The 142878-nt window shown below is 37.9% G+C and overlaps 12 protein-coding genes across 14 annotated transcripts in view; 4 read left to right on the top strand and 8 right to left on the bottom strand.

Annotated features, from left to right (window-relative positions):
- spns2 (SPNS lysolipid transporter 2, sphingosine-1-phosphate) overlaps positions 1-56318 on the top strand; it is a 62564-nt gene extending 6246 nt beyond the window's left edge. Inside the window, exons 2-13 of the mRNA XM_056745820.1 lie at positions 10472-10537; positions 28266-28402; positions 33461-33612; positions 37401-37467; positions 40927-41069; positions 41231-41383; positions 41471-41660; positions 44073-44138; positions 44694-44792; positions 49199-49362; positions 51559-51595; positions 53536-56318. Of these exons, the coding sequence (XP_056601798.1) occupies positions 10472-10537; positions 28266-28402; positions 33461-33612; positions 37401-37467; positions 40927-41069; positions 41231-41383; positions 41471-41660; positions 44073-44138; positions 44694-44792; positions 49199-49362; positions 51559-51595; positions 53536-53547 (1286 nt within the window). The 3' untranslated portion in view covers positions 53548-56318. The remainder of the gene's footprint in view (positions 1-10471; positions 10538-28265; positions 28403-33460; positions 33613-37400; positions 37468-40926; positions 41070-41230; positions 41384-41470; positions 41661-44072; positions 44139-44693; positions 44793-49198; positions 49363-51558; positions 51596-53535) is intronic.
- Positions 56319-72060: 15742 nt separating this feature from the next.
- Positions 72061-81129, bottom strand: ruvbl2 (RuvB-like AAA ATPase 2). Its single transcript, XM_056746027.1, has 15 exons — positions 81032-81129; positions 80350-80404; positions 80219-80274; positions 79985-80126; positions 78136-78265; positions 77740-77806; positions 75689-75795; positions 75477-75570; positions 75256-75379; positions 73746-73840; positions 73496-73614; positions 73290-73409; positions 72922-73051; positions 72691-72805; positions 72061-72311 (listed from the first exon to the last, which is right to left on the bottom strand). Exons 1-15 carry the CDS (start codon positions 81041-81043, stop codon positions 72283-72285), a joined length of 1395 nt encoding a protein of 464 aa, XP_056602005.1. The 5' UTR covers positions 81044-81129; the 3' UTR covers positions 72061-72282.
- An 866-nt stretch (positions 81130-81995) lies between these two features.
- ftr83 (finTRIM family, member 83) lies at positions 81996-88433 on the bottom strand. 3 transcript variants are annotated; one of them, XM_056747258.1, is made up of 8 exons: positions 87105-88433; positions 86048-86143; positions 85170-85403; positions 84833-84992; positions 84527-84583; positions 84011-84118; positions 83490-83575; positions 82539-82676 (listed from the first exon to the last, which is right to left on the bottom strand). In XM_056747258.1, exons 1-7 carry the CDS (start codon positions 87699-87701, stop codon positions 83517-83519), a joined length of 1311 nt encoding a protein of 436 aa, XP_056603236.1. In that variant the 5' UTR covers positions 87702-88433; the 3' UTR covers positions 82539-82676; positions 83490-83516. The 3 variants fall into 3 exon arrangements, with proteins under 3 accessions (XP_056603235.1, XP_056603236.1, XP_056603237.1); XM_056747259.1 differs by having other exon boundaries at positions 82541-82676; positions 83486-83575; XM_056747257.1 differs by lacking the exon at positions 83490-83575 and having other exon boundaries at positions 81996-82676; positions 87105-88430.
- Positions 88434-93761: 5328 nt separating this feature from the next.
- On the top strand, positions 93762-98737 carry ftr82 (finTRIM family, member 82). Its single transcript, XM_056747149.1, has 7 exons — positions 93762-94614; positions 96084-96179; positions 96565-96798; positions 96920-97079; positions 97511-97567; positions 97683-97751; positions 97884-98737. The coding sequence occupies exons 1-7, from the start codon at positions 94024-94026 to the stop codon at positions 98402-98404; spliced, it is 1728 nt and encodes a 575-aa protein (XP_056603127.1). The 5' UTR covers positions 93762-94023; the 3' UTR covers positions 98405-98737.
- Positions 98738-99697: 960 nt separating this feature from the next.
- Positions 99698-101029, top strand: ift22 (intraflagellar transport 22 homolog (Chlamydomonas)). Its single transcript, XM_056747033.1, has 5 exons — positions 99698-99987; positions 100075-100157; positions 100254-100343; positions 100459-100661; positions 100821-101029. Exons 1-5 carry the CDS (start codon positions 99952-99954, stop codon positions 100967-100969), a joined length of 561 nt encoding a protein of 186 aa, XP_056603011.1. The 5' UTR covers positions 99698-99951; the 3' UTR covers positions 100970-101029.
- Positions 101030-101097: 68 nt separating this feature from the next.
- On the bottom strand, positions 101098-105329 carry atp5l (ATP synthase, H+ transporting, mitochondrial F0 complex, subunit g). Its single transcript, XM_056747034.1, has 3 exons — positions 105173-105329; positions 104554-104714; positions 101098-101517 (listed from the first exon to the last, which is right to left on the bottom strand). Exons 1-3 carry the CDS (start codon positions 105222-105224, stop codon positions 101419-101421), a joined length of 312 nt encoding a protein of 103 aa, XP_056603012.1. The 5' UTR covers positions 105225-105329; the 3' UTR covers positions 101098-101418.
- Positions 105330-106131: 802 nt separating this feature from the next.
- nherf4b (NHERF family PDZ scaffold protein 4b) lies at positions 106132-109115 on the bottom strand. The gene is given in 7 exon segments (XM_056744822.1): positions 106132-106176; positions 106301-106514; positions 106898-107121; positions 107228-107323; positions 107429-107538; positions 107540-107722; positions 109108-109115. Coding segments are annotated over 6 exon segments (834 nt in total). The 3' UTR covers positions 106132-106176; position 106301.
- Positions 108875-124983, bottom strand: abcg4a (ATP-binding cassette, sub-family G (WHITE), member 4a). The gene is made up of 15 exons (XM_056746901.1): positions 124068-124983; positions 121457-121694; positions 116450-116567; positions 116242-116374; positions 116116-116166; positions 115825-115970; positions 115548-115671; positions 115318-115432; positions 114326-114471; positions 114141-114239; positions 113866-114034; positions 113557-113657; positions 113306-113464; positions 112785-112903; positions 108875-112666 (listed from the first exon to the last, which is right to left on the bottom strand). The coding sequence occupies exons 2-15, from the start codon at positions 121683-121685 to the stop codon at positions 112441-112443; spliced, it is 1935 nt and encodes a 644-aa protein (XP_056602879.1). The 5' UTR covers positions 121686-121694; positions 124068-124983; the 3' UTR covers positions 108875-112440.
- A 1121-nt stretch (positions 124984-126104) lies between these two features.
- On the top strand, positions 126105-128072 carry LOC130419896 (transcobalamin-1-like). The gene is made up of 4 exons (XM_056746903.1): positions 126105-126228; positions 127108-127249; positions 127547-127680; positions 127927-128072. The coding sequence occupies exons 1-4, from the start codon at positions 126150-126152 to the stop codon at positions 127992-127994; spliced, it is 423 nt and encodes a 140-aa protein (XP_056602881.1). The 5' UTR covers positions 126105-126149; the 3' UTR covers positions 127995-128072.
- Positions 128073-128199: 127 nt separating this feature from the next.
- Positions 128200-129814, bottom strand: si:ch211-117m20.4 (sushi, von Willebrand factor type A, EGF and pentraxin domain-containing protein 1). The gene is made up of 5 exons (XM_056744821.1): positions 129697-129814; positions 129431-129592; positions 129097-129264; positions 128544-128747; positions 128200-128448 (listed from the first exon to the last, which is right to left on the bottom strand). Exons 1-5 carry the CDS (start codon positions 129812-129814, stop codon positions 128435-128437), a joined length of 666 nt encoding a protein of 221 aa, XP_056600799.1. The 3' UTR covers positions 128200-128434.
- A 1142-nt stretch (positions 129815-130956) lies between these two features.
- Positions 130957-135285, bottom strand: hinfp (histone H4 transcription factor). Its single transcript, XM_056746026.1, has 10 exons — positions 135206-135285; positions 134638-134843; positions 134322-134551; positions 134095-134194; positions 133763-133915; positions 133474-133551; positions 133141-133261; positions 132874-133012; positions 132485-132609; positions 130957-132212 (listed from the first exon to the last, which is right to left on the bottom strand). Exons 2-10 carry the CDS (start codon positions 134798-134800, stop codon positions 131861-131863), a joined length of 1461 nt encoding a protein of 486 aa, XP_056602004.1. The 5' UTR covers positions 134801-134843; positions 135206-135285; the 3' UTR covers positions 130957-131860.
- A 1088-nt stretch (positions 135286-136373) lies between these two features.
- On the bottom strand, positions 136374-139893 carry dpagt1 (dolichyl-phosphate (UDP-N-acetylglucosamine) N-acetylglucosaminephosphotransferase 1 (GlcNAc-1-P transferase)). Its single transcript, XM_056744859.1, has 9 exons — positions 139014-139893; positions 138806-138926; positions 138453-138666; positions 138230-138376; positions 137909-137993; positions 137640-137828; positions 137440-137527; positions 136992-137147; positions 136374-136854 (listed from the first exon to the last, which is right to left on the bottom strand). The coding sequence occupies exons 1-9, from the start codon at positions 139172-139174 to the stop codon at positions 136789-136791; spliced, it is 1227 nt and encodes a 408-aa protein (XP_056600837.1). The 5' UTR covers positions 139175-139893; the 3' UTR covers positions 136374-136788.
- Between the last annotated feature and the right edge of the window lie 2985 nt (positions 139894-142878).

Genomic DNA, 142878 nt, shown 5'->3' with positions numbered 1-142878 from the left:
GTCCAAACAGATACACCGAATGTGTGTGTATATGGGGGTGTTTGTCTGTTTAAAGGATTTGCGGTGATTGTAAGCTTCAACATGTGTCTTTTTGATAGAGTGTAGTTCATCAGGGATTAAGGGTAGAGAGTATGACAGGCTCCTGGAGAAGAAGGTATGGCGTGGGGAGGGGGTTGAGGGGGTGTGCCTGAGGGGCAGTGCACCTGTGTGATCTGAAGTCTCAGGTATGTTTTAGATCGAGTCTGTTTTCACAACACTTACGAATATCAGTGTGGGAGATCTTCTCAGGCTTGACCTCTGATCCCGTAATGCCTACAAGTGGCCGAATAGAGCTCAGGTCTGTACAGAACGTCAACAGTTGTACATTTTTGCACTACTGATGTATTATGTTGTGAGAGGATGGAGTTTACAACCGCAATGTTTCCTCAGATTCTTTTCCAAATAGACGCATAACATATCTGCTGTGGTAGGTTTTGTTAAGGTAAAAAATAATATTGAGAAATACAAATAATTTGAGAAGCTTTTATATTATATTTATTTAGCTAAATATGTAAAGGGGACAAAAGACTATCATCTAAATATATGCATAAGCCTTCTTGTTTCTATGTAAATATTCTCTTCAAACAAATCTACAAGAAAGGCAATGAACTAAACTACTCTAAGCTCACCTTTGTCTTTAAAGTAGCCCTTGGAAGCGCTCCACATTGCCAGGGCAAATATTTAAACTGGACTTCACTGGCCGTTTGTGTTAACTGACTCTTTATTAAGGAGGGAAATATTTTGTCATGTGTATTAATAAAGGGGTCAAAGGACCGATCTACTGAAATATCATGCCATCATGCCTGCAGTGAAACTGATCTGTATGTGTTATCATCACACCACTGCTTTCAATTAAACAGCGACGAAGTAGGTTGTGAATTTCTATGTCATTTCGTCATTGTGTGTCTTTATATACTTCGGAACGTATAGTTTTGTTTGCCAACCCATCCTATAACATGTCACTTCAGATCCATGGGAAATTTAGCTGTGTTATTTCAGTTATTTTGATATGATCAGATGTTATCTTAGAACCTCTCTTACACCTTGGGATAAACAAGCACATATCAACTTCCTGATTTTTTAAATTCCAGTAAATCTCCTCACCTGCTGAAAGCCAAGAACAAAACAGGATGTACTGTACTGTGTGTATAGCTAGAGTAAATAAAGACAGGAAAATCACACAAACATACTCAAATGCATTCAAATAAATTGAAGAGCGGAGAACATCAGAACTGGATTTAAATGCAGGTATCTATGTGAGTTTACATTGGATTATTAACTACATTCACATTAATGCCATTGGCAGTCGCTTTTGTCCAAAGCAAACTGCAGAAATCAACGCATTCAAACAAGACTTTTTCTTATCAGTATGGGTTCTCTTCAGAATCAAACCAACAACCTGCAAAGGCAACCAATAAATTACAGGAAAAGTCAAACAGTCTGCATTGCTGCTAACCACCTAAACAAAACATCGAAATTTTGTGAAAATAAATGTATACTGTATATAACAATACAGATTGCGACAGTTCAGGCCGACATAAGTCTAATGATGTTTCATGGGCCCGGTCCATCCCTGGCTGTGTGAAAAACACTTTGTTTCCTTTGAGGATTAATTGTGCATACTTTGCAAGTAACCCACAATAGTTCTAGTTCTAAGGCCACACCAAAACATTATAATCGTCTCGAACTAACGCCTGAAATACCTGCGTGCGTCTACACCTCACTGCTGTGGAATGTGGAGGTAGAACTGGAATTCCTGCCAGTGTTTTGTTTCCCACAGTTTACCTCACCGCCGATCTAAAGTTAGCAGTTATTCTCAGCCCACGCCACAAAAGCTTTAATCAATACAAAATCAATGCTGGAACCCCCAAAAGCATCTAAATACAAACGGGCCAAAATCCCCCCCCCCATGTGCTCTGTTGATTTATTTCCTGCAGAGGATTTCTGTGGCAGAGGTTGTTTTTCAAATGCTTGAAGAAAAAAATATGAATCCAAGACATCACTCCTGGACAGTTCTGCATTGCACTACAACACCAGCAAGAAATGATATTAATCTCTAATTCATGAAGGTGAAATCGAGATGAATTACCGCGGCGGAGGGTGTCAGATGTTCTCCATAGAAATTTTCAGCGTGAGGGGATGAAAGCAGTGCTTTGCATAGAAAGAAAATAGATGTTATGAGATTGGAAAAAGCGATCAGGACATATGTGCGTGCTCGTGAGGGCGTTCCTTTGTATTGATTGGACGGAACAGAGGTTTATTCCACTGCACAGACTATACGAGACTATACACAGACTATAGGAGCTCCTAAATACAAGCCACATGTGGTTCTCCTATAGATATTCATTTCAAGTTGTGGTATTGAAATCCATGCGTTCATCAGCACCGCCTCCGCTACTGATTGCTGAGAATCATGTGGGATATGATGGTAGTTTTTATTTCAGTTTGTAGTACCGCACAAATAAACAGTGAGAATTAGGGTTGCACTGCAGTAGGCGGAAAACAGTGTCTCACTACAGGAGTCCACTGAGAGATCAAACAGCAGAACTAACCCATCTTGAGTAGAGAGAGATGGATGACATTTCCATCCATAGAGCACTTTAGTGTCGTTATTACTGTTCTCTGTAAGGTCCTGTGAGGTTATGAAGGTCCTGTCTCTTCTGTAAGAGGACTCATCTGAAATAGAGCGTTTAACCTTATGGAGCTAAGCTGGATGAAGAATTTTTAGCATGTGGCACAGGGTCATATCTTCTTTAGTATAGCTATATAACAGGTTTGTATATCATTAATCAGAAGAAGACTGTCACCGTGTCTACAACGGATGTAACTGGCACGACGCGACATGACACACGACTTGTTCTAATGGGAACACCGCATCACGTGTCTACAAAATAAAAAATTATAATGGGTTCTAATGCGTTTCTAAAGTCTTCTGTCGTGTCTCTTCTGGTGCAGACACGGTGTGACTGACCTAAGTGAGGACCATATGTTAACACACATTTCTCAGACTATGATCCGCCATCTTTTCCTCAGCTGTGTTTACCTTTCTGTGAATGAGACTGAATGTCGTAGCTACAGTTTGAAAGACCAGCACTCACTTAGGCTTTCCCAGTCGTAAGGGGGTCGAGTTAAATTGGATAGAGCATTTTTCTCTCTCTTCCCCAGCTCTTGGTTGTTGATGCTTCTCAGCAATGTCTGACATTGGGCTCAGACAATTGTGCCAGATATGAGAATCTGCCCTCAAAAATCTGATTTTATCATAACCTCAAATATTTTTTTCAAAACAAAATAATTTTAGTTATTGTAGGGCATGCAACTCTTACTAAGAAATAACTTCACTGAGCTATGAAAGAGCAATAAAATCTTCTACAAGGAGAAATCCAAGAACTATTATTTTACAGTATATTTCTGTCTCTCATGCTGACAGAAAATCTCAGTTTTTTTTGCCAGATTAGTTGATGGACACAAACTCCTAAACAATTGCAGACAATGATTTACAAAAAAAGCCAAATTATAAAAAATTGTTATAGGGATATTGCCCCCAAAAATGTTGTTTTACTGTAGGTTGTCGAATAGTAAAGGCAGTATTTAAAAGAGTTAATCAAGCACTTTCATTCAACACTAATTATTCTGTGAATCAGGGGCTGTTGACCCCCCTGGGTGAGACCCACCCCACTCCCACACAGCTGTTAGAGAACAAAGACAAGACGAAGGAAAGAAGAAAGAAGAGGTATAGTGAATAAAAAATGCTCAAAATCTCATTAAATGCTAAAACAAAAAGGCCTCGGCACTGCAGTAATCTCTTTCTATGTTACGTAAAAAAAAATTAAGCATCGGGATAACAAATTCTCATCTGGTAGTGGTCTCTAGAATATAAAATGTAAACGCTACCAAACAGATGTTAAGAAGGATAGTGGATAAGCGAGGGAGGGATGGTTGTTAACAGTAGCACTGAACCAGCAGGATGGATGTCAAGGTTAGCATCAGAACAGTCTGACAGGGCAGCTGTAATTGCACTTCGCTGTCTGTCAGTGGACCGCTGTTATATCTTCTGCTCTATGTGGTCAGCAGCTCACTTAATTGAAGCCTCTGTGAACGTGTGGGTGTATTTGAAATTCCCACTATACAGTAAACTATATAACTGTATACTGCTATAAATATTTAGTCTTCTTGCAGATATGTGACCAACACGCATGTGTTTCAATGGCATAGCCTGGCGTGCCATAGGAAAGGTTTAAATTAGAGCTCTACTGTCTTTTTTTATCACTAGATCTATACGTATACTATACGACTATTAAAGCATGGAACTCACTCACCATATAAATTTCAGCAGCACTGACCAAAATATTCAGTATCAGGTGGTCTGAAGATCTTTGCTGTGCACCAGTGCATTCCCATCACTCCACAGCTACTGTATACGTCCACACTGGCTCACAATTCTCTTATAATTTATTGATGACGTATACTACAGTGTGCTGTTCCTGTGTAGTACCCCAGGAAGAGAAAAAAACCTCTCCTTTCATTTTATAACAGAATATTTGCAACCAGGTGATGTGGTTTAGCCTATCTGCCTTCTGGGGATAAAACCCTGCAGTGCACACAAACTCCTTATTTACACAAATCCTTAAAGGGATAGTTCTCCCAAAAATCTAAATTGACAAACTAAACAGTTCTGTAACACCAATGACTACCATAGTAGATTTTTTCTACTATAGCAGTCAATAGTGCCCCAGAACTGTTTGGTTACACATATTTTGTGCAAATATCTTTTTTGTGTGTTCAGCAGAACAACAAAACTGATACGTGCTTGGAACAACTTGAAAGGAAATCATGACAGAATTTTAATGGCCGAACTATAAGACAAGTATTTAGGCAAATGTGTGTGGGGTAATTGAATATTCCCCATCTGAACGCAGTATAAACACACTACACATATATGGGAGCATTCTGAAGGTGAACCAAAGTGATAGTTCACCCCCCAAAAATTATCTGGCCTTATTTATTCCCCCTTATGTGGGACAAAACCTTTATATGACTCTTTCTTCTGTAGAACAAAATAAGATATTTTGAGAAATGTCTCAGTGGTTTTGTGTCCATATAATGGAAGCCAATTGGGGCCAATGTTGATTGGTAACCATCATTCTTCAAATCATTTTCGTTTTGCAAATGAAAGAAAGTCATACAGGTTCAAAATGACATGAGGATGAGTAAATGATTAAATATTTTCATTTTTGTGTCAACTATCCCTTGTAATAGTATTATACTGGCATGCTCTTTACATACCCCTCAAAACCAGTCTCAGATCAGTAGAACAGTGAACCAAAAAGTACACCGACAAGCTGCGCTGACAGGACGAGGCCGACATGAGGAAAAAGCTTAAAGGGAATTCCTCAACACCCACAAACGCCAGCTCAGACACACCCCCAGTCCACTGACATCTGCATTGTATTTATACTGGCTGTGCGGTGGTTTTAAGCCCCAATAGAAAGGCGGCCCTTGCTTGTGGTCCAGGCCAGCGGGAGACCTACGGACCCGACGGTCGGGAGCCCACCGAAAACAGACATGCATGCTTGTGGTCAGCTCTTAGCCTGCCTCTGCACTCCTGAAGGCTTCGCTCATTGTAAAAGAACAAAAATTCAGATGTGGGGAGGGTTAACAGTGGAAAGTCGCACGCTTTAACCCACCTTCTGTGTGTGCACACATCATTTCTCTGGGCTGAGCTGTTGTTATATTGATCCTTGTTACACCTCATGAAGAATCACCCCTAGCTGTGAAAAACTGAAGAAAAAGAGAAGGGGATGGGAAAGGAGGAAAAGAAAACAGGAGGAAGGGCAGCAGTGGTTTAATGTAACTAGCGATTTGGTAGAATCCAAAGAATGAGGGAGAAAACTGCATGACACGGAGCAGAAAGGAAACGTCCTTTTACCGCAGAGAGTAGCATTACACTGGATATGGAAATGTACGTTTGTACTGCAGTCTGACCTACCGCACACGCACACACGGGACCGTATTTACAGATAACATTATGCAGTTGGCAGAAAGTAGGCAGTAAATGGAATTCCATTTACAAGAAATGTTTTGTGTACATGGTTTATGGATCATAGCTGCGATAAATTATCAAAAGAGCATTTTTCATTTTATTCCTCTATCCCTCTCAAAGAAATGGCCCACGTGAATTGCGTTCAGATCTGCATAATTTCGTGTGAATCTGGTGTAAACCGACAGCTTGCGCAAACAAATTCACAAAATCTCTCTTGTGAATCCCCCCTCAGTCACCATCATATTTTTCCTCCGTTCCCGTCGCCTTTCCTCTCACCTCTCTTCTCAGTTACAGTATTTAGGGTGGCCAGCCTCTGTTGCTATGCCTCTATCCTAACCTACTTCTCCGGCCCTGAAATAGCACCGGGAGGTTGCTCTGGTCTGTCAACCCTCTTTTGGGGATTGGAAAATGAGGTCTGTCCTACCTCTCGATGATTCTCATTTTCATTCAGTCTCCCCAGACGACTAGACGGTCCTCTGGGTTTATAGCAACATATCTGCGTTCAAAAATAATAAGAGGGCGTGTGTGTGAGCGTGCAACGTGTGCTAGCGTTAATGGATTATTCCCACCTTAACACCCTTGCGTCTGGAAGGTGACAAATATGTTGCCATTGTCTGACCGTCTGAGAAGTGAATATGTGATGTTTGCGTTTGAGAAACCATTTGACCTTAATGGAATCTTAGACTGACAACCCTTTCCTGTTTGAGAGAATGGATGGTTTACGCATAGTATAGGTGCCTTGTCAGTTGTCGCACATGTAGAAACAGGCAACAAATGCATTTTACCTCAACTAAAGCCAAACTCAAACCTATTTGGCACCTCTCTTGGCAAAAATATCGCATTACAACACAAACTCAGAGCACTCTCGAACCGAACAAGCACTTAAACTGACAACATCGCTTCCACTTGTGCTCGCTTATCAGATCAGATCATAACACGGGTCTAAACAATGTCAGTCTAAGATAGCAGCACGCCTTGTGTAAATCAAATGCAGGAGGGCTGCTGCATTTAAGCTTCCAGGATCCATTAAACAGCTTCACTGAAACCTCAGCAGAATCCCTCTGAGAGTTTAAATAGCAGTAGACACATTAACAGAACTGATTTGCTCATCTTGACCCTCCAAGCTTCCTTCAAACACGCTATAGACTCACTCTATCGGTCAATGTCCAATGGGACTCCTGGGAAAGGCATTATAGCTAAAGCATTATTGCATCCACATACCGAAAGGCATCATTCATATTCGCCGCGAGTCTCCATATTAGCATATCACCAGTTCAGAACACCAATCAGCTGATGAGATGGAGACCCGCATGAACGGGTCAATGTTACATTAGCATTTAGGATAATGAAAGTAGTGTTCTTGAAAACAATGGCCACTATCTCCTCAGTTTGTGTTGCTGTTTTACTATTGTGATTTTTGAGCATGTGTATTTCTATTGCCTTATATTAGTGCTAAGCCGTGACTTCATTAATGTTGTATGGAAATTGCTAAATGAACACTAAGGGCTTTTAACATAAATTATTTACTAAGCTCGGATTAAATAAAGCATAACTTCTCTATTATCATACACATTATCAGAGTAATATCAGAGTAAGTAAAAATGCCTAGGTTACATTTAAAGCAGAAAGAAAACATCTGCTCCCATTAGGGCATTTATATATTATCAGGTCAAACATCAGATAAGCAAAGCAGATTTCTTAATCAAGAACATTCCGAAGAACATTTCTCGGAAGTTCTGCTGTAAAACAGCATTTTAGACGGATTTAATAGAGGTTGGCTCCTTTCCAGTGATGCTTTGCATGCAAAGACTCTGTTACAGGCAGTCACAACAGGCAGGGCAACATTCCTCTACCTCTTGGTATCTGTTGCGGTTTCTACATTTCTGCAATAGCTTCACAGCAGAGCTCAATTGCAACAAAGTGAAATTGCATTAAAATCTGACCCAATATCTTTTCCCTGTAACTATAGAATCAGATAAAGTTTGAGATAAGTGCAGGTGCTTTGCCGCAGATTTTCTTTTTCCGCCCTCACCGATGTGATCTGGCCAATCGTCAGCAAACCTTTTTCTCCTCTGTGTGCCCGTGCATGTTACTATGGCAACATTTCAAGGTTGGCGGCAACAAGGCGGACACTGGAAGGTCGATGAATATACTGGTGCCATTTGCATCACCTTGTGTGGAATCGCCCACATACTGAAGCACTTACCGTATGATGCAACATGTAGTCAGAGCTGCTGCACCTCAAATGCTTCATGACAGCCTCTCTGAAAAGTTTCAAGTCAGGTGTTGCTATGCTGTCAGCCTGAGTATCTTTATCAGAGAAAGACCTAGAAAAAGAGCGAGAGAGAAAAGAGAGTAAATCACATGTGAACGGCACTGTCTGCCAAAGAGAACACATAATTCTTTAATATGACAGTTGCTGTATATACACTTACCGACTAGTACCATGCGGCCTCTTCATAAAGTGAAGTAATATATTCCTGAGCGTCGAAAATGTTTTATTTATACTTCACAGAATGTTAAATAAAACGTAGTGTGGGGGAAAATGACAATATAATGTTTTACCTCACAATATTCACACAATACGGAATCAATCTAGAATGTGTCATACTGATAATTTAGGTTCAAAGCAGATGAAAGAAAATGAATGTACACATTTCTTAATAACTATGCTACACATTACACATAACAAATAAAAAACAACATTGAGATAGTGTGGCACAATCATAATATTCTGTTGCCAGATCCCTGCAGATTCTCACCCCACACAGTTACACAGATACACAAACTCATACACACTGTTTTCATCGGCTGTGCCGGTGGGAGTTTTGGTGGGAAGAGCCCGGTGGTTAAGGTTGTGTGTTTGGCAGGCGTAAGGGTGGGCAGGTGCGGTCTCAGTTGGAGGGGGAGAAACACAACACCATCTGGCACAGGGATACCCGTCCCGGTGGGAGGAGAGGGAATGATGGAGGGATGGAGGGCAGTGGAGGAGTATGACCATGGTAATTACGCTGCCTGAGATTAGAATGGACGAAAGAGGGAGGGAACACCCTGTTAGTGAGCGCAGGGAAGGATGGAGATATCCAACAACAAGATATCTGGTTATCAGCAGGGATCGAGATAATGCTAAACCACAAAAGAAAAATATCAAGGTCCGAGCTGCTTCATTTATCAGAAGTCTTTTAAAATGCCAGATTTTTTCATTTAGAATTGGAAGATTGGAGATGTTAATAAATACCTAGATTTCTAAATAAGCAAATGTTCTCTCTCATGGACTTTACAGAGCAAAGAAAAAAACTAAGACACTTTCAATGTATCTGAGCAAGATAATACAGTAAGAAAACCACATTCGCTGTGCTGGAATGCAAGCAGGTGCAGTGACTCGTGTGACAAGAATGTTGCATTTGTCGCCTCACGCGAACGGGCCCGCACCTGCCCGGACTTTTTTCTCACCGCGTCTTTGCTTCACGACGTGCCAGTGACAAGTCAAAACGGGTGGCGATGGGAAACCGCACGCCGACCGAAACGAAACTCGAAGATGACTAAAGCCACTCCTGTCTTATGTGTGTGTCTCCTTATAAGACTTTCAAAGGCATGACATAATTAAACAGACAACATTGTGAATGCAATTACAAGTGGTTTCAATAGCATGAGGTGTTCAGGTGAACTGCACTGAAGCCGATCTTGATTCATAAAGGGCTGCTGAGTGATTTACAGATATTTAACATGATAGCGGTATCGCCGGGCACGCGTTTTCACACGTGTCTCGTCGGCCTTGTCTAATTTCATTGGCTGTCAGTCACAGACCCCGTTTACAGCCTTCTCCAGGCATTTAGACCATTCTTGAAGTGTCTGAATGCGCGTTTGATTTTGCGCAAATGGAAGATCAAAGCGTATATCTGAAGGGTTCGACTGTGAAAAGTCTCCAGAGTTCAGTTTCACACTTCTAAAGTCATCAGAAGGGAAGCATGTCAAGAAAAAGGCTGCTGATTTGAAGGCAGCTATGCAACGAAAGCTGCAATTACAGAAAAGAGTGAGTTGCGTGCTGATCAAAAGGTCTTCTAACTCGTACAACCACAGGAAAAATCAATAGGACAACATGATTTATTGAGATGATTCAGATCACAGTCATTCTTGCACATATCAAAATAATGATTGAGAATTAAACTTGAGTGTGTATGTGTTTAAAGGATCACACACCGTCATGCATTCATCGTCTTTGATTGTTGTGTTATCATAAAACCTTCCAGTATTTTTAACACTTCAAAAATGCACAAAAGACATCTCACTATGAAGTCATCAAATATGTGCTTATTAAAGTCCCTCCCATTATGCTTAAAGGCCTGTATCTGCGTCACACAGCACTAAATCCAATCTCTCTCTCTTTTTCAGGTGTACTGCTTGACATACAGAAACACTTCGATGTTAATGACAGCGGAGCTGGCCTGTTGCAAACAGGTAAGTCTGGCATAATCCCATAATTAAGTGGTTTTGCAATCACGGCACATACACATACACAAACACACACAAAACCACTGACTAATCACTGACACGCGGTGGAAGAAAGAACTAAAAGCCACCGTACTCCCTGTAGCCGGAGTGACACGGCTAACAAAGAGAGAAAAAAGTCTGGTTCAGGTACTCCCCTCCACCCCCCTCATCCCCACAAAGCCGGTGTAATTGACTGTGCCTGATACACTTGTTTGGCTTCAACAAACCAGAGGACTGTCACAGTTGTTTGGGCTACAGGGAGATCAACCCTGCGTGCTGATCCTACCATTTCAACACCACCTGGAAGTGACACACATTTTCCTATACTTCTGTTTGAAAAAAGTTTCAACGTGGTTAAAAATTGTCCAGTAAAAGTCCAGGTACAGGAAAGCCATTTTTTTTGTCTGGTAACAGGAAAGGGGAATGGTGCTGCATCACATGGGCGTCATAAAAAAGCTGACTTTTAATGGGAGGAAAAGACTACTTTATTCTGACGCACTGAGCTTTGTTAATTCAGTGACGCTTACATCTTTATTGGTTTTGATTTGCACATTTATAATGGTTAAAATAAAAAGCTAATAATGGCACGCTAGTTATATGCAACGGACGGTGATGTGTAACATGTGCCGAGGCATTATGACATCACTAAATGTTATTTGTGGTTGGTGATGAATCAGTGGATGTATACAGACAGAGGGGGATGAATGAGAGGGTTCAGTGTTAAAACGGTAGGCTGGCGCACGGTTTATAATGTCGGGTCAGTCGGGGTATTTGGAAGCTGTTGGGTTGGGCTTCCTGAACTGGGCTGGGTCCACGTTAAATAGTTTTTGTAAAGGGGAGTCACTGTGTGGAGGTCTTACAGGAGCGCTTAGTGACCCTCTGTGATTTAAACGCTGGCACACATAAACCATACCTGTCTGTGAGTTCACACACATATCAAAGCACATAGCATGCGTATGGGATTGCATGAACACACACACACAGTCTGTTATACACAGAAAATATACAACAAGCACACATGCTCAAACACACACACACACACACATACACACAACACAGAGCCTCATTGAGCTGTTGTATCTGGGATTGGGATTCAGTGCTGTGTTTATCTTTTGCCCCCATTCATTTGGTTTGAAAATATTAAAATAGCTGGCCTGTGGAGCGCTGTAAAAACATGTCCACGTAAATCACACTTTCAGCGCTTAAGAGGGGAATATATTAAAAGGGTCAAAAACACCTTCTCTATGCTTTTTTAGTCTAGAGGTGACATCAAGCTTTATTTAAATCCATGATATTATGTTATTAACGGTAGAGATGAGCAAGCGGTACATTGGAAAGAATAACAGAGGGAGAGAGACTTTCTTAGCTGTTTTTGCTGAGCCGAGCCATTTAAACTTCAGCATATATACTGCCACGCTGTGTTGAAAATTCTTCAGTAATTGGGAGCAAATAACCATTTAAAACCTATGAGAATAATAATAATAAAAAGTTGGGAACTTTCTATAGGATAATACTCAGATTCTGATGATTCTTTCAAAAAATGATTCTTTGTTTTTAAGACTGGTTGCCAGCTACCACAGGAGATGCATTATGTGTGCAGGTTAATCGTGTCTACATGGCAACCCTCAAGCCATCCTAACTCCCATCCTAACCTACGCCTTGGCAGCGGTGAATTTGCTTTGCTGAGAGTTTCTGCCGCATGAGGGTTAGCATCCAGCATTACCGGTGTAGTTAGTGGCCACATCCTAAACCACTAAGCGCCACCTAGAGAAATATGAGCTGGGTAAAGTCCCGTTGTTCAGCTCTGGATGTTTACAGAGGGCAGAAAGTGCCTGTGCTGGCTTTGTTTGGCCTACGGTCCCGGTCTGACCCCAGTCTTCACACAATACGACGACATTTCAGATGCTCTGACTGATGACTATAAACCTTGTGTGAAAATTCATGCAAGGATGGCATGGGATCTGTGTCCTATTGCGAAATACTGTACTTTGATTTGTGTGGGTGGGGTCACTCATTAATATTACAAATGAACACACGTCATGTTTTTTTTTTAAAGGGCCATGAAATGATGCATTTGTATTTTTGTACATAGTGTATTAGCTACGCCTCAACAGTCAGAAAACTGTCCAGCAGTTTCAAGTGGTCTTTAACATTTCCATCCTTGCTTCTCTTTCTTTTCATCCACTGTAAACCAAAGACTCTCCCTCTTTGTCCCCTTCTCTGACTGTTGGTGCTTGGCTACCACACACTACACATCTCTCTCTCACACACACCCAAATCCACACACATCTGTGGGTTTGTCTCTGGTGAGTTAGCCTTCCAAAATTCTACAGACTGTGGCAGGATGTCTGTCTTGAGAACATGCCATGAAGAAATGTTGAGATTAACGTTTTGAGGAATTTTTTGTGGAATAGCTGACTGAGGTAATCTACCATAAAACATGAAAACAGAGACAGGTTGAGGGAGAAAGCTTAATGTAATGTAATTCAACTATGTATGGCTTTTTGTGCGTCATGATGATGTGCTATTCTCATAACAAAAGGCTGTAAATATACAGTAAAATCACTGAATGATGGCCTGTGGTGAGTCTGGAGTATCAGGTACCAAAGAGATGATGTCATACTGCAAACAAAGAGACAGTCAGGCGTTACCTCAGCGGTGTGATTCAGGCCCCTTGTGTCATTGATTTACCAAAACATGCATATGTTAAAACAAAGGGGATGAGAGATCCTGTTCCTAACATATTCCTGGAATATGTAACGTGAATTGTGAAATATTTAATGTGAATTGGCCTAAAAATTTATTTGGACACTTGAATTGCACCCAAAAAAATATATGTCATTTTTATTTTTGCATTAATTTGCTTCTGCAAACACATTTTCTCCAAACGTATGTCACTTTCTGAGGCAATTTTGTGTTCAATCAAAGTTAATAACAAAATTACATATAATCATTAGAAAAAAATCTATGGTTTTATCCCTAAACATCCCTCCAATATCTTTTTATTAAATGTTTAGATTGAATATTGATATGTTTTATATATGGTCACCTTTATTTTATTAACAAAAAATATTCATATGTTGTTATATATTGCATAAACAGAACTGATACATTCAAATGCAATGTATGTAACTAATGCAACACAACATGTCTGTTCCATCATTTTTCTTTTCTTTTTTTGAGTGATGGCCAGTGTTATCGTCCAGACAAATGTATGTCTATACTTGAGAATGACACACAGACAGCTCTCATGTAATCTTATCTGGACAATATTGACTTTACAATGGCTTTAGCAATGTGCTTTTGTCTGTGGGTCTTACACCTGTCAATCAAAAAATCAGAATGTTAACCTGTCACAAGATGCCCTTTTCCCACGATGTATTTCTTTGCAATGGCTAAGTTTTATCCCAACCTCAAGTAGGAAAAAGCAATTAATGACAGGTTTGAAATTAAACATTTTCAAGCCACATAACCTTCTTGCTGTTCTGGATAGCTGTGAGATGTGAAAGAGGATAATAAAAATGAAACAAATAAGGATAGAAAGAGTACAGAGAAGTGTGTTAACTTGGCTGTTATTACTGTCCCGAGGGCTCCTTGTGTTCTTTTGTTTGGTAGCTGACATCATCATTTGGGGGTTGGGTGTGGGGAATCTGCTTGGCCTCTCTGCGTCTATTAGAGAAATATTTGCTGAAGATGGATGGGGATGAGTTTTAGGCAGGTGAATGTTAAAACGTCCTGTGGCCCGCAGGGAAGTTTAGTATCGAAGCAGGGGGTGGTCTGCAGGCTGGGGTTCAACACTACTGAAAAACATGGACTGGTGTTTTCATGTCAGGAAGTTCTGGAAATGGTTTGAAAAGCAGGAATAATATTGTCTGGAAAAATGTGAGGGGTTGCCAAGCCTTGTCATACAGTTTATATGGTGTTCCGTGTAGTCACTTCAACAAGCTGTTTATAACAAATAGATATAATAACATTAAAAGAAAAATACAGTTCATACATTTACATCTCAGACCACGCCTCATCTCTAATTAGACATTCTGTTACTTCAAAGATCAAGAGGTCAGTGCCCTCTAGTCAAAGATGGCAGCTCTTGTCTGCATGTAAGGTTTACGTCTGGAGCCACTGCCGGCCGTCCCATCTGTCGCTTCGGTAGCAAGTGCGGCTTGCTACCCCGACACAACTCCGCTGTGTCCATGTCTCCGTCTAGCCTCTTAGTCTGGAGCATGTGGCCTATATAGCAGCCGTCTGTGGCCAGTCAGGACTGTAGCCCAGGTGCATGACTATATCCACCCAGACAAAGAATGTGCTATATTCAGGAGTTTGAACAGGGAAGAAATTTCTAAGTGTGAGGATATTGGCTTTCATAGCCACGAGCCACCGAAAGCCGTTATTTAAACAGCGAGTTGTCTTACCACACGTTCGCACAGGCTTCCTATTCTACTGTCCTTCCACTGTATGTTTATACAGGCACAATTGTTCCCTTCTCAGATTTCGTTTTAATGGTGGATCGTACGGGTTCCGATGTCTTTGCCCTGGATGGAAGTGAGCTACTGTATCTGTGTATGATCAGCTGTTCACACTTAGAGCACAACTGTACCCCAAATACCCCCCCCCTCTCTCTCCATCTTTCCAGTATGATTAAGTGTCTGACAGAACACATTGCTTTGTGTCTGTTTCTGCTGCAAAGTCAAATTGATAGACATCTAGTAAAAAATAAAAGAATAAATAGATTCCACAGCAGGACAGACACAGCATGAGACGTGCCCGAGAGAGAGATACAGAGATTATGCAATAGAGATACATGGAACTGGGGAGGTGTAGATTGAAGAAGAGGAGGAAAGAATGGCACCTGCTTGTCAGTCAGAATGGCAGTGGCGTACACATGTCAATGCAAAAAGGCGAGAAAGAAAACAAAACCAATTTCTCTGAGGGTAGGGAACAATCACACCAAATCCACATCTCTGCATATGCTATGAAAAGATATGCTTCAGATAGACATGTTTGGTGAATATCGTGGAGAAATATGTGGGTCAGTTATCACCCCACGATCGTAAGACAAAATATTCGATTATAGTCCAAAAATCGTAATGGTCCTTTTTTGGACACAAATAAAACATGATAGAGAGATAGTGGGAGTTTTTAGGCCATGTCTCACAACCCCACCCTGATGCACAGCACTCTCTGAGCGTACTACCAGTACATTTCTATTAAAAAACCTGCAGCCAATCAAAACAAGCTTTTGTTTAAAGTCTTAGACATTGTCCATCTAAAAATGGAACACGGGAAAAGTCCTTTACCCATTAAAAACAGACCAGACGTTGCACGAAACCCAAAGTCCCCTCTTTAGTCTTTTCTTGCCTTAGAAAGACATCAACAAATCAATAGAAGCCGAGGATCTATTTTCTGTCTCCTGTGGACAGATCCACCCATCCACACACAATATAGCTCTGTTTTAAGGTCAGACAGTTTATAGCTCTCATAGAGGGGGAACATGGGCGTGTGACCCTTTAATATATCACATGTGATGTATACAAAAGGGTTGTGAGTAAATTTGTCACATCGGTAAATTTGTTCAAACAGATTTGGTAAAGACCTTAATGTAAACACACACACGCATTTACACGCTCTGTCATTTGAACGATGGCCTATCATTAGATGTACAGCTCTGGGCTGGAGAGGAAAACTCCACACCCACTTTAAAAAACTCCAGCTATCACGCAGAGCGCAACCGGCCGTGAGCAAGCAAATTACAGGATATTATCTTTTCTCGTCTCAATTCTGGTTTCTAACCAAGGCGAATAATGTAAAAATACAGTCCAAGTTACAGTTAAATATTTCCCATAAATGCCCGGTTTAAATATATATTTAGTCAGCGCTTAATGTTTGCTATGAAGGAAATTATGAAAACGCAAAACGTGCATTTTCATATGGATTTAATTTAAGGAATCTAATAAAGGTTGTGGTGGTGTTCGTCTATTTTTAGAAGCATTCAAAGTTACAGCTTTAGTTCAAAAGAAACCCTCTTGAGAAGACCACCATAGCTCTTTGAATGCCCATGTAATGAAGTTTTTGACTAGCGCAACAAACTAGTTGACAAACGTGACATGCTATCATTGCCGGTCAACCTGGCTCGGTATAAAAATCAACAGCATTTTGGTCCAAGGTTTTTTTTTACCACCAAAGTGTTGTGTTCTTCTTCCTTTTCATGAGGGCCGTTTTTCTCCTCCTCATATCTGAGTGCAGCTAAAAGCTAATAGTGAGAACTGAGATAAAGCGAAGAAAAGCAAAATGAACCAAGAGAATTAACGACCACTTCCAAAAGCAAACCATAAAATCACCCCAGAACCCTGGCAGCACCGACACCTGTCAATGCTACATTTTGGTTAGCTCCATACAGCGCGGCTAAATTCTGAGAATCGCTCATATATAACAAGACAAAAAACAGACACACAGTCCAATACTCGGTATTAATAAACCATTAACTATGACTTTTGCCTCAGTAAACTACAATTTTTTTGCTTATCAATAGTTAGTAAGGTAGTTGTTTAGGATAAGGGGAGTAGAATATGGTCATGTTGAATATGTGCTTTATAAGTACTAATAAACAGTCAACATGCTAGAAATAGGCATCAAATAAGCAACTTGTTAATAGTGAGAATTGGTTCCTATACTAAAGTGTTCCCAAAAAACATATGCGTTCCCACACACATATCATACTTACCCTCTTGGGCAAGCCAAGACGGCTGAAGCCTAAAATAGTTTGTTGTGAAACGGCTCTCAATGAAGTAATTGAAAGGAATGCCGGTGATGTTCACCGCACAGGCAATCCTGTGTGTTTGTGTTGCGGTGAGAACTTCAGTTGAGGGGGAATGTGTGAGATTGAAAGGTTAGGTGAGAAAAATGTTGAAGGTGGAGTCTTGCTCTGTGCGGATACAGAGATTCATTCGTCAAAAGTATGACAGCGGCCTCTGTTAAACATTTTATTAAGAATGTACCTCAGGACCGGTTTCTGTCAGAATCCAATCAGGAACTATATGGTTTTACTTCAAAATGTTAAGGTACATTTTCTCTGTAATGATTCCACACCTAGAAGAGAATGTATAACACCTCCCTCACACATTTACTGTAAAGAGGAGAATTCCTGAAGAATCGTATGTGAAAAGAAATATGATTCATTCATTCATTCATTGTCTGTTCATGGGCTTCACAATTAATCACAAGTCACAATTTATTAGCATGACGCATTTAACAATACGCATTGTTCTATTGTGACAAATAATATTGTCATACATACTTTTTATGCACATCATTCTAGGATACTGTTTACATGTATTCTGCTTTTATGTCTGCATTTTCTTATGTTACTATGGAGACGGGAAACATTTCCTGTGTATTCCTTTGAATCAACACTCCTTATATTCTATAGAGGACCAGTGTAGTGTGCAATGGCTGGAATACACACAAGACTTTTAAAATCAGATCTTTTTAAAACTAGACATCATACACTTGCAGACCTTTTGAAAGTTTCATATAGAAACACACTAACTGATCTAATCTGCAGACTGGCACAGACTTTCTGCAACAAGTCCAGACTGAAAATCTGGGAAAATCTGATCAAAAGTCTTGTAGTGTATTTTAGCCTTAAGTAGCACACTAAATAATATCTGTCATTGGTTTAGTGTTAGCTTGCTAGCATCCAATTTTAGCTCCCAAGTGGCGTTTTTGCTCATTTTTAATCTGCCATTCTTAATTTATTAAAACAACCTGGGATAAGACGGCCTCATTTACCAGCACAAAACCACATAACTGTTTCCCGTTCACCCTCCTACAACCCCCCCCAACAACCATACACACCACGAAAAAACAAGGGAGAAAAATAAGATTTGAAAAACACATTAAGCAACATAATCCACATGAAAGTGTCTATTCATATAAAGAAAACAACATGACCACAATTGTTCCTCTTGTTCCATATGTTTTATGAACATTAAGGTGAATTTGTGGCCTTTGAACATCTGATATATGATATGAATCTGATATATACAAAAATTGTTGCCACACTGGCCCCATAATGATATAACTGCCGCAGCTGTTTGAAATGAACCCATTCAGTCATGTTTAAAGGATGTCCATATCAAAGCCTGCTTTGGTCAAGCACATTTACAATAGGATAGGGGGGTATGGAAAAATCTTTATGGAGCTTTCTTTCAACAGGACGTGGGGGTGGGTTATTCGTGGACGTTTTGCCCCTGAGTGTACGGCAAAGGATTGTCATCGACTATTAAGTTTTCTGTTTTGAGCAGAACGGAGTAATAGTCACTTAAAAGCTTTCCGTCTTAGCAGCTGTGACACATCCATTTTCCTTTTTCCGTTTGCTGCTAGCGCTAAAACACTGATAGGAGTATTTGAGAAGTCATTGTGCATGTGTCTTTCCAGTGGCTAAATAGCTACGGACTTCAGCTGGAAGTAATGACAGAATGTATGATATGCCTGACAGAAATCCCCCCGTCTTTGAGCTTATTGCCTTGATGCTATGTTTCAAATACATTTTATGTTTTGTTAAAAATATTTTAAAAAAGAATATATGAATAAATGTCATTCTGTTGTTCCTGAAAGTAGCCAAGCTTTGAATCTCATTGTTCCCTAATTCCCCTATACTTTCATCTGTTTATTTTGGCTTTCCCCCTCTTTTTTGGTCAGGAAACTAAACATCCCCTTTCTATTGAGGCCATTATAGATTGTAAACACACATTGATGAGAAAGGCGCATGCATTCAAACATGCACACAGAAAAATACATAGAAGCGTCAGAGATTTTCCTGTTTAGTGTCATTTCCTCAGCATCTGTTGCTCTGCACCTGCGACGTCCATTGACTGTCATTTGTTAGAACACGCGGAGGCATGAATGGATCTGACGTGCACAATCTACTGTGTCTGTTCTGGGGTTTTATAGCAAACAGAGTTCTGTAAATAATACAGTCCTTATATTTCTCATTACAGTAAGCATAAATGTTTAAGACATAAAATGTATCAATCTTGTTTCCTGGTGTTGATGTGACAGGTTAATAAAATTAAATGGTGAATGTACCACACCTTTCTATCAAACCGCATTTTCCTGAATGCGTGTGACATATTGAAAACATCTGACTTAAGAGTGGCCAACCTTTTTCTTAAGAAATGCAGTGTATGCATATTTTTATTTCTATTGCTACGGAAATTACATTCAGATGTGTTACTCTTAACCCATGAGAACTCTACTTCAATTGGAGATCACAACCCACTCCTTGTCTTTATTTTTAAGAATTACGTCGTAAAGCTGCAGTCCGTAACTTTTTTGTGTTAAAAAACAGTTACCGAGCAAATACATGAAAATCTGTATTCCCAACGGTAAGTTTATAATAATGAGCCTATCTTTAAGTCAAGCTATCAGGTACGTCATTTGACTTCAACCCATGTAAAAATATGTACCATGCAAAGGTGTTTCAAACAGAGATGACAATATAGAGGCAAAAGTTACAGATTGCAGCATTACCATCTAAGGACTTGTTTTCATTTCAAACACATTACATTGATGTTCACACGATCATTCCGTGGTGTCGGTTAACACTTCAGCAATTCCATCAATTCAAAAGAACGAAACAGAAAACATGGCGGTGTTTCTTGCCAGGTACAACGACCTTTCAAGGAACAGCATAATTTCTGCACTTGTCATCATCCTGCAAATATTCCATTCATTTAGGTTGAAATCTGAATGGGAGGTAAAAATGCAGTGACATTCCAAGAGTATTAAACTCTTATTTACTGGAGCTTTGTCTGATCGGTTATTGGGCGCGTCTTTTCATTTGGTATGTGTATTTTAATCCCTTAATTCTGTCTGAAGACAAATGTTATGCACCTTTACATAAAATCTAGATGTACTGTGTATTATAAAAAACTCGACCAACAACATCATTGAATACCTGTGTAAAGGAGTGGTCACACTAGACTTAACGCTCCATTTACACCCATTAATATGCATGCCAATGTCTTAAATTTAGAATAGGGTTGCAAATTTGTAACACAATTTATGACAGCTAGATAATCTACACACTACAGTGTATAGACTGATCTCATTTTGTCTCCGTCGGACAAACCTTGTTTCACCAAAAATTGACTCTTTATAGGAAATGAAAAAACACAGCATTTTTTCAATAATTAAACACTGTGTTGGCAAAGTTATTTTAATTTGTGATTGTTGGATTATTAAAAACAGAAGCGTACTAGCATGAATTCATACTTAAAAATGTTGTATGCTTGATGCCTAGTAACCAGACTTACTGTAACATTCTTTAATCATCTTTAAGATTATTCTCACTCCTCTGTTTTAATTGCTTTAACTTTAGATTCCAAACAGATGACATGGTTTATCTATTTAACTATTCTGAAAGTTTATCTATTATATCACAATAACATATTTGCAGATCATAAATCCAATGATTAGCGGAGATAACTTGAAGGATTTAAGGGACCGTAACCTAGTTAAGACACCAAAACAAATGCTCATATACAGACATGCTAATTAAGCTGACGTGAAAAAGATTAAGTGCATTTTACATTGATACAAAAAGGCACAAAAGCTTTTACTGAAACCAAAGTACATACTTACACAAAAGTACAAGGTAACACTTGTAAAGGTCAAGAACATTACTGACATATTTGTCTTTATCTTTCCGTTTCTCTCTCTTACTACATACTGCATACTAACTCTCAGAGCAAAATATCTGAAGTTTAACACATATATAATCTTAATTATTGAATATTCTTTAGAAAGTTTCATATACAAAAACCTAGCTATATAGAATTATGTTATTATTATTATCCTTATAATAATCTCCTCAACAACACCGTGACAAACAGTAATAAATACTTTGGCTACACTTTCGGTTTTATTTTTAGAGATAGCTCACCCAAAACGAAGATTTTGTCATCATTTACTCACCCTCAGGTCGTTCCAAACCTGTATACATTTCTTTGTTCTGCTAAATACAAAGGAAGACATTTGTAAGAATCTCAGTAACCAAATAGACCACATCCCCCATTGACTCCCATAGTATTTAATTTCCCCACTATGGCAATCTGTTCGGTTACTCACATTCTTAAAAATATCGTCCTTTGTGTTTAGCAGAACAAAAAAATGTACACAGGTTTGGAACAATCTGAGGGTGACTAAAAGATGATACAATTTTCATCTTTGGGTGAACTTTCCCTTTCACAACACAAACAGCGATAAAACTACAGAGATAAATGAATAAGATAAGATGTTTGTAGACAGGCATGTCAAATTTGTCATACCTCTCCAACATTACATGGCAATCATAGCAAATTCATCTATTGGCTTTTAACCTAAAAGGTCTATTTAGCTGCATCTAGTGGTGAGGTTGCGAATTGCAACAAATGGCTGACTCCACCGCTCCCTTTCGAAGCACTACAGAGGCTGACACAGAACAAATATATCGTCACGTTTTTACCTCCTTAGGTTTTGTGGTAGAGCAACACAATGGCAAATGTTGTATTTATGTAAGTCACCAACGTTTAATCAACACTTGTTCCTGACACGTTCACACTAATCAGAACATCTCCACCAAACTCTGCTCTTATCCTTTGCTTTCTGTTTGAATAGCAGTGTAGGGGATTCAATGAGGAACAGTATATTTAAACACTATTCTTCACCAAATTTGTAAGAATTATCAGCTATGATCACAATTATATTCGATATATTCTCCACCACCCTTTGTAAGGGAAACAAATATCAGCCCGAATTGGGATAATTTCAATTGATTATGATCACTACAAATCTAATAATTCTTGTAGTTATACACACATTCATGAATAGTTTGGATTGATGTTTAAAACAGACATAACAACAAGAACATCAATTCATGGAAAGGTTATAAATGAATATATGGACATTTCCATATAAATGTATTAAGGATTGTATGTCTGTCCCGAAAGTGAGTAAAGAACTCTTATCTTGATGGTTTGGTGTGGGTTGCTATGGTCACCAGAGATCTGGACCTGTGCCTAGGTGTTAGTTGCAGATTGGGGATACCCCTGTTGGGTAGCTGGTTGGGTGAGGGGTGTTGTTGTTATATTTAAGAAATATAACTAGTTATTGCGTGTCTGATCGGTCCCAGGCACTAAAGCAGCAATTTGAATGCTAGAGGCTTCAGAAAGTTTGATAGAATATCAAACTTTTTAATGTTGATGGCCTTCAAAAATCTTTTATGCATAATTAATGACGTCAGAGTTGCTTTAACTGCCTTCCCATGTTAATGCCTTTTTGTCCTTGCCCTCTCTTCAACCTGCTTAGCTGCGCTAGTCACAATCTTTCTGTACCCACACAACCATTCACCTGCCACCTGAACTTTTTATTGGAGAATTGAAGTCACACTGAAGTGAATTATTCTAGCACAGGTGAAGGCTTCATGGCCGAGCGTGTTTCTCCTTGACAGCAGGACAAAGCCATGTTCATTTGTTAAGACTGAGTCACAAACTAGATAGATGCCCACAGGTATGGCCTCATGTTGTCATAGTAACGCGTTTCAAATAAAGCTTTGGTAGTTGATCAAAGAAGGGCATCTGCTTGGAGTCTGCCTACACAACCACGTGAAAACACAAAACGCCTCTCACACTATATCTTAGACAAGATTTAACCTCGCCTGCTACATGAAGACCCTAAAATAAAAGCTGCTCAATAGTGATGTCAAACAAAGTCAAGGTACAGGAGGCACTGTCCCTAACAATTCTATGTATCTAATTGGTTTGATCTCCTCTTTGCTCACAATTATGTAATTTCTCTACGGCTACTCCTACACTTATGAAATGGCTCACTCCTACTTATCTCAATGTGATTGAAGGCTGACTCACTTAAATTAAGGCGTTATATGAACCCTAAGTATAAAATATATCCAAGCTAATAAATACAGCATCATGTAAGTCTTCAGCTTAGTCATCCACAGCTTGCCCACAACCCACATCTGCCTATTAAATCGCACTTACCCTCACCGCCGCAAAGCACCGGTGAGGGTAAGTGCGATTTAATCTTCAGATTAAGGGAAAACTAGCCCTTTAATTCAGCTAATAGATGGCCTTCCTATTAGCTGAATTAAAGGGCTAGTTTTCCCTTAATCTGAAGATTCAGTTATTTATTCACCCTTGTGTTATTCAAAACCTATAATATGAGAAATGTTTTGTGTCCAAACTCTAGAAATCAATGGGGTTCATTGTTGTTTGGTTGCAAATGCTCTTCAAAACATCTTCTGTGTTCTTCATAAGAAAGTAAAGCCCTATTCGGCGGGATTAGTTTTACATGGGGAGATGGGGTTAAATAATTTTAGAACAGGACATCTCTAATATTAATGGCCAATTCGCACAGAATTAAAAATCAAAGGAAAACAACTAGTGGTGGGAGGGGTAACTCGATCTACGCACCGCCGCCATCCTATGTCGTCATGTGCGTATGACGTTGCTTTATATATCACATGTGCAAACACATCTCTTAAATATATATATATAAGTCAAGCAGCTGGTTGTGAGAATGAACCCCAATGCTGTACATTACCCCGTTTATTACACAGCTACTTACCTCATAAGCAAGTTATTAAATATTAATTTGAAACATTTTATTACCTCATTTGAAACAAATGCAAACCTTCCACGAGGAAAACCTGTAGTAAAAAAACAGAGGTAATATATATACTGTATATATGTCCGGCTAAATGATTCGGCAACCTACCTAAAGCTAAAAAAAGTTTTGTGAAACCGGAAGTTGCGATCGTTTTTTCTTCCGTATTCGGACACATTTCTGTGTGGAAAGGAAAAAAATTAGTGGCCGTGGCTTCGGATTTTTCCATGCGAATTGATTGAATGTGTATAAACAGCCATTGCATTTTTAAGTGAAACTGGCTGCAGACTGACAGTTGAAGAGGAGGATTTAACCGATGCGCCGGCCAAGCAGTCTAGTTTACGTCATTTGAGATGGATTGTAATTTTAGGGCGGAAATGCATTTTCAGATTTTAATTGAAGATTGTGAAGGCACATGAATTTAAAAAAGAGAACGACCCACACCGATAAGCTGCAATATTTCATGAAAAAATAAGTATTGTCATTTTTTATTTCACTGGGACTTTAAACACGAAAAGACTTAACACATTTACGTGCATATTTACAGCTTGTCTATTCGTACTGAATTAGTATTACCTTAAGTTTTTCTTTACAGACCTTTTTACAGAAGGTAAAAGTTGCTATAATATTTCCCGACATTGTCTGTTACAATTCCTGAGATGGCACATTCTGACAGGACTAAAATTACAGAGAAGCTCTGGTAATAATCACTTTACTGTTTATGTGAACTATCCCTGTAAATTTGACACGGTTGAAATTATTATAATCTGGTGTAAAATAGCTCATTGAGTCTAAATTTAAATTCTGTAATCATTTGCTCACTCTCTTGTCATTTCAAACCTGTACGATGTTCCTTTTTCTGCAAAACATAAAAGATGATATTTTTAAGAATGTTGGCAACCGAACAACAGCGGTGCCCATTGACTTGTTTTTGTGGCCTTGTTCTGGTACCAACATTCTTCAAAATATCTTCCTTTGTATTCTGCAGAAGAAGGATAGTCATATAGGTTTGAAATGACAAGAGGGTGGGTAAATGATGACAGATTTTTGTTTCAGAGTGAAATATCACTAACAAAAACCTGTAGATAAATAGTGCTACCTAAACTCGCTGATTTGGAAACGCTCAACAGTCGGTGGATAATCACAGTTAATAATGTATTGTTCATCAGACCATAATTTGCATTAACAGCATGTTGGGTTTCCTCAATTTATAATGATTTACAGGTAATGGAATGCAAACTGGCATCTCTGCTATCTCATTATGGGGTTTTGTTGTCAGGTGTCAGCTGTCAATTCAAAACAGAGAAGTTTCAGGCGTGCAGATGTAGTGGGATAATCCGGTCAATCCTCTTTTACAACTATTATAAGTCAATGAAGATTCAAAGAAAATGTTTGTTTGGGTCAGAGGTTTGGTATGTTGCAGGCAATTAGACTTTAAGTAAGGCGAATGCTAGAACACAAACTATGTGTAAAGTACTGTGAGAGTCACAGGTGCAGATATATGTCCATTTGACTTTTTGATTCTTCCCTTTATTTGCATGTCACGTCAGTGCTTGTCATTGCTGTCAGAGAGAAGAACATTCAACCATTAGAGAGAATCGTTGTACCACAGCCACTGAAAGCTGTTTCTTCCACTCATAAAAATACAGCACCACGATGTGAACTTTATGTAAAACCCAGAGAAATATTCCTTAAGCCAGCAAAGGGTCGCTGTTAAATTTGCAGAATTTAAAACTGAATAGATTCAGAAAAGTGTGAGGGTGCTGTGTCTGTCATTATCTGTCCAAGCAATGACGGGGGTAATCTATCTTTATATCATCTTTCATTCCAAAAGGAAGGAAAATGGAGGAGGCACGTGTGTTCATTCATCTATCCGGGTGCTCTTCTGACAGTTTCAAGACATGAATTTTAAATGGAAGGCAAGCGGAAGAGTGACAGAGGAACACTGCGTTCTAAATGAGGGGAGTCTGAAGTGACATTTACAGGCTTTGAATCGGCCATTCAAATTATTTTTTAGAAAAAGAACGTTGGTGCTCATTTACAGTTAAGTAGCGTGCTTATTTTAAATAATGAAAATTTCCACGGTAATTACGTGGAACGACAGGTGTGTATGTGGCACCTCAAAAATGCAGGCATGAATAAGTGAATGAGAAAGTATGTTCGTTCATACACAGCCTGTAAGCAAACACTTAAAGTCATCGCAACCTGCTGAAGATAGTGCTTGAATGAGTCGCATTCACTAAATTGTTTTCCTCATTAAAAAAAGATATACATATAGAGAAAATATATGATATATATATAATATGATGGTGAATGATCATTCTGTCTCATTTAGGCTTGGCAGGATGAAGTTTGAAGTTTGAGGCATGAATATTTCAGGAGCTTTTTACTGCACATGTGTGCAGACCATATGTTCTTTTCCCCTCTGGATACTGTGTATTTCTGTCTCACAGTCACATGCGGATACACAGGTTTAATTGCTGGACAGAGTGTTGTTATGTGATGGAGGTGGGCGACTCACAGAGGACACTAAATAGGGAAATGAGAGGGGAGGCCGTGGGTGCCGGGGGAGATTGAGTTGTTGATTGCCTCGGTTGACATGTGGTTCAAGAATCATGAGATTTCAGTCATGAGAAATGCACCTATTGTGATTCATTTCACACTATATCTATTCGTTTCAACCAAAAATTAAAATTCTTTCATAATATCATTATGTTGTTCCAGACCTGTGATTTTCTTTGCTAGGCATTAAGTAAAAAGTGGTTAATTGTGACAGAATTTATGATTCTTTAAAGTCTACCACTTGTAGAAACAGTAGAAATTACATTTTGGGATAAGACCCTTCTGAGAAATGACATTCAAAGAGTTCCATCACGGGGCTCTCTGTCTGTCAACAAGCAACAAGGAAAGTTTTGATTCTGCGTCTTCAGTTTTAAGACACGAAGTTGCTCAACAGTTAGGTTGCGCAACCCAGTAGCACTTTGGATCATTTCGCAGTTTCTTCCAACTCCCAGTTTCATTACCTGACAGAAATAGGAGGCATGTAGAAGTCTAGACTTTTTTATCTTTACCCGTCCCCATCTACTTCCTAAACATGTCCAGATCTGACTCATTTAAACCACAAAGGCACATTTTACTCACTTTTGCTTTTTATTTACTCTACATTTAGCGCACGGAAATATTTTAATCGTTGGAACCGACCTCAAAGGGCATCTAATTACGGTCAATAAATGAGAGAATTCAGGGACGAAATAGCAGATCATTTAGCAGAGTGCTACTGTAATACGTACAGATTTGAGTGTGTGGAGGAAGCGTTGATTTCCCAGCAGGCTCGCTGTGGGATCTCTGCCTGTTTCTAGAATGGATATACTCAATCGGGTCAGGCTTCGGCTTTAACAAGCAGCCAAGGACAACACATGGATTCGGCAAATTCAAGCTTCCGCAAAACGGGTTATTAAATATCCAAACATGACCATTAATTGAAGGTGGGGAAAATTCAACCCTGTCTGTATGGCTATGAACTCCTTTCTGAGGAACTAAGCACATAAGAGCATGTATTGTGCAAGTGTGTGTTTGTTTCTCTTATTGTACAGCCACAGGACTGCATTGCTTTTATTTCTGTGAACTTCATGTCGCATAATACTGATACACACAAACACTGCAATGTTTGTGCAGATGGCACAGTTCCTCAAAACCTGGAGCATTGTTATTTTCAGATGAGTGTTAGTACCCCGGGCCATCTTTCCAAATGTAACTTTCTGTCAGGAACCGCAAGATTAGTAGGTCTTACATAATGATTATGGTATCTGGGCACTTTTTCAAGAATTATTTCGACATGTAGTTTCATCCTGTGAAAATAAATCCTGTGAGCAAAATATAAAAGAATATATAAATATACTGTAAATAAGTAAAAAAACTCTGAATATCCTATAGTATTACTATATTAACTATAGTAATATTTTACAGAATAGAATCAATGTTATAAATAAAAGTTGACTAAATATGCCTGCTTCTCTTTCTTTTTTCTCTGTAGTCTTCATCTGCAGTTTCATGGTGGCCGCACCCATTTTCGGTTACCTGGGGGACCGTTTTAACAGAAAGGTCATTCTGAGCTGTGGCATCTTCTTCTGGTCTTTCGTGACGCTTCTCAGCTCATTCATCACCAAAGATGTAAGTCACACTTTCTTTAGCCTCCGCACAAGATATTTTAATTATCATATCACTGTAAAACACTGTAATTTTAAAATGACGAAATACTGTGTTGTCAAAGCTGACAAGCATTAATTATTTTTATTGGTTAGATATTTGCAAAACCCAGAGACAAACAAAGCGTAGCAAATTAATGATTTATGTGAAGAAAAAAAACCCACATAGAAAAACATGGTTTCAGAAAGACATTTTAACATCCATCCATCCATTTTCTACCGCTTATCCGTACTACCTCGGGTCACGGGGAGCCTGCGCCTATCTCAGGAGTCATCGGAGTGCGACAGGATGTCTCAGGAGTGCGACATATCAAAAATATCAATTAACATATCAATTGATTTTTTTGCACAAAAAGGGCTATGACAGTTCTTGCAGTGTTAGCTGGGTATTTATAGAAGCAAAAAAATCACCCCAGCCCGCCAGTAGCATCTCTACAGCGGTTTCTGGCTCATTTGAGAGAGCTTTGAAAGAACAGTCGAGTCATTAAGCATAGCACGACTCATTGTACATAGAGATGCTGCAGTCTCTTAAAGAATCTTTTCCCACTAACAAGTTAACTTTACTCAATGTGCTGCATTTATCATTTAGTAGTTCACTGTCTCACCCTTTATGAAATGAGTAAATAACATGCTCGCTTAGCGTAACACTACCCCTCTGTCTCTAAAGACCTCTTGTTGTATATTTTCTTTTACTTTACCGTAGTCCTCACTTGGTTTGTTGCTGAGGTCTGTATGTGTGTGTGAACAGTCTCCAGAAATCTCACAGCAGCACAGATACAAAGTAGCGGCTTATTAAAAGGCCCTGTTAATGAAAGACAGCAAAGTGGCAGTTGCGGAATGTTCCTTGTGGCTAATATAACAGATTTTACTGATATCTTCTGACATAGTGTGTTTGTGGGTGTGTGCGTATGTGCGTACGGTTTGGTAGCCTCTTGTTAGTTTTGTCGATGAGTATGTTAGGATAGTAGTGTTCATATCTGATGGAGTTCCTGTGCTCGGAATGTAATAGCTGAATGCAACGGGGGGTGGTTATAAATGCTTTAATCTCGATTTGCAATGCTGAGTCGACACTGACAGGAGAAACTACATCGCTGTCACATGTTCCTCTGATAACACACACACACACACATATGGTATATATGAGCAGAGAGACTGCAGATATCCCTTTATCTGTCAATCATTCTAAACATGACTGTATTCTGTTATGCAACGTTCTCCACCGACAGCAGGCTACATAAAAGCTCATTGGTCACCATCATAACCACCACCTTAACATGACTGCAATGCTGCTGCTTTACATTTTTAAAGCAATGCTTCACTCAAAAGGTTTCAATCTAATGATAAAAAAATTAAGAAATATATAAATTGATGATCCATTTGGCTTTACTATTGTTGTGTTGAAAATATATTATACTGCCCAACACACTCATACACTCTTGTACTCTGTAAACCCAAATGTTCAAAATAATCAAACAGATTAAGTATTGTAAACTTAATTTGATAAAAAAAGTTCCTGAAGCACTTTTTTACTTTTGAGGAGTGTATAGTGATTATTATTGATTAACTTGAAGTTTTTACTAAACCTCAAAATATGTATTTACTCTTTGTTCAATTTACTTACTTTTAAGAAGGATTTCCAATTCCCAGCATGCTTTGCGTCAGACTGCATTAGGAGAATAAATGTATAAATATGATTTATTTACATGTTTTTAGTCAAGTTAAAGACTTGTTAGTGTTTAATGTTCACTTCACTTAGAAATTTAGAAGAGTTTGACATATTTTTCAGTTTTGCGATTACCATTGTTTAGAAGAGTGGTGCATGTGCTAACGTTCTGCGAAGCTACATTTGACCTGCAACATTTGTTATGTTACCAGTGAGCAGGAACTGTGCTAATGCCAGTTCTGAGATCAGTTTCTTCTTGCTCATTTTGGGTTGCATATGTTGAAGTGTTTGATTTATGCATATTAAGACAAAGAATTATATAAAATAAAAAAATAAAAGAATTTAGTTTAGTTAACTTAAAAATGCAGTATGGTGTAGTTATTTAAGTTCCGTCTACTTCATTTCATAAGAAGGATAAATTAAATATTTAAATTGCACTCCCTACGATTTGGTAAGAACTTTAACTTAACAATAATACAAATTTGAAAGTTCTCTTATCCGGGTTTACAGTGTACTTTATCTAAAATTCCCTCAGAACTTGATGGTCTGCTTATTATAATGAGATTTATTATGGATTTGGAAATAAAGTTCACTACAACATACATGAGTCAAGGTTATTTTGTTTGTAATTAAAGGGACTGTGTAGTGGCATTAATTAATTTCCTTTTCTTATTGGTTATTTGTAATCACGTGTCTTTTGGGGAGTTCACTTCCGTTTCCTTTATATCCGGTGTTATCATTTGTTTGGGCGGGGGAAAGGGGGTGAGCAGGAGGATGGCCAAGTTTCTGTCGTCCGTAGAGCCACGTAAAACCAAACTGCTTGTTTTGTCTGTTTGCAAAAAATCTGCTGTGACGTGTAGAGAAGTTTCCCCATTTCTCAGTCTCTACGGCTAAATAGTATTGGAAGCCGATACATACTGTTCACCCAACATTTTAATTCTGTGCACTTGCCTTGTTTGAGTCATTCAAGTAACTGATAGCACATGAAAAAAAGATTCTTTCCTCTATACAACCCAAAAATAAATAATTTTCAGGCCAAATTTCCAAGCTTGATTGGTGCTGATAGCGTGACTAGGACCAGGAAGTGTCAAGGTCACTATTTGCAGCTTTTGTTAGATAACCCTGTAGGTTTAAAATAAGTAATATTTTGGAAACAATTAATTTAAAACGAAAGGAAGGAATATATGTGGTACATGAAAATATTTCCTTTGTATATACAAACTTAGCCAGCAAATGAGTGATCAAGCTCCTTGCTTTTGACAAATGACAAGAAAAGAAAATGTCAGGGGCCAACTGCAGTGGAGGTTTTTATATGTGCACATATTCATCATGAATTTTATGCAGAATGTATTTGAATGCTCATATTTATGTATATTTATATGAATTTGAGGGATGAGGAAAAACAAATGTGTACACTCAGTCCTGCAATGTTGGAACCTCATGAATTATTATTTTTCCAGACCAAAGCCAATGTGACAGATGTGTCAACATGGTCATTCGATTCTATGGGTTTGAATCACTCAGCCAACAAGCTCAAATAAAAATAAGTGTTTAAAAATAAGGCTACTATTTCTGCCAATAATTTGATTTACTAATAAAATATTGTGAGAAAGTTTTAGGTTATGGCTTCTTACACACTTAAGCATATTTATAAAATCATTAAATTCATACTTCTCAAATTAACATCTAGCCTATACAAAAAACTGGAATAGTGACCCAAAAAGAGTGTTTGTGTTATACTGCAGGGCTTTGACATCTTTCCATGTCATGTCTAAATATATTACACTCTACGTGTGTGACAAGAACAAGCCACACAAAAAAAAGAAATGTGTGTTTGTGTGTATGTCTGTCCAGCTAACCAGCCTCCAGAAGTGACAATAAGCATTAATATTTCATGTGTGTCTGTGTGTGCTGGGTCGAAGAATGGAGAGGTTGTGTAACAAACAAACAAGCATTCGTCTGCTCTCTCTCTCTGTACCATCCCCATTCTTTTATTCCCTCACAGCACTTCTGTTGACAAACAAACAGCATATAGCTTTTCTCGCTTTCGTGCAGAGTCATGGAAAGAAAAACAGAGAAAAAGAGAGGCAGAAGATAACCCAATCTGTAGTCCCATTGCTGATTCCTGTCACGTAGGCTAAAGAAATTACCCTGCTGAGAATTATGTAACACTCTACAACAAGTAAAGTTGTTTTTCTTTTGGCTGTAAGTCAAGAGGCTGCCGTAACACCACAGATTGTCAGGTGCAAGAGAATAAGTGATGAAATTGAGGAAAGCGAGTGAGATTAATGCAATAATAATTCTGATCTTTGGGCAACCACAGAACATTTGGTTTGCTGCCTGTTATAAGTGAAAAAACTGTTTTACCCCGTGTGTCTGAATGGTCATGTGACATGCATTTTCGGTAGTGTGGTGTAAACGCAGATTGAAACGGAAGTATAGACGAGGATTGTTTTCGTTTTAAAAAAACGCAGTTTTCGTAGGACAACGGGGTAATGTAAACGCCATAATGTAACAGGATGACGCGGTGTCTCTAGAGATTGTCTGTATTCACTGCTTAAATTGTCTCTCACTCCATCAGTGCTGGGTGTGGTTAGACTCCCCACTGCTGATTATGTGTGTGCACGCATATACAGTCCCCATCTAGATATTGAGAGATAATAACAGAGACAGTCACAAATTCAGTGGGATCCAAAAAACCCCTAGTCAAAATTCTTATAATTTAGATTTAATTGCAAAACAGATATTCATTTTCTAAGCCATATTTGACCCAGCAACAGAAGCGATACATTACGAGTGCGATGATGCAAAGAAGTGAGAAGTGACTTGAGAAAGAGGGCATGAAGTAAAGAGAAACTGACAGTGAGCACAAACCAGAGAGAAATCCATAACTAGTTCCCTCATTTGGGAGATTGACTCAAATTCTCCACAGCAGTATAGACATCCATTACACCCCCTCATCTTCTTCACATGAACGACTACATATACAATGGGTTAAAGCCATTGGGGAAGGGCGGTTTCTTAGTCTGGCTTCCTTCCCTTATAGCACGTAAAAGAGGTCAGAGGACGAAATTCACATTTGACTAGAAACCGAAATGTATCTGAAATGTAGGACACTTGCTGCTTTTTCTGCAGACTTTTCATCTGTATTGGTTTCATAGCAGTTCATAAGAGGTTCAACATGCAAAATAATGGAACTTGAACATCTTAATCTATTGTGTTTAAATGTCAAGGAAGTTAAGCTCTATTTGCACACTTTATTAAAACAATGGCTCAAATTGTCTAGTCACAGTTCAGACATCCCTATTATTTGCAGCACTGCTGTTTTATCCTTTAATGAAACAATCTTTTTCTTTGCAGTATTATTGGTTGCTGGTGCTGTCCAGATGTCTGGTGGGAATCGGAGAATCAAGCTACTCCTCCATCTCTCCAACCATCATTGGAGACCTGTTCACCAACAACAAAAGGACCGTGATGCTCTCTCTCTTCTATCTGGCCATACCACTAGGAAGGTGAGTTTCAACAGTCTCTATGATTGGTTTCTCAGAATCAGACATCAGGATCGTTCATGCTGACAGCCAAGTGACCAACATGTCTTTGATCTTTACAATAGTCAATTCCATGCTTTAGAAAGTACACCAGAACTCACACTAACCTAAATAAACAGGCAAACTGTATTAAGCAAGGCCAGAGTTTTAATTAAAGCTTTTAATTTGGTGAGGCAATCTAATTTAGGTTGTTCGCTAGATTTTACAATTACTAGTAACATTATTCTCCATGACTTTTTATAGTGTTTTATGCAGGCAAGATGAAAATTCTTTGATATAATCGAAACGCTTTGGGTAAATGAAGTGAGATTAGGTGAATTGAAGGGAATAGTTTCTGACAACCAGATAATCTCAGGTACCGTCACGACAGGTCAGTCTTGTTAGAACGGAAGGCAGAAAACTAAAAGATCAGCCTGGGTCAAATAGATGCTGATATTTTAAGACCGCTGCTGCCCTGAAAATACTTTCCTTTGGGAAATACTGTCACTTAAAGGGATTCTTCACCCAAAAATGAAAATTCTGTCATCATTTACTCACCTTCGAGTTGTTCCAAATTTTTATAAAATCTGTATAAATGTCTTTGTTCTAATGAACACAGAGGAAGATATTTGGAAGAATGTTTATAAGCAAACAGACCATTGACTCCCATAGAAGGAAAAATTACTTTATCTTTTTTTTGTTGAACACAAAAAGACATTTTGAAGAATGCAGGACAGCAAAGAGTTCTGGGCCACTTTTGACTACCATTATATGTTATGCGATCAGGGAAAACCCGTCAGATGTCACGCTGGGACATTTTCAGGAATATCAAAAACGTTTCATTAAATTATTATTCTATAACCTCTTGTCTATCATCTCCAAATATCATGAGAAAATATACTTGTTTTTTGGCTAGCAAGGACATGCGGTGGAGCTCCAAAAAAATCAATCATATCTTTCCCTCTCTTAACAAAGACAGTTCATCTATGAAAGAAAACCACATAACTAGAAGAATGAAGGAGTATCAATGCACATTTCCAATACACTACGGCATGCAAAGTTTTTTTTATACGACGTTATCGTGAAATGGCTCACCGTCTCGAGCACCGAGAGTTATCCCCGGTCCGCTGCTCATGCGAGCCGCTTCTGAAACACGATCGCAAAGCATACCAAGGATGATCAAAAGTTTAGACACTATGCCCATGATTAACAATGTAAAATTTATACAGATTTGGAACCACCCGAATGTGAACAATTGATGACAGAATTTTCCCTTTTGAACAAGCCTTGGCATTTCCTTTTGTTCACTGAAGTGGAAAAAGACCTGAGGAGAGAAAAAAGAGGAGAAAATAAACAGAGGGAAGGTGATAAAAAATTTATGCATGTTCGTGTGTAGCATTTTGAGCGGCGTTCGCATCATTCGCGTGGGGCAGACAAACAATAACACAAAATGATTGATATCATGAAGTGGTCTAAGCTTGGACGTAATAAATTACTTGCTAACTACAACAAGTTGCAGTCGGACAACACATTGAGTACAGTAAATGCAACAGTGGCTGTTCTCTGTTGAAGCGAGAAAGAGAAATATCCGAGCGCAGCAGCTGTTGCTATCGGGCATGTTCTGAGGGCTAGTAATAGTATCGACGAGAGATTGAGAGCAGTTTGAGGAAAGGACAAGATGGAAAAATAGTCGGCCCGGGAGAGTTGTGGTATGTGCGGGCTAATAGGGTTCGGCCCTAACAAAGCGATCGAAAGTAGAAACAATAAGAGGTGAAAGACTCGAGCCCTGCCGTGTGCCGCCTTTCTTCCTGTCTAGAGGTCTGTTTATCTGCAGTCAGGTTGTTACTGTTTCCAGGAAGTCATTTCAGTGAAAGGTTTGGCAGAAAAAGCGCTCTCATGGACATGGAAAAACTTTAGTTGCTAACAAACATGAAAACGTGATTAACTTTGTGGTACTAGAAAAACTTAAAAACCATATGGAAGTGACATCACACCGCACCATCACATCCAATCAGAAACATTGACACAGTCACCTTGCATAGAATTAAAAAACAACATATGTTCAGGTATTACAGTAAAAGTTTGTGAAAGAAAAACCTTTTTGTGGGCTTGTGTTGGAACCCTTGTGTTCCCTCCTATTGTTTGATGGGTTGGGTCAGACTGGTCATCAGTTAGACATGCCAGGGGCAGCTGATGGTAAACAATGCAGTTTACCTGCTGAGCGACAGCCTGGCGGGGGTATCTGGGAACACAGGAAGTGTGTGGGGAGGGACGGTCCAAATTTAAACAGGATGATTAAAACACAGCAGTTATGCCAGAAACACTGAATTACCAAAACCAGTGTACCAATTTAATAAAATCCTTAAATAGTTCCATTTCATTTCAAATTACGCAACAAACACCCTCAACACAACAACAATGCCTGGATCTTCATTTGTCTTCCCTGAAATAGAAAAAAATGTTCTCATTTAATCAGTGAATTGAAACTCATTGTAACATCTTCATTCTGGGTTTGTTCATCCAAAACTCTCCTTGTTCCGTTAGTATCCGCACGCCTTTGCTATTATAAAGTACCAGAAGTATGAAAAACACTTTCTCCCTTTACAAACCCAATTGGGAAAGTTCGTAACGGGTGTACTGGGAGGGTTCAGTGTCCAAGGACACAATGGGACCCAGCCTAGGATCATCAGCGAGAATGACAATAAATTATTAAATGGAACACTAAAACGGATGGTAGGAAACCACAGAAAGAAAAAACAGTGATACACCGATCAACATATCTAAACATGATAATAGAACCATATTTATATACCAGCTGGTGACAGACAGCTCAATCAAAAAACATCCAGCGACCGTTTCGAATTACATAAACAGCCAACAAACAGAACAGTTCTTGTGTGTTAAATCCTCACTGAGATCATAACAACATTATTATGAACTCTACCAGACTGCAAACAGGATGCAGAGCTGAGAGTTTGGTCTGCGTCTGAAGACGTAGAGAAGTGTATGTTCCACCCACATCTTCTAACTGCTTACAGGGATTGAGAAAGCATCTATGAAAATTAGGAATTAGGTCAACTGACCGTTTGATGTTGGTGTTTCACCACACTTGCCAAAACCGTCCAAACCAAGAGAATCAGTTCGGGAAGCTGGCGTCTATTCCTAATGATCCTTTCTCTTTTTCTCTTGCTCTCTCTCTCTAAGCCTATCTATCATTCTAAGCCCCGGAGTAGAGCTAAGTGGTTGACTCTATTACATAGCCAGAGGTGATGCTAAGTGTGATGCCATTATCAGTGGCATTAGTATGCATGCTGAGTTCAGCTAGCCTACCCGGGCACATGAAAGTTTTTAGGGTGCATGACATTGCTTTGGGTGGGGAAGACTGTCGGGAATAAAAATGTAGCCAGTTGAAACAAAAGAGACTGACTGACTGAATGAGCGAGCCAGCCACGCTAGACGTGTATGACTCAAATATGATGTTTGCTTGGTGGGAGGGGGATATAGCTAAAAACATACATTTATGATTTTTCTACTTGTATGTATTTGCTTCTAGTTTTTTTATCTAAGAACTAAAACACAATAGATGATCTTGTTTGTAAAAAAACACGTATTTTCACACAAATTGTCATATGGAAGAATTCATTCGTTAAATATTTATATATATATATATATATATAATTCATTTATTATTAACATGACAATAAATATATATTTTGTATTTAAAAAAATTCTATGCATTTCTGATTTAATCTGTTTTACTCTCTCCTCCACAGTGGTCTTGGATACATCCTGGGATCCATTGCTAAAGATGCTGGAGGACACTGGTACTGGGCACTGAGGGTAAGAAAACTGTGTACATTTTGCTCTCTCTCTCTCTCTCTCTCTCTCTTTCTGAATCAATATTTAAGAGGAAGCATGCGTAGCTTCACAAACCCACATCATTTCCTTTATGCCAGTTCGAAAATATCCCTAAAACCTATGGCAGACAGATGAATCCCGAAAATACTTTCTCTCATCTCTACATTCCTACCCCCTTGAAGCTGCTGTCCACTGACAACCTTGCTAGCTAAAGCGCATTCATTTAGCATTACCGCTAACTCCCTAGGGGTCCCTCTCGCACACGCTTTCTTTAAGTCTTTCCTCTAATGCAATCCAAGGGCTTCACAGTTCTCACTGCCGTCTTTGTAAACCAGCTCCTCTTCGACTTGGTTTCTGCGGCAAAAATACCCTTTTGTTGTAGAATATTCCGCAGCGGTCCTGAGGTATCACAGCCCTTAACCAAACAACCAAAGCAAGAACCTTTTAACTAAGCAAAAACAGTATCAACTAATGTATGAAATGAAGGGATGTGGTCTGCAACCTTATTATTGAATGAGGAAGGTGGAAAAGGAATGCCACTAGAAGTGCTTTAGATTCCTGTCATCTTTAGCTCAGTGCTGTTTTAAAGCCAGGCTCTTCACTTTCTCTGTTTAAAATTTAACAGGTGAATGCTTAAGTTAACAGGTGGACTTCATTAGTCTTTCTATGTGAGGTCATAAAGAATGTGAAGGGTCTTATCATGAACCTGAATTAGGCTCAGTGTGTGGCTGTCTCTTAAAACACCCGTGCCATTTGGTTGTCAAGCTCTTAGGGCTAAAAGGAGACTTTAAGGGGAGCGTTAAACCCTCTCAAGCTTACAAAAACACCTCTTTACATGACAGTTATATGGCCCTCTGGACGGCTTCATTCGGAGTTACTTTTTCGGAACGCTTTTGCAAACAGTAGCAGAGCCCCATTGTTTAACATGGACCGAGTAAAACATTCCTTGCGAGGACAAAGCTTGGGGTCGAGAGGAACAATTAATCATCACTGGCACTTAAATGAGCTTGAAAACAACTGACAGATGAAGAAGGACTCATATCCTGATAACCTGCTCAGAGAGTGAAAACACACCCCGTGCCACCTTCCGCTTGTCTTGCATGCTTCTAAAGCACTCAATGGCCTTCCTTTTTGGAGAGGTAGCAAGACTAAAAGCGGGGTTCGTTGTAAAGGTAATGGTTTTTCATGTTGGGGATTATGTCATAATTATGGCAACCCATATCAATCTTCTGCAGATCACAGAGGAAATTACACATTGATCTCTCTTTCTTTGATAACACGCGCCCCCGGTGTCCACCTTTCCAACTCTGGCCTTAACCAGCGCAAAAGAATCCACCACGTACGCTTCAGATTAGCAGGAAATTCTGAAGCTGAGCGCGAGACAGTCAGTGTTCAAGTTGACTTATCACGTAGGCTTTGATATGACACTAAATCCCACAGGGATCTGAGAGATCCCCACAGTACGACCCTAAAAAATAGTTTCTGAAAGCTGCTGGGTTTTCTAGTTATGAAGTGATAACAAAACCAAATCCAGGGTTTAGAGACTCTGCAGTTCTTTATCAAAGCACTGCAGTACACAAAGAGACACATTTAGTCTAACTATTGAATCAGCAGCATTTCAAGGTCATCCAGTTTCTATTATATTTTCACTTTTTCAGGTTTATCTTTAATGAACACACTGCAGATCAGATTTTTTACATACATACACACACACACATACAGTTGATCGCATACACATGCAAATAAGGTGCAGTAGTTAAAGGGAAGCGTTGCATTAATGTGCAATAAATGATCTCCAAGAGGATTGCACCTGACAGACAGAATTGCTTCGGCTTTCAGGAGAGACGCAGGGCCTTCTATGTGGGCGAGGAAACCGACTAACACACACTCACATTCACACACATACACATACACACAACCTCTGTAGCCATCAGGAAGGATGATAAAAGAGATAATAGCTTGTGGCCTGGTGGACCACAGCTGCTCCCACACAAGGGAGAAACTGAGAAAGAGATGATGAAGTAAAAGAAACATCACCTAATGGAGTCCACTTTACTCAAAAGTGTAGTAGGCTACACTGCCAACAATTTACACGCTGACTTATTATAAAAAAATCTGTAACCGCCGGATAACCGCCAGATAATCACAGAATAGCATCATATTATGGACCAAACAAACTGTTAGACTAAACAGGATGTGAGGCTACTTCTTACCATTACTCAACCACAGACAAAATTGTTGTTTGAAAGATGGCACTGACTAGAAGAAAATGTTTTGCATAGTTACAGTACGAAGGAAGTAAGAAAGTGTGCGAGGGAATTGAAATAGTCTTATAAAATATCTAAATCTTAAAAATATGTGGTGAACATTATTTCATCAAGCTTTTGCATAGGGTGGAAATCTTCAAATATTTGAGATTTTTGTTTTGGCCAAAGAGTCTATTTATTGTATTTATTTATAATATTACATAGCTACATAACATGTATTGTTTCGTTTAAGGCTGATAAAGCATGGTTGCTTTTGCTGCATCTTTGTTAATAAAATGACATCAAGAAGCCCTTCAGTCAGGTCATCAAGATAATATTCAAGCTTCCGTACAGTATTTTCGATCAATTCGAAAAAATTGGACCAGCTCTGTGTAAATATGCCGAATTTCTTAATACAGCTTTTGTTCCTACGGTTTTCAACAATATTCCTAAACAAACAAGTTTACTGTCTGCACACACTAGTGTCTCGAACATCGAGTGCGTGTTGTGTAATTTCATCGGGGTTTCCAGTAACTTACAGACACGGAGATATGTAATGTGTGTCATCAGTGGGCTCCAGATCAGATCCAGTATCCATCTGCAGAGCTCTAGCGCTAGGCAGTGACGGTTATTTCGGGCCGGTAGCACAAACTTGCGGACTTTAGATCAGCTGTTACATGTAAGCGGCACGCGACTTTATGCAAAGCTGAGCAGACCAATAGGTATAACACCAAAGTACCGCGAGAGCAATTCGAAAATTGGAGAACAACATCACTCCCGCATTTACGTGGATGTAACATGCCGACCGATCAGTGTTATTATGATTTTAAACATACGTAGATGCCGCATTATGCGCGCTTGCCCATGGATGCAATCTTTCAACAAGACCGTCATATTAGACAGTGCAAGACCAACTGTAAACACAAACAAACGGAGGAGCTGCGAGTTCTATGCATTGAAAGAACAGTAACATTTGAATTTTCGAGTCGATTTCAATTAATGTCTTATGTCGAGTAACGCACATAAACGTGCTGTCTGTGACTATAAAACCAATGATATTTTAACATTAAGGTATGCAATTTGGTCAATCTAATGTCTCCGAGCTGAACCAGGATCAGTTGTAATGTAATACCGTTGGTCTTCTCTACTGATATTTAAAGTGATTGTCTGTTCAACAAATATCTTCTGTTTAAAGGTTTCTCCGATGTTGGGGCTGACTGCTGGAACACTCATCCTTGTTTTCGTACCTGAACCAAAGAGAGGGTGTGCTGACCAGATCGGCGGACCTATAAAGACACGCTCTTCCTGGCTATGTGACATGAAAGCTCTTGCCAAAAAGTATGTTGCAATTTAATTACGTTCTTTCTGGTCTTTAATTGAATGGAAAATGTGTTTGAATTTGACCGGACTTATAAAGTGACAGCGGATCAAAGCGTGTTATAATAGTATGATGCATATTTATAACTTAAAAAAAAAAAAACACTTTTTGTGCTCCCCAGTCGTAGTTATGTCTTCTCATCTTTGGCGTCGGCTGCCGTGTCATTTGCCACCGGAGCGTTTGGCATCTGGATCCCTCAGTACCTGTTCAGAGCTCAGGTGGTGCAGAAGACCGCAGTGACCTGCACCTATCAGCCCTGTAGCAGCAAAGACAGGTCAGAACACACATACACACGCTCATCATTACCACACACGCACAACTTTAAAACCGACCCCCTTACATGTTTCTCTTTCATCTCCAGTTTGATATTCGGGGCCATCACCTGCGTGACAGGATTGCTGGGAGTGGTGATCGGCGCTGTGACCACACGACTCTTTAGGCAGAAGACGGAACGTGCCGACCCCCTGGTGTGTGCGGTCAGCATGCTGGGCTCTGCCATATTCATCTGCCTCATCTTTGTTGTGGCAAAGAAGAGCATAGCGGGCGCATATGTAAGTGGCTCTATTGTTGTTGAAAATCTTACTCGTGATCATAGAGCTGAGCAGAGAAATCCTGCAAGAAAACATGCATTGGCTGACCTGGAATGGTGTAATATCTGGATTCTCTCCTGATTGGCTTAAATATATATCTGGTACAGCTCCCATCTGACCGTCCTTTTATTACAATGAGTCCTCTCCAAGCAAGGATGAAATAAGGTCATTTCTATTCAAACCTCAGTGTAAGGGTTTAAGCGATTCAACGTCTGTTGCATTTAGTGGTTTTAACGCCCATAGTTGCTTGGCAGGGTTGTTAGGTCCAAACCCAACACTAAAAGAATAAGAAAGGCATTGCTTGTTTAATTGGCATGTAAACCAGGAAAAGGGCGCAGTTACTGCTGAGAAACAATGGACTGTGGCATTTTAGAGAAAAGTTATGCTTTATTAGAAAACAAATTTCAGTCAGGTCACACACGTACAAATGCTTAACATTTTCCAGGAAAAGGTATTATTAAAGGTTGTTTACTTTTTCTTGTGAACAAGAGAACCAAGTCCACTGTGATAATGCCACCTATATGGTGTCATGTTTAAGATATATTATCGACCTTTGCCAATGTTTACATTCTTATCTTTACTATGAACAGCTTGAGCTACAGGACCCTCCAGTGACCTAACTTTACTATTTCTTGTCCTTTTGTTAACATCTGTGATAGATTGTGGTCTCACTCATAGACTATATGTTTTATAATCTTTCATTGAATATGTACCATCACATAAAAATCAATACATGGTATTTGCTTTGGTTTGGGTTGCTATAAATTACAAAATTCAGTCTATATACTGTAAAACACAAGTTAACATTCAATTATAAAATAACTTTAGACAGTTTTTTTAGGGAACATTCTGCATTCTGTGTATTTGTCTCATGCAGTGCACTGTCAATCTTATAGAGAGAAACATGTGCAGATTTTACTGTATGCGATCACAGATTTTGGGGTATTTATAGAAATGAATGACAGTCACAGACATTACAGACATCTTTCAAACTTGGAGCACATATCTTTATGACACTCTTTCCATATCTATGCCATCAGTAATTGTTGAGCTACAGTCGGTTGCTAAAGTGGTGTACTGTAAATATATCTTGATTCTATCCTTATTGGCATTTTAATGTCACTGACACACAATTTGAACACAAGCCATATAAGCCAGTGATTTATGCCATATTTTCAGACAGGTGAAACACTATAGTGGCAATACTTGTTAAAAAAAAATGCACTTAACTACCAGCTAAACTACATAGCTAGAGATCTCCTCAATCACCTATCAAGAAGTCTCTGTAATTACATCCGAATGAAAAACAAGGAATCCAAAACTCTTTATTAGTGAAAATATTTGGAGTGAGAAAATGTGATAGTGACAGATGTGGTGTCTGAGAATGTGACAGCGTGCTGGAGAAGAGGCAGAGCGAGAGAGGGTCTGTTCCAGCAGGGACAGCTGCTGTCTGGTCAGTGTACTGACTGATCGAACTACAGCCCTGAACCAGAGTCATGCAGGGCTTTACAGTTTTAGCCTGTCTGTCTGTCTGTCTGTCCGTCACGCTGTCTGAGTCTTAAGTTAACTCACTTTGGGACAGGGTTTCTTACATGTCCGAACACACCCCCACAATCATACTTTAAGTATTATTTTACACTGACATATACTGTAATGTTGGAATGGCGTGGACACACACACAGCATAGCTTATTCTCCAAAACCCTCGCCTCTGCTTTACACCTCGAGGTCATGCCTCTGTCAGTTATGCTCAGCATACCTCTCAAAGCCCAACATAAAACAAGACCCTGTCAGATTCATACAGCCACTGGAGAGATCAGATTCCCCTGCAACCTAAGGTTTTCACACAATCCCGTCTGGATTGACCTTAGGTCTGCCCGGCAGCTGCCATCAGTCACTTTTGGGGCCGAACACTGTGCACATTGTCAAGCCACTCAGATTAGTTAAGATATCCAATAGTTGTCTCAATTCGCTAATAAGCACACTGGATATCCAGACTAGACACTGTGTGATGGCAGCTAATTTGTGTGGGAATTCCCAAGTCAGTTAGTCGGTTCTCATGGGACTGCCCGAGTGTGTTAAAATAACTTGTTAAACGCAAGTTTTCAGTTGCCAGACATTTGAGGTTCACTTTAGTTTAATGCTTTAAGTGCTTGTCTAGGTTTTTATGGTTTGGGGCAAGAAACAGTTCTGTTACCCTTAAATAAATAAGATATTCAGTGGAGCCACATTAATGACACGTTTCCGTTCGCCACAAAGTTTGAATTAACAAGTTTATTTTAGTCTTTCCATGTATGAAGGTATAGTTTTCGATCGAAATAATAAAATACGATTGACCTCTTTTTTTTCTCCTCCCTCTCTGTGTTTCTCTCAGATCTGCATTTTCATTGGAGAGACGCTGCTGTTTTTGAACTGGGCCATTACGGCGGACATTTTAATGGTACGTATTGGAAGGCTATATTTATCTGCTGGGCTGAGTGGAAACTTTAAAGCCTTTAACTTTAACAAAAGTGGTCATCTTCTCAAGCGAGTTTCTTATTTTGAATGGTAGGATGAATGACTACAAGGTTTGGTATATAGCCTGGGTGGGACCCAAGACAAAATTGCTGCCTTTGATTGTTCCTAATGGAAATGCCACTCATGGAAACTAAAACTCAATAACAATTTTACTTTGTATGTTTTTGTGTGTGTGAAGGAATTAAGTGAGTTAGAGTACAAAGGGAGAATGTGTGCGTGTTTAGGACAGAGTGAAAGATTTAGTAAGAAAAACTGTCATGAATTTTAGCGAGCCAACTCTAGTCAGCCTCAGAGCAGATAAAACAGTCTGACAGTGTTGGAACTTTAATGGCAATGCGGTGAACAGTGTCTGCTTAAGTAAACACACATGGAATTTTTGTTTTCCTGTTATGATTTTACATGTTCTTTTTCTTGTTTTGCCATTACCTCGGTTTAACCTGTTCTCTCTCTCCCTCGCTTTCTCTCACTCTCTCTATAGTATGTTGTCATACCAACTAGAAGAGCCACTGCTGTTGCCTTTCAGGGCTTTACCTCACATTTACTAGGGGATGCTGGGAGCCCATACCTCATTGGCCTGGTAAGAATGTCTAACACACAAGACAAATGTTTCAAAACAGCTAAAACAAAAACCACCATGACATGCGAAGACTTAATGTGACAGTCTGTCAGCATTTGGTGTGTGTACAGAGTGCTTTTGTCATGTATTTTAAATGGATAGTAAATAAAAATCATTTTTTCTAATGAACACAGAAAAAGATATTTGGAAGAATGCGTATAACCAAACAGTTCTTAAAACCCCATTGACTACCATAGTAGAAAAAATACTTTATATATTTTTTTTCTGTTGAACACAAAAGTCATATTTTGAAGAATGTAGGACAACAAACACTTTAAGGGCACTTTTGACTACCTTTGTCATTTTTCCTAATATAGTTGTCAATGGGGTCCAAGAACTTTTTGGTCACAAATATCTATCTCTGTGTTCAACCAAACAAAGAAATGTATACAGGTTTAGAACAACTAGAGAGTGAGTTATTCAAGACCGAATTTTCCTTTTGGGGTGAACTATCTCATTAAGCAATTGTCCGGTGAGGAATCATGCAGTTTGGATCACTATTTAATCTTTGCTTAGCACTTCAGATAGATAACCACAGTCGGTTTATTGACAAACAAGCAGGTTTAAGAGATAACTTGAATATGGAGAAAGTCAGCTAAAGGTAAAGCTCCATATGAAGGTTTAAGTAAAGACTTTCTGGGGGGAAAATGAGTTTTCCCAATCCTTCTGATTTGCATGTCCTTCCAGCAATACTTGTCCTCAAGGGACATAATTCTGTTGTTCATATGGCAGTAACCAGCTCATTCAAGGCTACATTCATCCACAAGTGTTCCCTTCTGACTCTTAAGCACTTTCTTACAACAATAAGCTGCCCAGCCTTGTGCCATGCGATATTGTATTCTCTGATTCCTAACAGTGGCCGTGGTACTGTTTCCGTTTTCCACTCTTGTGTTAACAAAACAAAGCTGAACCGATCACAGTGCAGCAAAAAATCACCATTCTTCAACTCCGGAAAAAGCACACAGTGGTTCCTAGACTTCCGACTCCTGCCAGACATTCCTGGAATTCCGAACAGGAGGCATTGGAGTCGATCCAAGCTAAACACTAACTTCTGTACGTGATTTTGACAGATTCAGAGCCCCCTGTAAAACAGGACTAAGAGGCCTATTATTAATTGAACCATTATCACTTCTAACCTTTTACAAGAGAATTAAATTTACAGCGTGTACTTAAGAGGAGACATTGTTTGCACTTTTATCTGTTACTCACACTTTAGTCAAGAGCACTTTAGTCAACAAAGCAAGCAGTATGACTAATCTGTCTGTAGGTTTTTTATACATCTTTTAATCTCTCCATCACAGACGTTGGTATTTGAACCACTTGTCTGACACAGTTAATATAGTTCCTGACCTGTTATGCTTGGATGTTAAGCTTTCCTGTAGCTCAGTGGTAAGAGCATTGTGTTAACATGGCAAGGTTGTGGGTTCGATCCCAGGGGATTGCAAATACCTAAGTAAAATGTATAGGATAAAGCAATGTAAATTGTAAAGCCAAATGCATAAATGTAATGTATTTGTTCGATTCTTACTTCATGAGTTATACACTCAGACTTTACACACAGATTGCAGGTAGATTGCAAACAATTTCCCAGACATACTAAATCTAGTCAAGTGTTTCAGAAAACATGCATATACAAGAAGGGTTAGAAACGTGAGGATTTCAGTCCAGACGTGCCTTAAGACATCTTAATTGACAGGAAGGTGCTGGTCTTCCCTTAAAGAGCAGAGCTCAAGTTCACTCAGATGCAGTGTTAGCAACCTACCACATTCCATCTATTTAAATTGCGCTACCATCGTTTTGTTACATATTTTCAACTTTTTTGTTTTGTGGCTATGTCAAGTTAAAGATGACTCTTTCTTTCTGGGAATACAACGGTATTTGAGAAAAGTGCTATTTCACTCTAGATAATGACCCGAGTTCAGCCTCAAAGGAAGTTTTGGGCGTTGCAGCCTGTCAAAATCAGGAACAGGACAAAATCATGCATCAACAGTTACTTGATAATTTCACTCCTGAAGTCTGACAGGCTGGTGAGAAGCTTGCTGTGACGTACTTCTGTCGCACAAAGTCCTCTAACGCTGAGTAAAAACACGTACAGTTTTTAGAGGAAAGCCACAGGAACTTTGACACTGGATCACACTGTGGTGTTTCCAGACTTTAAAGGTTCACAGTGTCTTGCTGTTTGAGTAGTGATGCAGCTTGCTGAAGCAAGCTGGTAAAGCAACTTCAAGTGCATTCAAGCTGTACATGTGTTCCCTGACAACAAGCACATGACCTTTGCGACGCCAACGCAATATTGTGCCAATCTAGCTACAGGAACCCATTACCGCTGTCAGCTGAGGGAACGTGTAGTAGGAAAATAACACTTCTCCTACAAGGTATATGCGTGGCCTGTAAATGAAATAGCGTTTCCTAAATAGCCGGTAATGCTTCATTTCCCTCTAACTGACAGACAAACATTCAGAGCACCTGTCTGTGCATATACAGCCTTAAGGCAAAGTGGGTGGTGAAATTATTTATAAAAATAGACTATTAGCCGCAATCTACTATCGTTTCTCCAAAATCTCATTAGACATGCACTAGAAACGCTCAACCTTAGCCCTATTTTATATGTAGAAATAGCTCTACATTAATGTTTGGCATAGTGAGGGTAGAGATGTATGCATATGTGCATGCCAGGATTGTGGGCCACACACACATATACACACAGAGCTTACTGTCTGCACCCACTCACACACCTTTGAGAGTCAGCATTCTTACTCCACCCATTAGACCCATGCGCTAGTGGTTATGCTAAAAGTCAAAGAGATGATTAGCTGTGTTAGGCTTTAATGCAGCTGTCAGTACTTTATTTTACAATCTAATTAAATACTTTTGGAGAGCTAGAAGAGTATCACAATAGTGATTGTGTTTGGTTTATTTTCATATGCTTTGGGAGGTCATTGACATCAATAATATTTTTTATTTTGTGAGCAATTTTTGGGGAACATATACAGGAAGCATTAAATTAGATTAGAGTATGTTAAAGGGACAGTTCACCAAAAACCAAAAATTCTGTCATTATTTACTCATTCTTGTGATGAACCCAGAGACATATATTGGAAAGAATGCTTGTAACCAAACAGTTCTTGGTTACCATTGACTTCCATATTACAATGTCAGTCAAAAGTGTCCCAGAACTGTTTAGTTTCCCACATTCTTCAAAATATCTTCTTTTGTGTTTAACAGGACAAAGAAATTTATAAAGCAAGTATATAAACGGTTCCTTTAGAGATGATGGGCACCAAAACATGGGAGTGTTGAATATGTTTGCTGTTTCTTTAATGGTTTGAGTTTAAGCTTTGTCGCGAAAATCTTGATTTTTATCCAACTTTAATTAGTAAAACATATAATTTCCTGATTTAATTTGTGTAATTTATCATTTCCTGTTTCTTCAGCAGGTGAACATACCCTAGACATTATTTTATATAAATAACAACCTGAATGCATTTATAGAACTATTTTTTTATAGTTAGTATTGCTAATATATATTATTATAAACGTAATGCACAGGCTTATTTAAGGTTGAGGTAATACACGCAGTTTCTGCCAATCTCTTATTAATCTCGAGTACCTAAACAGTAGTATCGCAATCTTTCTTATCTTCGAAGAGTGATTAGTTTGATCAAATTTATAAAGGACAGATATAGCTGTGCGATTATTTCGGGAAAAAGACAAGCTCCAGGAGGCATGCGAGGGGGGGGGGGGGGTCGGAGCTACAGCACGAGCACACAACACATCATTGCATTATACCTGAATAAAGCGTGGGTGTGCTCTTTCGCTTGCTGGATGACACGTGGGCTTCCATTTCCGGGAGAATTGTCCAAAAAGGAACTAAGAACCCTTGAATCGAGCACAGAAATACTTGGTCATATACCATTTTTTAAACAAATTGACCATATTATTGCTTGAGAAGCTAGCACATTTAACAGTGTAAAGAAGTCAGAACACTAGATATATAAAACTGTACTTTGTATTTTATAATAATACCATACATCCTATATATTTCATACAGCTTTTGTAGTCTTTAACTGCTTTCATACAATGCAATATTGTAAAATACAGAAGAAATACTTTTAAATGGAATTGAAGTGGCGGAGATTTTTAATGTGAAGCATATTCAAACAGGATTTGCACTTTATTGAATCAATAGTTTAAGTAATGTTGGTTGGTCTCTTATTGATTTATTGACACAATGGGGATTGGTGGTTTAAGATTAACGGTCCACTCACATACTTGGATCTTGAAAACAATATGAAGTAAATAATTATTATGTTAGCGGCACTTTCTTTTGTATGCTAATGAGTTTTCTTATGCTTTTTTTTCGACAGATATCAGATTCGCTGCAGAAGAGCTACGCCACGTCAGTGTTATGGGAGTTCTTGAGTTTGGGCTACGCTCTCATGCTCTGCCCATTTGTCATCGTGCTGGGAGGGATGTTCTTCCTCGCCACCGCCCTGTTCTATCTCGATGATTGTGAAAAAGCGGAGCAACAGTGAGTGCTGTGTCTTGCTTACCCTTAATCATAATAGCTTGCAGTATTTCAGTCAAATCAAGTCATCTTTATAAAATCTAAAGCCTCAGTTCATTTCAAGGGTTCGACACTTCACGTTCCTAAACCTGGCTTTCGTTTATCATTTCCTTCAGTGACAATGACAGGTCAGAGAATAGCTGTTGCCATGGTGATTTTGGCTATCTTGGCCATCCATGTGTGCCTGGTGAATAGCCTCAGGTGGATCTGGCTAATCTGCGAGGTTGAACGAGTTAGACTGCCAATAGGTGGACTGAGATCTATTCTCAGACAATGACACATGGCTTAAGTAATCCGCCGAGGGGAAAGTGAATATTTTTATAGGATAAAGATGTCAGAGTGAGCTCCTGGCCAGGTAGTGCTTGTATTGATCATGACAATGAAGGACACAAAATGACCCCTACACACGTCATACTGTAAGCATAACCATTATGATAAATTTTAAAATGGATCATTCCTGTAAAACAGCTTTAAACTGATTTTTTGCGAGTAGTATTTGTGATGATCATACTTTAAAACCGAATTGTGACAGTAAACTAAACATCAAATAAACCCCAAGGTTGTCACTATTTTTATTATGTCCAAACATGCCATTGTATTTTAACAGGGCTTACTTAAGCTATGGTTGTGCCTATAATTTTAAAACAAAGTCATATGCCAGTTTGCGTATAGAAGAGACCCATTCCCTTAAAAGGTAAAGACAAACATGATACCCGAATTGTACGACACTTTCTTTTTTGCGTCCGTCTTTTATCAAGTGGATTTCCTGTGTGTGTTGCCACTCAAAAATGACTTCCTTCCTGTCTGCTTTGGGACATTTTTAGGCAGGGTGGTATGTTGGATTACTGCGGACTCTATGAAGATCTTCCCGCGATAGGTCTTAGAGACACAACCTAGGAGGTTGAGGCTTCCTTTTGTCTAGCCACATATTATACATATATCAATCTTTATACACCACAAGGAGTTGCTTAATAATTGTATAGTGTTATTTATTGTTTTCTAAATGCGGTGTACTGCTGAATACTAGGTCTTAATGATAGAGAAACAACCTTTGGCGATGTTTAAATATAAGTGTATCAATAATAGTGTTCAAAGAAGCGGACTTCCACCATGCAGTATAAACCACAAAAACCTGTAATACTTCAGTTTTTCATTGAATAGCCTCCAATTTTCATAGTGAAAATAAGCCCTTAAGAAAGCATTGATATTTAGCACCGATGTTATACACAGACACAACCTTGTGGGAATGATACAGCTATCTCGCAGTAATGTTTCTTTAATGATGTTTAACATAATATGCGATGTGTTGAAATATAGTGCTTGCCAAAGCAGCAGCTTCAGAGATTAAATAGTTATGTTTGTAGATTCAGTAAAACTTAATTTATCTCACTATTAGTACATGAAACATTTCCAACCAATACTCTCTTACATCCACAATTGGGATTTTTCATAAGCACTGCATCACTGCTGGCATTTGAGCGGTCCAAAAATAGATTATTTATTATAAACTGTGCTTTTCATGCCCAGGAGGTTTTTTTACTCTCAATATCTTTTACAGTCTTCCCCCGTCCTTATGCATCCTCTTCTATTTATAAAATGTGACAAGCAAAATGAAAGCCGCTCACTGAGGCGAAGGAATATATATTGAGCTTGAAGAGTGCTTTATTATTTCTAGGTTGTTCGCTGTTTTGGCCAAAGAGGGAGCCATTTATAGCGCAAGGGGAAAACACTGTTCACCCAAGCAGTCACACAAAAGCACACAACATTTGTCACATATCCTTTGCGTTGCTGGTTGGTGGGGCATCCATGGAGACTTTATAGCATCCCTAAACTGCTTCTTGCGGGAAACACAAACACATTTTCATGAAGCTGGAACTGAGAAAGCCAACAGTCTGCATGTCTTATCATAGTGCAGAAATAGAGAACTGAAAGTGCAGTGGTGATGTTAAGAATAAAATGCCACAAATAGAAGGTCATAGTATTTTCCCAAATGGAGGTTTTCCTGCATTAAGAGCTTGGATCATCACCAGGTTTTAGCTTCCAGATCTTATATTTTAGATCTGCTGCTTTAAATTTGTATTTTAATGGATCTTGTCTGTATTCGGGTAATCGCTATCATTCAGAGCTGTGCTTTTTCTCATTACTCTTTTTTTTCTCTAGAGGGGACCCGCTTTCCGGACCGCCTTCCACTATAAAGGTAAGACTTGGTCAAATTCCTGTATCTGACTCCAACAAAGGCCCCCTGGTCATTTCCTTACATAATTGTGCCTTGCTGACCTTTTAAATAAAGAATACAATGGCTATTTAAAGATTATTTATGAGAACGCATTCAGGAGAGATGATAAAATACCGCCTTTATGAAATTCCAGAGCTGAACACTTAACCTTTGTTTACCCCTTAACAGGCTTGTGACTTCTTGCCTTAGAAATACCTTTAAATACATTTTTTATAAAATATATTATGTAAGCTTTAACTGTACAGTAACACATTTTGAGCAGTGCTAGATTGTTATTTGAGAAGTAAATAATTGCCCTGCCCCATTTCCCTGCTTCTTTGATCAACCTTTCGGACTCACTGTAATGAGTCGTATTGTATAATTACCATTGCTTTATTTGCCCTGGAGAATGAACATACTAGCATCCAAAGAAAGAAAAAAGAAAACATCTAACTATAAGGAAACAGACTTCTGGTTGCCAGATTTTTAGGTTGAGGACAAAATGTGTGGGAGCAGTTTACTAAAAAAATGCATCCCCAAACTATTCGGTTGTGAGGGCGGATTTTTCCTCTTTATGTTATTGTGATAAATGTGGATAAGAATTATGTTCTTCAGGGAGAGAGATCTATTATTATAGGCTATTATACTTAGGCTCTCCCATATCATGTGTCAAGCTTCTGTCCAGGCTTGGACTGTCTTTGTCTCCTGTGCACTTTCCAATTAGCAAAACCATTTTTACAGCTCTTACTAGCCTAAACCGAATCCCTAATGAAATTAGAAACTGCAAAAACGACCCCGTTTTAGGGCGTAAACCACACAGCCTTCAGCACCCTCCTGATTTTCCTCCCGGTTGGCGTTTAACATGAAATCAATACGTTATCTCTGAGTGCACGAAGCAGGGTTTCCTTCAGGGTGGGTCTGTCAAAAGCACGTAAATTAGCATACATGAGAGCCTGATGGCAAGAGACACTGCCTCTGACATAAATAAATGGGAAAGTTCTCTGATCAATGAAGTCTATAGGGCTCGAAGCACAAAGTACACATGAAAGTGCAGCATTACATATCGGACAGAAACCAACGTGTGCACTGTTACATAGAGAAATGTATATACTGTATGGGTGTATATTGTATATACATATGTATATGTATACGTACTGTATATGAGAGAGAGAGCAAATTTCTTTGTGTACTGTACAATTTAGTACCAAATAGAAAAACCACAGCCACCCACCGATAAATGAAACCCTCTGAGGTCTGAAGCTTCATTAACCCAAATCACATATTTGTCATGTGAAATTAATGTGCCTGTATTACATACATCTGCGGGGATTAAATGGCCACATCGAGTATTATTTCATTATTACAGATTGTCTGTGCCAAAGCATGAGTGTGTACTATCACAAAATGAAGAAAACAATAAACACAACAGCCTAATTAAAGCTCTAATCCTTGTTTATTGTTGCGGAGGACCTTCTGGGTCAGATTATTCATAGCATCAAATCCTTAACAAGACCCTGGATGCTCTGGAAAGCGTCACTGATGCTATTGTCTGAACTTAATACCTCAGCGTTTTGAAACAATTGTGGCATGATGGGAATATCATCTTGCAATGCAGTCGCTCTCTGCGGTTTCATATGAAAATGTTATTAAACAGAATATTTGTCATCTTGGGATAAACACATGGTGACGTCCGTGAGCCAGTTGGAGACAGCGTTTGCACTCAGGATCTGCCTTGTGTGCGCATGTGGGTGCGTGTTTGGTTTGGTTTACCAGAAGCACCACACAGATGGCTCAGCGGGTTACCGAGTTATAATAATTCAAATGAAACATCATGTTGTGAAACCAGAGACTAGGATGTTCTTGCTCTTATTCAACGACTACAAACAGTGCGATAATTACACCGCTCTCTCTCTCTCTTACAGGTCACCAAATGACGTGGGCAAGCGGAAGGATGAATTCTTGCAGCTAACTCACGATACGCACATGCAACATTTTCTATTCTCATTGCATCATCATCTCTGCTTTATTCGTTCCATTTGGTGAAGGCTGTTTGGAAGTCACACTTTGCTTGCCCTGTGAAACCTGGAATCGCACCAATCGGCTGCCGAGTGGCAAAGCGATGAACAAAGGTCAGCATATCAGCAGCTGGTGTGCAGCTATTAATGATATATTATATTAAAAAAAGAGTCACCTGGGCTCTAGATGGGTATTTAGATGAAGATAAGTTAGCACTCTCTGTGCCATACTACTGAACACAGCACAGACACACGCTCCCGTCCTGTCACGCTGCCTGTCGATCTGCACCAAGTGCCATACCATCACATTCCTAATGGAGACCAGTACCGATCATGCTAACAGTCAACAGGGGCTCACCAATAAACCGGATTCCACACATGTGTAAGATATGAAGCTTAAAGATTTGCTAAATCGCAAATACCAACACTATGCGGTGAGCCCTGCCTTAAGAACGGTGTAGGTCTGGTCCCCAGTCTTGTGTTTCTTTTCTTATTACATGTATTTTTCTTTCTTTTTCTTAGCACTTACCATTTTAATGCAGTGCAAGTTACTCCATGCAGCCACGCATGGCACAAGAAACATTTTCATTCTCTAACTGTGCGTTTATAAAATCTAAACTGGAGGAATTTATACGGACAGCATAAATAAGGACACTGGATTGTAAATAGTATCTTTTTTACAAAAAAACTTTGTAAATCCTTTCCTATTCTTTCATAATTCGATTAGGAGTTATTGAGCAGTCCGCCAGGTTAAACAGGACACGGGCACATCACACAGTTTGCCCAAGAGAAAATCAGAAAAACTGAAAGTATTCGGACAAGTGAACAAAGACAAGGATATCATTGCTTATCTTGTGACAGCGCAAAATTCTTTCCACGGTGCCGGGTTACACACCCGGCCAGGCAAACTTTCATTTAACTGGGCTTCAGATTCAAAGCTCGATCTCTATGAATGAAAGTCTTTGTGTGCTGGGTTACCTTGCTCATTTGGTTTTACTTATCCCTTTCCTGAAAAAGGTAGAGAAAGGCTGATAGTGTATCAGAGTCGATTCCATCCTTTTTCAAAGAGGGATGCAAAATACTGACGTGTTTTTTTACTTATTTTGATTATTATAGGAATTTGGGCAAATCTGGTCAAGTCACATGTGGTGCATATTGTTTCTAAAGGACTTTCAGTCTTTCTTTAATTCTGTGGATTGATTTTTAGCTGTTTCAGAGCTGATGCAGATATATGAAGATGTTGCATGAACTAAGAAAAGCCTTAGGAACGAAAGGATACTAAAGTTGCTGAATCTTTTGCTGTTATTGGCCAGTGTGGTTTAGCTTTGGAGTATAGTTTTGTAATATATGCAATTTTAAGAGTTAGCTTTGACAGTGGCAATAATTAGAATATGCTCATATTCATTTCGATTTCTCAGATCACACCACTGTCACTTTTTGGTGTTAGCAACCAAATGTTTGCCTGCGCCTGAAGCCGTTGAAGTAAATCTGTTCTCAAAGGGAGAATTTCCCGTCAAGAAAAAAAACACCTTGCCTGTATAGTGTAGTGTTCATCGGAAGAATGGGAAAAGCTTTAGCATAATCTTTTATTTTGAAGGTCTGATTTAACATGTCATGTGAAATTACCGTCCTTGTTCGCCGGTCTAAGCTTTGATGCCAGATGAAAAGCCTTTGAATGTGATTCTGTCCAATCCAATGTGTTTACACATGCAAATTGACCTTAATGAAGCTTTTGTACTATTGTGTCTTTTTTTCTTTCTTTTTACAAATATGATTTTTATATATAAACACTATAAAGATAAACTATATGCAGCAATTTTAATATATTGTAAACAAACTGCTTTGATGCCATGTATTTATTATATTTTTACTTTGTTTATTTGCTACCCATGCTGATAAGATGGTATAAAGGGAATATAATGTTATAGATAATGTACAGTTCGATTTTGGTTTATTTGTGTTTGAAAATGCCCACGAATCCTCATCACCAGTGAAGAATCTCCATTGTTCATCTCTGAGAACTGTGTTCACAGGTCAAAGAGACCCGAGCCAATTATTTACACATGCACACATACACACGCACACAGAGGCACAGCATGCCAAAAAAAAAAACATCATTATTTTTGTTAGACCACTGATCTGATAATTTACCTGATTGTTTTTTTGCACAAATGTGTGACTCGTGTGCTCATCAGGGGGTTTTGTTTTACTGTTGAATCCAATAGTGTTACACTGGCATTTTGTAAGTGCTAGCTTTGAGGGATTATTACCCATTCACTGCCTGGCTACTAGCTTTTTAGGTTATAATTTACATTATATTACATTCTGTTGATTATTATAAATATTGTTTATTTGTTTGAAAGGCAACACTCACAGTGATCTAAAGATGAATGACTGGCCTTATATCTGTAATGCCAAGTTTATGCTAACAACAAATCAGATGCGTAATTGTGTGAGATCATTGTAATTGCATAATGGTGAGAGTTGAGTATTTCAGAATGCATATTTTCTTGTCATACAAGAATTCTGTCAAATGTAACCTATTTCTGATGTCAAGCAGAAATTCAAAGGTGATTTTATTTTTTAGAGCTTATGTGATTATAAAGAAGAAAAGTATCTAGAAAGTTTACTGTGATGCTCCCACGGGGATATACACCCTATATGTAACTGATCGAAATAAACTTATTTAATCAAAACAGAGTAATCCCTTGTCTTTTTTTATTAAATTCAAGTATATTCTTAAACAATAAAAGGAAACCTTAGCTGTATATGCTGCCTTGCTGGTTTAAGATGGAAAAATAACTTTTTTTTTAGATGCACCTGTATAGGTTTGACTATCTAGGCTTCAGAAGTCAGACTGTGGACTTCTGAATCTCATTTGATATTTTTTGTTCGATTTTGAGACTTGAATAAAAGAAAAAAAACTGGTCCAGGACACCTTACCCTGAAGCTACAGTTCAAGGATCTATGAATGAACTTTAATGTCACAGAGACCCATTAGCACATACCTGAGCAGATAGAAAGGATACTTTTACTGCTCCAGGAAAAACCGGGGTTGGCCTCAGCAAAGGTTTCGTTTTCATCGGGTAATGTAAGAGTCTGTCCTGATTTGGGGGCTTGGATAAGGTCCAGCATTGTTTACAGAGGCACTCCGTACCTCTGTTGCCTGGCAACAGTTTCTGTGACTCCAGAGAAGAAGATTTTAGATGTAGAAGGTCAGCAGTCCATCGACAAGACATGCGAGCACGCATACAAAGTCTCACACACAGTACATGAAGCACATACCCAGTGATGAGAGTTTTGGTGAAAATATGAGAAAGTATGCCTAGCAACAGTCCTCACATTCATATTACAGATGAAAGAGCAATATTTGTCTATGAGAAAATTCACAAATATCTGCCACATGCCCAGAACTGAGAACAGAATTACCTCATATCTTTAAAATGTCAGCTTCTTTTGACTGTTTGCCTTTACACAAAAAAGCACATACAACATGTATTGGCCAAGTATTATCAAAGAATCATCCAATAATGATGAGGTGTTTAACTTTAGTTAAACGGAATTGATTGCTCAAAGTCAGAATCCATGGCTCCATTCCGTGATCACAGCAGCTTTTCTAATCCCAAGTAATCCTCCTCTAACAATTAACCCCTATACAGAACCCAATGTAAATAAATTCACAATCCAAACATCCAATTTCAAAATTAGGCCATGTGACCATGTGTCTTATTGAAAGTCATTTGCAAATACATTTTGGTAAGCTAAAATGTGAATTAAAACTACAGTATTTTATTCTTACATGAGTGGAGCATCTGTTGCAATTCATACTGTTAGAACCCTGACCAGAACATTTGAACACTCAATATTTGTATTTGAATTCATTTTAAGGTGTTTAAATATACTTTATTAATGGAGTGATGAGGATTTTCCTTCACTGGACTCTCCAATGCACTATCCAAACAAACTTCGAATTCTGACATGACACCACGGAGAGAAAACTGTGACAAAGTCAACACAGAAGAAGGGAAATCGGACAGGAAACTCAAGGGTGTGGACAGGATATAATGTTTCCTTATACCCGACAGGAAAGTCAATGCTGCCATTTATTTCCATGGAACTGTTAGGATACTATGTGGACCAAAAACACAGGAAATTTTTCTAGCTTTAACCAAATAGTTGATTAAGCGAATGAAGTCAGTTGTTATTTTGACAAGCTGCTTTATTTTATTTTAAATAAATAAGAGTCTAAATACATTCTAGTGATTTAATCTAATATACTTTTACACGTAAAATACATCTGTCAAAATCTGATCAAAAATGTTCTTTGGTTTACACAGCCATTGAGTGTTTTTAAGTAAAATATGTTCCAGACATTTCATGAAGACCCTAATAAATCATACCAACTTGTTGAAAGTGCTCCTCTGAGGAAACCTTTAAAAGGATAGATCACCCAAAAATGAATTCTGGTTGAATTTAGAGAGGAATATTTGGTTGAATGCTTGTAAACAAACAGTTCTTGGACCCCATTGACTACCCTATGAAAAATTGCAATGGTATTCAAAAGTGCCCCAGAACTGTTTCCGATCCTACATTCTTCAAAATATCTTCTTTTGTGTTCAACAAAACAAAGAAATATAAACAATTTATATGGTAGCCAGTAGGGTCCAAGCTGTTTGGTAACAACCTTTCTTCCAAATATTTTTCTTTGTGTTCATCAAAAGAAAGACATTTATACAGATTTGGAACAACTAGAATTCATGACAGAATTTTGGAACAACTCGAAGGTGAGTAAATGATGACAGATTTATTTATTTTTGGGTGAACTATCCCTTTAATCGTGCCTAAAGTCTGCACTTACACGAGGAAGACTCAATTCACATTGTAGGACAAGAAATAAAAAGGCGTGCAGCCTGATTATGAATTAAGTCATTCTGCGCACGTTTTAGTGCAGGCAGCGTATTTGCTATTCCTCCTCAAACGCAAGAGACCAATGCAAAGGTCAACGCTAAAAATAGCGCCACGCACCCAAAACACACAGCTTTAATAGTACATTTAGGGATTAAAATAACACATGCTTAGCCTAAAACCCTGCTTCATTAAATTTAGAGGGAAAGCCACTGTCTCCCTCTTCCATCAATAATAAAGAAGAAAGAAAAGGCAGAGTACAATCGCCCTGGGGACAAACTCAAACCCGTTCCCAAAAGCATTCTTTCAACATCCAAACGTATTTCTCTCATGAAAAGAAGAATAGCTATTTTGGTTTGTTTCTAAACTCAGAATATCAGAATGAACAGCTGGCTTCATATTAAAAGAATAGACACACATGGGCTCGCAGATGAAATTAAAGATATTAGAAGAAGAGTCTTTGGGAATACAGGTAAGAAGCAATAACTTCCAATTTTCCATCATTAAGATCTCATTAACGTGCAGTAATGCAATTAAGCATCTTATATGCTTTGTAATTCAGACTGACATGCTAAATTAATTGCCATTTTAAACATTACTTTTAATATTATGCCACCTTGAATGCATTAATCTGCTAAGGAATCTAAATGGGACATGCGTAGTTCAGGGCAATGTGTGGCACTTTGTAACACAGTGTGTGTTTGGGGGATAATTAAATCCTTAATGGCCTTTATGCTTATATGATGGATTGTAAGCGTATCTGTAAATCGGAATAAACCCAATCACAGTGGGAATATTGGTGAATTTCGCTTAGGCACGCGTGTCTTCCACACCAACCAATCTCACTAATCCGCTGCAGTGCGCCACTCTTGAGTCTTGAGTTCAAGTTCCCTGCGCTAATTCATTTACTCTGATCGTTTCCATTCATCACTGAGCACGTGCATCTTACTGCAATGAACGCAACGTGCGACACGTGAACCATTCACCGCGCTTCATGGGCCCCTGCAGGGGGATCGACCAACTCGAGCATGTATGTAGTTTACCCGACATACGAGCACAGCTGGAAGATTGCCCGGAAGATGAACGGTACAAAATGCGCATTCTGTTATTTATAGCGAACAGCCCCTTTCTTTTGCAGATAGGACTACAGTAGCTTTAAAAAGCTGACCTTAACGTTAACGAATGTGTTCTGGAGATGTTTCAGGTAATTATGTTTACATATAATTTATTAGGATAATAATGTGTTGAACATTTAACAAATGCTTTTACAAAACAGTATTACGTTTTATAAAACAGTATGACAGGATTTTTTTCTAGATTGTGCAGCAAACTTCAATTTGTATCTGAGCAACATTTCAGGAATCTCTGCTGAAAAAAGGACAGAAATTGTAATGGGTTCCATAAAAATACCATTATAAACCGTTGGCTTTTCCCATTAACCCTTTTGCTGTGTTCAAAACCTTATAACTCTTGTAGTGTCCAGCTTATAAATCACCTGTTATGCACTTTTATCACCAAATATTGGATTCAATCTTTTTGACAACTAGTTTTCTTTCATTTAGGACTGGTTTTGCGTTTCTTTTTCAAACAGATTAATAGTAAGCCTAGTTAATTTGTGTTTAGGTACCTAAATCACAAATCAAATCAAAATCAATTCACTTTTATTGTCACTCTACCATGCACAAGTGCAATAGTAGGTGAAAAGGTTGAGTGCAATTCCAGCCAATAATGCAGCTCCTACAGCTATACAATAAATACCATAAACATATCTGTACAAAAACACAGTTCTGACAATAAGACAAAGTTAACAATTCTCTATACATGTAACTATATAGTAGCAATATAATGTGTATTTACGTACGTGAGGTAACAGAATAACAGAGTATGGCTGGCAGTTGTGGTAGGTTCAATTGAAATATTATATGAGATGGGTTATCAATGTGTTGTGCGGTAAAGTGCTGTGCTTATGATAGATGTTATTCAAGATTTCAAGAATCTGACAGCTTGTAGAAAGAAGCTGTCAAATAGTCTGCTGGTTCGTGTTCTTAGGCTGCGGTACCGCTTCCCTGATGGAAGCAGTGAGAGTAGGCTGTGACTGGAGTGGCTTTTTTTTGTGAAGAACATTTGGCAATATTAAATAAAATTAAATAAAAGGCTGTTCACACAAGCCTAATTTAATGTTTAACTAGGAGGTTTGTTTTGAAATGCTTTTATTTCCTACATTAGAGAATGACACCGTAGTAGAGTAGGCGGGGCTAGACCGTGGTTCGAGTCCGGTGAGTAATTGTGAATGAGCGCCAGCTGTGCGCACACCGGGCTCGAATCACGTAGGAGATTGGGAGCATATAAAAGGAACGAGCGACCGGACCGTCGAAGAGATAGGACCGGGCCCGGACACATGTTAAGGTTATATTTATGTTCTTGTGGTTTGTATTTATGTTTTGTTCACCGGCGATCGTCCGTGAGGGACCGCCAGCTGTTATTATTTGTATTAAATGTTTAAAATGTCTTCCGGTTCCCGACTCCTTCCTTCCTTTTATTGAATCATGATTACACGCACCATATGGTGTTTTCCCGGGTCAAAATGAACCACCTACCAAAGATACCTTATAAATCACTCGATATGATATATAATAACCAAAAATAGGATTAAACATTTTTGTCAACTTGTTTTCTTGCATATAGGACTGGATTTGCATTCTTTTTCAAACGGATTATATGCCTAGAGCAGTGGTCGGGAACCAATGGCTACCAAGCCGCAAGTGCTCTTTTCAAAAATCATGTGGCTCGCCAGGTGTCTTACCCTTCACCAACATTTGATCGTTAAAAAACATCATAATATAAATGAATATTTCAGGTTGTCCTGGCCACTACACGCATGCAGTGCTAGGAGCAAGCGTAACGATACTAATCAATGGCAAACTTTGTTTCTATGGTAACCTCTCGCACCCGCAGCCTGCATGATGCTATCCAGAGCGCGTGGTATGCATCATGCTTTTATTGTAAGTTACGCCTCTTTGTGGCAAATGATACAGATTTAATCACATGTAAAAAGTTTTCAAAACAAACCGTGCAGCAAAGTATCCATTGAGCAGACGGATGCAAACTGTGATGTGTCAAGTATGGAGTGGGTTTATCTTCTCATATCCGTGTAAGACTTTCTCATAGAACCATATGAAGTCTGTTACGCTAGAGACGCTAAAGACGCTAGTTAAGTCTCTTTCATGAGGTGTTGCGCAGACCGGTCGGCATATGACATCAAAGTGCCGCGAGAAAAGAGCGCCGTGAGTTTTCGAAACGTTCTCGCGGTACTCTGATGTCAGATATTGGCCGATCAGTCTGCAGCATTTCAAGAAGTCGAACATACTTACGCAAAGTCAGAAGACACATATGCAGTATTTTGTGAGTATCAGTACTATAGGAATGTGCACTTTTTTTAACCATATGTTAGATATAATGAAGTTTAATTGAATGGAGGAATCTTTATACATTTTTGACTGAAAAAAGCTATGTTTTTTTTATTTTGTGTACAAAATTTCACAGAATCACACTTGACACTCAAAATGACCCACCAAAGAGTCACTCGATATGCTATATTATAACCAAATATTTGTCAACTTGTTTTCTTCAGTTAATATAGTCTTTTTGTTTCTTTTTCAAACTGATTAATCTTAGGCTTCTTGATTTGAGCTAAGGCACCTAAAATACGACCGGCCATTGAAAGTAAGTGTGGAAAATCACAAAACTCGGGACTTTTATTTTGAAATCATTTTATTTTCTGAATAAAGGTGTGAAGTAACAATTATGCTGTTTCTGTGACTTATGCCCTATTCCTTTTTGTGGTTTTTGGGCATTATTCCAGTAGGATTTAACATTCCACCAATAGAATCTATCACATACCAGTATAACCATTACACTTTCCATTAAAACCAATACAATTCCCTTTCAAATCATTACCATTCCTTTAATGGTTCTATTGTTTTTTTTAGCAGGGAGATTTCATTACCATTATAGTTTCCATTTAAACCAATACAATAAAAATTACAATTATTAAATCCATTACACTTTTATTGTTTATTGGGCAGGGTTCTATTATATTTCAGCAGGAATAGTTTACCCAATATTGAAATATTTTATTTCAATATGCCATCATTTACTCATTGGCTCAATTTGCCTTATTCACCCTCATTCACCCAAATTTGAAATCATTTATTTCAGTAAGCCAAAATTTACTTATTTTCTCATTCACCCCATAACTTTATTCCAGTAATGGCATTGAGACCCATTTTTGAAGCTTTTGACACATCCATCCATCATAAAAGTAATCCACACGACTCCAGGGGGTAAATACATGTCTTAGAAAGCTGGCCAATACATTTATGAGTACAACATTTAATATTCAATCTTATTTAGAAACATAGTACATCACTGGACACACAAAATGGCCACAAGTAGGATGCACAAATCTCACATTTGAAGCTCATTGGTTTTTATCTCCTTGTACTGAAGAAAGTAAAAAACACTCAGGGTGACATAAGGAAGTGTAGCGGGATAAATTACATTTTTGGGTGAACTATTACTTTAACATTCTCAAGGCATACCAATATTTCCAATCCTATCAGAAAATACAGATACATCATCTTGCTTTTATCCTGCCATAATTGTCTTGAGTTTAAAAGGCAACTCAACATTTTCTAGACTGTAGCACTGCTTGCATCCAATACAAACACTTATCTAAACCTGAAATATTACTATTATTTGGAAGTGCTAAGGTCACATAATCAGTGTTCATGTAGAATTTATATGCTTCAATATAGATGTGTGACTCTTATCAGCAGAGGTCATGATCATTATATACTATCATTCATGCATCACTGTACTGATCTAATCTTCTGCAGACTATGAGGATTTGGTTTGCCGAGAATCCATTTCTGAAGGATAGCCTAACTTTCTCAGTCACCCGGCTTTCCAAACTGACATCTCTTTGAACTCATATTCTATCTACTGTTTAATGCTACAATAACATTCACAAGAGAAATCTCTCAGTCTCTGGCTATGCCAAAACGTTCCTACATGACAAATGGCTTCCTTCTCTCATGAGGAGAGGAGAACACTGAGCCTGTGTGCTGAGGCACAGCTCCTGAATGCTAACACTGAATTCAACCTTAGATCACCTCAAAGTGCACCTCAAGGTTCTTTCTTTCTTTCTTTCTTTATTCATCCAACCATCTTTCTTTCTTTCTTTCTTTCACTGCTGGCCACAGAGGTGGAAGTGTGCAGGAATGGAGGTCTGCGTCAATGATTATATACTTAAGATAAAATATTTAGAATTTTTTTAATAGGTATTTGGTTCCCATTGCTCTGGTTGCAACATTAAGAGTAAATATAGCTAGCGCTGTTAACATTGGTTGATGCATATGAGTTTTCATGATATTTAGGTGTAGCAAAAAAATTGAGAGCTGCATGGCTTTACTCAGAAAACAATGGTTTGAGTTTCTTTTGGGCTGCAGATTGTTTTTCTATGTTAATACAGCTGCAGTAACGATTGACTTTCTTGTTTTCGACATAGGCAGTTGCATAAGGCTCAAACTGACTGGAGGGGTGACAGGCGAGAGCGCAAAAACACGACATTTATTTGAACATGTTGCATCATGACACGATTGATTATCTTAACAAGTTAATAATGCATGTGTAACGGAGACCAGGTAGTGCGATCTGTGCAGGTAAACTTCACTACCTGACTTCAAGAGATGCTCCCACAACTTTCATTAGATTGTGGCCTCGTTGTTAAAGCACCTGCTTCCCATGCTGGACTCATCACCGGTTCTAAGTTTGAATCCTGCTCAGAGCCACTTCTTTATTAAGAACCATTTTCTGGTAACACTGACACTGCGTCCATTTTTTTGACTGCTTTCAACTAAGTGAACCGCAAAAAGTTTTACTGGCAATCTAATGCCATTTATTTAGGAAAATCCAAAACAATACAATAAGCTTGTATTTGTGTCCCTACCGCATTTAGGCATAGCTCTAAAAATTCTACGAAATCTAAATAATAATAATAATAAAAATCGTTTTATGAGCTCTAACAGTATTATTGAGAAAACGATCAGTTTAATTTTCAAACGATGAGTAGGTAATAGGAAAAAAAAGATTACAAATATTTTTTTTGGTTATTCACTTCCTATTTATGTAAATCACAATTCGTGTTATGTTAAAATAAATATGAATTTTGCTTCTAAAAAAAGTTTTGTATAGGAGGGGCGCAATCTAAAATCTTACTAAGGCACAAATAGAGGCTGGGCCGGCCCTGATTATACTGAGACCAATGTGTCAACATAATCACTTACGAGAATAACCTCCTCTTATTACTGGAATGTAATTAATTCAGGATCACTTGGGTGACACACAACTACACACAACACAACTCTTGTGTCTAAATGGTCTGAATTACTTAATAAAACAACATAATGACAATTGTGAATCATCAGCCTGGGAGCCAAATAACCGTACAGACAGACATGAGACAAAGACAGAAACAAATGAAAAATAAACAGTTTACAATGTCTTGACACACCCCTGCAGCAAAATCTCCCTCTAATACTGCAGCACCAGGATAAGACACATCAGTGGGAGCAAATGGGGGGGCTATTCTGGAAGTGTGTGTGAATCCACTCTCAGCAGTCTCGTGTAGTCTGTACTTGACTAAGGAAAGTGAAAGGATTGCAGTAGAAGCCACAGACCGAATGGGAAGGAGAGAAACAATAAAAAGTTCACCCAAGGATTGAGTTAAACAGACAATATATGAAAATCTCTAAATAAAAGAAAAACACAGATAGTGTCACCCATTCAACTACTCAATCGTGAATCATTGATTCAGTAATATGAAATTAGAAATAGTCTATAATAGTCTAACAGAAATGGCTACTGAAACAATAGTGGTCCATTCAATGATTAAGGCCTTCAAAAGCCCATTTCTTATTTTATCGATTAGCTCAGGGGTGTCCAATGTCCGTCCTGGAGGGCCACAGCCCTGCAGAGTTTAGCTCCAACTTGGTTTAACAAACCTGTTTTGAAGTTTCTAGTATGTTTTGTGAGATGTTGATTGGCTGTTCAGGTGTGTTTGATTTGAGTTGAAGCGAAACTTTGCAGGAAACAGGCCCTTCAAGACTGACTTTGGACACCCCTGGATTAGCTGTTTGACCTCTGAATTTTAGGGTTTTTCAAGTCCAGGGATCTGCCTGTGTCAAAGCATTATGGTCTTTAGTTAAGCCGGATGCACAATGTACCATTTTGTCAACAAATTTTGAAAGTCCTAAAAGATCCAGTTAAATTCGGCCAGTGTCAAATGTTTTGAGATGCAGTCCTGCAGTGTGGCCTCTCCTACATTCTATGATGTAACTCTCAGGTCTTTTTGTTTGTGTCCGTTTTCTAAAAGTCTTAACTGTCAAACAGTCTGACATGAATGACAACTGAGATCCCAGTGTGTGATGGATCATTTTCGTTCTGCCCATTTTCGTTAGTTTCCACCCTAACCCTAAGAATCAGTAAAAAGTTTCTGCACTTTTACATTATTAATAAAAAAATCTAGTATGTTTATTTCACGTTTTAAATCACTAGGACATCGGCATGTCCTAATAATGTAGGGGGCATGGCCAAACACATGAATACACACCTTATTGTAAGGACTGTGCATCCTTATAATGTAGGTCAAACCAGTGCACACTCACATTAGACAAAAAATAAAATTATCTGAAATTAAACTGACTGCTTGGAAAATACACCAGTGAGTGAATGAGTGGAGTCAGGAACCAAAATCAAATGACTGAGGTATCAGAGGAATGAGGAAAAGGGCAGTTAGTGAAGTAATGACTGAAAATAAACTTACTTATTTGATTAGTTGTACTCTTTTTTAACATACTATCAACAAGTTTCATGAATATCTAATAGGCATGGTGCCATACTTCTCTTTCTAAAGTCATGTGTTGAAGGTACTGTATGGAATATTTAGGACGATCTATTGACAGAAACGCAATATAATATACATAACTTAGTCTTCAGATGTGTAGATAATGACCGTAGATAATAAGTGTTATGTTTTTGCTACCGCAGAATGAGCTATTTCTATCTACATATACCACGGGTCCCCATTACATGGAATTCGCCATGCTGCTTCTACAGTAGCCCTAAATGGACAAACTGCTTTACAGAATGCGTTTTGTAAATACATTAATATCTTTTGCAATAAAGCGAAAACTTAACAACATCTTTGTCCTGTTTCAGCCACCGTAGTGCTTTGAAAGGGACGCATGAGCGGTGGAGTGCTCTTTGTACTATACATATTAAATTCATTCTTTTAGGTTCATTTGCATTCTTTATCTGTCATTAAGAACTACATTCATTAATTCTGTTTCAGTGTGATTTTGTGAACTATGTTCAAATTTGTCTGTAAGCAACAGAAAATAAGGATCTCTCCACAAACACCATTCTCCAGCCGTTCATCCAGGCTCTAGTATATTCACGGCAGAAAGTCTCCAAATCCCCTCCTTTTCAGCTACCGTCAACGCCATATGTTGCATGCATGCAACATAACCAAATATGCTGCATGATTTTTAACCTCCATACATTGTTTCCTATTACAACTCTGCTTGTATGGCTGCCAGCTACCTTCAATCATTCAGCAAGCTGTAAATGGGCAGCCCAGCTGCTAAGATCAAGTGTCTCCACCCACATAGCCTTACCATTTTTCCTTATGTACTAGGCTAATAAGCGGTGATCCCGTGGGTGCTTAAGAGATCAAGCTTCCATGGACTGTAAAAAACCCGTCATTTTACAGAAGTTTTCCATATTTTTTCCAGATCTTTCATGTATTTTAGAAAAACTTAAAATTACTAAAAAAGACCACAAATTAACAGGAAAAACGGGGAAAACTTTATTTTTACAGGAAAAAACTATTATTTTACAGTGTATTTCTGACACCCTAGCTGTCGTAATTTTTTTTATGGATTTTTTTAATGTGTGGGTAATGTTTCGATATAAGGACAATTAGTAAAAAATTAGTCAAAAATATCTCTGAAATTAGTAAACTAGTCAATTTATATCAACGTATACATCAATAATGCAGAAATGCATACGTTTGTGAGGTTAGAAAACATTAAAACAAAAATGTAAATTGGCAATTCAAGGGTTATGGACGTGATATTTTGCGTTATGGATGTGACATATAAATGCTCAGAGAATGAATTTGTTACGATTATATTGAACCATCTGTTTATATTTTACTGATCCCTTGTTGATAGACTCTAAACATCAAAAAATGTCAGTCTATGAAAAAAATATATATTAAAAAAAAGGGAAATAAACATGTGACAAAAATGTGACTAAAAAAGGATACGTTTTTTTGGAGACAACAAACTTTGTAGGATTTCAGTAAAATAAAATGCACAATCCTAAAGCATTAATACCCCATGAATGTAGAAGGGATGCCTCTTTATAGAGCATAAAATAGTTCTTTTATGTGTCCATTTATGAGGAATATGTAGCGAAATGGATGTGACAATTTGAAATTATGAAAAATCATGCAATAAAAATAAAACAAATGCTTTACAAATTTGAAGAGAGATCTCACATTGGTTTTCGAGCCACCAAATGTTACCATAATAAATTACCCCTGGTAAAAAAAAAAATTTGTGGTAAGGTTGACATTTTCACGGAATTGCCCAAATGTTACATATTTCATAGCATGTGATGCATGTTATTGCATTGGGTGGGCATAAAGGCTCCGAAAGAGAGACAGTGCTGTGATGTGCTCCAAATAGATTAACACCTTTATCTGAACCAGAGCAGAAACACGATGTTTGCTTTTCCTGCTAAATATAACACACTGAGGTGTATGTGCGTGAATGGAGCTCAAACATTGTGGGTTATTCCACAGAGGTCTATCGCAGGCATCACCTGGATGTTTGCGCATCGGTCGGAACTCTGTGTCCACGTGCGTGTAAATTTAGCAAAAGTCGGCACACAGTAGCGTGTGTTTTGTTTTTTCAGCACACCACCTGTGTATGATGTTCCTGTTTGGGATGACAACATTTAAACTGCCAGCAACCAGCGTGTGGGCAGAGAAAAGAGACTGTGGAGTCGAAGCTAATTTAATTTAACGTGGCAGGCAGTCTCAAAAGACAGTTTATAAAAAGAAGAAAATGAGATGCTGACAGATGCTAAGAGAATGAGCTTTTTGTCACATAAGACACAGCTATAAAGAGTTAGGATATATTATAAAATCTACAAAAATATATATTTTTGGTGTTTTTCTGAAATATGACTTTAATAGGTGCTTGACTGTGCAAAACCAAACCCCCACTGCTATTTGGTAGTGCCAAATTATGTGCCATACAGGTGTGCATTTAGAGTCATTTTACAGCTGCTTCAAACACGGCTCATCCATTCAGAACTCAGAATGGTTTATTCTGAACTATTCTCACCCCTTATAGTAAAGAAAAGGTGAAGAAACTCCATAGGGAAGGGGGCAGAAGAGGAAGAACAGTGTGTTCCCAGAGAGGACTGATGCTGCACTAGTTCATGCGATATAAAGATGCCGGTTTCCAGGAAGAGTAAATGATGACAGCAACTTATCATTTCATACTGCACCACACCCGCTTCACTTAGTTTTTCTGCAGAATATCCACACACATTTTAATCAGCGATCCATCAGCTTGGATACTTATCGTACAGTAAACGAGTGTTTCTGGTTTATTAGTGATAATGTCAGGATGACCCGCACTCGAGCAATCTGACAAGACCTGAATGTTCAAGATCTGAGCGAGAGCGCTCGCTGGTACCACAAAAAACACACAGATGGACCATGATAAAGAACAGATTGCTTCATACCTCACTGTCCTCACATCCATCAACACACACGCAGCATTGCATAACCATGGTCACAACACTGGGGTTTAGAGTCGATGACTCTCTTCAGAATATACATGGTAATTCCCCACCAATGTAGATTAATCTGTAGACAGCATTCTATATTTCTCATATGAATATGCTTTATTGATTATCTTTTTTATAACCAGGTTTTACTACAAAACACCATGGTTTGAAGCAGCAAAACTATGTTCATTTGTGGTTACCCAAGTATTGTTTTTTGTATCGGAGTGAACTCTGAACATCATCTTATACTCTATATCAAATCTCCAGTGCAAACCAACATTTACATTATATTCATGTCTTCATAAATTTGCTTTAATTTATGTTTTCATCAAAAGTAAAAATTTTGTCTTTTACATTTTATCAACACATTTATTTAAAACCTGGCTTTATAAAAATCAGATGTGACCTTGCGAACTTCTTAAAGGGACAGCAACCAAAAATTAAAATTTTGTCATGAAATACTCCCCCTCAAGTTGTTCCAAACCTGTAAAACACAAAGAAAGATATTAGGAAAAATGTTAGCAACTGACATTTCATTGGCATCATTGACTACCATGGTAGGAAAAATATTGTATGATATTTTGAGGAAAAAACACCAGTTCAGGGGCACCTTTGACTACAATTTTACCATTGTGGTGGTCAATGATGTACCAGAATTGTCAGTTGCTAATAGTTTCCAAAATACATTAAATTTTTTATCAACCGAACAAGGTTTATACAGGTTTTGATCTAGAGAGTGAGTAAATGATGACAGAAATTTCATTTGTAGGTGGAGTATCCCTTTAAACAGTATTTTATACTGTAACTATGCCCGGCAGTGTTATACTTTATTTAATTCTGACAATGTTCAATGTAGATTCATCGTTTTTAGCCTTTTATATTCTATACTTGGTCTCTTGCGGGACATCTCACATAGTCCCTTCAAGCTCTTATTTTTGCTTCAAAGTTCTGGCTCTCGCAGACTATTCTGTGATGCAGAAGCAGAGCATGTTGGGATAGCTGCCCACTGATAAACTGTAGGAGACCGACAGAGATTTGTGGGATAGAGATGACAGATTAATCCTCTCGAGTGAAAGGGAGAGATGTGGACAGTTATGAAACATCACAAATATCTCGGGTAATACGGTGAAAAGGGAGCACAGAGTCCAGAAAGTGATTTGTATTCCAATAATGCTCGCTTAAAGGGATTTTTAGTGCACCAGGTGAACTCTACAACAAAATCCTCAAAGAAAAGTGGGATTAGACAGCAAAAACTGCTTTTCCCCTGGCCAGTCTATGACCTAAAATAATCTCACACTAAAATTTCCTCCAGTCCATTTGTCTAACAGTCAAGCGTCCCTGTATGGTAGCGGATGTCATCATTTTCAGGAATCACACACAGGAGTATCTGGGCCTCGATTCAGTATAGCTTTCCAGTCCCTTTCCTTCTCTCACTGCCATTTATACTGACATGTTAATGGCCGGTTTTGAATTACAGCCTTATCTCTGAGACGCTGGAGAGGAACGCAGAGCACACACACACAAGAACAGGCTTTTCCAATTTATGTACCTTGATGATTTCATCTAACTGAGCAGATTCATGGTTCTTTTGAGACCGGAGCGGTGGCGTCTCCTCAATGTGTCTGCAAGGATAATCTCTTAAATTCACCTCTCCCTTCTTGCCACCATGTGTAAACAGTCTGGGGGTTTTGTCAGTCATGGTTCTTTTTAAACTGGCTGTAAATGGAAGGCTATGTTCACTCATGCGGCGCATCAGAAACATTGCTTTGTAACCTCAGACGTGGCTACTGTGAATTCCTTCTGCTAAAATTACTCCAAAGAAATGGTTCACTGTGAATGTATTCATATATTTACCAAACTGTGAATGAAATTTAATTTGTTTAGAGAAACCAACGCATCAAAACCTTTGGGTTCCTAAATTTTTCTTGGTTTTGCAAGATACAGTCTATAAATCTTCCAACAGCCAAAATATTGACTAACATCAATGGTTTTAGTCATTTGAAGGTTTTAAGAGAATATTAAATATATTTCTAATAAAACATGAATAAAAAGAACATTCTGTAACACTGGTTAAAGGAAAAAATATAAAGCGTGTGGTTATTTCGTTTGCTGTATAATGACACTCAATAATGAATATATGCTGCCGCCTAGATGTGACATGTAGTATATTGCTGCTGTCTTTCTGAACCTTGTATCTCTATATTTTGAGATTATTATATTATTTTGTCATTATAATTAAATCACCATTGATGTTTGTTGCTGGGTTTTGCAAATATCTAATCAATAAAAATAATTGAAAACGCTTGATAACTTTGACAACACAGTATTTAATCATTTAAAATGTAAAAAAATCCATTTCCACTAAGGTTATGGCTGGACAGCAACGAAATTACAACATGTAGTCAACATGTTGGACAGCAACACATGGCCATCATGCAAGTGTCATGAATCCACAATATAACTAAACAGCATGTTAATCACCACACAACCAGGATTAGGAAACATTTCCACATGTGTGGTTGTCAACACTGACATCGCTAGGAGATGGGTTAAGTATGGTTACATAGATACCATAACTAATAAAGTTTCATTCTACAGTTTGTCTTATTAGCTTTTATTTCATCTTTTGGTCGCCATGTTTTACAGCTAAACAAGAAGATATTTTATTCAATGCACACAACGTATAAAATTTTGCAATACCAAGTAGCAAAATGAGAGGGGAAAATGTTTATAAGTACACTTAAATGACGGAATATTTTTAGGATGGTAAAAAAAAACTTCACATGAACAATAACTAAACATGTCTCTTCACAATTAAACTTATTTTGAGGTGTCCATCTGAGTGGTTTCTGATAGGAGAAAGAGAGAGAAGGTACATTTGTTACCAAAATAATTTCAATTAAGCATACAAATGTTTTATGAACAAGAAGTAAATATTTATTAATATTATTAATTTTTATTAATATGGCCATTATCAACAGTTTTTCAAACAACTCAATGACAATGTTAACTATTTGGTGTGCTGGTATTGAAATAAAAATAACATTTAATTCAGAAAATAAAAATAAAACCTATTCTTTACTGTAAGAACAAATGTGGATTTTCTTACCAATAAAAATATTAAAAATATATATTTTGATGTGTATTGAGATAGCTGACATGTCATGTCGGTCTTGCAATAAATTTTTTTAAATACCCAATAAATAAACACCTAAAAAGAAGACTTACGCGTTTCATTGAAGAGGAAGGAGTCCTGATACTCTTTCATATACTGCGAGGATCGGGACTCATCCAAGAAGAGCGAATAAACTCTCTTAATGTCCTCCACTTGGACTTCAGTGCCCTGTAAGAATGTAGAACTTTGATCAGACAACAACGTCTCTATTATTCTCCGAGTTGTATTATGCGACTTGGCAGCAACACTGGCCGTGGTGTTAGACACTGTCATCCTGTCATTACCCGGCGTTTGCGGCACACCAGGCCTGCAGTGCTGATGAGCTGGATGGCATAACGGAGAGAAGTCTCCTGTCCAATACGTGTTAAAACTGTGTGTGCCTCCTCGCTGAGCTCAACATCCTCTTCCTCACACCTGTTACAAATAATGAAAATAAAAAAACTCACAATGCCCACTTTTGATCTGACCTTATATAGCACAATAGATAAAATTACTGAATTTATATGGAAGACCTGCATGTGCCAAAATGGGCAAATGAACAAAGAAATTAGACCTAATCTTTATTCTTTTCCAATTTACTTATTTAAAATACATCAAAGTTACTTATATCTGCATGTAAAATTACCTACTACAATACAGAAAGTTCTCTCACCGGATCTTTAGAATCTGTCTGGTCTCTTTTTCAGTGTAGGGAGATGTGGCGATGATCAGCAGACGGTCAAGCATGTCTATAGGAATACCATGAGGACTCTGGTAGTTGGTGCCTCGAATGCTTTTAAAAATGAATAACAACAATGAGGATTCATTTATAATATAATTTATTAATGTAATTTGTTGATATTGTGTTTATGTGTGTACCGGGTGATGCCTCTGTTAGTGGCCATGATGAGTACAGGTGAAAGGTCGCTCTCTAGAGCACGATTGAGAAATGAAAAGCACTCTATATCCAACATGTGGACTTCATCTATAAAGAGAACCTACAACCACAGAAAAGAAGTTAAGGAACACTGCAAACTAAATGCATCTCTATTCACTCATTCTCCTAATGGTTAAAAGTCTTATTTTTTAAGTGCTTATTCATTTAAAGATTGTTGTCTGGCCTACTTACCCCAGGAATGATCTCCGCTTTGCCCTCCTCTCTCCACTCCGACACTTTAGCATTGATCTGCTCCCGGACCTCTGACTTAATTTCTCCTGTGTCACCTACAGTACAAACACCAGTCAAATATCATTTCTCAAGACTAATCAGGGATAGAGCTCAGGGGTTAAAGCATAGATGTTAAAGCAAAAAAAAGCATTTTTTTTCGGGGTTGCGAGAGTAGACACATACGTAGGGATATTTGTCAAACAAAACAGAACATTATTTGAAGATTATTTCCCTACTAATTAGCATCATGCCTTTTTTGAGCTTCTCAGACAGACTTTTCTTAAACTTTGATGCTATGCCATGTGTGTATGGATCACACAATGACTCGAAATAAATGGGGGCATAATTATAACCCACAAAACCAGTTTTATCCAATTATGGTATATAAAAACATAGCTTAACATATGAAATTCATCATAATAAAAATTCTGCTTTTAAAAAAGAAAACAATAAAGACTCCTTAGACTCCTTTTATCCTAATGAGGGTGGAAGTTTTAAAGCAAAATAGAGTGACCAGATCTATGATGAATTTTGTATTACTAAACAGTAATGAGATCACAGTTGGTCAAAGCAGGTTAGCATAAATTAACCCTAAAAAAAAGAAAAAGTGATCAACTTTTTAAGCTTGTTTTTCTATTATAAATTAGTGGAGGCAGATTTATTATCCATTTTTAAAATCCTACTGGCAAATTTTGGACTACAAACTGTGAAACAAAATTAATATAAATTCCCATTAAAGCAACAAAGGTTACGAAGTCAGCAGTGAGTGCTTCTCTTTTCATTTGTTTGATTCATATCAACCACATAGAATAGCAGTAATATTATGCTTCTTTCACTGATGTATTAACATCCGATTCCTTTTTTTCAACTTTTTGCGGTCACATCAGACAAAAACGACTATGTTTATGACATAAAATTGGTGCAATAAGCTGTGAAAAAGTTTTTAACTATTTAGACGCTTTAGATATTGATCCTTTATATTTAGATCGCAGTTAGCGCGCATGAGCGCGTGCGTGACGCTTCGAAGTTGAAGCAGAGGTCTGGTTACATGATTTGCCGAAACAACACAACGTTATCGATCTTTATGTCACAGTCTCCAATTTGTGAATGTCATATTTGTAATAGACTTAAAAGCTGCCCCCCGCTTTATAAACTTACTCTCCATTCAGCCGCCTGTTTGCTTGTTTTGCTACTCTACAACGTGACGTCTCCAGTCCGGCAACCAAGACCAGCCCCATTGTAATTCTGATTGGATAGTAATGTTTGTTTGGTTGAGAGTGATAGCTGTGTTCCGCTCATACCATTGATAGGCGAACGTATGAAGACAAACTGATATTAAGATGCTTTTTATGAAAAATCTTTGTTTCCGCAGTCAAATGCCGCAAGCAAGAGATCCGGCACAGTGCCGGAAAACTTTAAACCCTTTGAGGTGGTTTGTCAGTTTTGAAAAGCTGATAAGGGAATGACAAACCTGAAAATAAGGCCAGAAATCCCTGAGTGCGGCTGTTAATGACGTCAATTTCGTGAAGGGAGACGGTGTGAACCACCTCCTTCCGTTTCTGGAGTTCTCCCTCTGGACATTGCACAAACTGAGTCTGAAAATAATCGAAAACAACAGCGTAAGAAAACTGTCAGGGAAATGATTGATAGACCCACAAAATAATAGATCATAGGTTAAGAATGAAAGTGTACCTGCGACCCCATGGCATCGTAATCTCTTGCTCGAGTAAAAGACCGGCCCAGTTTGGTAATCTTCCCTGTGGCTTTATCTATAGTGATCACATCCCTGAAGAGTATAAGAAATGACATGAAGTAAATTAATATTACTTAATCCACATCCTTTATCATCCTTTCTTTTTGTTTGGAATGAAAAAATAAGTAATAAGTTATTCAAATCTACCCACCCAGCTTGTACTCTCTCTTTACTGAGGCTCTCGATCATCTTGTTACCCAGGTCATAGATGGTCTCCATCTCTGTTGTCTTCAGTGTAAGCTTACCCACTTTTGCGCCCTGAACACAGACATAAACAGGTGAAAAAATATTTCAGATCCAACTGGGTTCAAATAAAATGAATCAAGCGCAAGCAAAGACATACCAGCACTATTCTGGGACAAGAGCCACACACGTCTGATTTATCAAAAACTAAGTTCTCACTTTTATCCTAAAAAAAATTCCCACTGAAGAATAATAGTTTCCTTAAAGGGAAACTTCATCCAAAAATGATAAAATCTGTCATCATTTCTATTACATCTATTGGACCGTGTTTGGTTTCATTTATTAACCTTTCTCTAAAGTTGGAGCAGGTCCCCAGGTGTGTCAAACATGCAACATCGTTGTTCATCTCAAACATTTTGGAAAAGGTTGTGGCAGAGCAGTTGAAAGCTGTTCTAGAGGCCCACAACATCTATTATAAATATCAATCTGACTTTCGTAAAAACATTCCACTGATACTGCCCTACTTAGGGTCTCAAATTACATTTTGATGGCCTCTGGTGCAGGGGATTGTTCTGCGATTGATTTGTTAGATCTTAGTGCAGCATTTTACACGGTTGACCTCTGCATTTTGATTAATAGGCTGTACTGCCTGGTGGGCACTTCCGGGTGGGCTTTGGAATGGGTTTTTCAGTGAAAGTACAAATAGGTCACTTTCACTATCTGTATGATAGGAGTTTTTCAGTGTCTATAGGATCTTATATGTCAGATTCTGTGATATAAGAAACCTGGGCGTCATCTTTGATAGAGCTACCTGTTATCACAGTCATATAAAGTCTGTAGTTCGTTCATGTTTTTTCCATCTCTGATCTGTGGTTTCAAAAAAAAAAGAGATGAAGATGGTTGACCATGCCTTTACCTCATCTCGATTAGATTATTGCAATGTTCTGTACAGAATGCAGCTGCAAGACTTTCGACTTGTTCTAGCAAGATGTCCCACATTACCCCTGTTCTTAAGGACCTTCATTGGCTCCCTTGAGTGCGGTTTAAAATTTAAGTAATCACTTACAGAGCCTTGCATGGTCAGGCACTTACCTACATTCAGGATCTATAACATGTACATTCTCCTGATCGGTCTTTAAGGTCCTCTGACCGGGACCTTCTAACTATCCCTAGAACACGTCTTAAGACGAAAGGTGACCGTGCTTTCTGTGCTGTAGCTCCAAGGCTATGGAACTCTCTCCCTCTTATACTGAGATCAAAGGGCTCTGTAGACTCTTCTAAAAACACCTAAAGACGCACCTTTTTGGACAAGCTTTTAAAGAATAAATATAGTTGTGCAGTTAAATTTTTTTAGTTTACATTTGCCAACATGTATGTTTGATTTCTTTTTCTGATAGTGTTGTAAAGCACTTTGTGATTCCTTGTCTGTGAAAGGTGCTATATAAATACATTTTACTTTTTTTTTTACTTACATTTACTCCCCCATCAGGTTTGTTTCAAACCTGTATCAATTTCTTTGTTCCAATGAACACAGAGAAAGATATTTTAAGGAATGTTAGCAATTTTAACACATAATGAGATATTTTGAAGAATTTGGGAAAACAAAGAGTTCTCGGACACCTTTGACTACCATGTAATTCTTCCTGCTATGGTAGTCAATGATGTCCCAGGACTGAAAATTACTAACATTCTTCCAAATATCTTTCTCCCTGTTCATCGGAACCAAGTAATTTATACGGGTATGAAATTAACTAAGGGCGAGTAAATGATGACAGAATTTTTGGGTGAACTATCCCTTAATTATGTTTTCTGCCCAAATAACTAAGTTACTCTAGAGTAGTGTGCCAAAGCTTCTCAGCGCAGCTTCTCAAAGTACCATTAAGGTTTACTTTTGAAATACAGCTGGGATCAGGAAGGTCATGTTTTTTAGAGTTTTTAGAGAAATGTGTCAGGCAAACACTAACCAGAATAAAAATATCTATGACGCACACCCAGAGCATCTAGAAAAAAGAAACTCACTGTTCCTGTGGCAGGTCTATCGATCTGAATCTCCACCACCTCTCCTTCAATAATCTCAGTCTCCTCTCTGTCAAGCATCAAAGAAAGGTAGAACATTAGCTCACCTAACCAACTAGGGTAAACTATATTCAGGCTGTACACCTCCAAGTCTTCTGAGTTATGTGTAAGGACCAGATTATAGTATTTTTTTAATTCTACAGTACTTTTCCCAATTCACAGGACATCCACCCAAGATAAAATATTATACAAGTTAAGTAAACAATTTAATCCCCAACACATGATCATCAAATTAGATCATATTGTTAAAGTGATAGCAAGCGTACTGGTAAAAGATGTATTCTGAAAATATAATTCTAAAACTGTATGCTGTTTCACAATTACATAAACTTCACTCACTTAATCCTGACACCGATGGCTTTGCGGAAGGCTTGGCTCAGTGCTTCTGTCTTGCTCATCTCTAGAGAAAAGATCTCACTTCCAGCCATAGCAGTAAATGGCGTGTCAGGACCAAGAGATTGAGCAATACCTGTAAAATAAAAACAGATTACGATTATCAGTGGATCCCGTTTCATTTTCTAACCCTGTTCTTTGCCATCAAATTTACATCTCACTTTATCAATAATGTTTTAAAGAAAAACAATCTATGTATAGTTTAATCAGTAAGTGCAAATTAATGAACTTTGTAAATTAATGTGTAACAAAACAATTTTGTATTTACGTACAAAGTCAAGGTTTATTTATATAGCACCTTAAAACAACACAAGTGTTGACCAAAGTGCTTCACAAGCAGTAGGAAAAAAAAATACACAAAAACAAATCACACCAACTATTAGTATCTGATAGCTGATAGATATAAAAACAGAGATTCATAATAACAAGCTACAGCACAAACAACTATCCCTGACAAAAATATACATTCGAGAATAAAACCAAGTTATTGGTAAGCCTGAGAGAAAAGATATGTTTAAATTGACTATAAAAGTAGTAAATGAAGCCTTATTTTTAGAGGAATACTGTGTTCCAAAGTTTTGGAGCATAGAATGAGAAAGACCTGCCTCACATAGATTTCAGACGAGATTTCAGGACGTTTAGGAATAACTGGTCTGAAGACCTAAGAGATCTCCGAGGTAGATAAAAACTTTAAAGTTCTGATATATATATAGGGGCAAGTCAAGTTAAAGCTTTACACACGAAGGTTAACTACTTGAAATTAATTCTTTGTAGGTGAGATATGTTCCCTCTTTTTTGTCCCGGTCATAAAGCGAGCTGCAACATTTTGGACCATATGTAACCGTGAGAGTGATGACTGACTGATTCCAAAATACAAGGTGTTGCAGTAATCAAGCAGTGAGGAAATAAACGCATGGATAACGGTCTCCAACTCTCTATAAGAAAGGAAAGATTTTAACCTTTGTAGCTGGTGTAGCTGTAATAAAACTGGCCCTGACTACAGAGTTAATTTGTTTGTCAAACTTCAATTGACAATCGAAAATGACCCCCGGATTTTAACACAAGAGTGATTGTTTGACTGAAGATTCCCCAAAATTACATTGTATTTCTCAGCCAGCGATTTTGAGCCAGTCTTTTTTTATTCGTTCAACTGGAGAAAGTTTTCATCCATCCATTCCTTAATATCCTTTAGACATGCTAGCAGAGTCACTGCCAGAATCTAATGGTAAATAGAGCTGGGTATCGTTTTTCGTAGATGTGACAGGAAACCTTATGACGCTCAAGAATCAAGCGTATTGGAAGCACAGCTTTCCTGTGGCTCAGTGGTTACAGCATGAAGCTAGCAACGCCAAGGTCATGGGTTTGATCCCAGGGGATTGCACATACTCAGATACAATGTATAGTAAAATGCAATGTAAATTGCTTTGGATTAAAAGCATCTGCCAAAGGCGTTAACATGTAAAGGGAAAAAAATGGACCCAAAATTTAACCCTGTGGAACCCCAAAGGTCATCGGCACTGGGATGATGAATATTCTCAAATTTCAACAGATATACTCCTATTTGAGAGATAAGACTCAATCCAGTCTAGAGCAGCATCACGGATACCGACCTTATGGTTAAATCAATTTAACAACATGCGATGGTCCACAGTACTGTGCGATACCTTAAAAGAGGGGTCTGAAATGTTGTTAGAAATTAAATAGGGTGTCAGTTGGTTTGGAACTACCTTTTTCAGCAGAAAGGGCAGCTTGGAAATGGGTCTATAGTTATAAAGTTTGGAAGAATGCAACTTACCCATTGCAATAGCCGTCTTGCCTGTTCCAGGCTGACCAGCAATGAGCACAGCTCGACCAGCAATCTGACCATCTTTGATCATTTCCAGGATTAGCCCTGCTGCCCTACGAGGTGCCAGCTGACCCACCATCCCCTGGGACACCTGATGACAGTAACAGACAGAAGAGTGCTTGTCACTACATGTAGTGTGGTTAAGTCAAAGATGAGTATTCTATCAAACACGTTAAATATTACCTGTCGTGCTTCCAAGGCATCATCCAATCCAAGACCACGAATGTGAGAGTGTGCACCTGTGACAGAAGAAAAGATTTACTTGCAGAACTATTCTATGACATTTATTATTATTTTTAAATTTAGTTTCTAACCAATCCTCTCTATCCGAGTGATGTCTCGCACCTCCGGAACCTTCGTAGTTGCCACCTGTCATAACAAATGTAAATATTGCGTAAAGTGCGAGTATTAAACAAAGAGAAATTGTTTAATTTTGTTTTCTTCATGTTTTTGTCATTTGAAAGGTCAGCAATCGTTAAGCGCGTGTTCGTTGCCATAGTGACATACGAGTCACAACATTCCAGCTAACGTTAACTGCTTTCGAAAACTGTTAACGTAACTGTTAGTTTTAGAAAAGATAATCTAGGTTGCAAATACATTAACCTAAGCATGTAGAAGTTTTATATATTCACTGATTAATGTGATTACAAGGAATAAAAAACTATACAATTAAGCTATGACCACAAGCATGCTAGTTAAAGATAATTTCGCTGGATTGGGTTTCGATTCCTCTCCAGTTGGTCGTAATACATTTTCACGACAGTACATCATAAGTTCAAAATAAAATGATCTGTTGTTGCACCCTAAAGCACATGTGCTAAAAGCGGCAAGCGCACAAGCAAGTTTACTACATTGAGCTTGTTTGTCTAAAATATTTCAAGACGCTACAGACTATAGATAGAAGCGACTAACTGATGAATTACACCGTAAATAACCTGAAAGAATAAAGAATAAGTAACTTTTACTGCAATAAAATTTAATATGAATTTATTTTACCTGCGCTGCCATGTTCACTCCTCTAGGGTCTCTGATTGAGTGCGCCGTGGAAACCAGTCCGGGTGGAACACGTGATCTCACAATTGGGTCCTGCAGTGGAATCTACGCAGTGTATACTGTGTTTTTTATTTTTAGAAAACTAAAAGGTTTTTATCTACCAATCAAATGAAATGCTTGAAACTGCTCAAGTGCTCAGAAGGCAAATAGGACGTTTATTACAAAGGTAACTTTTATCGTAACGCCGCTTGCTTTAGCATATCACTTTATAAATTATTGAATTCGTATAATATTAAATTATCTAATTCAGGAAATAAAAAATAGCTTGATTAAATAACAGGTAAATACATTAAATAGTTTAATTTGCTTTCTGGTACTATATAGAGAATTAGACAATAAGAAAATGTCCATTGGGTAGCCTGATATGACCCGTAGCAACCAGCAGATGTCACTCTTGTTATTTATCTGGTTGTCATTGGGATTAAACGAAGAGTTCGGTTTCAAAACGGAGATAACTCTTTTTTTTATTTTTTCAAAAATCATGTTTTTATTTAATGTGTCATGTTTTATTGTGTTAGTTAGCTGTATTTTTTGCAGTTATTATGGCTCAAATTAAAATGAACCAACTGCAGTTTTAATTATATAAGGCCTACTTGGAATAAATAAAAAAACAAGATTTTAGATTTTTCTCATTTTGGAACCAAATTCTTTATTCATTTTGTGCACCCTGGAGTTAATGTATCAGCATCTTTATAATCTGTGCACCATCACAGAACACATTATCTATTAGATTTTTTCGAATATGCTTCACGTAAACAATTGAACAATACATTTTTTTAAAACAGACTTTTATTTTGTTGCCAGTAATGCACACATAATTAGTCAAAATCTCACAATATAGCCCTACAGCAAAGTAAACCTTCATAACCACTAAAATACAATCACGAATAATGAATACAAAATAAAATGAATTCACATTTGAATATTTATTTAAGTCATTTTATATGATATATTATCGATTAAAATACAAAAGCAATAGTGATCAGAACCATAAGAATATACTTAATAATATTTTATTAATAAAAAAAAACATCCCTTATGCACCCTGTGCAGTTTAATATCTACAGCTGACAAATAGTTACAGCAGACTCATACCACACCCAGAAGCCAGGATAGACCGGCTCACTAAAAGTAGCTTTAAACTGATGAATAAGAGACATGGACTCAGTCACATTGTAAAAGGACAGAGTGCCTCCAGCACAGTCTAGAAACACCCCGATACGGGACGAGTAGGGTGCTGTTATCTCAAGCTGATCTTTGTTGTGTCGGGCAGAATAGCTGGAGTCAGAGCAGAAGAGACTCCAGGACTTGCGGTTGTAGCCAATACGAGCTGAGTCCCCATAACCTGTCCTCTTAATGCCTTTATAAGTGACACCAATGGAAGCTCCTTCTCCGCTCCACTCCACCTCCCAGTAGTAGCAACCTCCCGAAAGAGCCTCTTGACACAGGACCTGGGGTAAGCAGTCAAATCTTTGGCTGCTGTCATTGTATGGCTGTGGTTCTCTCTTAAGCGCTGCTTTTCTGTTGCCGCGGGAAATGTAGAGTTGCTTGTATGCGGTGTTGGACTCCAGAGTCAGTTGGCAGGCATCTTCAAAACAAATTAGAAGAGGGATGGTCATGCATTGACAAAACATATACTTCTTTGTGGGTGTGTAGAGCAAAGGTTATTTGGTTGACCCGATACTTAATAAAAAGGATATGAAGACCTTGCTCACAATGAATCTTTGTGCACCCACGTGTACAACCACCTGCATGCGAGAATCTTGATCCATGTACACATGTACATATACAGACTATATTTCCTTAGTGCTCCAAGACGCAAGGTTACTTAAGTGTGGATTACAAATGTGAATGATCCAAGACAGAAACCACAAAGTTAAGATATTAAAGAATTAGACTAAAGGATTAAAGAATTGCAGAACTATCAATGCCAATTTTGCAGTTAGGCGAAGCAATTATTTATTAGAAACATAAATAAGAACTAGTCTTCCACTAGGAGTGCTGATCTGGGAACAGCCCTACTATTTACAAACACATTGTAGCAAATCTGATCCTAGATCAGCAGTCCTTATAGGCATAATTTATTTAAAAATGAAGATTCTTTCATCATTTACTCACTCTCATGTCATTCCAAACCTGACCTGACTTATTTTCTTCTGCACAATACAAAAGAAGATATTCTGAAGAACGTTGGCCAACAAACTACATTGGCCCTATTGACTTCCACTGTATGGAAACCATACCTCAAACATTTTCTCAAAATATCTTCTTGTGTTCCACAAGACAAAGTCAAATACAGATTTTTAATGACATGAGGGAAAATAAAAGACAGCTTGAAATACAATGTTACAGGGACAACATGCAGATGGATAAGTGTTGCCTTGATAAAAGAATCACCTGCCTAGTAGTTGAATCTGCACATTGCCTGTTAGAGCTGGTTGGACATTTGTTGGTGGTGTCTGCCGGTAGTTCTTGGACGCCTCTGATCTAGAGGGCCGAGAGGGTCGATAGACATTTAAGACTACGTCTACACACCCTACATATATGTCTTTCTAGTTTCTTTCCATAACTCTACATATTTACAAGCTTTCTTCTGACATATTTGTTTGATAAGTGTTTTAGTTCACTGAAAGAGCCCAGCTGAGTTTTCAGCGATGACAGTTACAATGAATCATCCATACACCCACTTACTGAGCGAACTAAACCTGTTTTTATGATATGCTTGAACACAGAGTCAGTGTCTAAGGAATGAGGTTAGACTTCTCCCACTAAAACAAGACAAAAGCCAGCATGTCTTGTAAGAAGTTGTGAGCTAATTAACATATACAAGTAATTAATTCGACTGACATTTAACTCAATATCCCGTGAGTTTCATCGACACCCCATAAAAATAATTTTTTATGTAAACGCAGATAAACTTACACTGGAGGAAATCATCTCTTGTTCGGGTCTCTCTTGTTTGGAGGAACTCGTCTCTTGATCGAGGCTCCCTTGCTAGGTTGGTGCTCTTTTGCATGTCAACAACATCAGCTAGAAAAAAAGAAAATGATGAAAATATGACCAAACGTCTAATTGTTTTATTAATCTCAACAGTTATCTCAGCAGATGACATGTAAACCTTTAATTATCTGTTTCATAAAAAAACAGATCATGTCAGTGAGTAAGAGGAACTTTAGGTACTTTCTGAGTAAGGTGAGGATACAATTACAGGAACCGAATGTCAAATGAAAAAGTTTGTGCCTCAATGTGTGTGGATTTCATTGGGAAGATCAGCTAATACATCTGCCTTTAATGGGATGTTGCTTTCAAGATCGTTCCTTAGCAACTGGCCCAAAAAATCATTGGTCTCTGACATTGGCTGTAGACAAATGACATTCCAAACTTCCAGCGTATTTTCACAAAGTAAACAGCAGGGAAGCTTCATTTTCAACAACTTACACTTCATACTCTTTTTCTTCTTGTAGTCCTCCAGCTGGCAGAATGGCATTTTGTTTACTAAAAAGGAATGAACAAGGTAGTCAGTTTTTTAGGATCTATATAAAAGTAAAATGCCATAATGAATGAAAATTTTAACAAGACAAAAACAGACATCATTCTGAATTATTTAAAAGCAATGACAGCAGCAAATAAAACAAACCTGAACATTTTATTGTAAATTATATATTATATATATATTATATATTAAATTATATAATTATACTGAAATAAATATTTATTTCATGTTGCAAACCTTAATAATCATACCTGTGGTTGCTACTTTGACCAGCTCCTCATTGCTGAACTCATTTAGATGTTGTTTCATCTCAGATACAGTCTTTGTGACAGCACCAAAGGAGAAGTAGGGGTTCACAGTAACAGAGGGAAGCTCCTCAGCCTCAGTCTGGGCGATCAGCATGTGGTAACTCTGCAGAACGGAAGCAAAAACCTTAAGTATTTGTAGTTTTTTATCTATTATTGTGGCATAATAGAAAACTTAAATAAAAACATTTTATACTGAACTAATGCAATTTTATGCAATGTGGAGTGAAACTAAAATCTTTCCATTTGATGCATTATTTTTTCTGCATTCGGATTCAGGTACCTGGATGAAGTGTATGTGGTCCTCGGTACGAGAGAGTTGCGTCAGCTCGTTGTCTCTCCTCTTAAGGTCAGCAATTTCATGCCCCAGACGCTCCATGTTACTCTCAGCTGTGTTAAGTGCTGCCTTCTTATTGCTGGAGATGAGTTTGCTCATTTCCTGTTGCATTCTTTCAATGGAACGAAGCATGTCACCAAATAGCTTTTCGCTCTCCTGTAAGGCCTGCTGTGCTGAACTCTAAAGAAACGATTTGAATTATTATTCTGTTGCTGTTTTGTTTAAGGAACAGTTCACCCAAAAATGTTCTTAATTTACTCACCCTCAAGTTGTTCCAAATCTGTATACATTTCTTTGTTCTGATGAAAGATATTTGGAAGAATGCTTGTAACCAAAAAGTTCTTGGCCACCATTGACTACCATAGTAGGACACAAATTGTTTTTTAGATATATATTATTTTGAAGAATGTAGTTCTGGAGGCACCGTTGACTACCATTGTACTTTTTCCTATGGTAGTCAATGGTGGCCAAAAGTTGTTTGGAACATTCTTCCACATATCTTTATCTGTGTTTATCAGAACAAAGACATTTATGCTGATTTGGAAAAACTTGAGGGTGTGTAAATCATGACAGGATTTTATTTTTGTGTGAACTGACACTTTAAGTTTCATTATTGTACATGTATAACTCTATTTATCATGGAACTACTAATATACTAAGAACATGTCACTTAGAAACTGTAAAAGTACTGTTCAACATACATTTGCAAATCAATAAAAAATTAAATTAAAGAGAATATTAAATTAAAGGATGAAATCTGGCAAGCTTCTTGTCTTAATACCCTATGACCCCACCCCACATCTCTGTTCATTCTTCAGACAAACCTTAAGTGCTTCCACAGCCTGTTTTAACTCATCCATTTGTTTCACTCGGTCGTGGATCCTTTCCTGGATTTCAGCCTGGGTGGCGCCCAACCGTTGCTATGGACAATTATAAACAAGAAATTCATGACAATGAGTTGCAGCCACAAAGGAATGTTTGAATTACAGCATCCTTCCACAACACAACTTCCACTTCCGGTTTTCATGAACTTTAACTCTTCGTGTACTTGATAGAAAACACTTCCATTATTTCAAAGCACATTCGCTTATTTTGACATCATCCAATATGGCGGGATTGTTTGCTGAAACTTTGCTTCATTCTTTTACACAGAAACCCAACAGGTTATTGTGCAATACTGCGTGTGTCTGTAGAACAATGCAGGGTTTTCTTTAGTGTTAATAATGAAACCTCTCTTTCACTAGAACTTCAGCACAGATCGAATCTTTATTTCCTTTCTGGGTGGAGATCACTCACTGGATGTGTTTGTTTTAGGAAGGCTGGCTACTTTTAAGACCCTTTTGAATAAAAACGGGAGATTTGTAAGTTTGTCCATATCTGTTAGTTTTAATGGTATCTAAACACCTTGTGTGCTCTTGAACAATTTTACCAGAAAAACACATTTATAGTTTACAATCTTTTATAGGAATAGGGAGCAAAAATATTGATGACTTTTCAAATCACTTTAGAATGAGAATGCACCTAGTCACTTCAGACTAGCAATGGCAAATCATTTTAATGGTTGTGATATAAAAACTAAACTCTACTGGCTATATTAAGAGGCCTTCTGCACCAACTTCCTGTTTCAACTTGAAAATATGCCAACACAGAAAATTCAGTATATATGCAAATAACTTTCATTTTCATAATATAATTTTCATAGCATAATATTTTCATAATTTAATACGTTTTTCATAATGGTGCTGGTGAAGATACACTTTTCACTTTTAATCTGTTGTCATAACAGAGAAACCAGCATCATTTTCCAATAGTAAAAATATGACTTCAGTGTTACTGTTGATAGACACACAATTCCTCCACAAACACATTCCCGAGCCCTACCTGCATTTCTGCTCTTTCCTGTTCGGCCGACACCATGTCATGACCCTTGTGTTCCTTCACTGTACACAGCACGCAGACACACATCTGATCCGTCCGACAATAGAGCTCCAGGCCTTTCTGGTGCTGAGGGCATATCTGACGGTCCAGGTGTCCGATCTCATCCACAAGCTTGTGACGTTTAAAGGTGGCTGATTCGAAATGAGGTTTCAGATGCTTCTCGCAGTAAGAAGCCAGACACATCAAACAAGACTTGACAGCTTTGAGCTTATTTCCGATACAGATATCACATCCTACATCCTGGGGTCCTGCGTATTTGTAGTCAGGTGTTGGAGGTGCTGGAGGGAAGTCCGTTTCTTGTTGGGAATTTCTTGAACTTCTCAGGGTCGAAGACGAATGCCGAGAGGACTGAAGCTTGCGTGGGCTTGGCCTCTTGGTGTAAGTCACCCTGCACTGTGGACACACGTATTGTCCAGTGTGGTCTGCATGATCCCAGTAGGTATTGATACAGACCGAGCAGAATATGTGACCACATTGGATGGAAACAGGTTCCCTGAGATCCTCCTTGCAGAGGTAACAGATGTCCTGGTCGAACGACATGGCTCAATCCCAAAAGAAATCCGGATGAGATCTCAGAATAGGAATCGCGTACGTATGCGAGACAAGAAAAGTGAGTTTAAAACGCCACCACTGCATGTTTTATAGAGTAAACAGGGAGGGAGGTTAAACTGGTTATGCAGAAACCTGTAAATGAATGGGGGAGTGGCTGAAGCCCAGGTGAAGAGAGAGATTGAGAGAAAGGGGCAACATGTATCATCAGGTGTCAATGAAAATAAATCAGTGTTGTAGAAAAGAATGAATGAAATGTATGATCTCATCTTAAAAATGTACATTGTCTCTGTAGATTTCAAAATGAGCCATGTTCCAAAAAATGTGTCAGTGTCAGCAGCAATTTTTTTATCTTTAATAAAACTTGCCTTGTGTTACTACTGCATTTTCTTGCAAACTATGATCTCATTGTTTGACCTTATTAAGAACAGCGGGCCCCATGGGCTCAGATGTGTAGGGCATATTGCTCGACTGAGGAGGAGCTGTTGTGATGGATGAGTACTTAGAGACCAAGCATGCGGTGATCTTTGGCACAGGCCATCAAAGCTGAAGTGTAAATTTTTTCAGGGAGGAAGACTATAAGTCCATTTCTTGACGGACTTGAGGAAGAAAATACACATTTTTATTTATTCTGTTAAAGCATAAGTGTGTTCTTTTTGGAACCCCAGATTTTGCAGCTGAATTGCAAAAAAAGTTATGGTTTTTGAACACCCCTTTTATCTGCTTTTTTTCCAAAAAGGTTAGTCCAAAAGTCAGTAAGTGTGTCGTTTTAATGTGTGACTAGTCACATTCACAAGTGACAGAACTTTAACTGATAGAAAATTGGTTATAAGTAAGTAAGTGTTACAAAAGTTACATCTTTTAGCTTAAAGGGATAGTTCACTCAAAAATGAAAATGTTGTCATCATTTGTTTCAAACCGGTATATAAGTCACAAAATAAGACATTTTAAAGAAAGTGGCAAACTAACTACCATAGTGCACTGTAAAACTTTGCTGTTATTTTGCAGTAGTATTGCCAGTAACTTACCGTAGATGTAAATGTGTTTTCAATTTGAGCTTATCTTTACTTTAACCAAAATTAAAGCACTTTGATTTTTCAGATTCAAAATGAGAAAGAAGAGACTGACATTAGCAGCAATACTGCAAAAAATGATATTCTTCCTCAGCATTTTTGTTTTGTTTTTTTCAGTAAAAATATTAGAAACTTGATAACTTACGTACATTTACATAACAAGAAAAGTGACCAAAGATATTTAGTTTTGTTTCATGAAAAAATATAAGAAAAAGTTACGTTTAAAAGTATGTTTAAAACAAAATTGTAAATTAAATCTTCACTAAGTTACAGGAAAACCTGCTTCAAAACTGCAGCAAAGTTTTACAGTGTAGTTTTCTTTCCTTCCATGGAAGTATATAGTGCCCCGGATCCATTTGGTTACAAATATTCTTCCAAATATCTTTCTTTGTGTTCAGCAAAACAATGAAATGAACATAGGTTTGAAACAACTTGAGAATGAGTAAATTATTTTTTAGTAAAAGAATTTTTTGGGGGGTGAACTATCCATTGAAAAAGTCCTTGAACTACCAAACTTAGTATTTATGCATTCAAATATTGCAAGGCAATGAAATCCCTATGATATTAATCTATTTTTATGGAACAACACACACAAAAAAAGATTATAAAGTTAATTTTCAAATAGTAACTTTCATTGAAGCTATTGTCTCATGCCCTTTCTTCTCTAACAAACGTTTATTCCTGTAGCTCAAAAATGGAAATAAGTGTTTGTTTTAGATTAGCCTCTCTCTTCGCTCTCGGGCATACATCCTCTGTACAGCACAGTCCACAAAGCTCCAGGAATCTGTTGGAAAACAGGAAGTGGAAGTGAGTTTGCATTGGCTTGCATTGAGCTGTTAAAAGCTAATTGGGGCCTTCCTGCTGATATTTTTCACTACATAATACATAACATTTATTTTACTCCAATAATCTCAGTTCTTGTTTTAAAACATATTGTTATGCAAATTTAACAAATTGTTAATTATAAATAATATTACACATAAAAGATAAATATTTATACTGAAAACCCAAAGTTGCAACTCGTAGATGAACGGCCATCTGTAACTTGTACTAATTTACGTCAAGATTCCGGCACAAGATGGTTGCCGGCTTGTGAGTTTCAGCACTGAGAGCAAAAAATGTTGGCAGGAATGCACTCAGGCCTAATAAGTGAGATAAGAGCAAGTCACGGGAGGCCAGCAAAGGTGAAAGTTTCCACTGTGCAGGAGAATATCCAGACTTCCACAGGACATGTGGTGTGTCCATGCATCTGCAGTCTGACTACGGATCAGTGAGTCAGTGTGTGTAAGTGGTCACTAAATTACTGGTTGCATTACCCTTCTCGAGTAGTTTCAAACCTGCGGGACTTCTGTAAAACAGAGAGGTTTAAGAAAGAACTGAGACTATTTGAAAGATTGTTGTAATTTCTCTTACTTTCAGAAAGGTGAATGATAATTATGCCCAACATTCTGCCTATTGTGTTTCAACATGAGGGTGAAGATGGCAAAATTATGATATATTTAATTTTGGATAAACTACTTCTTTAATTCACAGCTCAGAATAGTTGATTAATAAATGAAATAGTTATTCAAGTTAATCTGCAATTGCAAAATAAAACATGTTTAGGTATAATTACATTTACATTTTCATTAAGAATGTATTTAACCATATTTTCCAAATGTTCTGAGCTTTTTGTCAAATGCAATTTTTTCCTGTAGAATACAGTTTAAATTTCACAAAACAGCCCGTCAGATCACTTCACTCATAAGTTCATATGTTAGTGTTTGGTCTGCATTGCTGTCAGTGGATGAACAGTGTACTGATGGTGCAAGAGTGTTTATAGCCTGATCTAGTCTTTCCTGATTGTGTTGTAACAGAGACTGCTTGTCATTCCACGTCTGTACAGAAAGCGTGGACGTGAGTATGCTTCAAGAACAGAATGATTGACATTTTCCCTTATACTTATACTTATCTCTCACTGTGTCACTCATGTCTTCGAAACAAAATCCATAAGGGTATTCAAACTTTGAAAGGTATTTCATCATCATGTTGATAAAAATGAACCACTTTATAAAAGCAAAAAATATTTATGATATGTGTGCGTTAGAATCCCTAATGTAATTACGTCAAAACATTAACATGATTGTAAAATAATTGATAATGTATAAAATAACGTTAGACTGTAAAAAACCCAACCTAAAACTTAGACGTTTTAAAAGTTAAACAGCTTCATTAAATGTTTTAGTAAAATCAAATTAGCTTTATGAGTCAATTAAACTTGAATTATGTTGAACTGACTCGTATTTTACAACTCGATCTTTAAAGTCAGTTCAATGTATTTAAGTTCAATTGACTCATAAAGCTCATTTGATTTTACTTAAAAATTGAAGGCAGCTGAAACTTGCTATTTTTTTACTGCGAGAAGCAATCTTTGTCTTTGAAAACCAATTGCTAGATCTGTGTTTTTTTCTATGGAAAAAAGATTCATGAATTCCTCTGAGTGCTGTTCCTCCTTTGGGCTTTTTGTCAATTTCATCTGCACAGTCTGTTCAAGTTTATCTGGCCTTTCTCCAGATGACCAAGCAAACACACACCCACAACAGTGCGCTCTGTATTTTGGCCAAAACTCACAAAGGTGACTATTGTTCATGGGAAACACTTGTAAATACCTTGTTTCCACCCACTGACCATTGGAACGGCCAGAGGCGAGCCCACGGTTTTAACTTCTTACTCTTCACACTTTGTAACCCTCCAGCAGGCAGCAAACCCGCCTTCCCCTTAATCAGGTAGTTTAATGAAACTTGTCCTCTGACCCTTAATATACACAAGGAAACACGAGACATCTGGCATGCCCAACTCCTTGAATAGGAAAACAGTCTCTGCTGAACTGATGTGAACTCTGAGGGGTCAGAACGAGGGTGTGGAGAACAATAAAGGTTGTGTTAAAGGAACTGATTTCTTCTTACAACATTTCCTTTATCCAGACCATGAGAACAATATGAGCAACAACACCCCATGCACTAAATATGACTGATCTTTGACCCTCATTCATTCGGAAAATCAGTCCTCCGAGCTGCAAAAGATAGAACAAAAACAGAATATGTAGTAAAGGTGCTAAACTAACATGCTAGGTTTTTAAATCTTGGTTAATCAGTTATGCTGTGTATACCTTGTACTGTAACTCCTGGAATCTGATCAACTCTGGGAAAAGGTGAAAAGAAACTGGCTTATCAGAAACAAGACCAAATAAGGAAGGTGGTGAAACTATTTATGAAGTGATGCAAGATGTGTGTATTGGGCAGAGCTAATGGTACAACCGTTTGTAACCAATGAGCATGTGATTGGTGTCAGTTTCTATCAGTCGGACGTCACCTAGGCTCTGGCTGGGCCGATTCAAAATTCTTATTTTACAGTAACCCCATTTTGATTGTTAAATGCACTTTTGTATCATATAAATATATATATTCAGCTGATTCATGTACTTTAAATAAAGAGAAAAAGCATTATGTCATTCATTCAACATTAGCTTTTTATATTTATTTGTTGTCGGAATCTGCTAAATGCTTGAAAATAAGTGTTTCAATTGTATCGCTGTACATGTGTTGTTGGAATGCAGGGAGAACACAACAACAGGGAGGAGATTGTTATGATTAATGTGCATACTTATCACAGCTTAGATGATTTATTATGTAAACCATATTTACTCATGAACGACTCCTAGACTTTATCTCACTGCAAATTACACACTTGTATCTAAAACAGGTTTGTACTGCATTCAATAGAGGTGTGTATGTGTGTGTGATTTGTTTTGTCACAAGATTATATCAAAGGCACAAGACTGCTTACGTCATTCTGTATAACACATTCATGCTCATATCAGTCTATAGAAAGCAGATAATTCACATTTTTGGTACACCGAGCAACTTTGCTACTAGCAAAAACTAACTATCAAACGAAAATGTCACGTTTGAAATAGTTTCAAGAACTGAACGAATGTCGTTGTTTTGTTTATGCCACACCCACTTAAAACAAAATGATGACATATTTTTAAGTCTGCAACACCCAATCCAGTTTAACTGGCCTTAGTTCATACATTCAGAAACTTCCATATCAGAGCAACTACATTACACAATGAATTTCACTAGTGTTTGTCTAGTGCTGTGAGCAAATAGTTAAAGTCCTTGGTGTGTAAAAGACAGTTTCAAGGCTATAAATTTAACAGAAAGTCCTTTGTATTACGTACTGGTATGAAATACATCATGTTTTAAGCCAATGAAACTTCATAACTTTTTTAAAGGAACAAAAAATGAAAATCAATCATCATTCACTCATTCCTGTATGACTTGCTTTCCTCTGAAGAAAACAAAATAAATTTTGAAGAATGTTGGCAACACACAATATTGGCCACCATTGGTTTCCATTGTATGGACACAAAACCACTAAGACAAAAAATCTTCTTTCATATCCTAAAGTCATATACAGGTTGGAACAGCATGAGGGTGAATAAATGATAACATCATTTTTATTTATGGGTGAACTATCCCTTTAAATCCAAGGACTGCATTACATTTTGACTGAGTACAAGCTGCAGTAAGTATTGAATTAAATAATGTTTTTTCTGAAAGGACAAATTATTAAAGCGTGCATGTTACAATAAATACCTTCCCTTATCAGAGGCTAAACTCTGATAAGCACACACACACACGAGTGAAGAGCAAGAAATGGCCAATTATTAACAGACTGTGGTTGTAGGGTAACTGGTATATTGCCCTTCAGCTAATGACTAAACAAAACTCAGTCTGTGTACGTGTGAGAGCACTTTCATGTTTAAGTTTCAGCTTGGATGGTCCTGTTTGTACTACAATTCATTCATTCTCAACTCTACCTTTCTTCTTCGATGTCTTTCACTCCACCCTTTGCCCCTCCCCTCACCCACTGTATGTCTCTCGCTCAAGCCTCCTGCCGTCCTGGCTCAACCAGTTTATCAGAGCTGGGTTGTGCTCTAATCTTTCTCTGTCTGTTTCCCTCCCACCCCTCCCCTCTCTCTCGCTCTCTCTCTCACACACACTTGCTCTCGCACACACTCCCACAGTACAAAGGGGAGGGTTTTCCTTCCTTTAATTAATAACCTGTGGAATTCAGAATTTCAAGGCTGTCCGTAGTAAAACATCATCTGTACTGAGCTCTGCGTGTCTCTCTTTTCCTTCTCTCACATCTTGCAGACATTTCAGACGTTTTTTTTGTATAGGTGTGCTAAAATAATGGCTGAACAAATATCTTCAGACTACTTCAACTGCCCTCTATGTACGGAGCTACTGAGGGACCCGGTGGCGATTCCATGCGGCCACAGCTTCTGCATGGACTGTATTAGCGGATACTGGAATGAAGCTGACTACACAGGCATCTACATATGCCCTCAGTGTCGGATCACGTTCACCCAGAGACCCGTCCTGAGGCCAAACGCTACCCTCACCAAAGTTGCCGAGAAGATCAAGAAGACAGGCTTGAACCTCAACTTGATGCCCACCAGCAATGGAAGCTTCGCCGGACACGGTGATGTTCCTTGCGACTTCTGCACTGGTAAAAAACTTAAGGCTGTCAAGTCTTGCCTCAATTGTCTCGCCTCTTACTGCGAAAAACACCTGAAGCCTCACTACGAGTCTGCCACGTTCAAGCGGCACAAGCTGGTGGATGCACTGGGGAACCTGGATCGTAAAATTTGCCCTCAGCACCAGAAGAGCCTGGAATTGTTCTGTCGTACGGACCAGATGTGTGTTTGTGCCATCTGTACTGTCAGCGAGCACAAAGGCCATGACATCGTCTCAGCCGAAGCAGAAAGGAGTGAAAAACAGGTAAGGAAAGCTGTCTGCTGTAATATTTCATATGCTCTAAAAATAGTTACGGACAAAAGTAACCACTGTGATATCGAGAGGCTACATTATTAAACTTCAATTGTTTGTTCTTGACATTGTGAAGGGTAAAGGTGTTCTACTGTGGAGTGTTAAAAAAATGCTTAGAAACGTTGAGGATGCACAGTGTAACCGGTTCTGTTATCGCAAAACATCCTGGTCCAGATCATTACAAAGAAACATGGATCGGCAAATAAGGAGATTTACCTTAAACAGATTGAAAGACAGTCGAGCACTTAATGAAACAGATATAGATTCAGATACCTCAATAAATCTCTTGAGATAAGCTACAGGGTGTGTTCATTTACAACGTGTGTCTCAGAGGTTACGTGACTTAAAGTTCTGGCCTGCTTTCTGGAAAACTATGTTCGTGCTGTGAGAGAAATAAATGTGCTACGAGGGATGGGAAACAGGGCAGGTCTGGATTCTAGTTTGGGGTGAGGCAGGTCCCACGAAGGAATGCGAGATGGAGAAAATCGGGCGGGAGTTTACTGACCCCCACCCCGTACACACACTATCAAGGAAAACTAGAGCCTTGTCTTTTACTTAAGAAATTGCAAAATTGCAAAGCTGAAAGAACAACCGGCTCTTCAACTTCCAAAACAATTGGTACATTAAATGTTCATTAAATAGCTGAAAAAACTCAGTGTGAGTCATTGGACAAAAATGACACCGAGAAAGATTTCACCGAAACTATATTTAGATACAGGCAAGATGTTTACTGTTTCATCAGGACAGACCACTGAATACTAGGAAGACCTTCAAAGGATTGAAATTTCAAAGCTTTTCCTTCAATTCTTTAGGATTGAATAACCAACGTAAGTCTGCGCTCAAGGCAAAGAGGAAGCACAGCTGTTGATATGTTACTGTTTTGACTTAACTGTCGTGGGTATCATTTAGATAATTATATCTGTGATCTAATACTTATCGCAGGCATAATTGCTAATGGTTTGTTTGTTCTGTTAAACACAGAAACCCACATTTGAGATCTCTTCTCCTATAGCGCACACACACACTCTTTTTATTCACCCCCTCCTCGGATTCTCCACATTCCTTCAAGCTTATCTTGAAGAATGGTTCGGTGAGCTTGGCGAGGGGTTTCTTTAAAACCCCCTTTTCTTTCCCCTAGAGTCGAGCGTGTGCACCTGAAATGTGTCTCTGACAAGCAGACCAAGCTAGTTCTACATTCCTGGCATGATTAACATTCCCCTCTCTTCTGAAAGATAAAAGCATCCATTCTTTAAATTGCGGCTAAAAGTAAAACATACAGTTAATGTGCGTCTAGATTTGTGACATGGGAGGATAAACACTAATGAAGAAATGCATAATCATCTTAGAAAGATCATTAATAATGATAGAGCTGTTCGCATAAAAACATTCAAACATATGTTTTTCTTCTTTTGTATGGACAGAAACTTCTTGGAGTATCACAAGCAGAGATCAAACAAAAATGCCAGCAGAGGACCAAAGAACTGGAGGAACTAAAAACAGATGTGGATTCTCTGAAAGTATGTTTCAGAGCTTATGCAACAGCTCAATGCTTGCACTGCTCTTATCAATGCCACACAGAAACACATTAGACCAAAATCAGAACATAAACAGATACATCTGTTTATCTGGGCAAAGGTGATTTTTGGAACAATAACTTTTATCTGTTAAGTCACTCTGTTACTGTTTCAATCTGGAAAAGCAAACAGTCCTTGAAATGGGCCATAATTGTTCTCTAGTTGTTCACAAAGTAATCCAGATGTTAGGTCTTTAAATAATGTGCTGACACATTCTGTGGCTTATTTGACTGCAATAATTCTAATGACATGGGCCCAACCAAAATCTACTTTTGAATAAGCTTTTATATGAAAAAAGAGAGACACTCTTATTTTGATTCGTTTATAGAGTTCTGCACAAAGAGCGATGGCTGAAAGCAAGAAGATGTTTGATGAAATGATTACCTCCATTGAGAGGATGAGGTCAGAGGTCACCAAACTGATCAACATCAATGAGAAGGCAGCGTTCAGTCAAGCCGAAGGGCTGATGGAGCGACTGGAGCAGGAGATTGATGAACTGAAAAAGAAAGAGACTGGACTGAAACAACTTTATAGCACTGAGGATCATATCCACTTCTTACAGGTATGACTGATTGTTAAGGATTGTTAACTGATAAAAGCAATACCTGGATCTACCAGATGGATAAAATGTAGAAATCCAAACATTCTTCCGTACCAAGAATATTTGTTCTGTTTTTCAACAGAATTTCAATTATCTCTGCACCCCAACTGATGACGGCTTCATACCCAAAGTGTCTCTGAACCCCGACTTCTCCTTCAGTGCAGCCAGGAAAGCCGTGGCGCAAATCAAAGAGAGACTGGAAGAGATCGGCAGTGAGGAACTGCGAAAGATTTCAAAATCAGGTCAGAGGACACATAGCAATGCACATAAGGCACATACATACAGTAGTTGGATTGTGAAATCACGTTTGCTTACTTATTTTAGCACATATCAAGTCTAATCTAGCAAGCTATGAGAATTTAAATGAGGAAATAACTGGTAATTTTGGTACATAGTAGATTTTGAAGTTATCAACAAGGTCTGAATGTGATTATGTTTGGAATCTGAACATAGCTCTGCTCTGTTTCCAATTCACCGAGCAAGGTTTAAATAACAAACAAGACAGCGATGTTGTTTGGATCAAACAAGTAGCTAGTGCACAATTCTATTCTGAGACCGTAATAACAATAGGATGTTGTGATTTTCCAAGATCTGCTGGCATTTTAAACAAAGTAATATACTGTAAACAAAGATTTCCTGGTTTTCAACATATCTGTTCATTCTCTGTTTATAGTGAATGAAGTACCTGTGTACACTGTGGAGAACCGCTCCAAGGAAAAAAGTATTAGAGGTAAGACACAGCGATGGATAAAATGCTTATTTACTGTATATATACATTGCTACCGAATATAGATATTAAAGATTTAAAGAAATATAATGAAGTTTGTGTTTTTCTCTGTGTTCAGTTAAGGAGGTCCATACAGTGGACAGTGCACCTCCGGCAGAACCCAGAAGCAGATCTGAATTCCTAAAATGTAAGTATCTGGCCTCCATAAAAGCCTTTCCTTCTGTGTTTTCGTCACATTTTCCTGCTCTGACATTATTAATTACACGGTTCTGTTATTAGCAACCCATTAAAGCTACCTTTGTTTTTGTGCTATTTCCAGACTACTGTCAGCTCAGACTAGACCCCCACACAGCACATAAGGAGCTATACTTATCAGAAGGAAATAAGAAGGTGATAAGAACCCGGGACCTACAGCCATACTCAGACGCTCCAGAGCGCTTTGACAGCTTTGCCCAGGTGCTCTGTCGTGACGCCTTGTCAGGTGGCCGCTTCTACTGGGAAATTGAGTGGAGTGGGGAATTCTCCATTGGAGTGGCGTATAGGGGGATAAGCCGTAAGGGGAAAGGTTCCCTGTGCTTGCTTGGCTACAACGATAAATCTTGGAGCCTCCTTTGCTCTGACACAGGGTACTCTGCCTGGCATAACAGGGTTGACAAGGCAGTTAGCGGCCCACACTCATCAAGAATAGGGGTCTTTCTGGACCATTCTGCAGGGATTTTGGCCTTCTATAGTATTGGTGAAACAATGACACGTCTGTATCGTTTTGAGACCACATTTGCTGAGCCTGTCTATGCTGGGTTTGGGGTTGGAACGTCAGTCAAGATCTGCCAATTAAAGTGAACACGAAATGAGATTTTCATAAAGAGTCCAATATGACAGACAGATATTTTTGTTCTTTATTTTATTCTTTGATATTTTGTACTCTGTGTTTGATGCAAATTGTCAGCTGTCGTTTAATCAACTTTATTAAGGATCTGAAGGAGGTATTGTTTCAGTAGGGATCCCATGTTTATCTGGACGCTTAAAGGATAGAAAATATTCCTCAACAATGCCACAATCTGCTTTTTTAAATTACTTTAATCTTTGTGTGTATTCAAAAGCAAGAGATGTAAATGCACTATTATTCAACAATGACCTCTTCATATTTCAATAAAATTGTATTGTTGAATTAAACCCGATCTCTGTCGTTTTCAGTATTTATAAATCCACTATCCTTCTTGTTTCTTTAATTTAACACAGGCCTTTCTATGATCACACAGAATTTACAGTCATTTTTCATCTTGTTGCGACCAGTAGGCCTAATAACTGTTTGACATTACATCTATAAACTTATAAAGGAGCAAGAACCGTTCCAGAATATAAGAGACCACTTCAACATTTCTGCCTGTGTGGTCATGCCAGTCCAGTTTGTGTAAAGTTTCAACAGAAAAAAACATCACGAATTATCAAGTCACCCAACAGCAACGTGAAAGAATGAGACAATGCAAAGATGCAAGAAAGTTGAGAAATCAGGCTTATTCGATCATATTAATTTTCAACCAATTCTAAAACCCATCTTAAAACATAATGTTTAAACACGGACAGTACTTGCTTCTTTGCAGTATTAAGAATTTGCAGATAGCATCCTTTTGTTATTTTGATAATTGTCCCGTTATCTCCATATGAATGGTAACAAATCGGGTCACTAGCTCACAGAATTTAACGAAAATGATCCTTTTACTTAAACACGTACCTATAAATGGTCAATTCTGAAAGTGGTCTTTAACCTGCGGCTGAACATCGCGGGTACACTGCCCTCTATTGGATCATTGCTAAAATTGGGTTGTTCACTAGGAACGCAAAGTAATAAATACAAATATCCTGATAACATGTTCATCCACTAAAACAGTCCTAATGAATTAAGAATGCAATATAAGCCAGGTGCAGTGATCAAATCTGAACTATAACTGCATTTCGAATATCTACTATTAAAAATATACACAAATATTTCGTTCAAAATTAACATTTGATTTTATATCGTTTTAAAAAATCTGAATATTCAATAATACACAACTAGGGGTAGAAAATAGTCCGTTTGAAAATGTTGCGAATCTGCGTCTGCCATTTTATCTAATTTACTCTACATCTACAATCGCCTTGGAAACGAGATGTTTATATTAGCCATGAGCTTGCCTTTTCCTCAATGCGCTTCATCTAGCTACATACATGTATATGAGGAAACATCACAATGATCTATCAATTCTCACGCTTTAATCAACATTTAATTTTTTAAAGAAAAGAAATGTTCAGTTGTTTTAAGCGCCTTGGTTTTAGCTTCCTTGCTAGCTAGACTGGCCAACAGAACGACCAGGCAGTTTGGCTTTACCTTTTTCTCTCGATTCTTGAAGATGAAGTTGAAAATACTATTAATTGGACCAAGCGAGGTAAAATCGTTATGTTTACATTTTATTCTGATGCGATGTACCTTCTTTGTGATGAAAGTCGAAATCTACAATATCTTGTATTTACAGTGTGGAAAAACAGCTCTGGCTAATTTTCTCTCCGATACAACTGAAACAATCGGGGGGGATTATAGTCCAACACAGGGCGTAAGGTAAATTAAATGCGGAGATGATTTTTTGCAATACATATTTTTATTGCAGTGGTATAATTGTGTTGTCTTAATTAGGACATTTACTTTCTTCTTTAGGATACTTGAATTTGAATCACAAAATCTATCTAATGGCAACAAGCATTCAGTATGTGAGGTGGAACTGTGGGATTGTGCTGGAGATTTTAAGTAGGTTGTTAAAATATACATCACTTTTGTTAATTCATCTAGATTTGTTTTGTTCTTAAATGTCCAAACATTCATGTTTTTTAAGTTCCTTTTAACATTGTATGCATGAACACAGGTTTGAATCATGCTGGCCAGCTTTGATGAAAGAATCCAATGGGGTGGTTTTAGTATTCAACCCAGATGTGCCCAGCCATCTGAAGGAAATAGAGACTTGGCATGCTACAATCATCTCCTCTCAGGGGTTACTGGAGACCCAGTGCCTGTTGATAGCACACCATAAACCAGGAAGTGGGGCTGTCAGGGACCCCCCATCATTAGGTACTGAAACACTTTTGGCAGCATTTTATAGTAACTTTACCTGATTATGACCAGAAATTAATGTACTGTTGTAAAGTAAATTATTATTAGGAAAGTTACAATTCAGTTTTTAAACTACATTTTAAAGAAAATTAACTTATTTAACTTTCTCTTCCATAGCCTCAAAGCTGAGCAAATTGCCTCTTATTAACTCAAATCTTGAGGAAGATCCTGAAGACGTCCGTCAAGGGTTTCACAAATATTTGGGAAATGTTCTGCGGATGTTATCAGAAAGTCAGGAACGTGAAGAGATGTCAATTATTACATAATTAGAATTTCTGTACTACACTGAATGTAAATCACACAATATACATTGTGAACATCATATACATATGGTTTTATAAATGTTTGTGGGATCTTTCCTATTAGTCATATTCTTGAATATCAAATTCCATCAAACATTTTACTATGTTTATTAATGTAGAATTATGTTGACCTTTACTAAGTTGTTTAAATACAAGAATCAAGTGGTGGAAAATTCACTATGGACGACTGTAGCATTTATCTAATACAATAAAAATCGATCAACATACTCAAGTTAACCAATATCTGAACTAACTTACAATGTACGCAGACTTGCATATTACATATTTTAAGTTAAAGGCTGTTGTTTCTTTAATAATTTCCATTTATTTAGTTCCTGGATTCCAAGAATTCTGACAATGAAGGGAATAGACAAAGCTCAACAGAGAACAAGCAAAAAAAGGACAGTCCACGTTTATACATCATAGCCAATAAGGCCTCCCTTTCCAATGATCTCCCCGATGTAGAACCACATCAGAACTTCTGTTGCAACAAGTCCATTCCTTATAGCATCCTGTGGAGACATGAGAATAGTGAAATCAAACATTATATTCTTACTATTAGCTTATTCAAGAATTAAAAAAATACATTTATTAAATCTCCTCTGAGGTTAGTTAAATACAATAATACAGTATTGTTAGAATGTGGCTATTCCGCATGCCAGGACACAGTCCACTGGACCACCGCTGCCATCAATAATTGACTAACCCCAGAAAAATCCCTAAAGAAGTTTTTTCCTAAAAACAATTAAGAGGGTCAATGGAAGCATATCTTTTATATGTTGGCACATCTATACATTAAATAGTTAACGGTGTAAAGAAAAAATGCAGGTAAGGTGAAAAAGACAAGCAACTGAACAATTCTAATAAAATAAATGTTTTAAATAAACACGAGTCAACGTTTGAAGTGGATCAAAACCTTTCATCAAAGTTTTTCTAAAACCAAAATGTGTCTCTTTCACAATCCGTATATAACATGAAAGTCCGTTATTAGTCAATGTTGTCATTAAAGAAATGGCATCCTTAATGGCTTTTGATGGTCTGCAGAGATGATTGTTTGTCATTAGGACCAATTCACCCGTCACAGGTGTCCATAATTGGGAACTGGTTATCATTTAAAGCTCTAAAAGCTATATTTGAGGTCAGAAAGTATTAAGTAGTCAGCCTGGAGAAATGACCTTCAGGATGCAACAGGGGTGCGAGTATCCACTCAGACTGTGAGAAGATGACTTCATGAAGTTGGCTTGAGAGTCAGAAGACCAACTGTGAGGGTGCCTCTTTCCAGAACACACAAGCTGGCATGTCTGCAGTGGGCCAGAGAACAACACAGGTGGACACTGAATGAGTGGGATACAGTGCCCTTCACAGAGGAGTTCCAGTTCTGTGTGGACTTCCTAGACAGGCGTAGGAGGGTTTGGCGTCGCCCTGGGGAGAGATATTTGCACAAAATGTTGTACAGCATGACAGTTTTGGCAGATCATCGGTCATGGTTTGGGGAGGTATCTCGATGGGTGGAAGGACAGAGCTTGTCATTTTCGAAAATGGCAGTCTGACAGGGCAAAGGTATAGAGATGAAATTCTGAGACCAGGGGTCTCATGAACAAAGACTTGCGTTGAATTCATACTAAAACATTACATACGGACAAAGCTATAAATAACATTCTCACGTTAATTTCGATGCAAGTACATCCGACAGTGAGGGTGAAAGCTGCCGTACGCAACATTTTTGTGCGTAAGCAGCGTTGATACATGAGGCCGCAGATTGTATGCCTGTGCAAGGTGGCCAGATTTCGTGCTTAAGGATGACAACGTCGCCTGTGACGGAATTCTTGGAGGAGGAGGGAATCTCAAGGATGGAGCACATTTGGGAGCAGCTACAGTCAAGAGTGCAACCACATCAGGTCCCTCGAAGAACCTGTTTGGAGTTGCAAACAGCATCGCTGGAGGAATGGCAAGCCATCCTGCAACAGAATATCCATAACCTAATCTCAAGCATGCACGGGCAATATGAGGCTGTGATCAATGTCAGAGGTGGCAGCACTGCCTACTGACTGGTTTTCTCAATGCATAACATTTGTTGTTTTTTGTTCATGACTTATTTGTTGCATTTGTTAAACCATACAATTGATGCTTGCTTTACAGTTCAAATATTTTTGATCTGCTGTAACATGTTTAATAACATATTTTTTGTTGAACTGGAAAAATTCTTTCCTGTTTTGAGTCTTCACACTGACACTTCCCACAGAGTGAGTACAGTACAGTACAGTACACTATCCGGTGCATCAACATTATGACCATTTTGCTGGCTTCTTGAGACACTCCAAAGGCACGGCAATAATGTTTAAGAGGCATTTCTAGTCCATTGTGACTTCAGGTTTTTGGTGAACTCTTGTTTTCACAAATGTGTGACTCGCCAATTCACACCTTGTGAGAAACAATCATGTCTGGGCATCATCAAAAGTGATGAGGAATGAAATCCCATTGATGACAACATATATTAATAGCAGACCTACATGTTATACTTGAATTTTGAACAATACCTGTTCTTGTCTTAGGACAATTATGATTAACTTTCTGATCCACTTCAAATATTGACTAGTGTATTATATATGAAAAATCGGCCACTCAAAGCTACAATCCATTACTTTTTTTATTTGATAAATACAAGGACAGGTCAATGATCCAAACGATTGTCTTATCTTACCCTGATTCACAACATTAAGTTTATAACGATGATTTAGAAATTGCACTCTCAGGTCGCCCCATGCAGGAAATTTGAATTTGGGGGAGTATCGCTTTGCGTCATTACATCACATCCGTTAACAGAAATGGGAGGAGAGTTGTTTATTATTATTACAGTCATTTAGAATTTAAATCGTCTTCTAGATGGCTGCTTAATCTGGAATGTTTTAAAAAGCAACCATCTGGAAGCAAACTCTAGTATTGATTCTATATCAGTGATGTCTTAAAACATTTTGCGTTTTATCTGGTATAGACATGGTCACATGTTACTATCACGTTGATGCACAGACCTGCTCTGATGGGGTGTGAGCAGTCAGTCAGTGAGCACAGAGCTTGGATTCATCTGTAAAGTGCAATTGTGCCAAAGCACAACCCAGGTAAAGCATATAACTCCGCATATAACTGACATATTATGTTTCAAACTGAGATGGCGACAAAGAGGCCAAAGTTAAGGACTGCAGCTTTAAAGTTTAAGAATATACATTTTGCTCATTATGTGCCGAACTGAATTTTTCACATAATAATCTTAAAGAAAAGAAAATATTGGTACCCAGTGGAAACCCAGCTAGTAATTTTTTTGTGATTAACTGTGTTCTACAAAAATCATCATCATAATAATAGAAAGAACATTTTGTGAAAATATAACCTTGATATTTTTGACTGAGTAAGGCAAAGACTGAACTCCTAGTGAAGTTAACGGTTGAAATCAAACTTTGATACCCCAGTCTCGTTATTAGATTTTGACACTTTATCCTGTTTTTAGTTTTACAGACTGGTCACAATTGTTTGTGTACAGAATGTATACAGACCCTGACTGTGGTTTGACCGAGCCGTCCTGACTGGAAGCCCTTGAGGAGATCTTGGACACCGCTGATGGCCTTGGGAATCTCTGCAGGGGTTGGTGGCACCAGCTCCACACGGGCGTAATACCAGAATGTGGATAGCCGGGGTTTGGAGTAGTTCACAGCGGCTTTAAAATAAAAATACAGGTTATTAATAATTACAACAACATAAAAAACATACAACGTATTAAATTTTGACGTTTGTATAAACTAAATGATTAATCGAACCCAATGTAAAATTAAATTATATTTCAAGTGAGAGCATGCAACGACAATGTCAACTTCACCGTACTGTAGGGCGACCCAAGCATGAGAATGAATTGACAGCTATAGATTAGAGATGAACACTAAAACAAGCTGAAAATAAAACACTATCATGGTGTCTATATTAACTTACTGCGCCATGTGTATTCAAAATCTATGGATCATTACAGCTGTGTAACTCATCATTTTTAAAGATTGAATGAATGCATTTTTTCCTCATTCCTGCGGCCTATTCCACTAGAAGCCGCGATCAAAAGCATGTAACTCGAACACATAAAAATGTATAAAATCTAGTGCATTGTTAAAATATAAATATCCTTACCCCCGACCAATGTTGGTACTTTAGCCACTAATTTCTGTACTGCCTGTGCCATGTTTAACGTTCCTGTCAAGTTTTATTCGCCGCTACTCTCTTTACAAACCGAGGCCCTTCAAGCGAATGTCACCTCCAGCGGAAGACCTTGCAAACTAGGAGGCACAATATATGCCTGACGTAAATTTAGGTCATGCCTATAAAAACAACTCTGTAGATTATATATCACACTGTTGAATACAAAAATGTACTGTTTTATGAACATATAAATTACGTATAAAATGAAATATTCGCAAAGTGTTCGCCCGGATTGAATGAATTGTGTACAAAAAAGGACGGCATAAAACCGTCGACTATTGTGCATGTATGTGCTGCTTATGGCGCAGATCCATAACTTACTCTTTGGAAGATCTATAGCGCAGAATCAGATGCTCATCTTGTAATTAAATTAACAGTGTCAGTTGAATGAGACTGTCCATAAATACTCTCTGAAAGTAAATAAAGTCGCTCATCTAAATATATATATATATATATATATATATATATATATTGGCTACCAAATATCATATTTTAGCAAGTAGCATACATTTAAATAACATTACATATACATTATATATAAACATGTTTTCAGACAAAATTATTATTGTTTTTTTCCTTTTTTTTATGAAATAGATCTTTTATTTTTTTAAAACACTTCTTTTTAAAAACTTTTTGAGAAGAAACATATTTTGTATCAGAATGAATGCTGAAATGTCATTACTTCAATATATGGCTAAACTAAAAGTGAAAGTTGCCTCTGTTCTCAGCAAACAATTGATATTTCAAGTAAGGGATAATATACAGGCGGAGGCAGCCGGTTGTTATCGCAGCTCCATTAAACGATTTAAATATAATTCATAAGTTAATATCATCAACATTATCAGGGCCGTTTTATTAATGGGTAATTCTTCTGGGTGAATTCATCATCGGTCGTCTTTTGCTTGTTTTGCAGCATTGGATACATTTCTGTCTACCTGTAACAAAGGAATTACTATGATTATTGAAGTGCATGAAATGAACACTAGCTAGTCTCAAAAACACTCACAATGCACTGCATTATTTATTGTGTGTGATTGTATAGATACAGCATAATCATACCTTAGAGGTTGCTTGTTTTTTTAACTTTGATTGGCTTTACATTCATCTTCAGCCATTCATAACCTCTTCGATCTACTACTAATAAAGTAAAAGATCTTCCTCCACTCTTTACACATAAGATCACATACTCCACAGTCTTGTTCTCCACATTCTGTCTGTTCACCTCCACCACCGCATCACCCTGCAGGAGACCAGAACTTCCCCCTGCTGTTACCTAAACAGCATGAAATAATTCACCATGGTAAGAATATGGTTTATATATATGCAGTGTATATATACTATATATACAGATGGATAATCCATACCTATACTATTTTATTCAGATAGGCCTATAGCTTTTATGTAAATACAAGAATATATTTATATACAAAACAATCTTGCTATTAGGATTGTTTGAAGTCATTTCTTACTGTAACCAAGCAAGAAAGTTTTATCGAGGGGCTGATTTCCCAGGTGTATAATTCAGAGAAGAATACCCTCAGATAGTGCTGTTTAGTCCAGAACACAGCTTAATTATATTCTGGAAATCCGCCCAAATTATATCTGAGGTCAGTATTGTCTAAAGACAGACTTGTCAATGAAAGGACTTCATTGTACCTGGCTGATGAACATGCCAGGTTTCTGTTGGACACAACCCAAATTGAAGCCAAAGCCAACTGAACTTTTCTCTAGAACACAGAGTCTAATATTAGGATTGATCTGCAGATTCGTCAGGCTCTAAACAGGGGGCGCTATAAACTCAAGCCTCACTGGCATTTTTTTTTCTGCAGGTCTGGAGGATGAAACATCCGAACAGAACAGCAATGGAGAAAGGCCCAACTGAGAAAAAAATCAACATAATTAGTTCTTCATGGTCATAAAGTGTTACACTGCTCTTCATTATCCAGTTTTTAACTCTGTAAATGTAGTAGAGTTAGTGTAGTGTCTTAGTGTAGAATTCTTTGCCCTGGGGTGGCATGGTTGTGAGGGTGACCTGCTGGCCACTTTGTTTGATTTTGCTTATAATGAATTTGCCTTTCTTACCTACAGCACAGAAAAACAAACAAAGACAACTATAATTTATTTTTTATAAATTATAAACATTGCGGCTCTGTGTCACTATTAAAACATTGCTCTTATTCTTTGGGCCTTCCAACAAGTTGGACATAATAATGTTGTAGGTTGGGCCAGGACTATTATGCATTACATAAAAGTTTGATTTTGAAGATGTTAATTTAAAGTAAATATGAAATTTCCTTACCCTGTAAGGGCAGTATTTTGAGGCCCAAGCCAGATACATAATTTCTAGTGATGTGGCAGAGTCGAGGAGGCCCCCATCCTTCCCCACTGTTGATTTTAGCCAGCTCTTTAAGGTCACGACCCTCAGACACAGCCTGATCATAGACCTGCCCATCCAAAACCAGGAAGGAAAGGTGTGAACCACTCACATGAATCACAATTTGAAAAATTGATGCCTCATGCACAGAAAATTAAAATGTTATTTTGCCAGATTTCAGCAGCAAAATCTATAAGGAACAAAAGACTTCATGCAAACAAAATTCAATAAAATGTATGGATGAATACAAATAAAACTGTGCACCAAAACCGAGAGGTTGATTAAAAGAAGAAAAGAAGGTGGTGGTACCTGTGTTGCCACACGTCATTCACACAGTGCCAGAACACAATATAAAACTTTAGTAAAAATGCATCTAGGCTAAGAAAAGAAAATTATTTTGTAATTCTGGGAGTGAGTGGGAATTCCACAGCAATCCAGAGCTGTATAAATGTATCCTTTCTGAAAGACACGGTGCTAAATAGCTTATTGCAGAACTGTGATGAAAATAAAGCCTTAGCTAATATTACTTTGAAAAGTTTTAATCTTTTCTGAGCAAGTATAATCATATTCAGAAGAATAAAGAAACATATAGAATCTGAAACACATCATAGGAATTACATTTTTAAACCAAGCTAATTTGGACCCAAAATTACTATCGCATATTGTATACTAAAACTGTAGTGCCATACAGTAGCATTTATTATAGACGATATGCACTATGCAAGGATGTCTCTTTCCCAAGTGAACACGCCAAAATACGTTCCCTTGAGTGGCAGAATGGCTGCTTAAAATATCAGGAAACGCTATTCCGAGCAACATATAGTGTCCAAGGACACCTGGTTCCTTTGTAAGTCACAAGGATCACCATTGAGCCCAACTTCTTGTAATTTCAGCAAATAATTGTGTTTTAGTGCCAGTTTCTTTGTTTCTCCAATTGAAAGCAGACATTTTGCTGTGTTTTACCACTCAAGGGAACGTGTCCTATCGCTCAAGGGGGCGTGTCCCTGCGTGTTCACATGGGAAAGTGACGTCAATGCATACCCTCTATAGTAAAGATTTGATAATTTAATTTAAATAACATTATAAATGAGATCGTATCATATTATTGACACAGCATCATTTCAACAGTTTTGAGATTTAGGAAGACTAACTATGTAGATAGGAAAATCATACCAAACTAAAATTTCCTTTAGAAATGATTTTACTAAATATTGGAAACCTGTAATAAAGGCTATTGCAGAGACAGAAAGCTTTAAATGTTAGTTATATATAAATGCATTTATTATAATCATTTAAACATGGTTTAGCGCGTATAACTTGCATTTCTGATGAGACAAACATAACAAATATGCAGAAACTGCAATAAATCATGTTTTCTGAACACAATTTACACAATTGCGATGCAAGCCAAAACCCTGCAAAATATTTTCATACATAAAACTGAATAAACATAACTCTTATTTTAATATTTCACAATCCCATTACACTTCACCTGCTCATCTTTTGTCTAATCTTTGAGTATTGTTGTAATATGTATTTGTCAAGGCATGCATGATGCGTTACAAAGAATGTGATGAATGTTTAAAATGGATCCAATACTAGTTCCTTAAACATAAGTGGTAATTATAAGTGTTTGAATCTGGTGTCTCTCGGCTGAGGCTCCATGTACAGTAACCCGTACAAACATATACAGTAATAGCACATAAACACAAAATGGTGATTTGTACAATAGAGAATTGATAGACAACCACAGGAATTATGCGGAACATTCAAGGATTAAATAGGAAATAACACTCACTAGGCACAGAAAATGACTATAGTATTGCTATAAGAAATAGGTATTACCCTACTCTCCACACTATAGATCGAAACTTCACGTTCTGTTACACCTTTATACCATTAAAGGAAAAATAAATCTTGTCAATTTTTGCTCGAATCTAGCGACGCCAAAGGAAACCGAACTGATAAGACGCTTTTATCTGCCAGGCTGCAGATTGGTTACTACCACACAATATTAAACGCTCAGTTGTGGACTCCTGAATAGAAAAGATTTAGTCTGCTCGGCTTTTATCGATCTCCGAGTCTGTTCTGCTTTTGTGAATGGAGTCTGTGCCTCAAATGCATCCATGGGTGCTCACCTATATGATCTTGGCTGACCTTGGTTTTCCCTGGGTATACCATATGGCAAAAAAAAATAAAACATAGCTATCAAAGCAGCATTTTTGATTGCAGAATGATCAAAATATCATCTTTAAAGCTGTGTGCAATGTTTCAGTGGACAGATTATTCTTGAAAAGAGCAATCATACCTTACAGTACTATGTGTAAAAGCTAAATGCTACTAACTAATGAGAATCTTCGTTCTGATGGCTAACCCCTATTTTGCATTTTTATTTCTCAAATGACAAAACAGCTTGGTTAAGCCCAATGGGTAATGCTCCTAAAACATAACTAAGATCTCCTAAAATGAACCGTCTGCTGATTATTTAGCAAAAACAACTTCATTTGGGAGTATTTTGGGATTACAATATGCAAAACAATGCCTTGCGAAATCCTATTTTATGATTCCAAGTTCCTCATGCTTTTTCCCATCACACCCCCCTTTCCAGCAGTGCATGTTGTATTTACGGATACAAAAATAAAAGTAATTACAAATAAACGTCCAAAAAGTTTCAATTAAACAACATAAACCAAAAAGGGCATACTGTACATGTATTTACAATTTGCTTGAAGCATAACATTTAGTTTCATTTTGTATATATTCAGGATATAAGTATTCATTAATGTATAAGGAGACATAACACATAGAAGAAATATTTTCACAGAGTCTTTTGTGAAAATGTTTGCATTGCAGTATTGAGTTGCCTGGCTGGGTGGCACAGAAGCAAGGAACGGGAAGTGTACATAAAGGTGAAAACAAGAGACAAGGATTAATCCATCCAGGTTTATAGGGAAGATGTAGAAACTGTTCATCCAGCATTCCATGTTTCTCATGACGAACAATTCTGGCCTGTGTGTGGTCATGTCATTCACTTTATAGTGCAGCTAACAGCTAATGTTGAAATCCTGAGTGATGGACGTTAACAAGAGGATATCACGAGGTTCAGCTGTTATGAGACAGGCTTGAAGTGATATTTCACTACCAAATCAATATTTCCCTATGTTTTATATATCACCCTCAAGGTATCTTAACTGAATCTGGTTTTCGTCTGGAAGAATTATCCAGTGTGAGTTAAAATACGACAAATCATGTTGCTTCCAAGCCATAGAATGGAAGTGAACTGGAGTTGATTCTTTGAAGCTCCAAAAAAGTGCATCCATTGATCAAAGAACTGCTCGACACAGCTCTGCGGTCTTAACAAATGTCTTCGGAAGCGAATCGATGCGTTTGTTTAAGATAGATATCCATATTGGCATAGCTATTAACGTTGATGTCTAGCTTCCGTCATCTCTCGAATGCGCGTGAGCCAGAGGCTTGTTTTTTTCTGGCAAATGACGCAGGGTTTTGGAGGTTCCGGTGACGACGCTGCATTTTTCATTTTCAGCCAATAGGATATTGTCTACTCTGGCGGGAGATTTCGTCACTGTCATTTGCGGGAACAAGTGAAGTTCTTTGATCGATGGATGCACTTTTTGGAGCTTCAAAAAATCAACAACGTTCACTCCCATTCTACTTCTTGGAAGCAAAATGATGCATTGTATTATAACTCTGGCTGGATTATTCTTCCAGTAGAAAAACATATTCAGTTAGGATGTCTTGAGGGTGAGTAAACATGGGGAAATTTTGATTTGGTAGTGAAATACCCCTTTAATGTGAGACATCAGGATTGCACGTAATGTCGTTCCTAATGAAAAGCAATCAGTTCAAAGGCGCTTTTGTGATCGGCCCCAATTCACATTCTTCACCTTTTTGGTCACTATTGGAGCTTTTAGATCATAGGAGTATAATCCCTACTGAATGAATTCAAAAGAGAAAAAACAAGACGTATGGCCGTTTATCTCTAAAACCTCCATACAGGCAGTTGTCCAGAAAGTCAAGGTAACAGGACAGATGGATTTGATACTGACAGCCAAAATGTTTGTCAAGCAGATTCCCTCAGGAAAAAATACAGGCAGTTCACATCAGGACACTTGCTGCATCATTCCTCAAATGGTCAGATTTAGGCTGACAGGAATTCTTTTCCCAAAATTACCAGAACTGAAAGAAAGGGTTCTTTAAATCCAGCAGGTCAATGCTATTCCTTAAATTCTAGGAGTATTGTCGGAAGACAAAAACGAAAATGAAGATACGCTGGTTGGTCAACTTGTATATCCGATTAAGCTCAGCAAAGTTCTTGGTTCAGCTGTATGCTTGTCCTATAGTGCCCGAGGCATGCAGAACACTCTCTTCCAAAACATTTTAGCCGGATCTGAATGAAATTCATTAACAATATGACTATCCCTCAATCCCTTTTTCATATGTTGCCTGTTGGCCAATCCACATGCTCTGAAGGGATTGTCATTATAACAACATCCAGACCTGTCAACATGCTTCAAGGTTCAAAGTCACATTAGAGTACAATGCATTTTTACAGTAAAACTGCATGTAATACATTCAAAAATGAAAATCAAAGTAAAAATATTTTCTATTTTATACTCATCCGAGAATAAAAACATTTTCAAGTAGTAAAAACATGAACATTATTGTTGCACTGCCAGTTAATGGCCCCGGTATCAATGTGCAGTGGTTTTGGTGTCTGAAGGTTTCTGCATACAAATGGATGTTAATGTGCATTTATTTTATGTGTGTTTTATATAATATCAAATATATGTCTAATAATAAGCTCCTAACGCACAGATTTGACTTTATAACGCAAGACTAGGTATGTGGCAAGTCTCAGAATTAAGAAAAAGGCCCCCAACACCATGAAGTCCACGTAGAGCTTAGCGTCCTCCACATCCAGGAGCTGTAAAACCTCCTCTGGTTTCTGAAACTTACACACTTTAACTGGACAGTCTAGCTCTGAGCGGTTCATGCCATAGATAGAAAGAAGTACTCCTTCAAAGCCATACCTGAAAAAGAAGAGATGACATTCTTTAGCGTAATAATGAATAAATCTAAATGTGTGTGTGTTTTGGGAGGTTAGTATGAATTTAGGTGAAGGCCTGTTTAGGATTGTTCTCGACTGACCTGACGTATGACACATAGGAGCTCCACTGCAGATATTTGGGAATGGTGTCAAAGTTGACAAAGAAGCCTGAGAACAGCAGGACCGGGATGGCAGAGACTGGACCTATGAATGTGGCGACCTGCAGATGATGCAAAAGGGGAACAACAAAGTTCACCCACAGATGGTTCACATCACATGCACTAACTTCTAAGTCTAGGATTCCTCATGAATATGTTGAAATAATGTCTAGCAACTGGCTTTTAAGGTCGTTTGTATCCAGCGAATACTATTGAAACACCCGCCTCCATCCCCAACTCCACTGGTCTGTATTTGTTTATTGGGTTATGGTATATTAAGCCTTACATTGCAGCAACTTGCATGCTCACTGCAGCTGTGTATTAAGTCTTCATACTTGCTCTGTAACAGGAGCAGCAGCCAATGCAGATATACTGTAGTTCCGCCAAGACAACAAATATTCATGTCATGACCATTAACAAGACAGAAATATATGCATGTTAAAGCTTTAACATAGTCTTCATACCTGGAGTGATGTGGATGCAGCTCCAATAAGAAGCCCCAGAGATTGAGCCACTAGAGCAGTGGAGGTGGACAAGGCCATAAACAGCAGATATCTGCCTGCTTCTGGAGGCTGCTCTGTCATCCAGTACACTATACTGCAGTACATAATCGGACAAATGACCTAAAAGAGAAAGAGAGAGAAAAACAGACTGGTAAAAAAATAAATATTATAATAATATCATAGCATCAAATACGATGCAAAAATAGACGTACCTGAAATGGAATGTCTGCCATTGTCTTAGCCAGGTAATATGCCTTTAGACTGTACCAGTAATTCAGATGTTCCCTCATTAAAACAGACATCTCGAGTGGAACTGCAATGAAAGTATATGCATAGTTGAATCAGAGCATAACTGAATCTGATCCACTTATTCTGTAAAGGAAATTTTGTGAGTCTTTGTGAGGACAATCTTAGTGATTCTAATCAATCACAAATTAAAAAGTACTCTGTAATCACTCAGCTTGAATACATTTTTATGCTCAAAATGCCTCACACACGTACAAAGACACCCATTCTCTTACATGTCAGGACTGTGGGCATGAGTGCAGCAAACATGAGGAACAGCATAGAGAAGAAAAGGAAGCCTGTGTTGTTAAACACTTTGTTGGCATCATTTCCAATGTTCAGGTACAACAGACCAATCAGTACACCGACACATAAGTGTGACATCACCCTCAGGTGGGTTAATACCTGAACAAACACATATACAGTATAAATTGATTTTGTTATTTTGTAGTTGCAGTTTTAAACAGGCACAATTTCTAAAGAGTCAATAACAAGGGAGGAAAAGTCCTACCACGTCCCTGGATATAGTGATAAAGGTTCTCTTGAAGAGAATACAGAACTGTGTGAGGGAACTGGTAGCAAACGTATGTTTCTCAATAGGGCCTGAATCCTGTGTGAATACAAAATAACATAAAATTTGTGAGGGTCAGAGACAGAGAAAACGATAAACAGACAGATTTAATGTACATTGCTTACAGTATAACATTGGGAGTTACAAGATGTCGTCGGGTCATTCTTGTCAACAGAGTTTTTCTTGCCCTCATCTGAACACAAGCCGCCCTGGACAGCCTCAAAGAGCACATGGTTCAGATCACCATATTCTCCTGAAGCAACCTCAATTACTGCCAACAAAGAAGTTGTACAACTCATGCACATGCTGACTGATCAGATGAGCACAATAAGACATTTTGATGTAACCCTGATAGCACACATACATCTGAGAGACATCTATTTGATGTCTACATTTACATCTGTACACATTTTTTATTGTTAGCTCATCTGCAATACGTCAAAAAATACACTAACCCTCTCTATCTATCAACAGGTAGTGGTCTAGCTTTTGGTTGAAATCAGTAACTTTGTATTGGCACCTATTGTACTATGGTACTTTTTTAATGATTAAATACTGTTTTGTCAAAGATAACAAGCACTTTTTAATACTTGTTGTTGGTTAGATTTTTGCAAAAAACTGTGGCAAACATAAAGATTGACTAATAATGATGATGTATTTCAAAAATTTAAATAATGAAATACATATGTTTCAGAAGGACAGCAGCGATTAGCAACATTAGCATAAATGCTTCAATTAATACTTTGTAGAATAGTTTTGAAGTATAGGCCTAATGGTCTGCATTTAACAATCATTTAGAAAAATCTTGTCCACTTTTGAATAAAACTTAAGTTGATAACAAGCTGCGACTGAACAAGTTAAATCATAAACAAGTACATTTTACATTATTCATCAAATGTGTAAACCGTTATTGTGACTTCATGAGAGTTTAATAGCATAGCCTAGCCTCTATTCATTTCTTCCACTTTTTAACAGTGAAAAAACACAATATTAACTTGACGTGAAATACATATAAAACATCTTATGTATTATCTGCTAGACTGGGCTTCATAAAGTTACATATACATCACATCAAATCTTATGTCATCGCACATACATGCACACACGGAATACTTACTAAAGTCTGCAGGATTATGATATGTTGGGCAGTGGAGTCCAAGGTTTTTCAGGTAGGGTATTAGGTTAGGCACTGTCCCTTTATATATGCATTGACCTTGGCTTAGGATATAAAGCTATAAAGAAATCAGAGTTCTTAACGCATTTAAAGAGATCATTACACACTTGCGCCCCAAATACAGAGCTTTCTCATTTTAATTGTAGAAATCAAAGAATAAATAGAGAGTATACCTTGTCAAACATCTCAAAGAGTTTAGCACTGGGTTGGTGGATGGTACAGATTATAGTTCTTCCACCCTGTGCCAGAGATTTCACTAGGGACAGCACCTGGAAACAGGACGCGCTGTCTAGACCACTAAACACACAAACACAGAAACAAACACACATGCACGTTTTGTGGAAATTAAAAGAAAATGTTATGTAAAACATTAACACGTAAACAGTCAACATTTCTCTTCAGATTTAGAAAGGATCATGGTGAGAAATGTGTGTAATATTGCTGCTATACCTGGTGGGTTCATCAAAGAACATGACAGGGGGGTTATTGACCAGCTCCAGAGCAATAGCCAGCCGTTTACACTGACCACCTGACAGAGAGATGGTACGAGTTTGGGCACACTCCTGCAGTCCTAATGCTGTCAGGATCTCATCCACCTGTCATACATGATATTAATGGATTTATATGAATAAGTCGTGTATTAGAAACAACCACGTCACCTCACAGTGTCACATTATTCATATTTGTTAACATTTATGTTTTTATCTGTGCAGATGGTTTGGTGACAAAAACTATACTTACCAGTTCTTTTTTAACCTCCATATTTTCATTTAGTTTGAGGTTAGCGGAGACCTACGCCAAACAAAGAAACATGAAATTTGCAAAAATCCATGTTCATTCACACAGATACACACACAAGGCTCTCACCATCATTGCCTCTCGTGTTGTGAGATGTGGCAGTAGCATGTCATCCTGCATGATGTAACATGACATTTTTCTGAAGGTGCGGAGGTCACGGGGTCGGCCATTGACCAGGACCTGACCTTTCATGCCTGTCTCTCTGCAGAGAGAGAGATCATTTTCAATATATTATAAATATTCACCTCCCCTAATGAATGCAAACATGCATGCTCACCTGTAACCAGCAAGTATGTTCATGAGAGTGGATTTTCCAGCCCCTGAGGGACCCATGATTCCAATAAGCTCCCGATTGCAGAACTTTCCAGAGAGACACTTTAGAAGGGCTTTAAATCCTGTAGAAAGTATCAGCATTTTTTTATAACAGTAGTTGGAAGCAAACAAACAGGGGCCTGATGCTCTGCTATAACTCCAAATAAGTATGTTTTGTTTGAATTGTATGTTGATTATGCAATACTAGAAGATTAAAAATAGGCCTTAAGTTCTTTACACGTACAGTCCGAAAATTTTCGTATGCGTTTATTCGTATTTGGCTCTCGTTTGTACGGTGTCTCTGAATTGTTAAAAAGGCTACTCAAAATGCTTGACGGATACGAAAAACTAAAAAATTTTTATGACAGACTGAAATATCGGAGGCAGTGTGTAAATGTGATTGACATTTTTGTGATGTCGAATTTATTTTCTAACATGCGTAAATTTCAGAAGCAAATTTCGGACTCAGTGTGCAATGGGCTTAACCTTTAACTCACTTCTAAGAAAATTTGTCAAAATAATTCATAAAGTAGTCAAATGTGCAATATTTTACACAATTTACACAAATTTTATTTATTTACAGTCACTTAATGTCAATAGCAAAACATTCATTCTGTTCATCTCTGGTGAAATGAACTGGCAGAATGATCTGCTGAGACCAACTGCAAGAAACATACGAGAACCCAATATATTTTAGTCTTTAAAAAATAGTTTGAGATCAAATAATAATATGTGGCCTGACTGTTTAAGTCCCCTGTGTAAGTGAGTCATCCGTTGTCTATTATCTATGCAAGGAGAAAACTGGAAAAGCAACTACAATCTTTGTTAGCTTCAAATTTTTGTTGTATGTATTGTTTTCCCCTTTTCTTTTTATGTCTCCAAAGCTGTTTTAGGCAATTCAGTCCAGTCATCAACCATATTTACACCCCCACACAGCTATTTCTGTTCATATCCTATACAGCATTTTTGCTTATGTGGGATAACTTTATTACGATTTCTAACATTTATTTAACATATGAATCGCCAGTCTCTAGTATAATATCTCTACTATATTCTCTATATGTCAATCAAAGCTATGAGTCATTGGTGAGGTTATAAAAGTAATTTCTATTTCCCTCTTCCTCTCAATCTCTGTGCTAATGTTACGGAAAGACAAATTAAACACAAAAAGCAAAAGATGACAATCCTCTTTATTGCCCTATAACTTCCAGAATGCCATTCTGCATCTCAATGATTTGCTTTGAGGTGTGAGTGTATTATAATACCAATAACTCGTTCACAAATGATATGTGCTGTATATTTATGCAGCAATAATTAGACATCCCCTGATTTTCTACATGCTGATATTTTGTAACCTGACCATCCATCCCTGCATTAGATCTGTTGCATGGGGGTCTGTATTCTGAATATGAACTGAACTGGGATCAGGCTGAAAGCATTCTTGAAAGCTTAAACACGCTGGATCAATAAATGCATCCATGCAGTCTGTGGTTATGTTCTGATAAGGAAAAAGCATCTATTATCTCCAAGCAATATGATTGAGACCAGGGCACATTTCTATGGGGTTAGACTTACAAATTGAAGTATAAGTAGGCTTTTGGAAACTTAGAAGTGTAGAATCACAGTAATGTAATGAGCTTGTGGAGTGCATGAAGGTGCCATCTGTGTACAATATAGTCATATATAGTCAAAGAATTAACAATAACTATATTAATGGATTTATTTCATATGTATTATTATTTGTCTCTGTCAGGAATCTATGTTAAATCCCACAGTTTCATATTTTTCCAAGGCAACCGCATCCGTAACCCATCCATGTTTATGACACCAGCACAATGATGGAGGAGAGACAGTGAGAGAGGGAAAAAACAGAATGGGACAAGACTTTGCTGTGAGATTTAGAAAATAAAACATGACAGGAGTCTAGTGAGAGAGACAGAGTGGAGCGAGAGCGACAAGAAAAAACAAAAACAACACAGAGGATCAATAAAAATGAGAAGCTAGGAGAGGGAAAACAGAGGTAAGAGGCATTTTGACATGGGGGGGTCTGCAGAAAAAACACACAGCTTCAGCCGTCAAAAGCAGTTTTCAGCTTGCACATAACCATGATTTGCTCTTTGCTTATTTACATATATTATCATGCTCAGGGAGGGGCGGTACTTGAAGGAAAGACGTGTCCTTCAATAATATGTCTCTCGCCTTTAACTCTAAAAACACATTTCCTGATTATTCAGTAAATGTATGTTTTATCCGATCTCTACATACCGACATACTTCCTTAACACATGAGCTAGTCTTTTCAAGTCAAGTTTTCAAGTTTAAAGGTACAGTGTATGAAATTGTGCGCCATCTAGCAGTGAGGTTGCGAATTACAACCAAAGGCTCACCCCACCCCTCCCTTTCGAGAGCACTATGCCTGCTGACACAGGACAAAGATGTCGTTATGTTTTTGCTTCTTCGCCAAAGGAGATAACGTATTTCTGAAACAACGTGTTGAATTCCATGCAAGTGGACCCGCGGTGTATGTAGATAGAAATAGCTCTTTCTAAGGTAAACATAACACTTCATTATGTAAGCTCTTTATACACCTCTGAACACATTTATGACCCTGGCCGACAAATCCAGTCTTAAGGGACAATTTTTCGAAATTGAGATTTTGTAATCATCGTGAAGCTGAAGAAATAAGCTTTCTATTGATAAATGGTTTGTTAGGATAGGACAATATCTGGCGGAACAACAATTGTTTACAAAGCTGGAATCTGAGAGTGCAGAAAAAGCTGAATATTGAGAAAATCGCCTTTGAAGTTGTTTATCTGAGGCACTGTAGCAGGCCATCTACACACAAAAATAAAGTTTTTATACATTTAAAGTAGGGAATTTATTAAATATCTTCATGAAACATGATTTTTTACTTAATATCCGAATGATTTTTTGCATAAAAGAAAAATCTGTAATATTTACCAACACAATGTATTTTTGGCGATTACTAAAAATATTCCCCTTCTACTTAAGACTGGTTTTGTTGTCCAGGGTCACATTTATGTATATTTTATTGCATTTCTGTCAATAGATCCTCAAAAATATTACACACAGCACATTTAAAACTAATGAGACAATACATTTTTCAGTGGCATAATACATTGTAAACTGCTGACACCTAAATTGCAGATGAAAGAATTTGTTTCACAACAGATGGAACAACAGAGGGACAGTACAATGAGGTATGAGGTAATAATGAAACAATGGCATTGTAATATATGAACCGCTTAATAATGAACAGTGGTTCAGATGCCATATATAAACATTCAGGTTCAGAGTGTAATCAATATCATAGAGTACATTACGATGTATGATTTACCCCTATCAGTTCGCATGTGGGGAAGATCGTATGATCCAGTATAGCATGTCTACCTCCTGTGTACTCGGTTTGCACCACGTGTGTGTGTGTATATATGTGAGTGTCGGGGGGGGGCTGTGTATGTGGTGCTACAGAAGCTGCTGTGTGTGCAACCCTCATCATTCACCAGTATTAACTGAGCACCGCATGAACCGAGCCTCTGGGTGTGCTGCTTACTGGCAAAAATACACAGAGGTGTGAAAAGCATGTTATTTGTGTAAGAAATACCAAGGGCCAGTTGGATAAACTGCTTAGACTAGTCTTAGAAGTTAGTCATCTAATTGTTTTCTTCAAGACATTTCATAACGTCTTCAGTTACATAAAAAGGTAGAAAGAGAACAAATAATGAAAATTCTGTCATCATTTCCTCACCCTCAAGAGGTTTCAAACCTGTTTATTTTTTTGTTCTGCCAAACTCTTACTCTAACCACTTAAGAATGTGGAAAACTACACAAAAAATCGGTCATCGTTTATTCATCCTCAAATGTTGTTATTCTGCTGAATACAAAAAAAAGATATTCAGAAAAATATTTGTAATCAAACAGTTCTGGGGCACTGTTGACCACTATACTATGAAAAAATATACTATGGTACTCAACAGTGCCCCATTACTGATAACAAACATTCTTCCGAATATCTTTTTTTGTATTCATTAAAATAACAAAATTTGAGGGTGAGTAAATGATGACAGAATTTTCATTTTGGGGTAGACTATTGCTCCAAATTGCTCCAAAGCTCCCCTGCCCTAGGTGTGTCCATCCTCTGCTTTTGACATCATTGGATATGATACAGCCTTCAGATAATTTTTTATTGCATCTCCTGAGCTACAGAGATGACAATGCCAGAAAAGTCTAGGCAAGATAAGCTAAATGAAATGCACACTTCAAAACCAGCCCAGATTCTCCAGACAGTGTGAAGAACAAAATGTACAGTGATCCAAAAATGGGTGGTGCAGAGGGAAAGGGTCCCTATCTGCGTAATGCATGTGAGTGTGCATGCGTGTGGGCTGAACTCACTGGTTTAGTTAGCCTACGGCAGCAGACAGCTGAGTCGTCCAGGGAAGTGAATTATTTACTATATCAAAAGTCTGCTGAGAACAGCACTCTACACTTCAACACACAGGGTGTGTGTGGCTGTTAGAGACACTGTTTGTTGATGTGTGATATGTCAAAGCATGTTTTTGGTTGGGACTTTCACTGAAAGTTCTGGTGTTTAAACACTTCTCCTTAAATGTCCAGTGGGTCATTTTTGGGAGGATCTATATTCGACTTCAGAGCTCTCTTAAGAACTCACATAATGAAGTGTTATGTTTCTATAACCTTAGAATGAGCTTTTTCTATCTACATACGCCGCGGATCCCTTTACAAGGTATTGCCATGTTGTTTCTACAGCAGCCCTAAATGGACAAACTGTTCTAAAGAGCGTTTGGTAAATATGTAATCTCCTTCGGCAAAGAAGCAAAAACGTAGCACCTCTTAGTCCTATGTCAGCCACCGTAGTTCTTCGAACTAAATGGTGATCAATTTCAAACACTTTGACTAAATCGACCAAATAAAGTAATGGATTCGCACTGTACCCCTCCTCCTCCAGCAGGGGCCTTCACGGATGGTGTATGAGAGCTCCCTAAACTCCAGGTCCACCGCTGAACGCCGAGGCAGGTGAGAAAACCTCTGCGCATCTGTGATGTGGTTTTCCACCTTCTTCAAATGAGTAAGCATGGCAGCATCTGGAGGAGCTCCTACATGAAGTTTGGTCTCCTCCATGGGTATGGAAACTGACCCCGGCTCTGAAGGCTTTTCAGCCATACTTGGAGCCTGGAAAATGGGTGAGGAAGCAAGGGGGAAGATCATTATAATGAACATATTAGACCCAGATGCATCTGATAAAATACACCTCATGTGTACACAGCAATCAAACGAACCAAAACGATGCTTTCACACGTCACAGTCATTCACACATACTTATGCAAACCAAAACGGTCTTAGGTGAGTGGGGTGTATATTCAACCCCCTATTTAAGCATGCCATGCATCTGAAAGGAAACTGCTCTTGAAAATAACCATGGTGCACTCTCGAAAATGAAATGGTGTCAGTGGGACTGTACCATCTACGTATAGATACAGTATGTGTACATTTGGTATGCACTAATATGCACTTATAAGGTGCCTTCCTTTTAATATGGTACCGCTTCAGTGAAAACTTTTGTACTCTACTTTTTGTACTTAAAGTGAGGTCATTCTCTCACGCTAACCTTATTATGATACCTATCAATATAATATGAAGTGTGATCGGTTTAGGCCGTCAGAATAGGATTGAAGTTGTTTTTTCAAGCTCAAAATTGTTATCTCTGATACCTGCTTATGTATGGGATGATGGATAAGCACTTACAGTTTCAACTATTACAGAAATTGAAGGATGTGGAATTTAATACCAGAATTGAATCTACTGTATAAATGAAAGCTTCTTCCATTTCTAGTGCCAGACACTGAAGATTTGGAAAACAGATGAAGTAACCATTGCATTGCAGTGTTGGCCTGCTCACCGGGAGACTGCATTCATTCATTTATTTATTTAATTAGAAATTAGATATTATTTATTACAATGATCTAACTCGTTGTATAAATACCATGCACTATGCTGTGTTTTAACCTTTCTATTTTTCCTGTTTGCCCCTGTAAAGCTGCTTTGAAACAATACACATTGTGAAAAGCGCTATATAAATAAACTTGAATAGAATTGAATTGCATTGAGCATGTCTGTATTTAGCTTTTTGTCCTGTCATTACTAATGCATTCCATTATTATCTTAATTTCAATAATCGTATAATTGTAAGGCATAAGGATCCGATAACCCCCTGACAACTATGCTGATTCACATGAACTCACTGGATGACCGAGAATAGCACAACCCTACACACACCACACACATTTAGGCATAGAAAAATGCCATTCACTTCTTCAGAATTATTGAAACTAACACAGATTTTGGGGATAAGTCCACAGTGTAATACAAATTTTAATTTAAAATTCATACTGTGAAAATGTCTAATCAGCATTTAATCAAAAATCACCACTCAGATTCAAAAACCCTGACATTGCAAAACATTGGCACGGCAAAAGGGGGCACAAACAGTCCTGACTGCGATGAGAATGTGGAATCCATATGAGTTATTGTATTTCACGTCAATGGGAATCCACTTAGACAGCAGAAGCGTCTAAACCAGTTCCTGGGGCAACGCTTGATAGGGCTATGCCTCTCTGAAGACCGAATGTATTCACTGTTGCCAGCAAGCAAATTATACAGTTTAAGTGCTTACGTGTCAATATGCTACATTCCATTAGGAAGGCCTTGTGTATTTTGTTTTATGAGTAAGGGCGAAGACTGAAGTATCTAATAAACCAGTGCTTCCAAAAGCAGTGATCTAGGAAGCTAAAAATCCATATGGGACACCCAACACTCACAATGAGTGTAAATGAGAAAAGCATGACCTCTGTAGTAAGCTTGACATACAGCATCATTGAATGACGAAGGTCGTATCATTCCTGATGCTGTGATGGTGGTCACACCTGGATGAAATATTTGAATCGGTGATGAAGCATAACTCCTCATTGGACAAAAGGTCGAGCCAATCCATAGATCAAGCCAATTGCCGCCAGTCCTCTTTTTGATTCATCTTTAGTTGATAACAACAAGTTTGGAAACGTATAGCAATTTCCAATTTAGGATTACTTAATTTTCCCACTATGTACGGCTTTATTTACGTTGCTTGACTTTATTAGTAAAACACTGGCTGACTCTAAAAGCTGTTTTCTGATCATTCAAAGAAAGGCCATTTCCATAGTAGCCTGGCTGTTCCAAGATCTTTCTGAGAAAGGTCACCGCCTAAGATTACTCACTGGTCCTCTACTACCAAACAAAAATATTAGACAGAATACACAATAAGCATTTTTGTTAACAGAACAGTCTATTCAAAAACTTAAAAAAATAGGCTGAAATATATTTCTAGCGTCCTCACGGAGGGTACTGCATGTGCTCTTATTTCTCACACACTAAATCTTTTATACAGCATCCATCACATGCCTGTCAATGACATCACTCGCATTAAAAACACAGGACTGGGTTTAGATAGGCGACCCTCTACAAGTGTTAATGCATACACACTCACTCAAATAATTGCATGATACGTACTTTTTTGACGTGCAGAGTTGATCAAAAGACGACTCAAGGGGCTCGCAGTGACAATCCTTACAAAAATATCCAATTCATACCTGCGCTCCCAATTACATCATATGTACACACCGAAGCGATCAACAGGAGAGGGCAGCGTAATAGTCCCGCCGAGAAAAAGGATGCCCAGTGCGCGTCAGTTACACAACCGATCCCGCTCAGCGATGAAGGAGAATATGATCTTCTCGTTCAGAAAACAGTGACACATCACATACATATCGTTTATTAGAAATACTCATATCTGGAGACAATCTCCATCCAAAACAAACATAAGCGTCATGAATAATTAAAAAGACGCAGCATCCTTGTTAAAGCATGAGTTTCGTTTAGGACAGGAGATGGAAGGACAAACCGCGACTCGATCATTGCGCATCTACATCAGTCATCCAGGACGCGTACGGTGCTGTGGGGAGAAGAGTTGCGCTCCTCCGGATGCTGCACCGCAGTAGCTGGTTATTGCGCGCAGTGGTCAGAGTATCCTGGCACGCCCGGCGGTCTGGGCTACTGGGCGTAACTGGCAGGATGAAATGGCTTGTCCGAAATAAACCCGCGTTAAAAAATGGGAGGCAATAAAAGAAGCCGTGATAGTTCAGTTACCTACACATTGTAGTGTTTTTCTTCTATTTAGAGATAACATTTCCAGATAATTAAATTATGCATATTTAATATTATGCAATTTGAAATTACGTTTAGTTTCTTTTTTTTCGGATTAAAAACTGAATGGTATTCACCGTTATGCTACAATGCTTTGTTAAATGTGATGCTCGCTAGACTGTGTGGGGTGGGTTACATTACAACCTCCTCTGCAGGAAAGTGAGGGCAGGGTTGGATTTGCGCCATCGTACGACACGGGGCAGGTGGAGATGTCAATTTTATCATGATCCGGGAGAGAAGTCAAGTAGGTCCAACTGTGTTTCACCAGTCTGAGCTATAACGACGGGCTCTAAGATCGGATGTGCGCACGTGTAAATAATAACAAAGTGTTTTTTGTGCATCGGGGGACAAGGCTTTTTCAAGATTTAGGGCAGGAACAAGAAACGTATGGAAAATCTATTTTTAGTAACCGTTGCCTATGAGGTTACTATGGGGAGGAAAACAGGGGAGGGGGTGGGAGTTTGGAGATGATGGAGACGAAAAATACAAAGGGAAATTACATCCTATCCGGTAGCATAAGAGGATTGCGCGCGCGGTCTCTTTAAAGGCGGCACCTGCGCATCCGCTGGTGCTGATGCTGCAGTGGTCGGGTTACTCTCGGTGAAACCGATGGGGTAACTAGCGTTCAAACGACGCCCTATATTATTCACACTGAGTACACATACTGTTACTGCTGTGACACTTCATTTCATTGTTTTTAAAATGCACCATATTACCTGACAGACAGTCATATATGACAGATAGACGGACAGACATAAAAATATAAACAGATAGATGAGTTTAGTCAACCAGTTTTTTAAAATTGCAGTATAAATACATCTCTGGCGAGTCATTGTTATGGCAGAACTTGCACACTGACGATAAAATAAGACTCCAAGCTAAACTGCAAAAATCTTTTTTTTCATACAAATTATAAGAATACTTGAAAGTCATTAGTTTTCCCTTTGCATATGTACAATTTTCTACATAGATTTCAACATCGCAACAATTTTTCATAAAAAAATCTATTGACCAGTGTGAGCAATGATGTAAAAGATAAATTATGTACTGCAGGTGGATACTTTACTGTACTGTTGGAGGCATTGAGAAGTGAGAAGCACGCAAGGGTAGGCTATGTCTAAGTTTATTGTCTGTTTATTATCAGACAAACTGGCTTATATATAGTCACAGATCCTTGAAAACTGGTATGAAGTGGTTTAGCCAAGGAACAGACCTTTTATTTCCCACCAGTTATCAGAAAGGACACATATACAGACAGCAAAATATGAAGGTTAAGTTAAACAAACAGTGCAGCATTTCAATCGTATGAGCCACGTAAGCATTAATTTGTTACATAAAGCACAGCTTTAGTGTGTAAGAGACACTCAGAAACGCTGAACATGCTGTAGAATGACTCTGAGAATGACTGGTCTTTTGTGCTTTGTAGCTTTTCTGCCTTTCCTTGCCCTGGGGCTGGAGACAAACCCAGGTGAGCGCACAACATATGTTTTCTTTGATAAAGCCATGAACGAGTTGCAGATAACATGTAAAGCACTACACTAAATTACTTAAGCTAAAAACATCTGCCAAACTTGTTTACAATATTTGTTAAAGATAATGTCTGAAAAAATAAATTTCTAACCAAGCAAATGTCTCTTGTTTTCTGGTACAAATATTTTTATAATTCTTTAGTTGACAGCAAAAATGTAGAAAACAAACTGGTAATAGCATATTTCTATAGAATTAACATTTATAATATTAATATTGTTATTTATATTAAATATAAATATTTACAAGATTCATATTTATATTTATTCTGCATTGTTGTTTTTTGATGTCACAAAGGGAACATATCGTATATTTGTCAAATCAAGATTTATTTATTTACTTGACAAAGAAAGTGATATTTAGCCTTCAATTTGATTTGATCTTTTTCTTAAATTCCTAATTTAAAGTGATAGTTTACCCAAAAATAAGAACTCTGACATCATTTACTCAACCTCTTGTCATTTCAAACCTTTATGACTTTCTTTCCTTAGCAGAACACAAAAAAATCGAACAGCTCTGGCCCTTAATCACTTTTATTGTATGAACACAAAACCAATGCAACTGAATGGGTACCAGTAAACAACATTCTTCAAAATATCTTCTTTTTTGTTCTGTGAAGAAGGAAGTCATACAGGTTTGAAATGACAAGAGGGTGAGTAAATGATTATGGAATTTTCATTTTTGGGTGAACAATATCAATATATTTAGATATTTGTACTAGAAAATAAGACAGAAATGCAAATTCAATTTTTGCAACTATAGCAATTTGACTCCATGCTCCAACTGAATCTTTTTTTCTCACTTTTTCTGTCCTGAGCAGTTGACTTTGAAACATATCCTGTTAAACTGACCATCTTCAATGAGCTCACAAATGAAAAGACCCCCTTCTCCAGCTCTGTGATAGAGGGAGGTGTGCTGTTTGGTGTTTTAAATAATCTACAAAAATCCAACAATGGATTCAGGTATTTCAATTTTTTTGTGTGTAATTTATATCTAGCAAAATGAATTCTGATCTCAAATAATTCTGTCTACTACCTATAATTAATGATGACGAATCAAGCTACTTACAATAATATGAAAATTACTAGTGTGAACATTAGGGGGAGACAAAACCAAGGGTATTTGTGTTATATCAAGTCTGTGTGTGGAAATTTAGATGTTGGCAGGTTTAGACAAGACTGACTCAAGACACATTTTGTCAGTCATGTTTTGATTTAGGATTTGTGCTGATTTGCTACTTTTGTTTTGTGATGCAATAGCTTCACCTATTCTATTCATGATGACTTTGGAATCTTTCTGGAGAGTGTAAACAGAGTGGCTGGGTCTAATGAGGATCAAACATACTGGGAGCTTCTGACTGAGAGTGAAGGGATCCTGATTCGACTGGACATTGGTAAGAGGTCCTTGATCTATAAAAATAATTATATAACGCATTCTATACATCCATAATCCCAGAATACTTTCAAATGTCATAGAGCTAGATGAAAAACATTGTATCTATTAATATTTAGTTTTCACTTTATTTTCATAACATACATTCTTATTTTAAAAAGTACTTAGAATAACAATTAGAACATACAGTACAAAAGTGTCAACATTATGACATGTATTCATTCAATTAATTTTCTTTTATTTGTAGGAGTTGGCTGCTACCAACCCAAGAAAGATGAGCATATTGTACTGAGGTTCACCACTTGGAAAAAATAGATCTATCAGACACACTCTCTGGTTAAAAAGGATACCCCCTTTAATTCAGATTAAAATATAAAGAAATATATTGATTAAGTCTTTTCCTTGTCGTTGTTCAGGAACGTAAAAGCGTTGAAAAACATACCTGTTAACAATGTTACAAACTAATTATATGCAAACACATAGTATAGTGAGTACTGTCATATTCAAGGCTCTCACAGTTCACTCCTCATCTACAGGAGTTTAGTCAAGGACCGTAACAAGATTAAAGACTTAACACTGTAACACTGAACTAAACACAGATCAGGGGAGAACTGCAATGTTTTATAATACCCGCATTTTGTAATGTCGTCATCTTCAGTGTGAGTTCCGTCAAGTGTCATTCAGTTAAGAAACGTCCTGAAGTCCATTCCATAACATCCATAATTATCTCATATAACCAATGGATTCATTGTCTTCTATCCTGCAGAAGCTAAAAAATAAACAAACATTTGACAGTTTTTTTCTGTAAATTGTTTCATTTGAGACATTGTTTGTGTAACTGGTGTAGCGGTTTAGTTCACCTACCACAGGGAATGAAGCAGTCACAGTCGCAGTTGTTACATCGTGAGAACCAGCCCTTCCAGCCCGGTTCTTTAGTCCTGCAGTTTTCAATCAGACTGCAATGATGGTTGAGAGGGACGGCATAGCTCTTAACATCTGGACAGGTGGATGTACACGTTCCGTCGATGTCCCTCTCATTGATCTCTACCCGCCCAAGATGACACACTCCTAATGTGCACACATGAGAAAGAACAACAGACACGCATAATGATGACTTTGATTAAACAGAATAGACATATACCTATTAAATATATACAGTATATACAGTAAAAAAACTAGAGCAGAACTAGAAAGTGTAAATAATAACAGTCTGTAAGGCTTTGCAGATTTTTGTGTTTATTAATATTTATTCTATTCCATAATTAACTATATAATATTATTTATAACACATTTCTTAGAGATTAATATTACAATAGATATTAGAAGACATTTTTCACCTTTTACACTAACAGCTCAGCCAAAAACTGAGACCTAGGACAGATTAAGTCAGCTAAAATCCAACCAATCCATGACTTACGTAGACAGGATGGTTTGGGTGTCCATTTTCCATTGGACTGACAGGCTCCAGCTGGATCCCCCACCAACACGAACCCCGGTCTGCAATCATAACGCACCACAGAGCCCACCCACCAATCACTGCCAGACACCATCCCATTAAAATCTACATCAGGATTCCCACAATTCACTAGAGCAAAGACAACAACAGAGAAATGAAATGCACAAAACATTACATAGAACGGTTGACACAGTAAGAATCACAATTGGTGTGGCCTTGTGAAAAGGCTGTTGTTCCATAAAACTGTTAAACACATCCTTGCACGTGTCAACCTAGTGATAATCATAAGTTATACCTCTACAGAGGGATTTGTATCCCATCCAGCAGCAGTCTGAATCCCCACAGTTATCTCTCTTCAACTCCCTGTGTCGACCCCTGCACCCTCCGAAACAAAGCGGGGCTGTCCCAGACCAGTAAGTGTCTCGAATTTCATCTTCCTGTTCCACTTCTAACAGACCTAAAGCACATATTTATCGCCATCGAAGAACATTTTAAAGCACATTTTTTAACAGAGTGCGTTTTAAATGCATACAACTTACAGAATTTGAATGATTTTCTTACCACTGCCTTGATAATCTTCATTAGCTGTTGCTTCAGTCAGTGTAGTTATAGGCAATTGAGCAAACACGCTATGCAAGAAGCTTAGAAGCATTAGCAGCAGAGCAGCTTCTGGATTCATGTTGTTTTAATATCTTCTCAAATTCTGTTAAGTCTATGCATCATCAGGTCTTCTCATTTTCAAGTGACCAAAAAAACAATACGTTAGTACAGTATAGTATTTATTCAATGTCTTAACAAAATTGGTTTTGAACCTGTTGTCCTGTAGAGAGAGAGAGAGATAACATATTACAATGACATGTAATAATACGCTTTTATAGGACGCTCCCACAAACACTGAACTGGGCAATGGTAACTCTTAAGTTTGTCTGTCTTGGCTTTAAATATATTATTAAATATTTAACATTTTCCAATTTTTGTGTTGTTATAAACCTGTTATTGTCAACACTGTCAAAGTAAAATGAGTAAAAAAATTCTTCAAAAAAAAAAAATTCTTCAAAAAGATTGCAACAAATGCCATATTTAACTTGTTAGAGAACTACAAAATATTTACTAATACTAAAACCTAATAATAACTACATTTCGACGTAAATCTATTTAAAAATAAAACATTAATATTAATATTGTGGCTGATCATTTTTAGAAAAAAAAGTTGCACTTACTTTATCAAACATGCTGTCATGGTATCCATATACAGAGCGGAGTGTCAAAAGCAGAAACTTGCAGTGTTCAGTAAAGAACCGAACCCTTAATCTTGTTAACCACCTAGCATAAGATTAGAGATGAGAGTTAACTGTAAGAGCACTGAATTTACTGGACAAGTAATGTACACAGTTTGTTTGAATCTAATTATTAGTTTGTCATAATAGTTGAAAAAACGTTATTCTGCTGCAGGTACCTCAATAATAAAAACACCTTTGTTATATTTTTTTCAAACAAAAAAAATATTTTTGTCTACAGGTGTTATTGTCGTCCAGTTTATTTAAACTCCTTTTAAATAAACTGGACGACAATAACACCTGTAGACAAAAATAATTGTTAATTTAAAAAAACTAGCTTGACAAGAAGGCTTACAAATTACATGTTGTTGCTGACATGTAGTTAAAATTTCCATAGCGTTTTTTTTCGCCATATACAACCTGTGAAACAGAATGGTTCTTTATGTAACCATTCAGACAAAAAAAGGTTATTCTATGGCGTCGTGAAGAACCTTTATTTTAAGAGTGTAAATGGAAGACAATTAAAAAATGAGAAACCAATTAATACTTTTGAAAACTTTTAATTTAATTTAATAGAAAGGCTGCGGGAAAGCAAGTTATCAACAGAAGGAAACTTTCAATAAAACATATTCTATATGCAGTTCGCAGGTACCCATAAACTGACCCCAATAGAAATTTTGACAAATAAATAACACGCGTATTTGTTGATCTTAAATTTCAGGGGCACTTTTTAAACAGAAGCAAACAGCCAAATTGTATAAGACTATACACTGTAAAAAGAATTTAGGAGAGACAAATGATTCTCCCTTCACATTAAGACTAAACCTGTAGTCTAAAAAACAAGTTAAATTGTTCAGTAGGATTAAACTTCTCTACTCTTCCTTTCTCTCTCATAGTCAAGTTTCGAGAAATATTTTGTTAATCCTCATTTCTATCTTCTAACTTCAAAAGACCATCATTCTTCTATAAAACACAAAATGATCTCGGACAAATGTCTCTGGAAGTGTTTTTCATAAAACAAAGAAATTAATGGGATTAATGCTCCATATGTTGTGAAGCCAATAACTTTATGTACGATACAAAACTGATATTTAAGATGTTAATGGATAATAATGCCCTGCTTAAGGAGAAAACACGAGAGCTGTCATCTCTAAAGAAACCGCGCTCCTTTAACGCTGTACTTTTAAATGGATCTTTTTAACCTTTTGAAACTTGGCAGTATAAATTACCACATAACTCCATTGTTTAAAAAAAAATAACACGCTGCTCAACATCATGAACAACAACATTGTGTCAGTTCAGCTCCTAAAGTACATGCTGTTTTGACTTTTGGTTCCCTGTTAGTCTCCTAAAACAACACATGAAACCACAAATGTTAATAGGCACGTTCCAACTCCTTTTAAATGATGAAAAATCAGTCTTGGGAAGCTCAGTAAGCAGAGGCGCAGTTAGACCACCTGCATGCCCAGCTGTTGTGCAGTGTCCTGTAGCTGTAGCATCACGGACTCCTCGCTTATAGATTCGGTCTCTGTGGACGTACCGGCTGTCATTAACAGAAACACACTTTCTCTGTTTTCTTGTGTCCTACAGTCTTCTGCTGCCTCCTTCCTCATTCCAGTCTCTGTAACTCCACCCACGGTGCCAAGAGCTCCCAACTCCATTTCTTCACCGGGCTGGATGTTCTGCGGGTTGGATTCACTGCTGTCCCCCTGTCTCTCTCGCATCAGCTGTTCTGTAAGCTCCACGCTCTCATAGCGGATCAGCTGCAGACGCATGAACCCATCTTCATGCTCTTTATATCTGAAATGACCACCAGAAACAGCTTTTTTTAATTTGTATCTATTTTTTAATTAAATAACTTCATTTTCGTTCTTGATTTATTTTTGTTTGTCTCTGCTAAAGCTATGTGTCGGACTTTGAATTAGAATTTTGTCTAAAACTATGCATCTGAAGTGTTAACTCAAATCTGATTGTTTGGTTTGGTCGGATAGGCTAACCTGACAAAATTGATAGGACCAAACATTTGAAAAACCAAATTAAGCTATATGAAACTAGAACAATTTATTTTATACCTGAATCTGGGGTGTCCTGATGGCCATTTAAACTGATGTTTCTTGCGTAGGTGGGCTGTGAGATTGTTCCCACGTGTGAAGCACTGCTCACACACGTGGCACTTATAGCGAGGGGTGTAATCTCCCTAAACACAGATCAAAACCTTTACATTCTCATTCTTTCAACTCTAAAACAACACATGAATTAAATTAGATATTTAAATCTAAATAGACAAACATTATTTGCTCAAAAAATCATTAAAATGGTTATAAATATATATTATTACATAAATTTGACCTCTGTATGTTCAAAGTGATTTTATACTCAGTCAGACTGTCTGATTTTTACATGTTTATGTTTTTTTGGCTGATTGGGTGTTGATTTTGCTGGTGTCTTCTGATTGGATCACCTCGTGAACACGTTTGTAGTGATTCTTGATTGAGTAAAGGGAGCGGGTGGAGTAGCCGCAGTCAGCAAAGTCACATCGATACCCTGGCTCACTGCTGTGAGTGTCTAAATGCTTCCGCAGGTCTATAAGGTTTTTACAGCTGAGAACCGCACAGACAAATTAGCTTCCACTTTCTAAACATTAACATCTTCAATTAATACAATAGATATGACAATCCAACAAGGATCCATTTCACAGTCAATGATAACCTGACCCGAGGGCCCTCACCTGTACTCGCAGTAGTCACAGCTGTAGGGCTTCTCGTTGGAATGACGAAACTTTATGTGGTTTCTCAGTGATGATGGTGAGGGACAGGTCATGTCACAATGTGGACATTTATAATGGTTGACTGTCATCAGAGAACAGATAGGAACATTACTAGAACAACCAGGTTACTTTATCATCGTCTTTAATCTTTAAACCTGCTGGTCTGTATGTGCAGTATGCACATACATCTGAATTGTTAGTAATACTGCAGTAAATGCAGTATTACTAACAATGTAAACATGAGCAGAACCTGATCAATACAGAACATAAGGCGTGTATACAAAAGACACATACCATGGTTTCTCATATGGTCTCTCAGGAGCCTCTCGGTGGCAAAGCGTTTAGAACAGTGAGAACATTGAAATCTTTGACCTATCAAACAAACACATGTAACAAACACGTAAGGCAAAATTATTTAAACAAATTAATTGACATAAACGAGTAAACAAGGAATAAGATGAGAACAGAGAATAAATACATTTAAAGTTTTAAAGATGTTAGGATAGGGCCACGTTAATGCTGATTCTTTTGCATATGTTATTCCCCTCCCTGCAACATGTCCAATCATAGAGCTTGAACCCACCTTCTATGGAGGTCTGCCGTCGTATGTGGTCAAAGAACTTTGTGTTGTTGGCAAACATTCCTCCACAGGTCGGACATGCCACAAGTTTTTCCTGCGTGTGACTACGCATGTGCTCACGCAACTTAAACCTGCCCTTGAAGGAGGCCTCACATTCTAGTCAAAAGAAAAGTGAAATGGAAACCAATCAGGAACAATTCTCTAAAATGGAAATATGTGCAAGGCTCACCACTAAAATGACTGAGGATAAGACCACAGGCATTCATTCGAAGTTTGTCTTCATCTCACAAACACATCATATTTGCTTGATACACAATGTTTAAGGCACTACTTACCTTTCCAGCCACAAAACAAAACGCTTTCTTCATTAGGCTCCAGACAATGGGCATGCATCTCCACATGTCTGTAGAACCACTCTGGATTATCCATAGACATCTGGACACAAACACATTTATTGGTCACTTACACTTCCGATTTGGAACTTCATTTTATCTAACTACAGACAAATATAGCTCTGATGAACAGAATACATATAGGCATCTGAATTGGATTGTCTCCTTACCTCACAGTGTTCCCAAAGACATAAGAAGTTCTCCTGGACCTCAGGCACAATGTTGCGGTTATGAATACCGACAGAGCAGGAACCCATGTCATTGTGACCCTTGAGTATAGAAAGTCCCCACTGCTTTAACTTTATGTGGTAGCAATGAAAGAACATGTGTCTGAGAAGCTCCCCATCCCCATCCACCGAGCAAAAGCCACAGTCTCGCCACAGACAGTTATGCTCTTCTTCTGTAAATATAAAATGTAGCACCATTTTGCATCATTAATTGTTGATCAAATAAATGTCTTAAGACACTTTCATTCCATGGACCCACCTAATAAATCAGTCTCAGACTCCACTACACTTGTATAATGTTTCTCTACGTGCTCGCAGAACTCTTGCATCCTGCCAAACGTTTCTTGACACACGCCCCACTCGCACATCAACTCGAGCTGCAGCTCCTCTCTGCGCGGGGCGCGCTTGCCCGAGGAGGGCATCGTGCAGGACTGAAAGTTAAACAATGTTTGGTCCTTCGTCTCTCTGAAACACAGGAACACTACAGTTAATTGAGAACCATGTTAGCCGTCTGTTCATATCTGTCAAATTATGCTTCCGTCCGCAAATGACAACAACAGGGCTCAATGAATAAACAAAGTTATAATAGTTAACTTCAAAACATGCAAACTTCTTAACTACAAAAATTATACAGCTGGTAACTTTAAAGCGGAAGTTGTTGACCTAGCATGAGAGGTTAGCAGAACAAAAAAGATTTGGAACAAATTTGCCTCCATTTTGTGGACTGTTCTTCTTTACTTGAATCGGGTAAGCAAAGTTGAAGAATAGTTCACTCAAGATTTTAAGACGGAATGAATTAAGTCTTAAAGGTTTTATAAATAACTCACCTTTTGCGAGTACTCGAAACATTTCCTCGTTTCGCCAAGAAATAACTAAACCAATCAGAATTCGCCTTTGCGCCGTCTGTTTCAAACCTCAGCCAATCAAATTACACTCACGAGGTACGTCAAAAATATCATTCCGTAAGACTTTAGGACCTTTTCTCGTGTTCCGGCAGCACAAGTGTCTCTCTCAACATTTATTTTAATACGATAAAGAAATACATGTGTTTTTTGGTCATTCACAAATTTTATGTTAGTAATGACATAATTAATTTGTTTTACCCATGGTATTGTTAGATCATGGGTTCATTTTCGAGTCAACTTCGCAACATGTCACAAACATAACACTCACAATGTGCAGTGCAGTCAAATTTAAATAAAATATTTTAATTAAAAATATTGTTGTTAATGACGTTCCATGTCGGAAGAGGGTGGCTTGCTCACTTCAGGTTGGTGGAGAGTTCCTGCCTCAAGTGGAGGAGTTAAAGTATCTGGGGGTATTGTTCACGAGTGAGGGAAGGATGGAACGGGAGATTGACAGACGGATCGGTGCAGCTTCTGCAGTAATGCGGTCGCTGTACCAGTCTGTCATGGTGAAGAAGGAGCTGAGCCGCAAGGCGAAGCTCTCGATTTACAGGTCAATCTACGTTCCTACTCTCACCTATGGTCATGAGCTGTGGGTCATGACCGAAAGGACAAGATCCCGGATACAGGGGGCCGAAATGAGCTTTCTCCGCAGGGTATCTCCGCAGAGATAGGGTGAGAAGCTCGGTCACTCGGGAGGAGCTCAGAGTAGATCCGCTGCTCCTCCACATCGAGAGGGGCCAGCTGAGGTGGCTCGGGCATCTTTTCCGGATGCCCCCTGGACGCCTTTTCGGGAAGGTGTTCCGGGCATATCCCACCGGGAGGAGACCCCGTGGAAGACCTAGGACACGCTGGAGGGACTATGTCTCCCGGCTGGCCTGGGAACGCCTCGGTGTCCCCCCGGAAGAGCTGGAGGAAGTGTCTAGGGAGAGGGAAGTCTGGGCATCCCTGCTTAGACTGCTGCCCCCGCAACCCAGCCCGGATAAGCGGTAGAAAATGGATGGATGGATGTTGTTAATGAAGTGTGTTTTCATTTCAGGTCTGAATGCAGAATACTTAAACAAATAAAATATTTCTGCCCCAAAACTAGTGTGGTCCATAGTCACATTGATTTATTCAAATGAATTGAAGAAAATTATTAGACAGAAAAATAAATGTGAAAATCAACTAATCTCTGAGCCTCCTCAAAAAAATACATCCTAATTTCTACATCCCTGCATCACCAATATTCCCATTCCAAAACAGAATGTGCTTTTCGGTTCACACTGTTCTTTATAAGTAGTCAGAGACATGTCGTCCATAATGTTCTGATGTTCAAATCCCAATGAGAATAATTTGTTGTCTGTCAAATTTCCAGATGTATAGACAACAGTAATGAGCTGCACTGTAGAAAGATCCCATAGTTTATAGAGAACAGACAGTTATTCAGTGGAATATGGTTTCCATAAAATGAAAGCAGCAGGTTGTCAAGTCTCTCAGGGTTTTAAACATCGAGCTTGAGGGCTCTAGATGTCATAGAAAAGACGCACAAGGTGATACCGGATTCCAAATGCCACAGCACTTCCCAAGACCTGTGAACGCAATAAAAAAATGTCATCCCATCTAAACAACAGTTATGCCATATAAATCACTGAAGATAATAATCTCATGAAGCTTGCCTGTACATAAGTAAAGGATAGGATTTGAGAAATTTAGAATGTACACATACCTGTATAAACAACATGACTGCAGTCAGTGTTCTCTCGTGTGTAGGTCCAAGTATTTTCAGTACCAGGTTGATAAGGGTCATGTTGTTACACTCAATAAACTCATCATCTCCCTCCGGTCCCCTATGCACATCCAGAAGCCATAACATTTCTGCCACCTGCAGGATAGATTAGAAAGTGCCATTCAAACCAAATTCTACACAGGGTGACCGTCTGCCAAGTAGAATATGTTCTTCTTGGATAAACACTGATTCGAGTTCTAATATTAAGCATACTGTCAAAATATTCTACAATATCTTAACTGGACTACTTTAATACCAGCCATGAAAAATAATAAATGTTATACAATGAGGAATTACCGCTAGGATAAAAAAACTCTAAGTATTCAGAATGCATGAAATAATAATTGGCTTCACAAACTAGGATAATGATAATGAGGTGTGATTTTACCTTCAGAATAAGTTGTCCTAATTTGCCGAGGTCTTTCTGTTTGAACTTGGAATAACTCATGCCAAGTTTTCCAGTGTCTGACTGTAGCCTGCAATAATGTTTTAGAGGTGAGGGTTCAAGCAAGTCAGTTTCACTGTATTGACGCAATTTCCCTTCATATATAAATCTTTGCTTTTTTTAATTTTACTGTAATAACCCACCTTGGCAGACGATGTCTGGGGCAGGGAATAATGTGAAACAGCTGAGGCAGAGAGTAAATAAAGTTAATGACTTGGGGGATGAAGAACAGCAGCATGGTCTTGCTGAAGTGACCGAGGATTCCAACCACTGCGAACGTCATTCCTGCAAAATAACAGAATGTGTCTCCCACAAACACAGAGGAAGGGTACCTGTACAGCAGAATAAAAAAATATTTAAGCATACGTCGTACGCTAACAATAACTATAACTTAAAAATAGTTTTAACAAACCAGTTGTGGTAGAACAAGGCTAACGTGGTGAAAAAGAATGGAATCATGAAGTACAAAGAGAAAACGTGGTCATCTCTGTAGTCTCCTGACAGAGGATAAAAAGACAAAAGAGGTGTTAAGACCTCAAGCCAATGTTACGGACTTATATAAACAAAGCAATATTAGTAACGTAAATTTCCTTAATTGATCATTTCTATAAATTACTTTATTAACTTACTTTACCTTCTAGAAACATGAGTTTTGAATTATGGATCTAGGTTAAAAAAAAAAAAAAGTGTCACATAGGACGTGGACAAGACAGCAAATGGGCCAACATCTTACCATTGAGCTCCAGCAAATTAAAGACGATGATGGACCCAGATATAAAGAGAGCCTGTCCTGACTCAATGCCATTGATACCAGCCAAAATGTTGATAGCATTTGTGCAGAACACAGCCAACATTCCCATATAAACATAATACAAAATGCCTGAAACACAATACAAAAAAAAGTGCTTAGAATATTTTGAAAATATTATACCATGATGTCTGATGGTTAAACTCACCCAAGTCGAGATGCATCCCTAGCAGCACCCGGAAAGGTTTGGGAACGACGATTAGGGTGTTACCAAAGTTAGTAAAGTAGACCATAAGGAGAGGAAGAGAAGCCATAGTGGGCAGCAGAAGCTTGTGTCTCCATCGTAGGTTCAGAACATCATCAGCAAAGCCCAAGAAAATCATACAGCAGATGGCCAACAATGCACCAATGAGCTGCACAAACTTCATGACAGTATCATAGTTGAGAGATAAAAAGGAAAAGAAAGATGTGAATTGAAAAAGTACTGCAGCGTACACATACATACCAAACAGTGATGGTTTATTGTTTACGTCGAACCATAGTTGAAGATTTAGCTCTTACCTCATTGTGAGGGAACCGTTGACATGGCTCTCCCATAAAGCACTGGAGGAAGGGCACAGGGATGAAGAGGAAAAGGATGATGAGGAAGACTGTGCCACTGATAACGCCTTGTGACTCAGGCCTAGTTAAAAAACGCAGATATTTTCAGATATCAAACTACAATGCATACTTTAATTGCACAATGTGTTTAAATAAATGAAACACTCACACTTGATTTTTGGTGGTTTTATTTAAGTCCATTCCAAACAGTCTTGCAGATATAAAATGTTCCTTAAAAGCTGGAATAAGTTTAAGTGTTGCAATGCACCCCATTGCAGACATCAAACAGTTGATGATAATAGGAATGACAGGAACAGGAGACATTTTCATGGACTAACACGATCTATATAGTATATTAAAGAACTTTTATATTATGTCGCTCTATAATCTGCCAATGCATCAAATTCTTGTTGAAAAGAGCATTTGCTGTCACCAGCATTCATAACTTTAAAGTTGTATACCCATAGTTTAACTAGAATTGACTAAACAAAATTCACTTAGTGTCTATACAAATACAGCTGTAGACGCAACTGTAGTCATGACCTTATAAAAACGCTAGTATGAATTACATATGACTTTTTTATTTTCGAATGTACCGAACAATTGTCATTTAAGAGCACTAAATCAACGAACGGCAGTCCTTTGGGTTTATAGTGACAACAAGATCTCCATTAAATCAGACAAATAACAACCTAGAACAGGAACATCTTCCAAATAACTACGAAGCCAGATTAATAGCACTTATCTGCAAGATGTAGGCCTGGACATCTAAACGTTATAGATATGTCAGTGAATACTGTAGGTTTGGCTCATCACAAACTCCACGTCTACTTCCGTCAACATAATCCGTCCGCCGACTAGTAATATCAACACGGCTGTTTTATTATTCATTTTAGAAGATGTTGACACTAATATCTTGAAAGCGCCAAATACAACCAAAGCAACCAAATACAGTGCTATGATAGTAATGATGTGTTTTTTAAGTGTGTGTCAATAAATATATTTATGGTTGTCTTGGTTTGAATCGAACTATTTTAGGCGTAACACAACCGGAAACATATGAAAGAAGAGTATGTTAAAAGTCCCGTTTCTATTTGTAGTAATATTATCATTTGAATTATTTCATTTAGTACTTAATTATTCGATATTTTTTTATATGAGCATTCATACTTAGAAGACTTAATTATATCTGTAATGTTGCAACACACCAGTCTGGACATCCTTTTGAGCATTATATTATTTAGCTGAAGTGATTAACTATTGAACAACGGCAAGTTTTCAACAGGCACATGGTTCAAACAAGCACTGGTCATGCGATATTTCATTTATTTACAAAGTGTTCTCGCTTATTTTACGATGTTTTGATTTTAAGATCATTATAAATGCTGTAAGATTATGCTCGCATGTACAAACTCTATTGTTTATGACATAATGCAAATCAGCAGGTGCGCGCGTAGAGGCGCTTGCAATTTGTGCACGAGCAATACTTGGAACCATAGTAACTATATAGTAGGCGAAAATGAACATGAGTAGTGAATAGTAGTATGTCCGAAACCTCAGTATGCAAAAAATTTTATGCCGGAAATACCTGGATATTCTACCACTTCAGCAGAGATTCGTGGGTGTGGATCGGATGGACATTAATCCATCTCATGATGCCACGGGAGCTGAGCAACAGTCACATTTCAAAATGGACACACTTATCAAGTGCAAACAAATAACGTTAATTAATGTGTTGTTGCTAATTATGAGATAAAAAATGTTTTACAAAATACATAATTCACCAATTTTCACCAATAAAACATGTAACACTACACCGCTTCATGGATCATGTTCTGGATGTGAATCACGAGCCTTTTTGCTCGGGTCTTGCGGGATGATGCGGAAAGCTTTCCAGTGTATGTTATACTACTCTTTAAGGTTATATCTAATCTATGTTTGGCTAACATGTGTTTTTCTTTTTTTGGGGGGGTACAGCTGCTTTGATATAATATAAGCAAAGCACTATAAAAAAATAAATCTGACTTTCCTTGACTATAGACAGTACATATAATTTTGTAGTAAAATATATTGTTGGATATTTTATTGGTGAAAACTCCAGAGTTATGTATTTTGTAAAACTGCTTTTTATCTCATAATAAGAAACACCACATTAATTAATGTTATATGTTTGCACTTGCCAAGTGTGTCCCATCGGGTTAGAAATACTTAATGCTCACTTGGGATCTTCATGCCCACTTGAAGGGCCAAAAACAGGAAATACGTCCTGAAAGTAGTCAAGTGCAAAGACTGCAAGTGGGGGTACAAAGGTGGCACTCGGGAACTTTATTTACTTATTTATATTATTTCTTTATTTTTTTTTGTTTAGCCAGCTATTCACGAATAAAAACGTTTATACAGAAGAATAGTGTATACAAATAATAAATATACATTAAGCAGTTGCATTTACGTCATGACAAATGACTGCATTACAAGCATATAGTGGTGTGAAAAAGTATTTGCCCCCTTCCGGATTTTTTGTTTGTTTTGCATATTTGTTATGCTTAAATTATTTAGATCATCAAACAAATTATTACTCAAAGAAAACCAAAGTAAATACAACATGCAGTTTTTAAACGATGATTTTCTTTATTAAGGGAAAAACAATCCAAACATTTCTGACCCTATGTGAAAAAGTAATTGTAATTAAAATCATGAATTAACTGTGATAAATTGAAATACTGAGTTAAACTTCACCAGCCACGCTCAAGCCTTATTACTGCCAGACCTGTCACTGATCACTTAAGTAGAACAAACTGAAGTAGTCTAAAAGATCTCAAATAGCCGCAATTTAAAGAACTTCAAGAACAGATGAGAAACAAAGTAATTGAAATGTATCAGTCTAGAAAGGGTTACAAAGCCATTTCAAAAGAACACAAAGGCTTGTTCCACATTTGCTAAAAAAAACATCTTGATGATCGCCAAAACTTGATGAGACAAAGGTTGAACTTTTTGGATGGTGTGCGTCCCGTTACCTCTGGTTTAAATTGTCAAATTTGGTCTGAACACACAGGTCGATGTACAAATCACCAAAACAAAGACACAACTTACCCAATTTTTTACTTTCGTCAGCGCTCGGCTCATGTCCGTCCTGTGCACTGTGCACCTTACTGCTGATTGGCTACAAGGTTGTTTCGGTTCTAGGCCCGACACAGTTGTCTAAAGCGTAATTCGGAAAATCGGTTACCCCACCTTTAAGTCCACGAGACCGCAAGTCTCTCTCGAAAGGCTTCGCTTTCTTACCCTTTCCACAGTCATGTAAATACAAATTGCCGAAAGCTTTTACACGTCTCAGTGTGACACGCCAAAAAGATGACCACCTTCACTAGTTCATGCTAAAGCGCATGGTTTTACTAACTTAAACTAAATTAATTATCGTTCTTTAATTCTGTTTCTATATCCTTTAAATGTTACCGGTTTAAAATGAAAAAAAAAACAAAGTATCAGCAACTTTTGTAATTTGATTGTTATTACTCAAAAATTTAAAGGGACGGGTTAGTAAAAACCCTAAACATTCTGTTATCACTCGTTTACCTTTATGCATTTCGAACCCAAATGATCTTTCATGAAACATAGATTTATAATATTTGTATAAATATATTAACAATTAGTTTACTTTTTTACTGATGCTGATAATCAGTAAAAGACATGGTTGTATAATGTTATCTCATTTGTACTCTAAGTCTTTAAGTAAGGTTCACATGTAAGAACCAGGAAGTCAACAATTTTTTGGACATCCTGTGTACTAACCTTTTTGTCTCTTCATACAGCCTGTAGGCCAGGATTGATTGCAGAATCTTCACCACTTCTGTGGTCATCACTGATACGAAACGTCAAAAATGTGCATAAAATCAGGGTGAAAACCTGGGCTACATTATAACACCGAGGCATTCATCATTTGCTGTTCTGCTTTAAAAATGGGGGCAAAAATTAACCGTATACCCACTTCTCCAGGCACACCACTGCTACTATTTCATACCTATAATGCACGGCCG

Source organism: Triplophysa dalaica, chromosome 4 (genome assembly GCF_015846415.1).
Source record: "Triplophysa dalaica isolate WHDGS20190420 chromosome 4, ASM1584641v1, whole genome shotgun sequence".
NCBI classification, from domain to species: domain Eukaryota; kingdom Metazoa; phylum Chordata; class Actinopteri; order Cypriniformes; family Nemacheilidae; genus Triplophysa; species Triplophysa dalaica.
This window is presented reverse-complemented; position numbering and strand designations above follow the sequence as displayed.

Coding starts and splice junctions, on each gene's coding strand:
- ruvbl2 (XM_056746027.1), bottom strand. Junction 75,380..75,476: donor ACGATGCCATGGGGTCGCAG/GTACACTTTCAT, acceptor GATTATTTTCAG/ACTCAGTTTGTGCAATGTCC. Junction 72,312..72,690: donor CTTCCTCTTCAATGAAACGC/GTAAGTCTTCTT, acceptor TTCTCCTATCAG/AAACCACTCAGATGGACACC.
- ftr83 (XM_056747257.1), bottom strand. CDS start 87,701: ATGTCGTTCGACCAGGACATCTGTTACCTCTGCAAGGAGGATCTCAGG. Junction 86,144..87,104: donor AGGAAAGAGCAGAAATGCAG/GTAGGGCTCGGG, acceptor AATTGTCCATAG/CAACGGTTGGGCGCCACCCA. Junction 84,584..84,832: donor GGTCAAAGTAGCAACCACAG/GTATGATTATTA, acceptor ATTCCTTTTTAG/TAAACAAAATGCCATTCTGC.
- ftr82 (XM_056747149.1), top strand. CDS start 94,024: ATGGCTGAACAAATATCTTCAGACTACTTCAACTGCCCTCTATGTACG. Junction 97,080..97,510: donor GCGAAAGATTTCAAAATCAG/GTCAGAGGACAC, acceptor CTCTGTTTATAG/TGAATGAAGTACCTGTGTAC. Junction 97,752..97,883: donor CAGATCTGAATTCCTAAAAT/GTAAGTATCTGG, acceptor TGCTATTTCCAG/ACTACTGTCAGCTCAGACTA.
- ift22 (XM_056747033.1), top strand. CDS start 99,952: ATGAAGTTGAAAATACTATTAATTGGACCAAGCGAG. Junction 99,988..100,074: donor TATTAATTGGACCAAGCGAG/GTAAAATCGTTA, acceptor TTGTATTTACAG/TGTGGAAAAACAGCTCTGGC. Junction 100,344..100,458: donor GATTGTGCTGGAGATTTTAA/GTAGGTTGTTAA, acceptor GCATGAACACAG/GTTTGAATCATGCTGGCCAG.
- atp5l (XM_056747034.1), bottom strand. CDS start 105,224: ATGGCACAGGCAGTACAGAAATTAGTGGCTAAAGTACCAACATTGGTC. Junction 104,715..105,172: donor AGTACCAACATTGGTCGGGG/GTAAGGATATTT, acceptor TTTATTTTAAAG/CCGCTGTGAACTACTCCAAA. Junction 101,518..104,553: donor TCGGTCAAACCACAGTCAGG/GTCTGTATACAT, acceptor ATGTCTCCACAG/GATGCTATAAGGAATGGACT.
- abcg4a (XM_056746901.1), bottom strand. CDS start 121,685: ATGGCTGAAAAGCCTTCAGAGCCGGGGTCAGTTTCCATACCCATGGAG. Junction 116,375..116,449: donor AACATACTTGCTGGTTACAG/GTGAGCATGCAT, acceptor CTCTCTCTGCAG/AGAGACAGGCATGAAAGGTC. Junction 113,658..113,865: donor CATGCCCACAGTCCTGACAT/GTAAGAGAATGG, acceptor CTTTCATTGCAG/TTCCACTCGAGATGTCTGTT.
- LOC130419896 (XM_056746903.1), top strand. CDS start 126,150: ATGACTCTGAGAATGACTGGTCTTTTGTGCTTTGTAGCTTTTCTGCCT. Junction 126,229..127,107: donor GGGGCTGGAGACAAACCCAG/GTGAGCGCACAA, acceptor TGTCCTGAGCAG/TTGACTTTGAAACATATCCT. Junction 127,250..127,546: donor AAATCCAACAATGGATTCAG/GTATTTCAATTT, acceptor GTGATGCAATAG/CTTCACCTATTCTATTCATG.
- si:ch211-117m20.4 (XM_056744821.1), bottom strand. CDS start 129,814: ATGAATCCAGAAGCTGCTCTGCTGCTAATGCTTCTAAGCTTCTTGCAT. Junction 129,593..129,696: donor TGAAGATTATCAAGGCAGTG/GTAAGAAAATCA, acceptor TATGTGCTTTAG/GTCTGTTAGAAGTGGAACAG. Junction 129,265..129,430: donor ATACAAATCCCTCTGTAGAG/GTATAACTTATG, acceptor TCTTTGCTCTAG/TGAATTGTGGGAATCCTGAT.
- hinfp (XM_056746026.1), bottom strand. CDS start 134,800: ATGCCCTCCTCGGGCAAGCGCGCCCCGCGCAGAGAGGAGCTGCAGCTC. Junction 133,013..133,140: donor TGTGACTACTGCGAGTACAG/GTGAGGGCCCTC, acceptor TGCGGTTCTCAG/CTGTAAAAACCTTATAGACC. Junction 132,610..132,873: donor ACTACAAACGTGTTCACGAG/GTGATCCAATCA, acceptor ATCTGTGTTTAG/GGAGATTACACCCCTCGCTA.
- dpagt1 (XM_056744859.1), bottom strand. CDS start 139,174: ATGAAAATGTCTCCTGTTCCTGTCATTCCTATTATCATCAACTGTTTG. Junction 138,667..138,805: donor AACGGTTCCCTCACAATGAG/GTAAGAGCTAAA, acceptor ACTGTCATGAAG/TTTGTGCAGCTCATTGGTGC. Junction 137,528..137,639: donor CCCAGACATCGTCTGCCAAG/GTGGGTTATTAC, acceptor ACATTATTGCAG/GCTACAGTCAGACACTGGAA.